The following is a 144,179-nucleotide window of genomic DNA, read 5'->3' on the forward strand; positions in this document are numbered from 1 at the left end:
AATTTTTCGTTGTTATCCATGTATGCACGTAAAGTTGGAACCGTTTTTGCCATTAATTTTATGAGACACATAAAATTACCTTCATTCGAATTAGAACCCCAAAAGGCTATATTACATTTTATAAGGTACATAATGGCATCGATAATATTATGAACTATATTACGATTTTCCATGATTATATCAAGCTTATTTGATAGCAAATGATCTTGAATGCGTTTATTTGCAAGCCAAGTCATGTTTGCATATTCACAATCTTTATGAAGAGAAGATGCTTCGTGTCTCTCTAAGTCACGCTTTATGTTTTTCCAATTATTTACCCCATGTTGAGTCCAAAAAGTATTGGACTTAGGGCCACCAAACATAATACAATATAGACAAAAGACTTTCTCTAAAGTAGTGCTATAAGATAGCCAATTTCTGGGGTTGAGGGAACCATCTATATTAACCTTTCTATATAGGTTATATTCATGCTTCTGTTTAAAAAGTAAAAAAAAATATATTGGTATAGAAATAATGGATGGGTAAAAATTAATGAAAATAAATATTATTTAAAACCTCTTGTTAGTAACAGGATATTGAAATTTATTTGTACATGGCTGACAAGGGCCTACAGCAATTATGAAATTTATCAAAATATTTGTCATCCTAAAAAATATAAAGTGAAAAGGGTCATTTGGTTCCTTTTTTTTGTATAGCTGAATAAGACTTGGACTTTGAATATCCTCATAATTTATTCCCTTCAAAAGTCATTATATAAATTTTATTTAAATATAATGCCTCATGCAAAGTAAGTGCCTCACTAGAACAGGGGATTGGATGAGGAGATAATACAATTTGTGAATCTTCAATATTGGAGATTTGCTATAAATAAAGAGTATAATTTGTTTACTTATGAAAATCTATTTTTAATATAATTTCAGCCAAATGGTCATTTTATTCTTAGCTACATTATAATTAAGTTAATCAATAAATGTTGGAAATATTTAAATGTCCTAATTTATTTTCTTCAAAAGTTATCATATAATTCGTATTTAAATTAAATACCTCATCATGCAAAGTAAGCACCTCACTGGAACTGGGGGGGATGAGGAGATAATACAATTTGTGAATCTTCAATAACTGAGATTTTCTATAAACAAAGAGGAGTTTAATTTCTTTCCTTATGAAAACTATATTTTTAATAAAATTTAGCCAAATGGTAATTTTTTTCTTTTATAATTAAGTTTTAAATAAATGTTGGAAATATTTGAATAACCTAATAATCATAATTTATTTTCTTCAAAAGTTATCATATAATTCATATTTAAATTAAATACCTTATCATGCAAAGTAAGCGTCTCACTGGAACTGGGGATTGGATGAGAAGATAAACAATTTGTGAATCTTCAATATTGGAGATTTGCTATAAAGAGTTACTTATGAAAAACTATATTTTTAATAAAATTTTAGTCAAATGGTCATTTTATTCTTAACTACATTATAATTAAGTTTTTAATAAAGGTTGGAAATATTTAATTAACCTCATAATCATAATTTATTTCTTTCAAAAGTTATCATATAATTCGTATTTAAATTTAATACCTCATCATGCAAAGTAAACACCTCACTGGAACTGGGGATTGGATGAGGAGATTATACAATTTGTGAATCTTCAATAACTGAGATTTTCTATAAATAAAGAGGAGTTTAATTTCTTTCCTTATGATAACTATATTTTTAATAAATTTTTAGGCAAATGATAATTTTTTTTAACTACATTATAATTAAGTTTTTAATAAATGTTTTAATTCTACATGAATACATGATTGAGAAAACAGGTATTAAAAATATTATGAAGTCCAACATAAAGTTATCAGGTTACAATGGAAAGATGAGACAAGTAATAGGTAAAGCACAAGTGAATGTAGAATACAAAGGGAATTCACATATTTTGAACGCAATAATCATAAACATCAATATGACTTTGTTAGATCATGTAAAAACATTTTTAAAATATACTTGAAAGATTTATAGGCATGATAGATGCAGATTAATATAAAACTGCGATCACATGAAGAAATCATAAAACAATATTATAATGACTATAAAAATAAAAACAATATTAAGTATAAATAAAATTGTGAAATTCATGATGAAAGTATATTATCTAAAGAAATTCTAATAGCTAAATAAAACAATGATAATAAACATACCTAATATAACACATAATGTAAATAAAGGGGATGAAATTCACACAGATAACATTTTGAAAATAGTTGAATCCAAATCATATTTTATAAGATTTATAATTAAAAAAAGTAAAAGAATTTGAAGTCTTAATTCAATTAAAGATGAAAAGATTTAAATTTAAAAGTTCCTAGAAATTAACATTACCTTATTTTACTACATTATATTAACTTAATAAGTTTTTTTAATACTTTGGTTTTAAATTATTATTATTAACTTATTAAACATATTGTTAAATTGAACTTTATAAAGTATATATAGATATAAAAATAGTGTGATAAACAGTTAAAAAACATTATATAATAATATATATAATTTATTTTCTCTATACCCTGACTACTTTAATATTAATATTATTCTGGTAAAATTTTAAATCAGTTTCTATTAATTCACAAATTTATAGTTACAATAATAAATAAAAAATATTACTTTTTGGAAGTAAGATGTTATTGTCTTTTTTTGCAACTGGGTTTCAACTCCATTTGTGATATTATATGGAATATCACAATTTAAAGATACCCAATTATTATTATCTCTTTTGATGGCTACCTTTGTAAATTTCATATCAGATGGCTTGACATGAGGATGTTTATGTTTATAATGTTCATGTATCTTGTCACTTCTTATTTTAGAAGTTTTACAATTTATAATATTGCACTTAACTTTAAATATGGTTTTGTTTGTTGGCATCTAGAAAGAAATAATTATTATAATATAATTTTTTACATATTATGTTTTTTATTATTCTTTGCTTGCTGATATATGTTTTTATGCATGACTCAAAAAATTACCTAAAATTTATCCTGCTAAAATCTATAAATTTATTAAAAAACATAATATAAATATATTAATCTCTAAGAAAAGTACCAAATATGAAATGTGTAAATATTAACTTGATAAAATGCTAAATGAAAATCGTTGACAAAGAAAATTTATATTATTTATTAATTGACAAATATCTTTACTTTAATTGACATTTTTCAGAAAATCAAACGATAACCATCATAATCGTATCAATTAATGGATTAAAAAAAGATTATAATTCAAATCAAAAATTACCCACCAAAAATCAATACCTACCAACAAAAAAATAATGCCTACCCCCAAAAAATTAATATCAACCCCTTAAAATCGATACCTATCCCCAAAAATGCTAATATATTTTGGAGGCATTTGTCTCCTACCCCCCCCCCCGGCCATGTAGACGCTGCCATGGCTAAATATGATAAATGTTTTACAGTAACATTTTATATTGAAGGAACTTATTCAATGCTTACCAAGTGTAAAATGTGCCCAAAAAGTATTATATCAGTGTCAAAATCTTCAAGTTCCAATTTAAAAAGACTTGATTGTAATATTAATTATTTTATATTATATAACTAAGTAAAATCATTAAATATGAAGAAAAAATGCATTTGGGATATATGACCCCAACAATAACGAGTTATTTTAAAATTAAAAAAAAATTAGTGGCCTCAAATAAGGTAAACCATTGAAAGACGTCGTATTAAATGGGATTAATAAAAGTTAAACCTATCACTCTCAATTAATTACATATATTTTATTTTTTTTAAAGATTTCGACATATATATTAAGATCAATATGTTCTTTCTGCAATTATACATCAAGTATTCAAGCTTCAATGGCCATAGATAAAACTTCCACAGAACGAACCTATTAAAAATAAACTTATAGCGTTATTGAAAAAAAAACTTTGGAAACCATAGAAATGATAATGCAATGTCCTTTTTTTGTCGAGGAAGTAGAGAATGGATTGGAAAAGGATAACTTATTTCAATCTTTTGAAGCAAATAACAAAACAATAAATGTTTTTAATAAATTCCCCACGTTAAAAGAGTTATTTATTAAGTATAATACCGCAATCTCCCTCATCTACCCTTGAGCGCGTTTTTAGTATGGCTAATGCCGTATTAACTGCCAAGCGTTCCTGTCTATCAGATGAATTTTGAAGTTATTAAAAATTAATCAGAAAATTTTTTTATAAATAAAAATATTATTTTATTTGCTATATTATATTGAATTTATAATTATATTATCAAAATAAAACTATATTATTTTTTAACATGGCTAATATATCGTGTAAAAAAAATATAATACATTTATTTATATTAGATTAAATTTAAAAAAAAAATTTATCATAAAATTTTGAACGGTTCATGAACGTGAACGCGTTCCTTTTTTTTTGAAGTGAACTTAAACGTGAACGCGTTCGATTTTGGTCAATAGTAATAACATTAATCTATATACATAATAAGTAATAAACAATTATATTATGAAATTTGAAATAAATATTTAAAATAATATTTAACATTAATATATCGAAGATTTCTTTTTAGAAATACCAATATTTCCAATTTATCAGAGGTCAGCTTGCGGCGACAGTAACTGTCAATATCACCAATTTCACTAAAAACAAAACAGAATGCGCAAAAAAATAACAATATGGCAGAATGTTTATAATTAATTATCATTAAAAAAATATACATAAAAATGGATTTCGATTTTATTTATAAAAATAAATGATCTTAGATATAACTTTTTATAAAAATTTTATTTTTGTTAAAGAAGCCATTTTATATAGGATCAAATTTTATAATATTGGCCGATAACCGGTATTTTAAAATGGGTGAAATCGGCCCGATCTGATCCGATAAAAAATATCGGCACATACCTAACATATTTTATATATAATTATTTTAGCAAGTTCTTATTAGAGGAAATATTTAAGCTACAATTGATATATAACATTAGATAATTTTAAAAGGCTCTTAATAAAATAATTATAATAAGGCAGAATTTAACTTTATTAGTTACTTTTATTTATTTATAATATAAAAATTACATGTATTTATTTACAAAATTTAATCAATTTGAAATGCATTAAAGGAAATTGTTACGTATTTAATAATTATAATATAATGTTGTACATTATTTTCATATTTTATATAAAATTAATGATTTTGCAAGAAATATGTAAAAAAAAATTGAAGAGATTTAAATGATATTTATATATATATGATAAAACGCAAGAATTAATAAGTCATATTAGAAAATAAACTAATTTTAAAAAATACATAAATATCACAAACAAGTAATGATAAATACTTATTAAAGATAATGAATAAAATAAAACTAGTATACTTTTTTTTAGAGATGCCATATACTCCGAATATAAGCTATATTTAAAACACAGAAAATAACCTGCAAATTCTAATAAATCATTTGATTTTTTTTTTCTTATTTGCATATTTTCAACTCCCATTAAATATACTACTCTCCCTTCTTTTTTTAAGCTATTAATGGGCAAAAACTAATATTAAAATCCCTGGTTATTTATAATTAATTCATTAATAAATATTTTATTAATTATTGGAAATATTCATTCTTATATTCACAAATAAATAATAAAAACTGTATTTTATAAACTATTCTAATTTAATTGGTAATAATAATTTAAAAGTATCTTTTATTAGATACTCTAATTTAGTAAAAGATACAAGTATCTTTTATCTTTTTGATATTTTGAAAAAGATACAAGTATCTGTATCTAAGATTCTTTTTTTTAAGAATCTGTATCTGCATCTAGATTCTTTTTCAGGAGGACCTGCCCAACTCTGGATCTTTATATAAATAAATACAATAATTTTGCTAGCATGGTTTGAGAAAATCACTAACTGCTAATTTATATTACAACAAATATCTAATCGTCAATAAAATGTATGGAGAAAATATAAATATGCAAGAAAGCTCTGAAGGCATTTGTTGAAGAAGTTGGGTGTTTGCTCCATAGAAATTACCAATAATATATAAAATGAAGAATTTTGGACGAAAAATGTTTTAAACTATTCTTCAACTTTAAACTACTTTTTGTTGAAAGTGCAAGGGGATAAATGTATTTTGGCCCACGTAATAATTGCGATGCTTTATTTGGAAAACACGTAATTCAATCATGCCATGATTCTATATTTTCTCCATCTGAAGAAAAAAAAATTAAAGATATACTGGTAAAAAAAACTATCCAAATAAATATATTTGCCCACACTACTAATTATTTATTGGATCCCCAATACAAGGGGAGTATCTTACTAGTGGGAGTGTGATGAAGCATGTAATATGATACAAAAATTAAATTTTAAGTGATATCTTTCATAAGTAAAGCGACGGTTAACCAAAATATCTGGAAAGAAGTAAATGCATAAAAAACAATCAGATTACGGCCTCAAGTTGTTGGAATCGGCTTTGCCTACCTTCAACACTAAATGAAGTGTCAAATATTTTACTACTACTCCTTCGAAAAGAAATTGGTCGGCTTGGGGTAATATTCTTATGAAGAAAAGACTAAGAATAAAGATCTCGATAACAGGATAATTAATAAGAATATCGTAACCTAAGATTATTTAAAAATATTTTTAAAAAAGGATATATTCAATATGAATCAGAACAAAACTCTGCCACGTAGAGTGAAACATTAATTTATAGAATTTAAAAAATATTAATAGATTCATTTTTTACTATCTAATATATATAATCACCATAATCAAAATATGATTATTTTCGTATCTTCCTAATGTATTTAAAATTTAAGGAGACTATATAGTGTAAGGTTGTTTTTTTGCTCTCTACGAGAGTCGAACCACAAACCCCGTTTCAAAGGCGTATGTTTCATGCACCAATTAGAATATAATTAAATTTAAAATATTAATTATATATATTAATTAATAGCTAATATTTTTTTAAAAAATTTTGCCGTTTATTACCATACTAGCTGACGGGGTTGAAGGGTAATTATTTAGTTTGTGTGTATGGTACTAAATATACTTTATTAATAAATTTTATATAAATATTAAATTTAAGAGAAAAAGAGGTAAATTGTTGCAATGTATACCGTGAGCATGTATTAGAAATATCAAAATTTAAATTTGTGATGGAAATCATATTGGATAAAATTTAAAATAGATGCTTTAAGATTTTTGGATTTTAAATATGGGTTATACATTGGCCTGAAATATTTTTTGCAGACATAGCCAGGCATGATCAAAAAACCAAGTCCCATGCAACTTTCATAAAATTTTGCCATTTATTTTTATTGTAATTTAATAAAAATGTCTTAAATTTAATTTTATATTTAGAATAAAATTTAGATTTGTGATAGAAATCATATTGGGTAAAATATAAAATAGAATGCTTGAAAATTTTTTAATTTTAAATATGGGCTAGACATTGATTGGCCTGAAAATTTTTTTTTGCAGAAATCGCCAGGCCTGATTAAAAAACCAAGCCCATGCAACTTTCATATTCTGATTTTATTTTTAAATGAATTATGACTTTTATATATTTTATTTCAGTTCTCAACTCACAAAATTATTATGGTTTTTGGCGGGCTTGAGAAAAAAAAATCCCAACAATATGGTTTTCAGAGACCAGGCTTGGGAAAAAATTACAAAATTATGGGTTGGCCAGGTTTGAGAAAAAATTTCAGGCCAATGTCTCGTCCATATTTAAAATTTTTAAGCATATCTATTTTAAATTTTACCCAATATGATTTCTATCACAAATTTAAATTTTTTTCTAAATATAAAATTAAATTTAAGATATTTGTTATTAAATTACAATAGAAATAAATGGAATATAAAATTAAATTTAAGACATTGTTATTAAATTACAATAGAAATAAATAACAAAATTTTATGAAAGTTGCATGGGACTTGGTATTTTGATCAGGCCTGGCTAACTCAATCTTTTAGTCAGAATAATATTGCCTAAGCCTCGAGATTTTGCTAATTAATGTCTAGACCTTTTTGTCATCTATGAAAAAAATCTCCAGGCTTGCTTAGTATTATTCTGGATAAAATATTGAGTTAGCCGTTTTAAAAATCGGCTCAAATCGAGCCGTTTAACAACACTAGGCCTGGCTATGTCTGCAAAAAAAATTTCAGGCCAATATCTAACCCCATATTTAAAAGTAAAAAATTTCCAAGCATCTCTATTCTAAATTCTCTATTTTAAATTTTATTCAAAATATAAAATTAAATTTAAGACATTATTATTAAATTACGATAGAAATAAATGGCAAAATTTTGGGAAAGTTAAATGGGACGTGGTTTTTTGATCAGGCCTAGCTGTGTCTGCAAAACGAAATTTTGAGACCAATGTCTAGCCCATATTTAAAATTCAAAAATTTTAAAGCATCTCTATTTTTAATTTTACCCAATATGATTCCTATAACAAATTTAAATTTTGATATTTCTAATACCCTTAATGCTCACGGGTTATATTGCAACAATTTTATCTCCTTTTCTCCTAAATTTTAATATAAAGCATATTTAGTACCATATACACAAACTAACTAATTACGTCATTCTTGATGGGTTATTAGCTAGTTATATATAAAATAAAGTAAATACTGTCTTAAAAAACATTTATTTGAATTTGACCATATTTGATCTCTCAAATGTCGGTCAATTGATCAAATTTGATAGGTCAAATGCACATCCCTGATTAAAAATATGATAACTCTAGCTTAGTCTTGTTTATCTTATTTTTTAACTTGGATATTTGAGATTAAATCGGATTTGAACATTTTCATATAGCAGTTACCTTTGGAGTAAAAACACGTTAGATTTTTCTAAGGGTAGTTGGCTCATCAATTTGAACATGATAAATATTAGATCTAGATCGAAAATATATTCTAGAATATTTTTTCCAAATAAAGGGCAGTCATAAAGATTCAAGTCTCTTTTTAGACGTTATTCGAAATGATGAGATTTAATATTTTTATTTTTTTTACAGATTTACAAAACAATAATATAATAGAGGTTTTATGAATTAATTTATAAAAAAATATATTCGCGATTTTATATAAACAAAGTATGTATAATTTTATAAATTTTTAACAACATTTTTCTATTAGCTATTTGGGGTAGAATTATATTACAATTATATTTTCAACGCTTGAAAAATATAGTGCTAAATTTTAAATTAATAAACAAAATTGCACATTCATTCTTTCTTAAAATATGGTTTACTTTGGTTTAGGTCAATAATTTATATAAAAATTGGTAAATGCTTCGAAAGGTGCATATTTTGCGAATTGCCATGACATAATTTTTTAAATAAATGTCATCTTGTTATTTTAAAATTTTACTAATTATAATACATTAAGCTAGACAAGGTGTAAACTCTTTAAACAATGTTGGCAGGAGATTTATTAAAAACACTCTTAGTAGTAGCAGCATGACCATAATTTTCGGAATCTATATCGTTAGGCGAGTTTGTGTTAAACCGATGGAGGCAACACCTGAGAAGGGGATAAAGACATATACAAGGGAAGAAGATTGACATGACCGCCAAATACAACCATCTGCGTATAAATGCACCAGGCGAATAAAACTCGTATTTGTTTGTTTTGACAGCGGAACAGCCGTTTTCCATTTGATTATCCGTTTCCTCATATTCGTCCTCTGTGTCGTTGGATATGAAGCAAGAACATGAGCACGGATCGAGAAGGGTGTCAGAGTATTCGGAATCTGAATTAATTTCGTTATTGTTTATCGTGTATAGCATGCATCTGGCGTAATGGATGCACGTGATCGTCTCTATAAATTGGCGAGCTGATTGTTGGTTTGAAGCCTTTCGGATAGAGGCTTCATCATTTGACTTTTCTCCAACGTCATATTTTTTACGAAAATATTTGCGAGTGTCTCTAGGTGTTAAAGGAGGTGCAGCACGACGAATAAAATATCGCGGTACAAATGATAGGAACATATTGCCAAAACTATTTTCATAATTGTGGTCAGTTTTGGATTTCGAAAACGAAGGATCTTCCGACATTTTGTTTGTAGGGGGGCTGTTGTATTTTTTTTCAAACGGTGGATCATCTGCAGAATATACCGATGTGTTTTCTATCCCCTCTTTATTGTGAATAGACAAAATGAGAGAAGATATGAGAGGTGAAGCATAGGTTTCTATTGGGTGAGGAGAGTAAATGCTTGAAATACAATCTGCTACCTGTGCACTACAACAATAATTATCACGATTTATGGAGGAATGATTGTCAAATATGTGATTTTCTTCCAGTCCAGAAATGAGATTTAAAGTCGAATTGCCATCCGGTGGCTGATTAGATTTGTGATCTAAAACAGTTGGTGAGGAAGGGAAGGGCATTGGTGATGATAAATGCGTTTTTAAGGGTAGTTTGATGCTGGCATTCAGCATGTTCAAATTGTACCCACCGATTATTGATTTATGGTGCGATTGATAATCGCTTTTACCTGAGGACAGATTTTGAATGTTACAAGAATATGGGCTGGAAATTCTATCGTAGGATGATTTTATTGTTCCCAGGTATCGGCGATGCCGAGTGGGGGATATATACGTACTAATATCAGAGAAAAGAGCTTCCGATGCATTCTGATTACTATTTGATAAGGTAGAGGAGTATAAAGGCGTGCATTGGTCTAAAAAGTGAGGATTAAATATTAAAGGTGTTGATAAATAAGGCATAAATAAATTTAACGTATTTTTATTTTAAAAAATAATAAATTACCCGTTCGTTTTAAATTGATAGGCGATAGGATGTCGGAGTTATTTTGATTTTTATCGTTTTTAAGTTTTTCCAGAATAGTTAGAAGACCTTTCTCAAAAATTGCGGCCTGACCTGGACTCTGAAAGGTCAAGCCACATCTAAAATCATTGCCAGTCTTCCAATGATGGAAGATAGGATTTACGCGTATATATTGTATGTGCTCATCAATAGGGCAATTGAGTATTATTGTATTGTCCGTGATACGTTGTCCTAAAATAACTGGCTTTCCTCCTATCACATCTTCGAGTGTCTTGGGGTCGTATAAATTTGAGAGAGACCCTGTTGATGTTGCGGTAGGACAAAAATTTAAAGCTGGTGAGAGACGATCGCTTGCTCTTCCGATTTTATCTTCCAACTGGTAACTCGTGCCATCTAAAAACAGGCCGACCCAACTTAAGCCGCCCCCTTTAACGGGAAGCCAACCGCCGGAAGAATCGTCTCGTCTCATTACCTGAGCCTTACCCATTTTTTTGGATATTGGGATCGGTGGTTTACAACGTGATACCGATTCTATAGCTAACTCGTTGATTCCTTCGGGCAGCGAATCTTCCATTCTTTAATGATTAATAAATATAATTTAATTAGTTTCAACAACATCAATTTAAAAGTATAATGGACATTATATATTTTCAAATTCAGAACAAAATATCTATTCTAATCCAAATATGCTGTATAAAAGTCAACTCAATCTATTAGTTTCGAACAATTATTTATTGACAAAAAGAACATTTCCTTAAGAGGCCAATTTTTAATTTATTTGACTATAAAATGTGCAGAGATCAATATTTTTTAGAAAAACTTATCAATATTATTCAAATCTGATAAAATAAAAAATTTGATATTTTATGATATACTCTTGAAGTTCCGAATAATATATTACAAATTTAAAATGATTACTTTACAGGTTTCAACCGATATGTTAATAAATAATGAGATTCAACAATATAAAATAGATTGATAAAAAATCGCTTAAAAGGTGCAAATAATTAACAGGGCTGCACCGATATTAAAATGGGTGATTATAAATGTGTATATTTAGAAATTGGCACAAGATTAACAGATATTTTATAATGCATAACCATCTTGAAATGATGTTATCAAGCAAAAATAGTTTAAGTAAGAGTTGATAGCGTCAAATAGAATCAGCCTTTCGGTCAGTTTTTTGCCCATCCGGGTTTGAACAAATTTAATTTTAAATCGTTCGATTCTAACGCCTCCTTAAAATAATTTTGTTTTATAACAAGTTGGATGTTTATCCATAAAAAATTAGTTGCCAATTCTATGATTACATATTTATGTCCGTCATTTTAAAATATTGGCAAAAATATCGGTTCAGCCAAATAATTAATATAAAAATTATGTAATTATATGATCCCATACCACATTACATTTTCCTCATCTACCCGGTTCACATATTCACATTAGATAAACAAATGGAATTAAGAAAATTTAAAAAATACATGTTGTGATGATTTAATGAAACATGTTGACGATTAAATAACCCATCCATATAAAAATATTTTGTTTGCAAAAATAATTAAAATAACAAAAGAAGGAATAAAAGAATTTTCAATAATCCTTTGTCTATATTTTAATTATTTTTAGCAAGCAAAATATTTTTATATGGATGGGTTTTAATTTAATCGTCAATGTTTCATTAAATAATCACACGAGGCAATTTGTGATCTGGTTCATTGAAACACCCGAATTTCATAAAATGTTCCCTTAAGAAGAATATTGCTAATGTTAAAAAAATATATTATTTGGCTTAAAAAGTTAAAACAGATTTGAGATTCAGAAATGGGAGTTTCATATAGGAAGCAAGTTAAAAGTAAAAGCCAATGAAAATAATAAATCATGGCGGTACTCCACTTTTTATCGAAAAGATTACTTTGTAAATGATAATAAACAAAAGCGTAGTATTTTAGGCAAAAATATACAATATATTTTGATAAAATACAAATAAAACAGAAGAGGAGAAGCATGAGGATCTAACCACTCCAAATAAATTTCTATATATATAAACAATTTTAGTATCATTCCAAAAAATGGAAGCTGATATTAACCAGGTTTATAAACTGAACTAAAAAGGTTCCAATTATATAGATGATTTCGATTCCTTAAAATATAAAGAGGTGGTTTTTCAATAATAAGCAATGAAAAAATTAAGCATTAAATAAACCCTTAATTTATGAAAATTTTAAAAGAGGTTCAAGTTCCTATATTTGCCTTGGTTCGAAATGATAAATTAATAAATAAAAAGGAATATATAATTAAATTATAAAAACATTATGATTATGGGTGTAAGAAATATTTCAAATGATATTTTTCACCTTAAATATAAGTTTTCTTTGGAATTTCCAAAATAATGTTTGTAAGAGTTCTCTAGTGTGATAGTAACAAGTTAATAAGACGTTAACCGAAAAATAGTACTGCTTTAGATATTTTAGTAGCAACAATTTGGATAGGATATAAGATTTAAGTCAATTTATACATAATAACATGCCAATATTTGCCCTTTCTACCAATGTGTGATAAGAATATTTCTTTAATTGCCATTATTATATACAACTGATTTTATGGTGGAGGTAATATAAACTGATGTGAATCTAAACATTTTTTTGGCCATTCTTAAATAAAATATTTTGTAATCTCTAGTGTCTAGGCCATGATTGGGAATGGCACTAATATTTATAAACTTGATTATATCCTCTGATTGCAGGTTCAATTGAAGAAATTTAATGAATCGAACAATCATTGAATGCAAAGTAATGAAATAAATTCCTGATGTATCATTATTTCAAATGGACAAAGCTTATAGAATGTATATAGGAGATACTACTTTATTTAAAATACTAAATTGAATTATCTATGTAAAATCCACATTTTACTCTTTAAAAATTATTTTGTGCGTATCTGTTTCATCCATTTTTTATATTAATGAGACATGTTTATCTAAAACGGAAGAAATAGGTTTTTTATGAAGAATTCTAGTTCCATAGAAATTTTATGAAGTCATTTTTATATTTTTAAGATATACCTTTTGTAGAGTAACTGGACCAGCCTCAACATCCCCTAAAAATCAGATTAGAGGGAAAGTTCTTCAAAATAACTTCAAAATCAATAATAAGTGTCAATGAATTCAACTAAAAAATAAAGTACCCTTATCCTCCAACAATTGTAAACTCTAATATCTTAGTTTTTTCTATTTTATTAGTAAAGTTTGTAGTGAAGGAGATGCAAACTATAATTTTTAGAAAAGTAAATCGAATGTGAGCTATTATAAATATAAAATAAAAATTAACCTAATTTTTTAGAAACGCTTCGAAATCAATGTTACTGTTTCTCTCTCGTTCCATATATAACTTCAAGGTTTCCTTACAAGTCTTATACCAATATAATTTAACAACTATTAAAGAACACACACAAAATTAATTTTTTTTTAATTAGCATAAATTAAAAAGATATAATAACCAGTGTTGTAAGTAATGTCATTCCTTGGGTTATTTGAATAACGTTTTAATTTATTTAAGGGTCATTCCATGCATGACAAATCAGCCCAGATTTGGGCGATCCTCTTCGATTTTTTAAAAAATGTAGTAAGCAAAGAAAGTTAATGTAACTAAGGAATAAAAAAAGTTTCCTAACATTTATATTATTGGAAAAATGGGTCAAAATAGCAAAGATGACGTATTTCTACCATTATCGGCCTTCATTAAATTATTATTTTAAAAACTAATAATTGTAAATAACAAAATTAATATCAAAATTACGTACATAAATTATATACGAAAATTTTATTTTTCCACTTTCCGGACAATTTTATTCAATACATAAGAATTAAAGACAATTTTTTGGAAATAATAATACCTTACATTTCCATAAAAGATTTAGCAGACATTACTAAACTCTTTTATATTTATAAATAAAAATCGGTCTGAGATGGGGCCAGCATCATTCTCAAAATAGATATAGATAGTTTATAAATACTTTCCTTAGGAGATGTGTTTACGTGCATTGCTATATGCAACGTGAATAGCTATGCAATTACTTTGATGAATAGGCATCGTAAGAAGGCGTCATTATGATCGCCACTTATTTGGTTTAATTTTCTTCCTAATAATGTGATAAATTTAAGGAATTCCTCACCAAAATCCTCAAGAGTATTTGTGATATTGGGATAAAAATTACGCTATAAATGTCTGAACATTTGTTTATTTTCAAGATTCCTGACGTGCTGAGGCATTTCTTAGATCGCGCCAAAAAATCGATGCAAGTGCATGCATTAAGACCAAAGTATTAGGATGATATCATCGGATCTTCTGCTGTTGCTTGAGCATAAATGATGGGGCTCTATGATATTTAGGATGCTGGCCATTTTAAGAGCTTGAGATTAAAATATTTATGTTTGTATGTCGTGAGAGGCGGCCTTTGGAATATCTATAATGTAAAGAATAGTGTGCCATGAAATCAGATTGTAAAGAACAGTTAATGAATTTAGAAGGAAGCGATATATTGAATCTAAGACGAAGCAAAATAGCTATACGAAGTTCTTTATTAAAGACAAGAAGACCTAGATTTTTGCTTGGAATAGCCCTTCATTGCGATTTAGAATTCGAATGGCTTGGCTGAGACATTATTCTAACAGATAATTCGATAAAAGATAATAAACGAAGTGAGAAGCTAGGAGAATATCCCATGCTTTCTGAAGGGCGGATGTAGGCCCTAAAGCCTGTTGACATTTTCTCACCCAAGTGTAAATAACGTTTCTAGGTAATGACAATGACCAGAAGTGATTAAACTTGAAATACCTAATCTTGAGGAAAAAAGCAGCAAAGGTTAAGGGACAGAAACTAATTCCGCCATTCTTATATGAAAGAGAGGCGTGGAGGCGTGATTTGTATGGAAATTTTACATAACCTCCAGCATTGTGCGGATTTGCAACTCAGGCTTGAGCAGGATATTTTAGTTGGATAAATTTTAAAATATTCAAAAAAAAACTTATTAGTTCATCTTCACAAGAATCTATATTAAAATGTTCATCAATTTATTTTTATCCATCAGAATTTAATCTGAATTCATTCTACATTCTTATGTTTTTTTTAGATTTGAACTGCTGGATATCAAGGTTGAAATACTTGAATTAGGGCCCAATCATACACTTACAAAGTGTAGACTTAATGCCCTTATTTTACTTTTTTGGTGTAAAAAATGTTTCATACTGGGTCCACAGGGCAGAGTTAAATCATCTTCATTTGAAGAAATAAGTATTATTGACATAAATTATTATATTAGATAATATAAATTAACATGCTTTGATTGATTCAATATAAAAATCTTGACTAACAAAAATGTAATAAATAAAAATAAAATGAAGAATTTAATTTGAATTAAAAACTCGGCTTAAATTATTATTTATAAAATTTAAAAAAAAATATTATATGATAATAAAACAAAAAATATTCTTTCCATATTTTTTAAGAAAAAATTTAAAGTAACGAATAGTTTTGAGTTATTGTTACTCAAGAAAAGAAACGCATTACTTACTCGTTACCTTTTGAAACAAGTAACGAATTCCTTTTCCTCAAAAAAAGAAACTGTTAGCAACGACGTTTACAATAAGTATTAAAAACTGATTAATATACAATATTTTACAAAGACGCCCTCTTTTGGCGCTGGTCGTGTCCCAGACCCAATTTTTTGTTATTAATATAAAAGCGGAGATCTGTTAATTTTTTTATAAAAATTGAAGATATCAGTATTTCCAAAAAATCATTTTTATTTCTTATATATTAAATTACTTTGGGAGGCTTTTTTGGCATCAATATTACATCCATATTTTAAGAACTTGTAAGTAGGATGATAAAAAAAAACAAAAATTGAAAAATCTAAAAATAATTTTTTTATCTAAAAGTATATCTTTGTATGTATTTTTGATGTTAAATTTTTTTTTATTTATAATTATGTAGTCTTTAAGATATGATTAATCAATGAAGGCCGATAATGAAAAAAATAGGTCATTTTTGCCACTATGGCCCTTTATTATATCTCCAAAAGTATATATATTAGGAGGCCAAAATTTGCCCATTTCTTAGTTATATTGACCTTTCTTTGCTTAAAGTTTAAAAAAATCGAAGGTCATTTTTCTTACTCAAAATTTAATCAAGTTTGGGATTAAACCCATGCCTGCTGCGTCTCAGCTCAGGTCTGTAACTTGCTGAGTCACAACTGTGATTTTTTTCTACAAAAATTCAAAGATGTGTTTCGTTTCCTAAAATTAAATTTTATGTAGAAATAGTGCATAGCGATGCACTATCACAATCTTGATATTTGAAAAATGCATGAATAAATAATAAGTGTGCCGCTCTCAAAATTGCGTGCGTATATAATTATAAATTCCATTACCCAATTATGGTGAATATGATCTCCTCTACTTTAGTCTTTTAATTTAAAAAAATATATTGTATCAACCAACGAATAAAGTAAAATATTAAATAATTAATGCTTAGTGGTACTTTTATTAAGATAATACAGTAAGTAATGATGATGCAAAATGTGAATTTAAAAAATAAATTTAAAAATATTAATATAAAAATCAATAACAAAGGCCAGGCCATCTGATTTTTTGGATGAAATTATTTTATTTTAAATTATCCAAAATTAAAAATATTAACAAATCATATGATAGTCTTAGACAAGTTTAATATATCAGTGCATCTTGTCTAATTCTAACCCAAAGAAAAGTAAAAAAAAATATGGTTTAAACGAGATATTCACTGTTTTAGGTTTGAATTTATAACTGGTTCCAGAATTTATTGTGAAACATTTAAATTTAAAATAATAAAATATTATTTAAGGTATTTCGAGATAAGTACTCCAGTAGGGTTTTTCTAAATAACATCAACTATATTTCATCAAATAATTTTTAGTTTGATATTTATTTATTTTTTACGGCTCCGATCCAATATCGATATTCGTATAAAACCTCATAAAAATATAATTTGTGTTGTAAACGAATACGTTCAAATATGAACCGGTTCCTGAATAAAGTTCGATTTTTTTGAAAAAAATGATGGACGTTCTTTCTATTTTAGACGGATTTTTAAAATATTCATTTTTTGACGAGCGCATTAGTTTTTTATGTTAATTTTATTATTCTTACTCAGTTACTTCCTTCGAATATTTTTTAGCACGTTTCTAACTAGTGTATATTTTGTTCTCTTGTGGTTTATATTTTATTGTTTAAGACATTAAAGATCAAACCCTGGCCCATAAAGAATTTTTGCATAAGTTGTCCTGTTAATTCTTTTTAACGAATTTTTCGGCATTCACATTTTTAATATCTATATCTAATTTTTATTTATACCTCTCCTCTATGGCTATCTATTCCTTTTTATAACAACCGTTTTCTAAATCAATTGTATTTGATATCTGAAATGTGTAATTGCAACTAATCGGATCATATCATAAATTAATTGTTTAATTTTTTGTGAATTTACTATATTATTTATATTTCAATTAGATAGTTCTTAAAATACAAAGAAATAAGCTTAGTAATTTATTTTCATATAATAATAATATAAATATCATGAAATTCAAAAAATAATTTGAATATGTGCTATAGCTAGACCTGTGCGCCGATGTCTCAACCGACGGCGATGGTATTTTTTAATATTTTTATCGACGTTCGGCGGCGCGCTGATTTCGCCGCGTGATATTTATTTTAATTAATTTTTTTAATGAATTTAATTTATAAATCAATGTATTATATCTATCTATAATATATATAAAAGCCGTGTCACCGTCACAGTGTCATAATTTATAATATATATTTTAAAAAACACGATTTTTTAAAAGCGTCTGTCTAATCGGCAAGAGCTTCGCTTACAAATGTGAGGGTCATAAGTTCGAATCCCAGCAAAGATTTTATTTTTTTAATCTGGCAAAATTAATATAGAAGATAAAATATTTAAGTGTGACACATTCACATAAGATTCAAAGTTTGTTGCTACTTTAAAATTCAAACTATTAAATAGATATTCTTATATTTAAAAATTTTTCACAACGTAATAGCCAATATTATTCTTATAGCATCATTACCATATCAAACACTAGTTCATCAAAGCATCCATTAAAATAATATCTAACATTACCATCTTATACATCATAAACATATGTATTAGAACTAGCTGATATATTATAGATTCTTAAACAATCTTATATTAATATTACACTATACAATTTTATATAATTAATACATAATACATATATATTCTATATTAATATATATATAAAAGCCGTGTCACAGTCACAGTGTCATAATTTATAATATATATTTAAAAATTCGTAAATTTTGAAAAGCGTCTGTGGCCTAATAGGTAAGTAATAGCGTCGTTTAGAAATCTCATGGCTTTAGGTTAGAATCCCAGCAAAGATCATTTTTTTTTCTTAATCTAACTTTAAAAAATCATTTAGGAATATTTGTGTTATTGAGCACATTAATATAATTTTTACAGATTTTATGAAATTAATATAATAAAATTCATATGTTCCGATTATATATTTATATTGAGGTAATGAATATATTAGAGACCTGTAGGTACCATTTTCACAAGCCTGCCTGGATTTTGTTAAAAAAAATTTTGGCATGGCCCGGACTTGATTTTTTAAAAATATTTTATATTTATTTTCAATTTTTATAGATAATAATGGCTATTTAAAATATATAGCCCGACCTGAGTATCTTTAAATTTTTTAAGCCAAGTGCGGGTATATTTAAAAAAATTAAACTATGGCCTAACCCTTGTATCGTATCAAAATATATTTTCTTATAATTAGAATCATCTTAAAAAATGGATCCATATCATGAGTAGATGCAAACTTATTCAAAACTCTGTGGATAACAAGGAGTGCTTTTGGCTTCCATTGTTAATAAAAAAAATCCATAAGGAAGGATCCATTCCCACAATCTTATAAATATTTGCATTTTATATGAATACTAGCTGATATCCTACAAGAATGACAAGGAATTAGTATTCTCCTTAATTTGATGATGAATAAATCAGAAATAAGCCTATATGAGGTGTGAATCAGAAATATAACTTATTTTGATGAGAGTTAATTCCAAAATTTTCATTATTGTTATAATATGTTAATGAATGTACTTATTGTATTCAACATGAATAAATATTTGACAATGTACACTTTTTTTAAATTATATTAATTTCGTTATTTTTATTATTTATATACTTAATAAAAAATTCAATCTTGATAGATGTGGGTTTTGTATATTGTTATCATGGAAACAAATTTTGGATTTGGACTTATTAAGAATGAGTTTTTTAAAATTGGCTTCAAGAAATTGAAAACCAATTATTTTAAGAAAAGCATCACAGATTATTCCATCATCAAACCAAATATTTATATCCAAATCAAATTTAGATTTAAGATAATGGATGAGATAATGAAAAACAAGGTAAAATGCACCCCCTGCTGGATCCTTTCATCAGAATCTATGACATGTAGCCTGAATAAAGAAGTTTTAATGTTACAGAATATCTCTAGGAATTTTGAATAAACAGGAAATTTGGGATAAAAACAATTTTTGAAATGTTCAGGAAATTTGCTATTGAAATAGTCTACTTTGATAATAGCCATGTTAGGAGGAGGATTTTGGATATAAAACAAATGGCATGTGAAGCTATTTTGCCTTCTCCCTTAACACCAAATTCTAATTGATAGTATACTTAATAAGTTAAGACCCTAGGTTTTGACCTGTGACAAATATTTTTAATAATAATCTTCTAAATAGCCTATTGCAATGGGATGGATACCACCACAGTGTTTGTGAGATAATCAGGTTTGCCCCTATAATTGATTCGAATCTATGATGGCAGGTCTTTTTTAAAAGAGTATTTATGAAGGTTTTAAAAGAATTTAAATGATTCTTTGAGATGAATGTTAATTTTATACGAAGTGAGAGGGTAAAAACCATTGCGTCTGGATGTGGAAAATTTGTTATAAGAATTGATACATATCATAACTCACAAATCATATTTTTTTATTCCATATTTTCCATAATATATTTGCCTTCTCTAAAAATTTATAGATATCTGGAAGAATAAATACGGATTAACTATTCCTCTCATATGACTATTCTGATTCATCCATCGTCAAATAAAGGTAAAATTTATTATTTATCCATAAGGAGAAAATTCTGATTCTCCGTCATTCATGACGAGCTATCAGCTAGTTTTTTTTATAATTTATTTGGGGGCTCTTTTCTAACACATTGTTAATATAGTTTAATTCATTTCTTAAATTATTTCCTGTCTCACTCCAATTTAAATTTATGTATCTTATCATTCTCAGAAGTCAATTGACGAATTGCATTTTTACTAAGATCAGAGTCATAAAAAACGCATATTAGTAATATTCTATTCATTTTTATTATAACAAATTAAAATATATGGAATGCAAGCGAAATATAATAAATCAGAATTCAGATTTAGCAAAATTATAATTATCATGAATAAATAGTATTTTATCAAGATTCGTGGGACATAAAGAAGTCCTTTTTGCATTGAATGATAATCCAGCAATTGAAAAATATTTTCGCTGGGTGTACTGGTTGCAGATATATAAAGAACCTTCCTAGCTAAATTAGCAAGCCTAGGAAGTTCCAGTCGTTTTTTTATCCAAAAGGTTAATGCATCCTCTTCTGGGATATTATGTTGGCTGAGCAAAATATGACATTCTTGTTCTAGATTACTAATGTTGTTATAATCGTTGCTTGGAAGGGAATGTTTACGAGTATTTTAGCTATATGGATGTTTGCCCATTATCTTCAACTTGAATCTCACTATTTGCATTTCTATAATGTTCTAAAAGTTTTAAATTATGTCATAAAATTAGAATTTAAATATTCTGAAACAATTTTAAGATTTTGAAATCTGAACTTTCAAAATAAAGTTTAATAAATTTAGTTTAACAAACCAATTAAAAATTTAATACTAACATAAGAGCCATTTTTTATCTTTTATATTGTTGCTATATCTTGGTGTTGGCTTTAAAAACATTTTTAGACTTTGAATGGATTTATTATTAATTTTTTCTGATATTTTATTAACATTAACTAAGTGCCGAGAAAGGTTACTTGTATTATATTTTTACTAAAACATTTTATTTCATAACTAAAATATAAGTTATATATAAATATAAGTCTAAAATTAAAATAAATTACCGTGAAAATGGATTATGTTTATCCGAATCTTCATCTTTTTTTCCCCAATTTTAAGCAAGGTTCACAATAATTATAATCAGGCATTATTGTGCTTTTCTTATTTACGTAGGAATGAATGTAAATGATATACACTATTCTAGTAAATTCATATTTTAATTTTATTAATGTTAATATTCAAATTTAAATAATAACTATTTTAATATATATTTTTAAATGACGTACATATGTTTTACTTTTAACGTTCAATTTGACTAATAAAAATTTTAATATAAAAATTTATTTTTTAATATATAAATATAATTAAAGAATTCTAAAAATTATACACGCCGCGCCGCCGCCATAAAAAAATCGGCGTCGCACAGGTCTATAGCATACAAGTTATTAGCTACTCGATTACAAATAACAAAATTATTCTCTCCAAATTTTTTCAAATCGAATACGAAAAATATATTATCTGTCGAGTAACTTATTATCTACTATTGGATCGAAAAATTCGTATAATTAAAAATTATCAGTATTATTCGAAATAATTTATAAATATTTGATGCGAAGCTTTTTAATTTTTTTCACATCTATATATCACTTTTTTAAATTTTAATAAATCATTTTTGTATTTTTGAAAATTGTGTTAAAGAATTTAATCTCCGAATAGAATATTGAATCAAATCGAATAATATTTATATTATTCGTAAAGAATACGAATAAGGAATTATTCGATTAGCATGAATAACACAATTATCCGATTATACAAATCAAATACAATAATGCAAATATTCGATTCGTATTTTTATTGCATATAGAAAGTGGAGGTAACATGCATTTCTGACGCCTTTAATAACGATAATATCTAAATTAAAAATTACTGTTTAATTTGTCAACTAGTCGATGCGAAAATTTAAATTATCAAATCAACTATACTTATATTTTAATCTAACTCCGGTTTTACATTTGGTCACTTTTACCAAACTTTGTAGGCAAAATTTTGTAAATACTTATATTCCAGCCCAAATAATTTTAGTAAGGTAATTTAAAGTTAGTTTCAAGATTCCAATGATGATTAAATAATTTATTTTGAAAGTTATGGCAATTTATAGAAGAGTGTTTTAATTCACAAATAACGCCATTTTTTAATTTTGTGTTTTAGTCATGGTTTAAAATGATCATAACGAATGTCAGAGTGAAGGTATGATATTCTGTTTTTAAATATCTGAAAAAACATAATTAAACTTTAATTTTCAATTATTTTTAAATTATAATTTTAAATGCCACGTGAAATTCAAATTGAATCAATTATCTAGGTCAAAATTTTTGATTTACATAAAGAAAAAATTAATTCAGCCATAGTCGAAAAGCTCCAGCTAAGCAGAGAAACGATCAGACAGTATTAATAAATTAATTGTTTCAAATATACCCGAATTGGCCTCAAATCCAGAGATAAACGAAGTTCATCACAAATTATCAAGGAAAATAGCGGATGAAATCTTGTTCATTTGACTCAAAAATTAAGAGATAAGACAAAAAAGACTTTTATATTTCTCTACCGGCAACAAAATGATTCATTCTTTAGTTATAAATTTTATAACGTGATTAAAATTTTTATATTTTAATTTAATGATAAGCCAAAAAATATCTATTAACAGATACCAAAAGAAGAAACGATACTGTTTCACAAAAAAATTGAACCTTTACCGAATGGTCAAAAGTTGATTTTGGAGACGGGTTTAAGTTTGTATTGAAATTTGAGTTCATAATAATGTATTACGCAAGGCAATTGTTTAATAACTTTTGACAAATTCAACCTTATTAAAAACAAATTCTTGTTCATATGTGTAATATATGTGTATATAATATTATAATTATGAGTTATGACAATAATTAAAATATTTTGTCCTATCTTAATAAAGCGTTTAATATTACATTGTATAAAAAAAAACACGGCGTTATTTGGTTTTTGGTAGTATATATGTCTAGTGATATGGATTCATTGGGATTAATCTAAATTTTAAATCATACTGAGGACCATTTTTAACTGAAAAATCTGATCGATATATATATGAAGATCAGCATTCCCGAATACATCGGCTATTAGGCTTGCACAGAATTAAGTAATTAAGAATATCATATTTAAAAAATTCGTACTAACCCCAAGAAATCTAGAAGCTTCAGAACAGAAAGTATGTAAAATCTTTTATTTTGAGAAAATTAAGTAAAAAAATTCGGATGATTGCCTATCTAAATTTTTTAAATAAATTATAATACAATGTCACTTAACATGTTATTTCTTATGCATGTTCTATTATATATGTTAAATTTATCAAAGTTATTTATTTTATTGAAAATCAAATATTATATTAAAGGAAAAAATAAAAAGTTCGAATATAAAAAGGCACAAAATTAAAAAAGTGTGATTGTGATTAATGAATTCTATAGGTATCTTTTCATTTGATTATTAAAAAATCACAAGGTTATTTCTATCTCCTTACTTTAATAATCGACATACATTTTATGAATGACCTTGATAAAGAATTATGCCACAATTTTTAATAAAATTAATTTTTTTATTTGACGTGTATAAACTAACAAATATTATTACTAGAATTAAAATCTACTGCGAATGTCGGGAAAACCCATCAAATATCATCTTACCATAAGCTTCTTTAGATTAAACAAATGTTCTACAAAACGCTTGATTTAATAAACCGTAATTTTAAATGGGGGAAATCATCATTTATAAAAAAAAATATAATATGAGCCCTGCCCAGATTAATCCAAGTCCTAAACTATTGCCCCAATAAAATTTCACAGATGGCCGAATAAAAAAATTTATCAGACCGGGTAGGAACTGAAATAATATTTAAAAAACAACTTGGAAACTAGTTCTTTAATCGTTATATTTCAAAAAATGCAAAAATTTGCTACTTTTTAAGCATTGCTAAAGTTTTCGCAAAAAAGTAGCTAGTTACTTTAACAAGATTAATGATCAACCATAACAGAAGATATGATTTTTTTTAAACGAGTGGCGCACTTCAAAAATTTTAATATATGAAATTAATTTTATGAACTCTTAGTTTCATAATTGTTGTTCTGAAATATTTTATGTGTTCAACCCTTTAGAAATTTATGTATTTTTTTCTCATTCTCTGAAAATAGATTAATGAAAAAATATTTTTAAAAAATCCTTTTTACTAAGTCACATTAATAATATTTTATCGTATTAGTAGGTTTGCCGATCCACAAATTATTTACCGAACCGAAACCCGATAAATAATTTATATATATACTTTGAGCCAATGTCTTAAAAAATTAATAATACTAGACAAAAAAATAACTAACTGCAAAGCTTTGTCAAATCAAAACAAGAAACAATGAAATTTTCTGATCCTCAGGTCAAGGGTTCCTCGTTAAATATTTTTAAATTTTATTTTTGGTGCTTATATAACAAAAAATATCGCATTTTTTGCTACTCTTTTTTAAATAATTAGATGTGTTAAAATATAAAAAGATAAAATATATTTGAATTAAATTCTTTTCCTATTTAATTTTAATAAAAGAATTGTTTTTCAATTTTCATCCGATGAGCAAGAATGTGTTGTAGTTAAGAAAGTAAATTAGCTAAAACGCGATCTACAGAAACTGAGGTTAGTTTTGCAATTAGAGGTCTGCACGGGGCGGGTTTTTAACCAAAAAGCACGCCCACTAGTTCTTTTAAATTTTTTAAATTCGCTAGCTCACCCATTTATAATTTTTTAAAAAATTTTACCCGCCCTACCGCCCATTTATCAATAAATTTTGTTTAACCCTCCCGCCTAATGCGTAAAGATTATTTTAATGGCTGGTTTGACTTTTTATTTACTTATTCTAATATATTTTTAATTAAACATATATAATATGCAATATTATGAAATAAAACTATTATTTTTAATAAATTGAAGTCTGTTCTGCTCATTTCACCTGAAAAATATTAAAAAATTTACCCGCCCATTACTTTACAATTTAATTTAACCCTCCCAACGTTAAAAATATTTTAAAAAACCCGCCCACGCCCGTCAGAAATATGGGCGAGGGTGGGCGGGCGGGCTAAAAATCCGCCCAATGCAGACCTCTAATTGCAATGTTATATTTAATGAATAAAAAACTTATTTCTGGAAATTTATTAAAAATATTTAATGTTTTTTCAAAAAATTCCTAGACAATTATCGTCAGAATTTTTCAGTCGTAAAAAAAAGGATTTCAGAATAAGCTATATTCTAAGTCTTTCACATTTCTTCAGTTTCTAAAAATTTCTTTAATTATGATATTATATTAGTTTATTCTTAATTTTTCATTCTGTGAAAATCCTAAATTCAAGTTTAAATACCCAATATAATATGAAGGAGATAATATACTAATCTTCATATTATATATACTTAAATCAAGAGTTGTTAATGCTCCTTTTAGTTAGTTCCCGCTCCCACTCCTACCCTCTCAAAAGGAGCTAGCTCCCGCTCCAAGTAATGGAGTGCCACTCCATAGCCACTCCTTTGATTTTCATTTTTTTTAGAAAGTACACGAAACAAAATCATATTTTTTATCAAAAAGGTTTTATTATATTAAATGATATATCAAAATATTTATAATCTTTTAAAAATAATAAATTTTCTAAATTTGAATCTAACAAACATCCACGCTTCACCCCTAAAACCTGTTTAGCAATACTAAACAGGCGCTCAACAGGAGCACTAGAGGGAAGCGGGATATTGTATTTTATAAAAATATTTTTTAATTCAGGAAATTTATCAAAAATAGTAATTTTGATATCATTATTTAAAAAATATTTGTTATATATCTTCCTGATGATCAATTTCATGGAATCCAAAAAAATCATCCAAATCATTGCAGGGTTCCCGTGAACTAGTAGCTATTTTTGCATCAGGAATTTGTTTTCATAAAAATTAATTAATTTGCATTTTAGATTTTAGCCATTCCCAATTTAATTTGAATGCAGGATGGATAATAGCTGCAATGATATTTATCATTATGAACATTTGATAATCTGCAATAAAGTATTTTAAATAGATAATTTATTTTTTATCTCGATTTCTTCTTCTATGATGTCTGGATCCATAATATCATTTTTTATCATATATCTATAAAATGAATATTAATATGACACAAGATTTTCCAAGAAATTTTTAATATAAAAAGATAGAAAAAATGTTTAGTACTAACTGATTAGATGAAAAATCAATATAAAACTTGGCTCATCAAATAAAATTACCTTTTTATTGAATTTTAATAAATAAATAGATTTATTAACATTTAAAAAATAATCTATTAAATTTAAAAGAGCGGTGGAGCAAGGCTCCTCTACTCCAGCCCTAAAAGGAGCCAATTCCCGCTCCCGCGGGCACTCCAGGTGTTTTTGAAAAAATGGAGCGCCGCTCCTTAACAACTCTATTTAAATCTAAAAATATTAAAATATATAATAATAATTGATTTGATAATTCAACTTTTACCAATAAGTTTAATTTTTTTTTAATCTGATAAAGAATAATTGTAGTGCAGTGTCGTATCCAAACCCCCCCCCCCCGAAATAAATTTTTTTAAATTTAATTTACTAAATTGATAATAAATGCTTGAAATTAAAAAACAACTTCCTTTTTTTACAATATTTAATTATTTTCATATTTTTTTTAGCTATAAATTTTAATTTAAAAAATTATAGAAAGCATTTGTCAAAAAGATGTTGCAGCCTGAAACCACAATTTTCATTGTGACAACGAAATTAATGTGTACTGAAAATATTTGTGAAGCTGGGAATGGTTAGAAATTTCCAGTGTCATTAAATGAGAAATTTGACATTCCATTTATAATGGCTAAAAAAATTTCAGTGACTTATCATGACATTGACTCAAATAATCAAAAAAAGAAACTAAAAAGATTTTGTCCGACTAGATTCGTTGAAAGAAAAGAGTAGGTGAAACTTTATTGAACTATATGTTGTTGTATTTGCAGCACTGAAATTTTATATATTAAGTAAATAAAAGATTCAGTAGATACTGAGAATCTTTTGCAGGCTATATTAAGCCACAATTTTTAATATCAATTCAATATGTTTATTTTTTATTTAATTATACATATGATTTCAGTAAAATGCTACAAAAAATTGATTTGAATTTAAGGGAGGTTATGAGTAGAGCAAAGGATATTGTTGAAATATTAACAAATATTAGAGAGAATGTGGATGAAAAATTTCATGAAATGTATGAGAAAGTAAAGGAGATTGCTAATATGTTTGAGATTGAAATTTTAATAGAGTAGATCCAATCGCTCAAACGATTGAGGATTTTATAAAATAAACATTTTTATTCCCTTATTGATACATTTTTATTTTAAATAAAGGAAAGATTTATTAGTCATAATTTTATTTTAAAAAGCTTTTATTTTCTTTTGCCGGTTGAGTCTAAACTGTTGATTACACTTGAAACACGAAAGGATATTAAGAAAATCTCAGAGTTTTACGTGGATGATTTAGTAAGCTCATATGATAAGTAACTTTGTGATGTCATATTTTGCTAAAAAATCTTGACAGAATAGAGTATTCTCTGAAACCTAAAAATGCTCAGCAGGCCCTTTCCATGTGTAATTGCACTTTAGATTCCCTGCCTAATATCAAAACATTATTAATTATTTAAGCTACATTGCCAATTAGTACCTGCACTAATGAAAGGTTTTTTTCTACGTTAACAAGGTTAAAAACCTATTTAAGAAATATCACCGGTAAAAAACGTTTAAATGGATTACCCTATTAAATATTCATAAGGAGATTATTCTAGAAAAAATTTGATTCTAGATGAATAAGCAAAATCTCAGAGAAAAGTAGACCTCTCTTTATAATTCAAATCAAAAAATTGCAATATGATTATATTAGTTTTAATATATAATAATTTTTTCGTAAAATGAATTCTTAGTTATAACATATATAATTTTTGTATTAATTCTTAAAATTTGTGCAATGAATACTATTTTTAATCAAAGTACTGTGTATTATTTATATTTAGATAATGTCGTCATATTTTTTAAATACCATTATTTGCATAATAATTATTTTTTAGTTTTTATACAATAAAATTTTTATTATAAAGATATAAGCAATTGAGTGTTCATAAAAAATGGGAGGTTTGGGAGGGGGGGCTTTTTAACCCCCCCCCCCCTCCCATGCCTACGCCAACTAATTGTAGGTAGTATTGTCAAACAACTCGATTTGATCCGAGTTTAAAAACGTAACTCAATATTTTATCCAAAAAATATAAAGCAAGCCTGAAAATTTTGCTCACAGATGGCACAAAGGTTTTGACATCATTTAGCTAAATCTCAAGGCTTAGGCAATATTTCTGGATAAATATTGAGTTAGTCTTTTTTTAAAAATTGGCCCAAATCGAGCCATTTAACAACACTCATTAGGCACCAAATAGTATAAATGCATGTTATTTTACATTCTAAAATGGTAAATGCGGTGGTTATTTTCTCGATAATTGATTACTTAATAGAATTTATTCTAAATTCTGTTATAAAGAATTAAAACAAAAATACTTATTGTAATTAGGCCATGGCAGAGATATATCCTCTAAGTCCGAGCTATCAAATATATTATAAAATAATTTAGAAAACATAATAAAATATTAACCATATTAGAGTGTAATAGACACTAGGCATAAAGAGGTGATGAAAAATATTTGAAAAAAATCTGAGTAAGAAAATAAAAACTTTTATTTAAAAAAAAATTCAATTATTTTAAATTTAAATAACTTTCTTATAATTATTTTAAATTAACATTTTACTTTTTTATATGAAAAATCTAACTAATTAAATGAACATAAAAAACTATTTGTAAAAAAAATGAATATGTTCACTTTCAAAATTCGTTTAAAATAAAAGCGATGCCGATACAAAAAACGATTTTATTCATGAATGCATTCACTTTGAACGTGTTAATTTACAACACTGCAATTTAATTTACAATAATGTTAAATTAAAATTCATTACTTTGAAAATTAATTATGCCTATCAGTAATCTTGTAAAACGACCTGGCCCGATTTGGGTTCGATTTTTAAAAACGGCCTGATTAAGATTTTAGCCAAAATATTATTATGTAAACATGAAGATTTTATCCATGGTGGCGGAAAGGTTTGCTATTTGACAAATCTCGAGGTTTACTTAATTATTATGGCTAAAATCTTAATTGGGTCATTTTTAAAAACCGAGTTTAACAACGCTACCTATCAGATTCTTCATCTTCGTCATTCTAAGCTAGATTCACAAAAAATGTAATCATGCATTATTTTATTGTGCTTTTCTTATTGTCCTTCTTTAAAATAAATTTAACGAGGTATCTCCACACATACCTGGATATATTATTAGTGCTTTAATCAGTGCTAAATTCATTAAAATTTTCATTTATGAATAAATGATTGTAAATAAAAAGATATAGATAGTAAAGATCTGCAAAGTTAGGCCTTGCCCGTACCCGACCCGAACGGGCTTCGGGCCGGGTTTGGGCCTAATTCTATTTAAAATAATCGGGTTCAGGCCGGGCCCAATATTTTTGAAAAAAATTTGAACCGGGTCGGGTCGGTCTTTGGAAATTTTTCTAAATATATCAATTTTATATTGAATTTTTTATGTAAAATAAAAAATTTTGATTTTATTTATTGAAATTAAACGCCATATAAAATTGGCCTTTTATTTTGAGTAATTATAAAAATTAATTTCTATATTTAAATAAATTCAGGCCGGGCCGGTAAATTTTTTTTAAAAAAAAATCGGGTTCGGGCCGGGCCGGCAAAACTTTTTTAAAAAAAATTTCGGGCCGGGCTTAAAAAATTAGGCCCGATGCAGATCACTAATATATAGCACAGTATAAATTAGAATTCTGCAAAGTGCATGTTTAACCAAACCCGCCCCCCCCCATTGTTTAAAATTTATTTTAACCCGCCTTGCTTTAATTGTTTTTTATCAAGCCCGCTTATTGTTATTAATTAGCCTGCTGAAAAAAAATTATGGAGCCTGCCATGGTTTAAAAAAATCCCCCGCTCGCCTAACTGCCATCAATAAAAATACAACCTAAAAATAAATTTTTGACAAACAGTTAAGCATTTTATTCAATATAAAATAGTTTTAAACAAAATAAGTATCCTCTTTTCTCATGAGGTACTTTAAAAAAGAATTATAAATTAAAATAAATACTAATGCATCATAAAAATATATGAATTTTTCTATATAGCGTATTTTATAAATACCCAAAAGAGCATTTTTTATAAAAATTTATTATACCAATATTTCGCAAAATCATATGGCGAGTCAAATTCTTCAAAGAGGTAAGAAATAGGTTTAAATAAATAATTATTAATGGTAGGTCAATTAACTTTTTACTTATTTAATTTTTTATCAATTTTAATTAAAGTAACCATGGGGTCTTTATGTATATAATTTATTTTATAAATTTTAATATTAGCGAGATAAGTGAATTTTCAGCAACAGATTCAGAATCCGATTATGAAGATAATATTAATTTATCATTTTTTTGGCGAAAAATTTTTTATACAAGATTGATCGATTATATTTTATATCTAGATTCACTGGTATGTCAGAGCACAATAATGTTAAGTACATTCTCGCGCCTAAATTGTCATTAGAATATTTTAAAAAGCCGAATAAGCCATGACTAATATTTGAAATTCTCCAGTATAAAGGTATATATTGGAAAAATTATAGATTCACATGTCTATGCTATAATAGGCTAATCACACCCGCATTGATACGATAGCAAGAGAAATGACTAGAGATTGTTTTTTTGAAAATCTGCTTTATTATCATTTAAAGATGATGATGAAATAATAAATGAAAAAAATTGATGATAAATTTTACGAAATTTTTGATCTAATTTAGATTGAATGCTTAAAAAATATTAGGGCATATTAAGTATTTATTGATAAACAAATAATTGGATTTTCTGAGCATATCATGGATTATAATCGGTTCAAACTTTAATTGGAGGAATATTTTATTCATCATAATCCATTGGATTAAATTTCAAGCTCAGGGAGTGATGGCGAGAATAAACGCAAAAGGAGAGATGTGGTTATGATACCTAACATGCCTTCTAGAAAAGAAAAGATTCATCTTTTATGGATAGTAGTAGATCAAAAGATCAGGTCTAAATGCAGACTCAATACTTGTAATAATTAACATTTATTTAATGTAAATATTGTAATATTTTTTTATGTAATAATAATAATCAAATTGTTTCTTTGATTTTTTAAAATTGCATTGATAAACTCCCCCCATGGTATCATATATGATATCCCCAATAATTTATTCTATATATTATTTGTGAACAAATCAATAAAACCCTATTTTAAAACATACCTTTTTATAATTTTATTCTTATCCTAAAATTATTATTTATAAAATATAAGGTATCACTTTCATCAAGTGCTCCTGTATAACGATTATTTAGTCTAAGGAAAATGATTTTGGGGGAAAAATGAACGAGAGAGCGTACGTCTTTTAGATACTAATTATAAATTGTAAAAAATGAAAAGATTAACGTATTTTATCATTATCGGTCTAAAGTAGTGTTGTTGAACAGCTCGTTTTGAGCCGATTTTTTAAAATGGCTAACTCAATATTTTACCAAGAAAAATATTACAAGATTTTGGTCATTAGAACAAAGGTGTATACATCTATCAGAGAAACCTCGAGACATAGGCAATATTTTTATGGCTGAGTTAGCCGTTTTTAAAAATCGGCTCAAATCGAGCCGTTTAACAAAGTGAATTGTCTGGACGGATAATTAATTGTTTGATTAATATTTTAAAATGGCAATTAAAATAGATCATAGGCGATTCCAACGAAGGATTCTACCTCCATTGGCAGTCTCTCGAAATCTGCAGTCCAATTCCCTAAGCATTCACTCCTCTCTAATGTGATATGCACCTTTTTTAAGTTCTTTTTAATGTTTTTCTATAAAAATTTAAAAATATTTATTTATTTTTTATAACTTGATATTTGTTCAAATTTGTATTTAGTTCTTTAAAATTGAAACAGCTCTTTTAAAAATAAAAAATTTACTTTAAAAATTTTTTTTATAAATAATGATATTATAGTAACCGTAATTGTAACTTCCTTTTGAATTTTTTTTAAATTAATACTACTTTAACATTAAAACTAGTATTTGTTAGAAAAACTTGTAAGTGTCCAGTCCTATCGGTCTTAGACCGGAACCGATTTATGAACCACTCTTCGAGGACCGCATTCCTGACATCTTTAAATTATTTTTTAGTCCGGACCGTGGTCTGGAACAATCTTTTATTTAGTATTTAAGTTTGCCTTACTAATCAATTCATATAATTTTCTTGTAAATTTTTATTTTATTTTTCTTTTCTAGAGGAATTAGTTACTTTGATTTTTGTAATTATTTTCCTTAGTTCATTTCTATTTTACGATATAGTATGAAAAATAAAAGTTTATCAAAAAATCAGTTTACCTTTAAATAAATACTTGTATTAATTATTATTATAAAGTCAAAAAAGGAATTTAACTTCAATGCCGCCACTCAGGCATGAAGTTAAGTCTAAAATATTTGAATCCAAATGATAATAAAAAAATATGCGGTAGTTAAGGATTTAAGGTTTGGCTTGTTATTGTTTTGTTTCATTGAAAATAAAGATCTGTTTAATATCATTAGCTCTATTAAATTTATTTACGTAATTTGAATATTTTTTTATATGCTTATTTAATATAATAGTATAAAGTATGCAAAAATGGGTAAAGCATTTATTTTTAATATTTTTATGATAAAAATTTTGAATAGCCTTTAACTTTGACCATTTTACTTATATTTTTACTTGTAGAAGTAACAAAAAATTAACTCTAAAGAATATTCCATGGAGTAATCATAGAATGCCGTGCCCCCTTCTATTAAAGAAAGCCAAACAACCGCATTCCAAAATATTCATGAAATTCAGAACTTTTATTTAAAAATGCATTATTATTTTGAGAAATCAAAATTTAAAATATCAGAGCAAGTGCCGCCACTCATGTAATCTAGATTCTTAATTGTTTTTCCTCCAAATTTCTTTGTAAGAAAATAATAGTGTGAAATGAGACTTGACAACCCTCATATATAAGCTATATTTTGTTTATAAACAAAAAATGGCGTCTTAACTTTGTAAATTTTTAATAAATTATTAAATAACATTTTGTAGGGATAGGTTCTAAATCGCTAAAACAAAAATCGCTAAAAATTGGGAACATGGCTTATATCTCCTAGAAAATTTTTAAAGTAAATTTGAAATTAATATTAATAGATACTAGGGGACTAAACACTTGTATTTAAATTGAAAATTTAAAAAAAATCGCTAAAATGGAAGAAAAATCATCCAAAATCCCAGTTTTAAATACAAGTATTTAATCCCCTAGTATCTATTAATATTAATTTCAAATTTACTTTAAAAATTTTCTAGGAGATATAAGCCATGTTCCCAATTTTTAGCGATTTTTGTTTTAGCGATTTAAAACGGGAACCCATTTTGTATACTATAACCTAGTAAAGGTGACTAGACTGAAGTAGATATACCAAACTTGACACCTAAAAATACATACCGAACGGAGCCTTTATACATCGTCTAACTTTTTGTGTATTTAAAAAATTAAATAATCAATTTGATTGCAATTTTATCATTTGATTTAATTTAAAGGAATATAATTTAGGGATGTACCGATATTTCGCCCATTTTAAAATATAGGTTATCGGCCAATATTATAAAATATTTCCGATCCGATATAAAATGGCGTCAAAAATAAAATTTTATAAAATTTTTAAATAAAATCATTTATTTTTATAAATAAAATCGAAATCCATTTTTATGTATATTTTTTTTATAATAATTAATTAATAAACATTCTGTCATATTGTTATTTTTTTGCGTATTCTGTTTATAAAAGTGTGCGATAATCTCTTTAGAATCTGTTTTTAGTGAAACTCTTGATATTGTCAGTTATCATCGCCGCAGGCTGACCTCTGATAAATTTGAAATTTTGGTATTTCTAAAAAGAAATCTTCGATATATTAAGGTTATATTATTTTAATATTTATTTCAAATTTCATAATATATTTGTTTATTACTTATTATGTATATAGATTAATGTTATATAAAAGTGATTTAACTATAAAAATATTTTATTTAATTGCAATTAAATTGAATATAAAATATAACTTATCTTTATACAAAATTAGATATGATATCGGATCGGTAATCTGCCGATATCAATTTAATAACGGGAACATCGGATCGGCCTCCAAAAAGTGGTATCAGTAAACCCCATAATAATTATCAATTAAAAGTTGGGTTCCCAAAAAGGAACCATAATTATATTTTAAAATTTCAATTTTTTTTTAATTTATAGAAATTCTTTGGCTTCATTGATAAAATGTCTAATTTGCTCTCTAGATTTTTTTAAACTAACAAGGCAAAAAATTTAAATGCCAGTTAAAATATTTTAAATTTTTTTTAAATGTTTTATGATTATAATTTATATTTAATAATCCTTCCTACCTCTTATAACATATATAATTCAATTTACATTTATTTATCACATTTATAGCATAAATATATATGCTAACAACTTATATCGATTTCAAATTTTGGCGTTATATATATAATTTTAAAATTTCCGACAGAATCATTTTAAAAAAATTTCCTGCAAAGCTAAGGTAAAATTTCAAAAATTAATATTTAAAGAATGGATATAAGGATTTTTTTACCAGTATTGATTACCATAGATATCAAATTCCTTAGGTTTAATTTTATTTATTATGATTATAATTTTTCATTTTACATTACTCAAAATATTTAGTATCTAGGAGATGTTAATCCAAGAGATAAAAATTACAAAAAGCTTATCCAATAAGATGAGGCATATGTTTTCAAGCAGTAACGGCTTTTATAGGGTTTGAAAAGTCTATTATAAATGTTCTTACTAAAATAACCCAATGGCCTGAAAAAGTCATTTCTTCAGAAGCAGACAGATTATTGGGCACAATACTACAATCTATTACTAAAATGTATTAAAAAATTATTTAATTTTGAAAAAAATGATATCGATTTGATTAAAACTATGACAATAGCTGATTGGAACTTAAGGAAATTAGGGTAAATGTAGATGACGAATTTCATAAATTATATGTCATTGTTGAGTCAAAAGAATAGCTCTAAGAATTTAATATTTGTCTACCTCCTCGCAACAAGGCAAGTCCAACGTTTTAATACTAATATAGGGTCATTCAAATAATACTATAAATATAACTTCTTTATTCTCCTCTTGGATACTTTTATTACTCAAATGAATAAATGGTTTTGATTTAAGATAGTACTACAAATCTGGCAAGCTGAATCCTTTCGAATCTATTTCAAGCTAAATGTAAACATGGTATAAAAGATTAACTGCAGCTGATAATGTTCCAAAAAATGTTACAGATGCATTGCATAATTTCAAACACATTTTTGACTAATTTCTTAATATATAGAAATTACTGTACATTTTGGCAAGAACATTTTATTCTTTAAGAAGAATAAAAAGATATCTTAGATGTACTACCTATGAAAATTGCTTGAATTAGTTAGCCCTTCTTAATATATATAAGAAGTTTACACATGCTCTGATGAAATCATTGAAAAATTAGCTAAATCCTAAAAAAGATTGAATTTCACATTATAAATTTCTAATATGCTTCTTAATTATACTTTTACACATTATTTTCATAAATACTTTGTAGGTTAATACACATGCAATAATTCATAAGAATTTTATGCATTTAATATTTCTAACATTTAACTTTTTTAAATATAATATAAATTTATATGTCAAATTTTAAATACTATAACAAGTTACATTTCGAGACACTTATTTTATAGATAGTCATTAGTGTTAGTCTTATAAACTTAAGATATTTTTGCCTAGAATTTTTTTTTAATTATTTTCCCTCCATAAAATTTCTGCGTACACGCCTGGTTATAGGCAAAAAATGGCCCTTTGGGGATGTGACAATAGGAAGGAAAAAAAGTGATGGAATCTACAGTTATGAATATCATAAAGATGTTACAAATTAATAAGTAGCGAATTAATAATTATAGTTTATATATAGAAACTATATATAGATACGTATTTAGAACATTATGTCCGCCGAATCACAAAAACCAGTCCTGTTTTGGCACAAGACTGAGAGGATCAATTTTTACTTTTTTAAAATTAATTTTTTGCTTAAAATATTTTTTTTTCACATAGTATTATTTATTTAAAAAATTATATTGTCGGTGGGAAAGGTCAAACGTTACATAATAAGAGTCTGCACGGGAAGAATATTACCTTCTTTAATATATCAATATATATACAACGAGGGAGGATAAACAACAATGGACGAGGTATTTGCAAATAGGACTGTGCCGATCTACAAATTTTTCACCGATCCGATCAGGCGCGTAACCAAGGGAGGACCATCGCAATATTGCCTATTCTCGTAAATATCATTTTAAGCTAATAAAAATTACACCCCCCCCCCTCAACACTAGCGGAATGTGACTAGTTAGATTCAAAATCTTTTTCTTGTTGCAGATAATTTAACAAAAAATGGTGTAAAATTTTTAACTATTTTTTTAAACACCACAATAAATAAATTATATTTTAGTTCCTTTCATTAATTTATTATTATGAAATCATTTATAAAATAAAAAAAAATGATATTATATATATATATATATATATATAAACATAAATTAACCAAAAACAAGTAGTTACAAGGAATTTGGTGGTGTTTACTACAAAAACATGGATCATAGATGTATGTGAAGTGGTAAAGGATATTATATAAGGATAAAAGACAATAGTTAAGAATGAAGTGTATCTAGCGTTCATGCGGTGATAGCAGATTAAGGTCAGTGTATGCAGTGTCCCTTTTTATTTTAAAAGTTTATAAATGATAATTGAGTTTAAGGATGGAGTCATCGTGGTGAGTGAATGTTACGAAATGACATGATTAACTTGATTTATGGAATGCGCGAAGGAATATAGAATAAAAACTTGTGGAAATATAACCATATGTATCTGAATGCGACTAGGAAGAGCAAGAGGGTTTGAGAGAAAAAGTTTATAAATTGGAGGCGGTAGAGACATGTAATAATTTGGGTTAACTTTATTGTGTTGCAGTGTGACGGAAGGCTTGAAGGTGATTTGAGAGAAGAGAACCTAATGGCCAAGTTGAAATGGAGAGAAGATAGCTTTGTGTTACTAGATAAGAGATTTCCGCTGGAAGTCGAAGATTTATTAAATGGCGATGAGAGCGAATATTGGTCGAATAAGTTTTAAAAAAGTTGGAGGTAATTAAAATACTAAATAATTGTCAGATGATACCAAGCAAGTCAAAAAAGGATAATATTAAGAACGAAAAGAATACAGAGAAGTTATCGCTAGATTATATCTGAAAAAGTGCATAAATATCGGTAGTAGAAGGGAACCTTAAAAAATGGCGGGATTTAGTTAGGGAGGATTTTATTGCTGAAACAGAATTAGGAGATTGTATAAGGAGAATAGAGAAGCCTGTGGGTGTAAGAACGAGTATCTGACTAGAATGAATAACAGCAGGGTTATAATGAAGGTTGCTATAGCCAATATTTGGCTTCAAGGAAATAAAATATAAATATCAAGGTGATTCTTATACAAAATTGATATTAACAACTTAATAATAATAGAAAATAGGGTTGCAATGATATTTTTACCTATCCTAAAATAATCTGATTATGTGTGTATATCTCGGAATCAGCTAGAGATTGTAAGTTCATTTTTAATGTATAACAATTTTGGAATGTTAATAAAACTATTTTATGGAGGGGTCAGTATTGGATAACAAAATCAGACTATTTTGGATCGGGTTTTTACAATTTTTGATACGATTTTGAACAAATTTTGGACTGGCAGATTTTAACATTTCCTTATAATAATATTGTTTTATAACAAATTTAATGTTATATCGATATTCCAAGATATAGAAACATAAAAATTTGGCTGCCAATTTGATGTTAATTTTGAGGTATATATACATTTAAGACCAGGCCATTTTATGATCGACAAAAATATCGGAGCACTAATAAAAAATAATCTTAACCAAGATTGTTTCATTTCAAAGCAGATAAGACAATGAATCTTAACTATTTAAAGAGTGAAAAAAGATTTTAATATAAATTTTTGATTATAAATCGTTTCAATCACAAAAAAGGTAAATAACCAAAATTTTAATAACATTTTATTAGCAGTGATTTTACATTAAAATAATTACATTTCTTTGAAATCCCAAATAGGATATATTTTTGGCCATATCAGTGAAAAAAGTATCAATACTAATTTTTCTGATTTTTTTAAGGTGTAGAGAGGGGGGATCAATTTCTTAAGATTGTATACTCGAGAAGTAATTCTTGCTAACACTGCCCAGATTTTAAAAAACACATTCAAATCAATTAATTGTGTATTTTTGTAACAAAAATGTATATAATGAGATTACTATTTATTATTTCATAAATCTGAAATTTAAATTGGGTTTATGAACCAGAGATGGGTTAAGGATCAGTTTTGTTGCTTAAACCATTGTGAGGCCCTATACTAAATTCCTAAAATCAGATCCGCCTGTATCAGGTCAAAATAATAGCAATTAACTGGTATCAGTTAGGAAGGAAAGAATAAAAGATAACAAAATAATTTAGTACAAAAATATTATGGACTTACATGATAGTGATGCAAAATCGCTAAACCTTTGTGCCATTTATGAGCAAAATCTTAAGGCTTGTGTTATTTTTGTGGATAAAATACTGAGTTAGCCGTTTTAAAAAAACGGCCCAAGTGGAGAGATTTTACATCGCTACATAGAGAATAGCTACTTTTCCTAGCTTTGGATTTTATTTTTCAAGTTGATAAGATAGATATTAAGCAACATCAAAAATTTTAATTTCACTAAGTTTATAAAAGGCGAAAAAAAAATCAATATTTAATTTTAATATTTTTTATGAATGAAATTTGGAATGGAAAATAAAACAAACAGAAACCGATCGATAAAATATTAAATAAATTTATGAATGAAAAGATTTTTTTTTATGAATTGACAAGTTTTGGCGATTCATTCACATTTAAAATGCCATTAAAACAGCATCGTTTCGAATAAAACATTTCACCATGACAAATAATCAGAGATAGATAACTCATAATAAAGAAATTGATTAATAATAATATAAATAAATCATAAAAGTATGGATAAACTTCTTTTCCTCCATTGAATAAGAAAAGTAATCAAGATGAGATCATCGCAGAATCTATATATAAATGCATCTTCTTTTTATAAAAATTCTTCTCCCTATTTTTTGTTTAAAATATATTTCATTTTAATTTAATATACTTGAAAAAAAAAATCAAATAATATTACATAACAAATAAAATAATACATTTTTATCAAATCGGCATTTGTAATTTTAAAATTTTTAAATAATTTTCTATTTTTTTTATATAAAATTACAAAATAAAAATAAATAATTTTATAATATTTTGCTTGTTTATCTTTTCTTTTGTTTTTTTTATCAAATTTTTAATAAATAAATAATGAATCTTTTCTTATTTATATTTACAAATATAAATAGTTTTTATCTTACTTTTTAAAATTTATTTATTTATGTTGTTTAATTTTTTTAAAAAGGCGTATTTGTTGTAATTTTTTTATTAACTTTTAAATATTTTTTATGAATTAAAATTTTTTTATAATATTTATGAATAATAAATAACCGATTATAATAAAATAAAGGAATCATGTGTTATATTCGAGTCGAGGAAAAAATAAATTATAGTACTTTTATTTTGTTTTTTCTTAAATATACAACAAGAATAGCAAATTGAAAAAAAAGTTAGAACATTTTTCTAATGATATACTATTATTCTAATTTTTCATATCAATATTTTAAAAAATAATAATTAATAAATAAAAATAATTTACTGATTGATGAAGGCGATAGATAACCGAAAAAATATATAATTTTTAAAAATTTAAGGGTACATTTTTTTTACTAAATATTTTTAAAAACATAAGAAATGGGGAAAAAGAGGCACTTATTGAAATGCGAAGGGATAAGTGGACGGGTTCCAGGAGATTTGGATAGTTGGCCAATCCTTATTTTTTGGAGATAATAGCTCTATAGTCTTCTTTAGAATATAAACAGGCTAAACCATGTCATAAGGATCGGAATTTTCCCACACTGTTTACATTTATGTGGTAGCCGATGGTAACCCTTAGCTCCTCGTCGGATAGCAAAAGATCGAGATTGGCACTTGGTCAGTTTCAAGCCATTCATGGCCCGAGTTTTGCCCCAAGTATTTGAGGATTGTTTCTTCAATTGAGGGATTAATCCCCATCTTGCTAAATTAGTTGGTAATTAATTTTATTTAATTCAGTATTAAAATTATTCAAATCCGTCAAAAACAATTTTTCCTCTGAATAATAGCGTATTCCTTTAATAAAATTGTGAAAGCGCATTTTCGATAAGCTAAAAATGGGGATTCCCAGAAGACTCGGAAGAGTAGCTGCATACAAATTTAGAATATTTTTTCGTCCATATTTATACACACTGATTTTAGACAATTTTACCCAAAACAGTTAAAATACTATTATAGATTTTTCATATGAATTAAAAACTGCACAAAGGTTCATCGCGAATATTATCTGAAATTTATAATATAGGTATTCCACACTTGCTGGAATACATTTCAGGTCAAATCAAAATTTTCAAATATAAAACGCTCTTAATAAATGATTTAAAAGTGAGAATAAAGAATAATCATGGATCCTAATAGACTATAAGTTGCAATACATTTTCGGTCAAATCAGAGCTTTTAGATTTTAAAATCGTCTTAAGAATGCTTTAAAGTTGAGTGATTCCGAATTTCAATAAAATTCATATTTCAATATGATATGTGCCTTATATAAAATTTTGTTATATAATAATTCATTAAGTAGGTCGATAATGAATAGTTATTATGATATTCCCTTTGCCCCCTGATGTACCATTTTTTTTTGACCTGGTTAAATTGCCATAGATATGGATGGTTAATACATTAATACAAATTATAGCTCAATAGCTATCCATTTACCCCTAATTTATAATAGTCGCATAATTATTTTGATTAATTTAAATAACTATAAATAGATATTGATTTGAATAAATATAAATGGCTTACATTTAAATTCCTTAATTTTGCATGATATTGTCCTTAAATTTTCATACTAAAAATCAAGACTATTATCCTTAAAAAAAACAAAAAAAATAAATATTCCTTAATTTTACATATCGTCTTTAAATTTTATAATAAAAATCAGGACTATTCCTAATACTAAAAGAAATGATTTAATATTACTTATTTTTTTATATTAACTAATTTGGGAAATTTAATAAATTATAATTTGGGTTCTTGGTAATTAGGACAACTTCCTAATTTTACCAAATTAAGTACCAATCAAATTCCTATTAACTACTATTAAAAAGCAGAAAAAGTCTTGATGACAATTGTCTAAGCAAAGATCTTGGTCCCAATGGTGCCCTTAGAAGAATTGAAATTATTTTCCTTCGATAATTCGTAATGAGTATTTATAATCCCTTCATTGGTTAAAATCGCTCTAACTTCGATATCACTCTATGATCCATTGAGAAGGGAACAATATTAAATTTGGGAATTCTCATAGAAATTACAATCTTAATAAATTTAAGCATTGTTGCATTCTTCCTCTAACAAATAATTGTTGGCATATTTAAAATTATTTTAGTAAAATTTATTATATAATTTATTTTAAGAATGAATAAATGTTAGTTAAAACGATAGTTATCATTTATTGAAAAATTAAGGACTTTCTTTTTGGATTTTTTAACCTTTGCCATTTACCATCCGTCCTTTGTCTATTGGGATTTCGCCTAGTTAGGTTATATAAAAATATTACATGTAACAGCCAAAATTGTATTTTTTAAAAAATTAGGTACAATTTTTGTGATTGAAATGAATTTCATTCACGTTAGATGCATCTTTTTGGAATTGATCAAAAATCAATTTATGTTATTGAAGATCTTCGGTAAGTATACTTCCTATAATATAGTCAAAAATGTGTAATAGTGCTGTAAACATTTCTACAAAGAATCATTCAAAAAAGTAAACGTGTTCACGTTTGGTCAAAACTTTATGAATAAATATTTTTTTTAAATTTTATAAATCAAGGGATTTTTCCGGCAATGTTAAGCGAGTTTTTTTTTAAATTTAAAAATCTTATTTTACCCTAAATATATTCCAACATGTTAATTCCTATCTTCTGAATTGTAGACAATTTTTCATATAGATTTGAGTCATTTTATAATTTATATAAAAAATCTGGAACTCCTACTTTTTTCAGTAGCGGTAGCTTTAGCGCGCTAAATTTTAAAAAAGTAATAGCTTACTACTATCAATTTTATATAATAAATACACATAAAAATTATTTAAATATATTTATAATTTTATAATTAATTATAAAACCATGATCCTTATTTTATTTTATTTTATTTAATTTTGAAATTTAAATTTAAATTTATATTTAATATGCATTATATAAATCTAGTTTTCAAAATAATTAAAATTTTAAAATGTCGACAGTAGTGATTGATATTGAAGATAATTTTGGTATAGATAATGTCGACAAAATATTTCCCATGAAGAGAATATAGAATCTTTTCCTAAATTCGCAAATATTTTAATCTCGATAAAAGAAATTAACATAGGATATTAATTTGTTATATGATGTGCCAGAAGGTTTTATCATCAAACAAGACTATTAATTTCAATACTTTTTGGCTTGTTGAGTTTATGTGAAAGTTGATTTTCTTCCCCAGTTCAACCATGGTTGGTTTCAAATGGCCATAATATATTATTTAAGAATTATATTATAAATTAAAAATTACAATAAATAATTAATGTTAACATTTCATCTTATCATTAGACTCATCTATTCAATGATAATATTTTATAAATTATTAACTTTATTATATGGAATGGCATACCAATTTTTTGGTTTTTTTATTTTTTATCGTCGAACCAGTCTATTAATATTTAAGTTTGCTTAACTATTCAATTATTATAATTTTTTATCTAATTTTTTACCTAATTTTTTACCTAATTTTTTTACCTAATTTTTTACCTAATTTTCTTGTATATTTTATTTTATGTTATTTTTTTAATGAAGTTATTTTAGTTTTTGTGAGTTTTTAATTCATTTTTACTTTCCAACATGTACCATAAATTTGTCAAAGAAGCATTTTACTTATAGTCTCAATAAACAAGCATTAAATTCGGTAAAAGCCAAAATATTTTTAAAATAACAAAATAAATAAAAGACCGGCCCTGGACTGGCCATTTTATTTAGAACCATGTTCTGGATTAATCTTTTAAAGACCGTGGTCCGGCCCGAACATCAGACTGGACCTGAGCTTCACTATGAAGGACTAAGACCTTTTATTTCTAATAGTGGTCAATTGCAATATGATTGAAACAGTTGTCCTAATTATCAAGAGAATACGTTACCTGCTATTCAATAAAAGTAACGTGTTACTCGTAACTTACTCCAATGTAATAAAAATAAAATTATACAAAAATAATATATTATAGGATAAGTTCTTTTTGTAATAATTTTTTTTATATTTTTCAACATTAATTTTAAAAATTATCATAAAAACAAGAGTGCATAGTGTTCAAAACCTTTTTAACTGGCACAGAAAATGGGAGGTTGTATTTTATTTAATAAATGAAAAATTGATTTGGGGATAAAAATATTTATATAAGGATCTTTATTTGCAAAACAATTTTTAGATAATCTTTACAAGAATCTTCATACACATCCTCATTATTATTTTTTATCTTTATCTGAACTTAATCTGAAATTCATATAATTACATTCATTTTATTTAAGATTTGAGCTGCTGGACACCGAGGTAAAATATTTAAATTAGGGCACAATCTAAATATAGAAAGTGCAATAACGCACTTTTCGTGTAAATGTTTTCTTACTTGTGCCAGGGGAGAGTTAAATCATCTGAATCTGAAAAATACTAATGACATATATTCTTAGATAAATTATAATATTAGAGAATTAACATACCTCATTTATTCAATGATTTGACTGTATAATATACAAAATGTAATAATAAAATATAAATAAAAACTTTGTTGCTTGAATTTAATTAAAATCTCGACTTATGCAATATTAAATAAAAAAAAAATCTCAAAATTTTAAGTAAAATATTTTTTCCTATATTTTTAAAGAAAGAATTTAAAAAGTAATGAGTAACGTTATCTGTTATCGTTACTCAAAAAAAGAAACTCTTTACCTTTTGAAACAAGTAACGAATGGCGTTCTTTTCAAGGAAGAATTGGTAACGACGTTACTTTCATCGACGTTACTTTCAACGATGTTACTTTACAGCAATAATAAAAATATCATAAAATTTACCAAAGAGATGAGAAAAATGCCATTTTTATTTAAAATTTTTTTTTTGCAAATTTCTAATATGAACGAATGGAAATTTTGTCAAACTCAAAAAAAGATAATTAAAAAATTTATATGATAGTCATATATGCAGTGTTGTTAAACGCTACTTTTAAAAGTAGCGCGCTATCGCTACCGCTATCGTTTTCAAATGAGTAGAGCGCTATTAGCTACTTTTTTCGTTATTTTGATTTTTTTTTTAAATATTTTTTACGTAACTTTATTTCCACAAATAAAATATTGTTATAAAAACATGACTATAATTTGTTACATATATATATATATATATATATATATATAATTTATTTATTATTGCACTTTAATAATAATAACATTTCGGTAATGTCATCCCCAAATCTAGAGCGATGATCAGAAAGTATAAGCTTTGCCATACTAAATAATCGTTCAGCACTAGCACTTGAGCGCAACGCAGTATTAAATTTAATAAACACACTTTTTATATGAAAAAAATCATAAAAATATTTAAATGAGTATTTTTAGATTTTAAAAAAAGCATCTAGAGATTCAATAATATTATTATTATTTATTTCAAAAAATTCATCTATGGAAGGCTGCGGTTTCGATCTTTCTATTATATTAGTATCGTGGTTAGGCATAGCATTTTTTAACGTTACCATAAGTCTATCAAGTTACCCTTTAGATTCAGTTAAATTATTATATGGCCAATTTAACTCGAAACTAGGATGAACGATAGCAGCTATTACATTATCATCATCATACAGATCTGGAAATTTAATTTATATAAAGCGATTGTATTTTAAAAAAAGAAGAATACCTTTTTAAATTTCAAAATTTAAATTTATCTGAGATTTAGATTCATTTATAAAAAAAATATTAAAATAGCATTAAATTATGGTAAATAAAGATTTTAAAAATATAAAAGGTAATTAATAATATATTAATTTTGAATTTTATATTAATACTATATATTAATATTATAGAAAGGATAATCTATATTTTTCTCATTTTCCAAAGAAATTTCGCTATCTTCAACAATCTCACACATTTTTAATAACTAGATTTATAATGCTAACTACATTTATAATGTATATTTTAAAATATAAATTTAAATTTCAAAATTAAATTAAATAAAAGGATTATATTTTAGATTTAATAAAAAATATTTTTTAGATGTATTTATTATGTAAAGCGTTACTTCGCTACTTTCTAAATTAATAGCGAGCTACGGCTATCGCTATTTTCTAAAAAAAGTAACCAGCCAAAGCTATCGCTACTGAAAAAAGTAGCGCGCTATAGTAGCGCGCTATTTTAACAACACTGCATATATGTAATTTATATTTACATGCATTCATTGGAGCGAAAAGATTTTATTTTAATAAAAAGGGATGTCGAATATTTAAAAAGTGGTTTTTATTATTACAAAAAAATAATTATTAAATGCCTTGAAGTTATTGCTTTTGCAAGTAAAATAATATTGTAAAACAAAAAAAACTCTTTTTTTAATTAACATTTCCGTTTTTTTAACAATAATTATCTCATGAAAATTATAATGATTCTACATTCATTCATAAAAAAATATTCTATTTACTATTTTCATTCACAAAATAATAACTTACTTATCATTCATTCTATTCTACTTCTATATAGTTCTTTTTATTATTTAATAATAAAAGTTTAACAATGAAGGTAAATTTATAGATAAAATTTAAGTTTTTTTCCTTCTTTTTTATAGAGCACATTGTAGAATCAAATTTTACAAATATATGTTTCGACATTTATCATGGGCGACCAAATAAAATGCGTTTAAATATGTCTTCCCCTCTAATGTTATGGTAATGCTTTTTAGTTATATAGTAAAAATGCCTCCCCTTTCAAATCAAAATTGCAAAATTTTAAAAAAAAATTTTATTTAGGTAATTATAATATAGTTTTATTTAAATTTGTGAAATTAATACCCAGTATAACTTTTAAAATGGCATCTTCATTGAAGTTATTCTCAATTACGTTTACCGCTCTCAAATAATTTGATTAGTTTTAATTTAGTAAAGCATATTTAGTCATTATCTTTAGTCCTATTGCAACGTTTGGGCACAGATCATCTCTTAAAATTGAAGATTTTATTGGGTGATATTTAAATAAATAAGATCTGATATTATAGATTAAATATTCATCCGCAAGATCATTTGCCACATTATTCTTTTCGCTACTGTTTCTCTTGCATTAAAATTATTTCAAATTGTACTTTTTTTAACAGTGATTGTTTTCACTTTTTATTATTTCAAATATTGTGGAAAATGTAAAAATTTTAAAGAGCCATTTAAAAATATGAAAATTCATATCAATTGAATTTTTTCAGAATTTATGAAATATAATTAAGTTTTCAGTCTGATTTTCCTTTGGAATTAACCAGATAGCGTGCTATCTTTTTTAGTAGTTTTAGCTAATAGCGGGTTAATTTGGATAGGCACTACCAAATATTGTGGCCTAGTCGGCAAGAGCTTCGCTTACTTTATTTATTTTTTTAGCGCGCTCCTTTTTTTGAAAGTAACTAAGTAGCGCGCAACTTAGCTACTTTTTAAAAATATAATGAATATAAAACATGAAAATTTATAATATAATATCATAATTAATTATAATTTTTATGATTTATTATTTAATTTTGAAATTGAAATTGAAATAGTAATTTATATTTTCAATTTGTATTATAAACTTAATTCATGTATATAAATAATTTAAAATAGCATCGTAGATATCCAAATCGTTGAAAAGTCAGACGATGATATTAATGAAATGGAAGATATCCGGGAAGAAAATGTTCTTAATAACAAAAATACAAATTTCCCATTTCCAAAATTTGAAAAATATTTTGATATTAATATAAAAACCAAATGGCTACAAATTTATTTTTTTAAAATGTAAAAAAAAATATATCTTCAAAATCAATACAATAACTATAACCTCAAACACCTAAAGGTAATTGTTATTTTTAAATTCTAATAGCCTTTATTTTATAAAAATATTCATGCCAACAGTTTAAGGAAATAGAAAAACATCTAAATAATTTTCGTATAGACTCTACATCCAAAGACCATTTCAATTCTAACCAAATTGATTAATAATGCACATGCCAATATTTCTTAGAAACTGACTGGTTAAGTTATTGTTGATTTTATAATTGTTACAGTTCAACCAATGTCCTTGGTTGATAATCCATCTTTTACCATGATGATTAAAACTCTACCCCCTGGTACAACATTTTATGTCCCCAGACACTAATGAATAAGATAGCAGATAACTTTAAAGTGATGAAAAATGCTCTAATGCCTAGTCATCAGAGATGCTCATGCCATAATCTAAATTTGATAGCAACAGTGGATACTGAAGGAGCCTTAAAAGGTGAAGATCTTAAAAGGGTATCAAGATTCACTTTTCATAAATGTCAAACTCTATGGAATATGCAGAACAAATCTTCTAAAGGCTCAGACATATTTTTTAAAAAAATAGGCAGATCAGTATCACGCAATCAAATTAATAGCATTTTTTTGGGATGAAAGAAGATTAGAAATAAATTTTGTCTGTTATCATATTGAAATTCAATTATATTAACGATGAAAGAAATAATTCTAATTAATAATTATTCAATTTCATATCATTTTAATTTTTTAGGTTATGCAATATGTGGCTCTTTCCCTTGAAATTTTGGAAGGTGAGAATAATATGGAGATGGCGTATTATGTTCCTACTTAAAACCTCAAAAATGACTTCCACTGATAATTTTTTTAAATAGAAGATGATATAATAGAAAATTTCCTCGACGTGTTTTTTAAATCTAAAAATACTAAATGAGTATTTTTGATAATCTTTCTTATAATAAAAATATGTATATAAAATTAAATACTGCCTTGCCCTCAAGTGCTAGTTTTGATGAGTAGAGATAGTGGTAGCGCGCTACTTTTTTGACAAATAGAGGTAGAGTGCTACTTTTAAAAGTAGTGTTTAACAACTCTGGAATTAACAAATCGAACATTTTTTTTTGATTATTTTTTGGACATTTTAACTTGATCAATTTAATAGAAAAATTAATTGCCACTTATAAATTTCTAAGTGAACTAAAAAAATTATTGAAATCTTAAATATAGAATTAAAGTAATGATTGTTTAATTTTAATAATGCATATACAAAATATATAATTAAATAATTATAAATAATTGTTAGATTTCAATAATAAAACATTCTCAAAATTTTTATCATTATGGCACCCACATTTATCTGTAAAGACATACCGGGGCACTCAGACCCGTATTTACAGTTGTGGAGGGGGGAACTGTTTATATAGGAGGGCCAATATTTTTTGATTTTGCTAATTTTATCAAACTGGTATTAGAAATTAAACGACGATTTTGATTTTTAAATTTTAAGATTAATGAATTAAAAGAAATTTTGGATTATATTGTTTTTATATGTCATTAAAACTAAATTTAAAAAAAAACAAATATTATGGGGGAAATAAGTAATTATAATGTAAGGTGTCTGTTTGAGTACTTCCCGGGGCCTGAGATTAGTTCAATTACACTCCACTACGAAAATTGGTGTTTTAAAAGAATATTTGTCCTGTCCTCTTCATGTAAGTTCGTCCTCTTTTAATTTTTCTAAAATATTATAGTAAAAGTTGTTATGTATTGTTCTAATTAACTTTTAAGTATCAGGAAATAGTTTTTAATATCTATAATTCATTTTAATTGTTTAATTAATCAAATCTTGTTAACATTTACTGGCTTACCATGTTCAAGAAGAGGTAGAGAAGAATTATCGCGGTAACTGAAGAATTCACCAACATTAGAATCTTTTTGCTGAGAAATGAAAAAGACGGATATTGTTTTTTCTTTAATGGTTAATGAGTGAATGGACATTTTATAAAGAAAATTTTTATAAGTATTTTCTTGTTTATCCAATTTAATTTGGCTACATAAAATTTTAATAATAACTTTATAAGGATTTTGTTTTTTATTTAGATTTAATTGTTAATGGCCATTAAAATTCAAAAAATAATATTTTTTTTAAATTCAGGAGGTCATTTGTAGGGGACAAAATTTTATCAAGAAGTCAATTTGGGGGCCAGGGAATTTTTTTTGGAGGGGTGGCTTCTCTTCTTCGGGGCTCCACCTTGCTATGGGCCTGTGGGCACTTGATGGCAGAGTGGTTGTTATATTAAATAAATAACAACTTTATACCCATCACTCATTTTAAAAAAAATATTCAAAATTTGATGAGTTTCAAAACGTTTATATCATCTATGAAGTGTAAAAAAATCTATTACTAAATTATTTCTAGAGATTGTCTAGAAATATTAATCTAAAAATTATGATATATATATTTTTCAATTGTTTATAAATAAAATAAAATAAAAAATTAACCATTGTCGCTTCCATTTAGTGTTGTTAAACGGCTAATTTTGACTTATAATAATAATTAAATATTTAAATTAAAGGTAAACTTTGATACTTTTATTTTTCATATTATATTGCAAAATAGAAATGAGCTAAGGAAAATAGATAAAGATCAGCAAAATTCTATAATTTAGCGTCTACATGAGCGGAGGAAGTGGGGGGGGGGGAAGGGTAGGAATAGTTTGCATCCAATTTTTTTTTGGTGGGGGGGGGGGAATATTAAGATAAATTTTTGGGAGGATATCTATTAAATTTTAAGATGAAATAGGAAAAAATATATTGCTGTAAAAATTAATACCCTTATTATGGACTAATACATTAATATTGCTGATCATCGACCAAATCTATATATTGCAAACAATCATAGACATTATTTTCCAAATAAAACTTTCTGCTATTTTTAAATTGCATTTAAAAGTTTAGACATTTTCAGCAGGCTCATAATGCCATAATGCTTTTATTGTAAATGAAGGGTTTTTAATTGAATTCGTTATCTAAAAAATAATTCTTTTACACAAAATTTTGATAGTTGGTAGTAGAAATTAAATAATTTAAATTCTTTTTAAAATTTATGAAAGGAGTATCAATATAATTAAAAAGGTGTAATTAATAATGGGAAAACATTGCCGCCGAATGGGGGGGGCATAAGTTTTTAAGGGGGTTTGCAACCAGTGAAAATCCTTCAAGTAGACGCTGTTTGAACCTATAAATAATATAGAGTATTTATTGAAACCTTGAACGATGCTGTTAAATTTAAATCATTAACTGAATATATACTTACTAAACTTATTTATATTTAGAATCAACTATATTTATTTGTGTTTTTAGGAATTATATCCAACCTCAACTTTACTACTTTTTATAAAACGCTAAATCCTGATTTCCAAATCTTTGAAGCTGGGTATAAAGTGGCTGTCAATATGATCCCTAAAAAGTTCGAAGCGAGATAATTTAAAATATAAATTGCTAAAGATTTTCTATGATTTGAAATTTTAGGTAAAATTTTATGAAAAATCCTGTTTGAGCATTTACAAAATATCTTATTTTATATGTCATTGGATTTTTATTAATTATAAAATTTCCGAAAAATTAGCAAATACAATTTAATTTTCAAGCCTCTGTATACAATATTATGAATTATAATTAATGTAAATGAACCAAATTATACAATAGATTATATAGAAAATACTCTTTTATACGATAAATAGGAAGCGATTATAATAGTGATAGTTGTAGTAAATTAGAAATTATATTTATAATTGAGTAATTTTATTTATATTTTTAATATTGATATAAGGAAAATATATATATACATGTTTGTGTATAATATAATATAATATAATATAATATAATATAATATAATATAATATAATATAATATAATATAATATAATATAATATAATATAATATAATATAATATAATATAATATAATATAATATAATATAATATAATATAATATAATATAATATAATATAATATAATATAATATAATATAATATAATATAATATAATATAATATAATATAATATAATATAATATAATATAATATAATATAATATAATATAATATAATATAATATAATATAATATAATATAATATAATATAATATAATATATAATATAATATAATATAATATAATATAATATAATATAATATAATATAATATAATATAATATAATATAATATAATATAATATAATATAATATAATATATATATATAATATAATATAATATAATATAATATAATATAATATAATATAATATAATATAATATAATATAATATATAATATAATATAATATAATATAATATAATATAATATATATATAATATAAATATAATATAATATAATATAATATAATATAATATAATATAATATAATATAATATAATATAATATAATATAATATAATATAATATAATATAATATAATATAATATAATATAATATAATATAATATAATATAATATAATATAATATAATATAATATAATATAATATAATATAATATAATATAATATAATATAATATAATATAATATAATATAATATAATATAATATAATATAATATAATATAATATAATATAATATAATATAATATAATATAATATAATATAATATAATATAATATAATATAATATAATATAATATAATATAATATAATATAATATAATATAATATAATATAATATAATATAATATAATATAGAATTATTATATCCGTTAATTACACATATTTTATAATAATTTTATTTATGTGTGTGATATAATATCGAATGAAAGTTAATTACCTGACGCTCATAATTAGCATTATCCATTTTGTAAATTGTTTGTTTACTACGATTTTATGTAAGGACGAATAAAATGAATGAATATATATATAATATGATATAGTATATCTTATTATAAATGATTAAAATTTTGTATTAGTGTAATATGGAAAAAATAACTGTCAATAAATTTAAGTTATATAAACATAAAAAAAATAGGTAAGAGTTGTACCATAATAAAAATGATTATAATTTTATATTGTTATAATATAGAAAGAAAATATTTTCACTAATTGTAAGTTATATAAAGTGATAAAAAAAAGTGGATAAGAGATTTACTGTAATAATATAGGCAGAATTTCTTAAATGATTAGTAGTATTAGAAACTATCATTATATATAGCTCTTTTGTATTATTGATACTATCGCATTAGTTGTGTGATATACATTGTTTTTGAATGGGCATATACCATTTAAACTAAACAAAACTATAACCAAATCGTGCATTATTTTGTATTAAGAAAATATTTGACAAGTTAAATATTTTCCAAACTAAATTTTTACAAATCAAACAACTGTATATATTTTTATACTAAGGATATATTTGATTAGTTAAAAGTAAAAAAAACTGTGGTGTGATATCAATTAGAGTATCACAAGTGCTTATCACCGACAAACTTTGAGTGGAGAAAGTAAAATTGATCAAAAATTATTATTTAGTATAGCAAATTTGTTGATGGCCCTGCCCTATATCATGACTATTATCTATATCATCGATCATTCTTCTATTTGCAGGTATATTATTTGTATTTATTAATTTTTGCTACGAGTATATAAAATGAAAATTTTATAAATTATTCTATACATTTTTGCTTTTTTCTAAGATGACTAGAATGTTAATGTCACCATCATCGATATGTATAAAAAATTTTCTAATATCGATAATTTATAATAAGTAAAAAAAAATTAAAATTTTTTAACTGTAAATTTGAAAATGGTAGATAAAAATTATACTAAAAAAAAATTTGAAATAGAAATTAATTAATAGAATAAATTAATAGATGAATGTGATTAATAAATCCAATAGGAATAACTATGAGTAAATATAGACAATAAAATTTTTGTATTTTTTGCTCCCAGTGCTGACCATAATTCGGTTAGTCTGTTGATATAAATCAATTTATCTCAATGCTAAAAAGGAAAGTATAATTAAAAAGCAGTTTTAAATATATTAAAAATATAAATAAAACAAGAGCAAAATATTGAAAATTGGATTAATGAGGATCGGCCTCCCTTTATTTATAGGCTTCTTTATTTATTCCGTTGGCCGAAATATCCATATTTTTCGTGGCCGTGAGTAAAATGGTCATTTAAATTATTACCCTGTCTGTTATATGCAATAAAATTTTATTTTTGAATTATCTTTCATGGGTATCAAAATAATTTGACTGGTTTAGCATTAGCAATTTTTAAAGGGGGCTAATAGATTCATTTAATCATATGCTCCAATGTTAAAATATTCAAATATTAATTCATTATTAAAACAAGTTTATAAAATATATAAAATAGAAATTAAAGGTGATTATATATTTATAACAGTATATAGTTTTTAAACATATTAGAATTAAATTCTAGGATTAAAGAGCTTACATATCAAAACAACTCACTTAAAACCCAATTAAAGTATTTAATACTTTTATTTCAGATATATTTGAAAATTATTTATTTATTATACTATTTTTTCAAATCTAGATGTTAATGAGAAACTTATAAATATATTTAAAATGTATACTAATAAATCTTATGCCATTCAATTAGTGTGCCAGAAGCCTATAAGATATTTATTTTCAACAAATTTTCACATTAATTTTTTTTTTATTCTAACAATATATATCTATCAAACTTAAATTTATAATGATTAAAAACTAAAAGTTACTACTGGCAATTTATTATCCAAATCTTAATTTATGATTTACAGATCTGAAATAGTGATTACCTTTTTTTTCAATAAGTATAATATAATGATTAAATAAAGTTACTTTACTGATATCTGATTAAAATTATTTTAAACTTCTTTCATTGAGTATAATGTAATGATTGAATAAAGGTATTCATATTTGTTTAAATTTTTTTTGCAAGTTAAACACTAATATTTTAATCTTAGTTGTTTATACTTTTATTCGAAAATGTTTGTAATCATTTTCACATAACAAGGTTTTATAGAGAACTTTATTGAATTATTAACCTATTTGAAATATTGTTTTTACTTTATATACTCAATTTAATAGAAAATAGACAAATTATTAATTAATTAGATAAGAAATAATCTTCATGTTAAATTAGATAAGGAATTATAAAAATATAAATAAAAAGATTTTTTTTTAAGATTAATATAAATATATATGTATAAAAAACAGATTAAAAGGAAAAAAACCGTTATAAATTATAAATAGAACCAATACTAATTTCTTCAAAACAAAACTGAAATGGAACAAAATCTTTATAAAATTTTTAACTAAAAACTGAAATGAACCAAATCACTCATAACAATTCGATATCCTGGTGAATATGAGTATTTCAGATAAGATATTTTAACTACTTCTTATTTGATACATTCTCTTGACAATAAATTTACTGAACCTCCTAAAATATAGACCCACACTTAGTGATTATTATTGTTGCAATCAAACAATTATTTAATTACCTTTTATTTCATAACCATACAAATTTTTATTTTTTAACACCACCACCCACCACAAATATTTTTATTTCAGTTAAGATATTTAAATAGCATTTATTTGATAACCATATAATATCGATTCAGTATTGATAAAAAAAATTTAAACCCCCTTCCCTCCCCCTCCAAGCCGCTAGGACGCTAGACCCACCCATTTATAGCTAGAATTAAATGTTTGATATTGCTAATTTTAATATTTTAGCCAAAATAAAATTATGAAGCTTCAAGATTTCATTAATAGGTATCCAAACCTTTCTGCCATCTATAAACAAATCTTCAGGCTTGCATATTTTTTAAGCAAAACTACTTATACAATCAAGCAATTATTATTTAATAACCAAATTGAATTTTTATTTTTTTAACACCCCCCCCCCTTCCCTACCACCATTTCTCTAACACAAATCAAGTTTAACCTACTAAGACCAAGAATGAATACTTTGTTAAATATATTTAAATTATCTTTTATTTAATACCCATATCGATATTTTATATTGATAAAAATATTCCTAGCACCTAAAGTCCTTAATTCGCCCATTAAGAGGGAGTTGCTCCAATTGGATAGATCTTTTGATTAGCTGTCGATGATATCTATATTTTATGATCGCTTATGTTTTATTGGTATAATGCCAGGCTTAATCTCTGTGCAATTTAAATATTAATATAATTTAAGTATTTTTGAAACATATTATATTAGTTATATAATTTTACCTTAAATACCTCGTCGAATATATAATTTTACTATATCAATTTCACTTCAATTATCACTCTATCATGGAATTTCTCCAAATCCAATCTTTATTCAGTATAATACCACTAATAACCATAATCTAATAAAAATCAAGTTAATCCAATATATATTAAAAAATCCATGAAATTATTAATGATTCAATTAAAATTTCATTCGACGAAAATAAATTTTGAACCAATCCCAATTTTTTGCAAGAAGCAAAAAATCGTAAAACAAAAGAATCTTGTAACATAATTCTCAAAAAACACCAAATCAATGTTTATTTATATAAAAATATTTCGGAAAATCCAAGTGAAAGGAACAACATTTTTTCCTTTCTTAAATTAATTATGATAAATAAAAAAAATCCATTAAAACAAATGCTAAGTTCATTTTCTCTTCATGACAACAATTATTATTATGAGTGAAATTTATCTATTTTAATTAAGCAAACATAACAATATTAACGAATATTCATTATATCAAGAGAAAAAAAACTTATAAAATAAATGGGTATTTGCTCGGAGTTGCTTAAGGTTTATGCTCCAGGTTCATGATCGGGGTAGAGCAGACCTGAGAACCAAATTTGGTCATAAATTTTACCACCAGCCAAATTAACAACATATCTTATACCAATATTCATACAATATTATTTATTTTCTATTATGACTTTATATTAATCTGCTAACTTAGTTGTCATGTGTGAAAAAATTATTAAAAAAAATAGTAAATGAATAATGAGAAAAATTTTGAAAATTTGGAGCTAATATAACTATTTCGAAATATTGGTTTTATATAAAAACAATGTTTTAAAAAAATTTAATATTAAAATTTCTCCTTAATTATCATTTATTGATTTGGTTTTAATATCAGATTCAATATTCTAACTAATTTTCTTGGGCATATTTTAAAAAAAATACGACCCGGCCTGTTTATCCGGGCTTAGGGCCAGGCCTGCAATATTAATATTTCAATAATATTTAGTATACCAATATTTATCCAAAATTATTTATTTCCCATCTTATGACTTTATATTAATCCTCTAGCTTAGTTGTTTTTTCTCCACCAATGCTAATTATTAAAAAAATTATTAGAAATAAGAAATAATAGAAAAATTGAAGCTCATAACTATTTCTAAAAATTAATTTTATTTTCTACTATATATAATATAACCAATATTTAAAAATATGTAATTTTGAAATTTCCCCTTAATTATCAATTATTTATTGACTTGGTTTATTAATATAAGATTCAATATTCCAATTAATTTAGTTTTCAATTAAAAACTAATTATTTAACATCAATAAAAAGTTTAAAAACCCGATTTTTTGTTTCTTATTCCTAATATCTTAGGAAATATAATTACTAATGAGCTAGAATTTCGTTTATATTACTAGAACATATAAAACATGCCTACAAATTTTTATCGAAATTTAAAGGGGTCGGCCGAAAAGTGTTTGGTTTGACATGGAGTGACCCTAAACCACTTAGTGAAAATTAATATAATTCAATATCCAACTTTAGGTTTTTATAACCATAAAATAAATAGAGAATTCTTGAAAGGAAACTTTTTTATGTGATGATGGCTTCCTTTGATATTAAAAATAGACATTTTAGTAAAAAAAACACTAAAAATTTATTAATAGCCTCACCATATCATATCGACTGTAACTTTATAGGCTACACTTAGTTTAGGTAAAATTAAGCAACAAATTATATTTTGTTATTAAATAAATATTAATATATACCCAGATCTGATGGACTAATCTTAGCCAAGATCCTAAATCAAAGGCATACTTATGGCTCAAAGTCAGCCCTAGGTTATTAATTTGATTTTACATATGGGAAGGGGAACTCAACGCTTAACTTCAAACTCTTTTCTTTTTGGAAATAAATGTTTTTCTTCCTTATACCCAATTGGTTTATTAGTTTATACCATAAATATTAAAAAGATTAAATGGGGATGATAATAATGAGAACAATGAGTTCTTAAATCAAACAAATTTAAAAAAGGAAATGGCGAAAAGTAATTTCCAGTCATATGATGTGGAAAACAAAGTTAAGGATCAATCTTTTTATCTTACAAAAGATAAAAATTGTGATGACAAATCACCAAAAAAGCCAATCTCCGCCAATATTTGTTACAATTTAGTAGACGACCTAAATGGATCTCAGGATTTATCACCACAATCTATATCATTAGATGTTGATATCGTGACTTCTTCTACTAAACTGCCCCCGGAACAAATGAGTCAAAAATCACAATTCATTTTTACCGGTAACCATAATGGAATGATACAAAATGATTTAGATTGTTTGCCTAAAAATGACCAAGATCCACTTTTGCTTGACACGGTCGATGACTTGTTACAAAATGATAAACATATCTTAAATAAAAGCGAAATTATTACTCTTTGGAACCAGCGTGAATCTAGTCCTATTTTGACTACATTTAATGATAAATATTCGAATAAAAGTAAAATAATCACCAGAAAAAATCATAATGAATTGGACATTATTCTTAAGAAATGGCAAACTGTGCCCATTCATTTAGAAACAAAGGTGATAAATCCTCCTTTACATAATTATTACGAATGCCAATTTCAAAAAAATAATTTTTCGCCTCAGCACACTAGATTATATCACGATGCTGAAGACGGGGAACCAGAAATTTCTGAAGATATAAAAAAATATGATGATAATATTCAGGGAGAGGATTATATGTTGGGGGTGTTTGCTAAGCCGAATAAAAATGATGATGAAGGCTTTATATCGAAACAAAATCAAATAAAGAGGCAAAATGGCAGCCATGATTACAAAGCGACAAAGAAAAAAGATACCAAATGCGATTCATCTTCATCACGATTAGATTTAAAAAGATCAAAAAAGCTCTCTCTATCTCAATGTTATCGACAAACTAAGGTTCCCCAATATTATGGCAATCATCGTAATAGGCACAGTTTTATCGATGAAGAATTGAGCATTAAGGAAGACAGTAATATTAATAAAGAGAATGTTATCTTTTTGAAAATGGATCATGGTTACAATAATATTCGAAAGGCACTCCAATTCAATTATTCGGACAAAATGTTAGACATTTTAAATTTCGAGAAAAATAAAATCAACTCAGATAAAGAAGGGGCAAATATTGCTAGTGTTAATACATATGATGATAAAGTAAAGGAAGAAGCTATTAACCAATCATCATACTCTGTGAGAAAAGATAATCAATGTACAAATTGCCCCAATAAATTTGAGTTCGACAATCGAGAAGACGAAAAAGGTAATTTTGATTATTATCATTACATTGCTGTCAGGGTATTAACTCAAAATAAATAATAAATATTTTAACATTTTTTTAGAAAAATGCCTGAATAAAACATTAAATAATTTAAAATAATATTATTTATTTGGGAATTTAACACCCAATGCACACATTATTGTAAAACATTATTTATATATTAAATTAGTCAAAAGATCAGCTTACCAAGAAACAAGAATAGCTCTTGCTGTAATGGATCCTAATGATAGTTTTGACGTGTTAGTTTTAAAAGAAAATTATTTCAATTCAAGAATATACATCTTATTTAAAAAAAAATTTAAATGATGAATTTTAAATTATGTTTTATCTCAGTGATAATTATATACTCTTAATTTTTTTCATTTCTAGCCCCCCTATGAAAACCTTACCAAAATACAAATTCATTGACGAGGACAGAATTCGCAAAAATTCACAAAAAGCTAAATTTAACTCATATGCATGCAATGAATGCAAGGAAGTATATATATATATTTAACTAATTTTTGTATCTAGGAACTTATTTCAAAACAATTAATGTGTCTATTTATTTATAGTGTTTTATACACACTATGTATTTAGAGACCTAGAAAAAAAAAATTTGGCCCGAGCCCGCCTCACTGATGGCAATTTTTTTAAAGATCTAACCCCGACCCAGACCTGTTGTTTGCCACGGCCCGATTTTTAAAAACTTATTAAGAAGAAATCTCATTCAAAATATTTATTTTATTTTCTATTTTAATTATATTTAAATATTCAGCAATACTTGATTTTAATTTTATTCTATTTATTACAAAATGTCACAGTTGTTAAAAGATATTTTTCAAAAGGATCTAGATTAGATACATCTTCCAAAAATTGATCTAGATACAGATATATTGTCTAAAACATATCAGATATAGATACAATTTTTTTTTATTATACTTATATAAGCTATGCATAATAATACATAATTTAGGCCTCTATCTTTAAAATTCAAATTTTGAAGTGAGTTAAAAAATTTCTTGAGCTGATATTGTATCTATAAACAAATATATAATTATAATAATGATTGTTAGACATCAATAATTCATATTCAAAATATATAATTAAATGATTATAAATAATTGTTAAATTTTAATAATAAAATATTCTCAAAATTTCTATCATTAAAGCACCCCGTTTATTTGTTAAGCCAAACTAAACTCATTATACCGGGGCACTTGACTGCAGAGTAGTTGTTATATTTAATGAATACAACTTTATATTCGTATAATCATTAAATATATTAAAATCCCGATAGTTATTTTAAAATAAATTATTTAAAATTTGATTGGGTGCCCAAAAAAATCTAATACTTAAAAAATATTGATCTAAAAATTATGATATATCTTTCATTGTAATATATTTATCATGGTGTCGTCATCCATTGCGTAAAATAAAATTTATCTGTTTTTGTTATGAATTAAACTCGGACATAATGAATTTAATTCAAAATTTGTTTTAATATAAAAATACGTAAAATAAAATAATATCAAAATTTATCTAAAAATAGATACAGATACCTATATAATAGTAGCGAAATACAGATTTTATAAAAAAAATGTGTATAGTATAGATACAGATACCAAAATTTTGTATTTAGATAATAGATATTTTAATAACTGCAAAATATGATATAAAAATAAATAGTAAATACTTCCTGCTTCGGGTTGGGACTATGGTTTATTAATCATGATAACCGGGACCCCACCTTGCAGGACTCGAAAGCTATTATTATATAAGTCTCTTTTTACAATTTTCTTAATGAGTTTAGATTTTGAATAAAATGTATAAATGTTGTTATTATTTTAATATTTTGCAGTATTACCAATTCAAAGTAAACAATAACAACGATGTCATCGTTCATGATGAATTCCATGACCAAATTGCATATCAATACGAAAATTTTGAAAACTTTTTAAAAAAGAATGGATGCAAGCATAGGAGTAGATACTTAGCTCCATCAACTCCTGAACATTTTTGGTCAATTGGAATGCCTAGTACACAAGAATGTAAGAAAAGAGGTTAGTTTTCATAACATTTGACCTATTATCTTATTTTAATAATAGTTGCATTAAATAATCTTGGATTACCATTTAAATATAAGGAGGCCACTCGCTTAAAATGATCTGGGATTATTTAATAATAAACTGAGTCTCTATAAGGAAGCCACTCGCATAAAATGATCACTTGTTCCACCAGAAATTCTATTAAACCTTTATGGAAAACCTATTTATTTTTAAAAGAAATATGTACACTAATTAGGTCTGCTCGATCCACAATATTTTCTGAACCCTATCCGATATTTATTTCAAACATCACCTGTACCAATATTTACATTGATTTTTTTTACCATTATTTTATATAATGTATAAATGTTTTAAAAAGGTGTTTTAATCTGATTAATAACTTATCCCGGCCGTTAAAAATATAAAAAAAAGTCTCAAAGCTTTAAATTTTAAAAATATATCTTATCTTTAAATTTAATAGATTCAGCTTTGTAATTATAAGATATATAGTAAATAATGCCTTATTTTATTAAGTGATAGTCCTTAAAGAATAATCATATTATTTTTTGTGATCAGAATTAAGTATAAATTTATATGCTAGCACACTATTTATTATTAAATTTTATGTATAACAAACTAAAGTATAAACAAATTAAATATCAATTAATAAAATAATATAATAATGAAATATAAAATAACTAATAATAAAAATTATAATATTCGATATTTTTTTTATAAAGATTAGAGAATAAATTTAAATTCCAGATTTCTGACATAATAGAAAAAATTAAAAGATTTAAAAAATAAAATAATATATTACAATAAAGTTATACCAACGCTAATAATATAAATTTACATGATTTTAATTTCTTCCTAACAATGGAATAAACAACAATTTTGGGTAATTTTTTATATATCAGTTTATTAATATACTCTACATCAGATCTTCAAATCCCGGCGAGAAAAAGTAATTTCTCTTCTATATAGGTCGGGCTTAATATTTAAAAAAAAAATTTGAGTCGGACTGGGTCGGGCTTTTCTATGATACTCAATTTTGGGAAATAAATTGATATATTTTAAAATTCTTGCAAGAAACAAAGCGCTAATAATTTTTTGTAGACAATTTATTATACAATTTAAAATTTTTTTTTTCTATATTTAAATATATCGGGCCGGGTCTGTCGGGCAAATAATTTTTTATTTTATTTCGGGACAAACAAATAAAAAATTTGTTCGGAATCGGGATGGGCAGGACAAATTTTTTAATAATTTCGGGCCGGGTCGGTCTTGAGACTACTTCTATCGTTAAAAATGTAAAAAACATTTTAATTTTATAAGTGGCGCCTTCCTTGACTATTTTTTATGTTATGAAGATATTTTACGAGAAAAGGAAATTAGTTCAATAATAAATAAAAAATGTAAACGAAAATTAAATAAAAATGTGCATAAAAAAAATATGTATGAAATCGGTGCCGGTAACATGTTTAAAAAATAGCGGCTGATGCGATTTTTTTAAAGTCTAATATCGCCAACACCGATATTTAATATCGATATAGCTCTAATACCAATATATCTATGTGACTAGCTCGTTCGTCGTCTGTTGAAATTCAAGAAATATGGCTGAAAAATAAATTTAAAACATGTCTTTTCCTTAGGAAGTTTTGGCTAACTAAAATCGACGCTATTGTAATCGAAATGTATACTTTTTTTTGCATTTTAAAAGCAAGATATCAATATAAAGCAATATGTGTTTTATGCCTATAGTTTATCAATAATTGAGCTTCTGAGATGGAGGGGGGGGGGTGGGTGAAGCTTCATACGAGATACTAAATGGATCTTCTAAATAGCTAAAATAAAAATTAGTAAATATTGTTAATACTTCTTATTCAGTTTTAAATATTTTACATGACTTGTTAAAAGATTATCTTAAAAATATAGGAAATATGATTTTTTAGGGAATATGTAGAAAATCTCCCCCATTTTTAGCGATTTATAAAAAACTGAATTTAAATATAGGTAATCTTCCCAGTCATGTTGTTAGCTATGGGTAGTGTTACTGGGTTTCCTAAAATGGGAAAAGGTTCAACCTAAAAAGGAAAAGTGTCAATAAAATAAGGAAAAGTATCATGTCGGATCAAAGAGGGAATAGTCTCTCAAAAAAGGATAATTCCCATTCAAAAGAATTATTTGTTGTTTGTACTGATATATCATTTTTCTTTAATTTTTGATTTTCTTTTTTTTCTATATTTTTGCATTTTTTAAATTTATGTCATTTTAAATCTATTTTTGTCATATTTTTTTTTCTTCTCATTTTTTAAATAATTTCTTATTATTTTTTGTCATATTCATTTCCCCCTTTTCATCTTTACCTCATTATAATTGTGGAATTAAATTACATTCCATCATTATAGTGCAGTAAAATCTAGTGAGAGACGAGGACATTACAATAAAATATCTACCGCTATATATCCATCCAACATTTGAATTCAATGGAGAATATGTTTTTTAATGTATTTATATAGAATAAATTTTATTTAGCAAAAGTTATTTTAAATAAATAATTATAGTGTTTATAAAAATTAAGTAAAGAAATAATTTTTTAAGATAAGTTTTTTCAGCGTCTTCACCGATCGCCGATAGTTTTAATGCAAAACGCCGCCAATTTTTTATTCTCTCTTCTATTTCACATATATTTTTAATATTTTTGATCAGATGGGCGATTAAATTTTTGAAAGAATCATAATTTAAAATATATGAAAAAGTAGTATTTAGGATAAAAACTTGTTTTTGAATAAACTTGTTTTTGAATATAAATATATACAAAATTAAAGTTTTTTGTTTAGAAATTTGTAAGTATCTATATTTTTATGTTAAATATATTTTTATTTCTAGGCTATTTAAATGACACTTTAAAGCACTCTGATTTGCAGGCTCTAGAAAAAAAAGAGGGACAATCAAATTTTTATCATTATAATATATGAGATTTACAGAAATTTAATTTGTCATATTATTTATAAATAAAATTGTTCATTTTTTTGTATAGTATAGTATAGTATTTATTGGTATTAAAATGTATATTATGTACAATACAAATCATATTTGATGAGCTACTGATTATAATCTGTTTGGCCAAATAATGATTAAGTATCATATTTACGCGTCAAACGAATCTAATAATAAGATTGTGATATTTGAATTAGTACAAATCAAATAAAGGAAAATTCGAATTCATACAAATCAAATATTGAGATATTCAAATTTGTACATATAAAATAATGAGATATTCATATTCATACAAATCGAATATTGAGATATTCAAATTTGTACATATAAAATAATGAGATATTCATATTCATACATATTGAATAATGAGATATTCGAATGCATGCAAACCGACTAATGATAATTCGATTGGTACATATCGAATAATGAGATAAATTCACACAAATCTATTAAGTAATTGTCAGGGCCGTAGCCAGGAATTTTCACTTAGGGGGGGCAAGTGCTTACTTGGAGGGGGGCACTATTTTTTTAAAATCAAACAAATAATTACGCATTCATAGAATTTTTTTCCTATTTTTATTAAAAATTTAATAACAAAATAATACTATAATATGAATATACAAAACAAAATAATACTATAATATGCATATACAAAACAAAATATTACTATAATAGAATACGGCGATTTTTATTTTTAAATTTTAATATAAATGAACTAAAAGATAAATTCTGCGTTATTCTTTTTTCATACGCCATTAATACAATTTTGTTTACGTTTATCCTTCATAGACTCTACTGCTCGATAAAACTCTCCTTAATGTAGAGAACGAGGCCTCACAAGAAGCCATTGATATCCCAATGATTATCGCTGCTGAGTAGCATTTATATAATTCTTTAAATGCATGATTATATATTTTTTTATACATAATATGTAAGATATTTTCAAAATTATGATTTTCTTTAGCTTCCGAGGCTAGCAATCCTTTTGCTATCTTCATTTCATGATGCAGTGTTTCCATATTTAAGTTTAACAGGGATTTTAATGGGGACATTTTATCTGATAAAGAATAATCAGGGTCAAGGGGGGACAATGTATTAAAAGATGAAAAAAGATTAAAATCATCTTTTGTAAATCGATCCACAAAATTATCTATAATTTCATAATATATCCTTTTTAAAGAACTCCAATTGGAGTCTTTTTCACAATCGAATTCTAGTTTGCTATCAACTAAAAAATCTTGGAAATCCGTGATGATTTTTGGGGAGTAAGATTAAATTTTGATAATAGTTTTTCAGGCTTAATCATAATCAAAGCAAAAGAATTATCACTTCTTTTATTTTTTAATATATTGATAGTAGAATCAATACAATTTTTAGCACCCACTAGATTAGTACCTACTGATTGTAGATACTTATTTAGTGGATCTTAATATCTCATAAATTATGATGGCTAATATAATGCAATTTATATTAATACATTGAGATAAAAGACCAGAGGCTTCGACTGAATCATGAATTGAAACCTCTGAATTAAGAGTTCTATTAGAAAAGTAAAATAATACTTCACCAATAGCCTCAAAATTCTTATAAATAATGCAAGATGTTTCCAAATGACCAATCCACCTATGGTCTAAAAGTCTCTTATGGGTGTGGCCTGTAGGGGAGACCGGGGTAAAACGATAGGCATTTTGCATATTTACCATAAAAATTTTAAACAAGAGTCAAACACAACAAATTATAGATTAATGTGTAGCCCCATCTCTCTTCTACAAGATAAAAAAAAGTGTAGCCCTCTACCTATAATATTTTAGGAGCTATGATTAGTTATGTAAAACTACTCATTTTCATAAGCACTAGGGTAAAGTGGTTAAAATAATATTTGACACATATATATTGTTTTATTTAACAAATATTACAAATTTAAGATTTATTTATGATTTTTATTTAAAAACTAATCGATACAATAAGGACATGTAAAATAATTATCATAATTAGCACATTTAGAATGTGCCCATTCAAGGCACATTGTACATTTTAGCCATTCATCGCCCTCGCGACTATTTTTATATTTATTACAAATAACACATACACAATTATTTTTTGATATCTTTTTTTTCTCTGAATTAATAATTTTTTTTTATAAGGTGTAGATGTTAATATTTCTGAATTCTTTTTTTTAGATATTTTATCCGATGAAATATTGAATAATTTTGGAATAGGTATTATAGATGAAGGATTGAATACTTTATTATAATTTTTTGAGCATGATGGTAACATATCATGATAAGGTTCATCAATATCATCTGGAACAGTTCAATAATATAGATAAATCACTATCATTATTTTGAGTCACTGTAATATTTTCATCATTATTTTCAAATTCAATATTTGAGTTAGCATTTGAATTATTACAGCAGATATAATCTTGTTCTGTAAATATATTTGGGTTTAAAGGAAATATGCCACATGCTAAGAATCCATTTAATATATTATTTGATGTCACTGCCCTTGGTATTTCATTTTTTAACACTCCTGGAATATCATAAATCTGAAATTGTTGCCCCACATGATTTTTAGATTGAGCATTATTAAAATTATGAAATACAATATAATTTCAATTGAGCATTTTTATTAAAGTTACCAAATTAATAATATTTAGATTGAGTATTATTAAAATTATGAAATACAATATAATTTCAATTGAGCATTTTTATTAAAGTTACCAAATTAATATTGATATTTAGATTGAGCATTATTAAAATTATGAAATACAATATAATTTCAATTGAGCATTTTTATTAAAGTTACCAAATTAATATTGATATTTAAATTGAGTTATTAAAATTATGAAATACAATATAATACAAACAATATAATTTAATTACTTGTTTAGGCGTTAATCCCATAAATGACCTACTTGCTTCTAATATGTAGTCACACAATCTAGATTCTTCTTCATTTGTAAATATTTGTTTATGATGATCTGAACTTTTAATACCAATTTTACATCTCCTTCTCAACGTTGTATAAGGTATGTTAAATTTTTTAGCAGACAAATTTAATGAAGTATTATTTGTTATTTTATATTTTATGGCTTCATTTATTATATTTACATCTCTGTATATGGTTTTTCTTTTATAATTTCTCATTATTTGGTTGATGCAATAAAAATTATAATGAAAAATTAATGTGAATAATTTTATATTTTAACCGTTTTACCCATAACAGCTTTACCCCTAGGTGACATATATTATAAATATCGTTATTGCGTGACTTCTAATATAGCTAAAGATGTCAGATAAATTTTATTTTATAGCTAATACATTAAGGAACATGTGTGTCAAATTTTGAATCCTGAGGATATGTAAATTTTACTAAAAGCAAAATATACTAGAGAATGATTTTTATATTTTTTGGGTAAAAAACAGTTTTTTGACAAAATATATAAAACCAGGTAAGTTTTTTAAAAGATGAACATAGGTAAGAAATTAGATATAAAAATACATCTTCACACCAAATTTAAGGTCTTTATACTCAATGGTTAAAAAGTTATTCGCGTTAACATTGTTACCCCGTCAATCGCTTTACCCCGGTCTCCCCTACATCACCACAGATTCAAAACGAAGTAATATCCATTATGGCAGATATGGTGCTTGAACATATTTCAGACAAATATAATAAAAGCAAGATGCCTTTTTTTGTCTTAAGGCTGATGAGACAAAAGATGCTTCAGGTTGTGAAAACCTGAGCATAATAATTCGCTATATTTTTTCTGGAGAAATCCAAGAAAATTTAATAGGAATCATTAATTTAGAGTGTCTTTCTGCTGAAAGCATTACAGATTGCATTTTAAAGTAACTTAATGATCTAAATATTAATTCAGCTAATATAATAAGCCAGGCATATGATGGTGCAAACGTTATGTCTGGCCGAAATGGAGGAGTGCAAACACTTCTTCAAAAAAAATTAATAAAAATGTTCCTTTTATCATTGCTACAACCATAAGTTGCATCTTGTGGTTCAAAATTGTTATAATAATATTGTTATTATTTCTAATTTTTTTAATTTATCAATTGCATTGTATAATTTTTTTCAGGCGTTTTAACGTATCCTGTAAATATAGGGGAGATCGGGGTAAAGCGATTGACGGGGTAACAAAGTTAACGCGAATAACTTTTTAACCATTGAGTATAAAGACCTTAAATTTGGTGTGAAGATGTATTTTTATATCTAATTTCTTACCTATGTTCATCTTTTAAAAAACTTACCTGGTTTTATATATTTTGTCAAAAAACTGTTTTTTACCCAAAAAATATAAAAATTATTCTCTAGTATATTTTGCTTTTAGTAAAATTTACATATCCTCAGGATTCAAAATTTGGCACACATGTTCCTTAATGTATTAGCTATAAAATAAAATTTATCTGGCATCTTTAGCTATATTAGAAGTCACGCAATAACGATATTTATAATATATGTCACCTAGGGGTAAAGCTGTTATGGGTAAAACGGTTAAAATATAAAATTATTCACATTAATTTTTCATTAATTTATTTATTATAATTTTTATTGTATCAACCAAATAATGAGAAATTATAAAAGAAAAACCATATACAGAGATGTAAATATAATAAATGAAGCCATAAAATATAAAATAACAAATAATACTTCATTAAATTTGTCTGCTAAAAAATTTAACATACCTTATACAACGTTGAAAAGGAGATGTAAAATTGGTATTAAAAGTTCAGATCATCATAAACAAATATTTACAAATGAAGAAGAATCTAGATTGTGTGACTACATATTAGAAGCAAGTAGGTCATTTATGGGATTAACGCCTAAACAAGTAATTAAATTATATTGTTTGTATTATATTGTATTTCATAATTTTAATAACTCAATTTAAATATCAATATTAATTTGGTAACTTTAATAAAAATGCTCAATTGAAATTATATTGTATTTCATAATTTTAATAATGCTCAATCTAAATATCAATATTAATTTGGTAACTTTAATAAAAATGCTCAATTGAAATTATATTGTATTTCATAATTTTAATAATGCTCAATCTAAATATTATTAATTTGGTAACTTTAATAAAAATTCTCAATTGAAATTATATTGTATTTCATAATTTTAATAATGCTCAATCTAAAAATCATGTGGGGCAACAATTTCAGATTTATGATATTCCAGGAGTGTTAAAAAATGAAATACCAAGGGCAATCAAATAATATATTAAATGGATTCTTAGCATGTGGCATATTTCCTTTAAACCCAAATATATTTACAGAACAAGAATATATCTGCTGTAATAATTCAAATGCTAACTCAAATATTGAATTTGAAAATAATGATGAAAATATTACAGTGACTCAAAATCTTACAGTGACTCAAAATAATGATAGTGATTTATCTATATTATTGAACGAAAATGTTCCAGATGATATTGATGAACCTTATCATGATATGTTACCATCATGCTCAAAAAATTATAATAAAGTATTCAATCCTTCATCTATAATACCTATTCCAAAATTATTCAATATTTCATCGGATAAAATATCTAAAAAAAAGAATTCAGAAATATTAACATCTACACCTTATAAAAAAAAATTATTAATTCAGAGAAAAAAAAAGATATCAAAAAATAATTGTGTATGTGTTATTTGTAATAAAAACTATAAAAATAGTCGCGAGGGCGATGAATGGCTAAAATGTACAATGTGCCTTGAATGGGCACATTCTAAATGTGCTAATTATGATAATTATTTTACATGTCCTTATTGTATCGATTAGTTTTTAAATAAAAATCATAAATAAATCTTAAATTTGTAATATTTGTTAAATAAAACAATAAATATGTGTCAAATATTATTTTAACCACTTTACCCTAGTGCTTATCCATTTTACCCTGTACCCAGGGTAAAATGGCGAAAATGAGTAGTTTTACATAACTAATCATAGCTTCTAAAATATTATAGGTAGAGGGCTACACTTTTTTTTATCTTGTAGAAGAGAGATGGGGCTACACATTGATCTATAATTTGTTGTGTTTGACTCTTGTTTAAAATTTTTATGGTAAATATGCAAAATGCCTATCGTTTTACCCCGGTCTCCCCTATACTGGGCATTTTGGGGTATAAATTTCATTATTTTATTTAATTCAGGGTCTTTTTGGATGGTGTAGGAAAACATTGCTATAAATAGCCCAGAAGAATAAATTATGTTTTCATCTTTTGCAGCATCTGTAATATTTGTTGAACCAGTCCCATGGAAAGGTAGCTCTTGTATGCTAAGAAATAGCATCAAATCAAATATTGATTTAATATAATATTGATTACGATTAATTTGATCACCTCCCAACATTTTAGTTATTTCTGTACCTTTGTTTATATTTTGATTTTTATCATGCCATATTGTAATTGAATTTAAATGAGCTTTTGAGCTCTCGTGTTTTAGCAGTTACTTCTTGGCAGCTAACGCATTTTTCCAATTTCTGAATCCCGTTTGTCCAAATTCATCACTTGGATTACACAAGTATTTCCTACATGGAAAACAAAAGGCAGCGTCAGCTTCTACACTATACTCCAACCAGTCTCGGCCTGTATACCATGATTTTTGAAATGATCTTTGCCTTACATGGATATCTTTTTTCGCGTAATTGTTTAATTTGATTTGGTTTATTCTGGCCAATGTCACCTGGGATTGGAATTGAACTATTAGAGGACTTTTTTGACACTAAAACTATTATAATTAATAAATTGTAATGAGGGAAAGGGTCATAAATAAGGGCGAAGGAAGGGCATGCTGAAAATGAACAAACACAAAATTTATCTTGTATTTAAGATACAAGTATTTGCTATACTGTAGTGCCCAACCCTGATGAAGATTATCAGTAAAGTTGATCAGTAAAATTATAGATATTCAGTATTAAAAACTAGAAAAAGGTCATAAACATTATATCTTTAAAGATTAACAAAAAAATATAATATTAGTTGCCTCTTGACAATGAGAGACTGAGCTGCTAGATGAAGATGATTGAGTCTCTTCTTCGTCTTTATTTGTTTTAAAATCAAAATGTAATAATGAAACACCATAATCTCCTACTCCTATTGATATTGTCAAAAATATATAAATAGAAAAATTTGGGTTAAATTTTAAACTATTTACCATCTTCCTCCTCCTGAGTGTAGTGAGGATCATTTTCTAGATTATAAGTTTCATTCATATCTTGAAATATGAGTGAATATATTTATTTTAATAATTAAAATTATTATACAAAAATGATAATATTAATAATAAATGTCTGTCTCTTATCTTATATAAAATAAATATATATGAAATAATAATATATAGGTATTGCCCTATATCAATATCATATAAGTCATGAAATAATAATATAAATTTATACTAACTATGAGAAGAATCAGTTTCTGAAATTTCTGATGTAGTATTACTACTAGTTTGTAGAGGTGATGTTGCTTGACATTTGTTTAACTTTAACTTAAAATAAGAGTTAATAACTGATTGTTTTTTCATAATTTTAAAATAAACGCTGTAAAATAAAATAACTGGTTATATATTATAATATAAATGTGATACCTAGAGAGAATGTTATACACAACAAAAAAAATGAATGAATGATAATTTAATATTGGGTAAAAATAAAACAGGATAGAAAAAAATTTACAAACTAGACATGTTTGTAGAATAAATATTCAAATTTATTTTAAAAATATTATTAATAATCAATTCTAAATAGACATAAAATATTCGAAATTTATATTAAAAATATAAAAATAATCAATTCTAAAAAAAAGTTTCAAATTTGGGGGGGGGGGCAGAAAAATTTTTGGGGGCCAAAGATTTTTTCTGGGGGCCAGGTTTGGGAACCAAAAATTTTTTTGAAGGGGGCGCCCCCCCCGTGGCTACGGCCCTGGTAATTGTTTAAATTTTTTTTTACTGTTTAACATGAATTTATTAAATAGTGATAGAGTTATATTAAAATATTTAATAATTATAAACAATTTTTATATAATTAATTGCATTAGCCCGCTATTTGTGCCAATCTTATTTAAATTCACATACCACAAAATACTTAATAAATTTATCGGTAAAATATTTTACGTTTTGGTTCTATTTCATTTATTACTAAACATTGCTCAGCTAACCGCATAAATTATTTATTACTAAATATATTCGGCTGTAAGTAATCGGGTATTTATATATATTATATTTAATCATATTTCAGTGGGTTTTCATTTTCTTTATACTAAATGGAAATAATTTTTTTAAAATTATTTGTAAGTTATTTCCAAATTCAAATTTTTTTCTAAGCGAGAAAAAACAATCTTGATTTTTTTTCAACCTCTATTTGTAAATATACACCTTTTTGATCAATAATGGTATATTTAATTTCACCCTAAATTTTCTCGAGAAGAACACCCAGAGTTGGAATAATATGGCGATCGTATAAAATTAAAGGATTAAGTGTAACCTTTAATTACGGACATATCCTAATTTCCCATTTAGATTTGCATACATTTAAGGGTAGTCCATTAAACTCTAGTTTTAGTCGGATCCATATCCGGTCTTCCGGTAGACACTAATCGATTTAATTCAAGTTCAATCGGTTGAAAAAGAGTAACGGTATTCTCCTTGTGGCTAAAGCCATCCTACAAAAGAATTATCACTGCTAAATCTCGAATATATCCGGGTTAATCATCAAATACCTGTTTATCAATTAACTCCTTTATATTTAACTATAATTCTCTATTCATAGATATTATTGGCGGTGTCTTAATGTTATCGATGTTATTTTTCATTTTAATCTAAACTTGGCAAGGCATTTCCATATTGAAAGCTAATATCTAAGGCAATCCAAATAAAAGAGTCTCATTTTGATTATAATTACTGGTAATATTTTTGACCTTGCTCCAATTTGTGAATGAAATTTAGTCTTTTCTTTTTTATCAGAGGATAATTTCCATTCGGTTTGATAACTGTTTGCCCTATTTTTCTAAATATCTTTTGAAATTAACGATACCTGAAGCACCAGTAGCAAAATCAACATTTAAACCATTGATTTTCACTACTAGTTTCGCACTATTGTTTATTCTAACAGTTCCTATGTTATTAATCGAGTCGTCAGGTCCAGATGCCTCCTTAACATAATTTAAAGATCTGACTTTACAACATCTGTCATAATGACTTATCTTGTTACGCTTAAAAGTCCCCTTAAAAGCAGGACATCTACCACTTCCATCATGTTCTCCTTTTTTATTATATATAATTCTTTTTTTCAAAACTATTATTATTACAATATATTGGTATATAATTATCAATATTATATTTATTACCGGAATTATTATTACTGCTTTTATTGTACCCTTTATCGCAACTAGAATATTGTTTTGATACTTTAACCACTTCTGTGTAACTTCCTTATCAAGCGCGAGTATAAATTCAAAAATGTCTTCCTTCTTTGTCTATCCGGGTATTGTGCTTGGAGCTCCATTTCAAGATTAGGTAAATTCATCCTCAATTTGGTATCAATGACATCAACATCATTACCATAGTCCCCAGTGAGGTCAGTTTACTAATGAATTCTATCCCAGGCTCCCCTTCCGCCATTAAGTCGATACCTGTGGCAAAAAGACTTTCTGAGACTTAATACGTTTTCTCTCATATTCTTTTAACATCAATAAATGTGAGATCGTCTTTTCGATATTTTCTATATTATAATAACCAAAATAATAAAAACAAATCTCTTAATTTGTCGGAATAATTTTTTTAACGGGAATAAACTTTCCCAATATTTAAAATGAGGAATGCTCAAAATTAATTTCATAATTTTCTAAATTGATATGACTAAAATCATTCTCAACTCTTGCACTAGAATCTTCGATATCACCAAGAATATTGTTCATAAGAATCATCGTCAATATTGTGTAATTAAGTACTTTTATTTTTTATAAGAAATAGACTGCATATTCTAAAATAATAATAACATACTATATTATAGTAGGCATTAGGGGGGGGGGGGGGTAGGCTAGAGGCAATAATAAATGTATTAGAGGTTATTATTCATGAATTTATTAAAATAAAAGAATTGGACCCTATCTTTATCGGTGGCAAATTTTTCAAAATTTCGTCATTCTTACCGCAGTTTGAAATTATCATTGAAACTCAGGGAAATTTTTAATATTCTTTTTTTATTTATTTTTAAATATTTTTTTAATTTCAAAATAATAAATATGCGATCGTGTGGATATGGGTGGAAATTTTTTGATGTAATAATAATTCAAAGTTTCATTTAAGAATTTCATTTTTTTTTTGTGAAAATTTTCACAATTCTTTAATTTTACATTAAAAATGGAAAAGACATGTGCTATATTAAATGATACTAAGTTAAGGATTTAGTTTTTTTGTGAAAATTTTCACAATTCTTTAATTTTACATTTAAAATAGAGTATATTATTTAAAAAATTTTAAAAAGGTGTGTGCTATATTATCTACTAAGTTAGGTTAAATCAAATACTAGATAATTAAGCAATTTATTTGAATAAACATTGTTATATTTTATATATTTTAAAAGGTTATAAATATTCAACGTTATTTGAATAATATATTTGTCATACAATAATATAACGCATTTTTATTTAATAGGTCAATTTAATTGAAAAATTATAGAAGTTATATTTAATAATTATAGAATAGTATATAGATATATATTATATATACAAGAATTTAAATAAAAGATAGCATTAAAATTGATCATATATTTTATGAAGTTTCTTAAAGATATAAAAAAAAATTTTTGAAGATCTTCTATAATTTTTATTAGTCAAATTGAACTTTAAAAGTAAAACATATATACGTAATTTAATATATTAAAAATATCATCTAAACTATTTGCAAAATAAAATTATATAAAAACTGTATAATAAAAAAATTAGTATAATAAATTGTATGTTGGGTGGGAGGAGATCAAAAAAGGGCGCCGTGGATGGCAATGCAGTTAGATCTGCATATATCAATAGATATGCGCTGTCTGAGATAGAAGCCTTTCTGTGGGTCACCAGTGATGGCGCGAATTTTTTTACCAAGGGATTTGAAGATGGTTGGGGCATGATTACCAAAAAAACCGGTTATGTCGGATACGATTTGTATGAGATTGCAATTGGTTAGGGAAGTGTATTTATTAATTTTAGAGTTTCCGCTCGTACGAATGAGTTGTTACTAAACGAGGGAGCAAATCGGTCGATGCAAGTATAATCCCATGCTAATGGAGTTCCATTACTCCAAGGTATTAAGGTCAGCCTATCTGGCCGTATATTATTCTCGGTTGAGAGGCCACAGGGTTCAAGGGTTGCGGAAATTTGAGCTGAGCGTAGAGCACGGAGAATGGTGCCGTTAACTGCTGTGTCGAGAATGTCTACCTTTAGAGAATCGACAATGAAGAGGATGATGTCCGAAACAATGGGTGGGAACATAATGTACACGCGGAGTTAGCCAGTATTTTACAATTAAGACGGAGACCTATTGTTATGCGTAATTCTTCGTTTGTTAAGGGGAGTCCTAAGTTTGAGCTGGGCAAAGCTTCTAACCATTCAGAGCCCGATAGAAAAGGCAAAAGTTGTGGAACTTGCAGTTGGAGAGAGATGATCAACTGTTAAGGATACATCAACTGTAATGTGAGATAATAAATGTGAAAGAATTGATGGAGATCCCTTAGAAGCAGCACTCGATATTAGATATTCAACGGAGTGGCGTATTAAAAAGATCCCAGTCATGTTGCTTTCGTGATGTGGGGATTGGAGCGGAGAGGGAATTCTCTTTCCAGATTGTTAGGGCGTGGGCAGGGAGTCTCTGGGGTTATTGTTAAGCAGCGTCTACATGAGCGGGAGGGGTAGGAACAGTTTGCATCCTATTTTTTTGAGGGGGTAGGCTGCTTTAATGGGGGCCTGACCTTAGAATATACATTTTGCGAAAAATCGGGGAGTTATCTAATAAATTTTGAGATCAAATAGGACAAAATTTATTGCAATAAAAATTAATACTTTTATTATGGAATTATTATAATACAATTCATCGACCAAATCTATATATTGCAATCAATCATACACATTGTTTTCCAAATAAAACTTTCTGCTATACTTTGTAATGTAATTTAAAAGGTTTAGATATTTCAGCAAGCTCATAATGCCATAATAATTAATTTATTGTAAATAATGGAGGTTTTAAGTGAATTTATTATCTAAAAAATAAATTCTTTATTATCTAAAAAATAAATTCTTTATTATCTAAAAAATAAATTCTTTATATTCACAAAATATCGATAGTTGGTAGTAGAAATAGATTAATTTAAGTTATCCTTTATTAATTCTTTGAAAAGAGTATCAATAAATTAAAAAGGTGAAAATAATAGAAAGACACCGCCGCGGAAGGCGGCGAGGGGGAGTAGGCAAAGGTTATTGAAGGGGGTTAGCATCCAGTAAAAATCCTGTCATGAAGACGCTGTTATTAAGTGGAATAATTAAGCGGCAGCTTGATTCTGAGGCTAAAAAGGCAGTAAAGCTGAGTGACGCGGGTGATCTTAGGCCAAGACCCCCAAATTTCGAGGGTAAGGAGGCCTGCATCCAAGAATGAATTTTACATTGAGGATGCCTTCTAAAGAATCTTTGATTGTTGATTCTATTTGAGTGAGAATTTCAGGGAATAAGAAAAGTGTGGCAGAGCGGAAGGCGCGTTGGATTTTTGGGATTAAGAAAAAGTTTTTGAGAAGGAAGAAAGCTTGATGGGAAGGAAGGACTTGAAGTATTTTATGTAAAAGGTGGAAATTACGGAGAAATTTTGTTTTGAAATATTCGATTGCTTTATTGCCGCCTATTGGAGATCCATGATATGTGAACCCGGATAGGTTAATGGGTGTGAAGTTATGAGGAGCGGTAAAGATTTCATCTGGTGAATAAAATTCGCATTTGTTGTTATTAAGAGACAACCCTGTAATATTGGTTAGATTATTTATTATAGGGGCTATTTTTAAGAGTTCATCATTTGGACCAGCAAGAATTCCATCATCCAAACATTGAGGGTCAAATTTGTTTCACGATTATCAATTCAATGAATGACTGGATACCTAAGCAAAAAAGGGCGGGTCCAAGGGGATCAGCCTGTTGAATGCCTTGCCTTGATTCAATTATTGTATTGTTGAATTTAAGGTAGGATGAATTGTTATAAGAGGCAAAAAGATATGGAGAATATTCTGGAAAAGCGCCGCAGAAAATGGGGGGAAAATGTTCTCGTTTTAGAGAGTTAAAGGCTTTTTTAAAATCCACTTTTAATATGTAGTTTTTAGTGGAGTGAAGTTGGATACGTGTGGCATGGGAGGCCGCTTTACAACCGGAAGGTATGTTAAAGCCTAGCTGATGAGGAACTAATCGCTCGGTGAGCTTGTTTTTAATGCGGGTACAAATAATTTTGGATATAATTCGACGGAAAATAGAGCCGATGGCGAATGGCATATGCCGCCATCTTTTTTGTTTAAGGCTATTCAGCGTGCACCGTGAATAAGAGGTTGTAATGAAGAAGGGATTAAGTAGAGTTGTTATGTTGTGTATAGGTTCAATCTTGGTGGTTGTTGATTTAGAGAGGTCCTGAAGGTATATAGCTCTAAAACCGTCAAGTCCTCCTGAGGAGTCTTTTCTGAAAGAAGATATTGCCTTAATAACTTGTATGACGGTTAAAGGAGGAGTAGGAATGGTTAGAGGTGATGGTGGTAATTCATTAAAATCTTGGGGATGTATAGATTGTAATAAGAGTATAGTGTCCAAATTGTCAGGGGATATGGTGTCTTCGGACACTACTAAATTTATAGCTGCTTTAATATTACAGGCATTAATATTACGGTTGATAAGTTTGGCCTTTAAATTTGGGATGTTATGATAATAGGAAGGTCTTGAAGAGCAAGAGTCATTGCTGTTGGGGAATAGGTTGTTTAATTGACACTTAATTTGTTTTGTTAAGTTCTACTTAATTGGCGACGAAATAAAAAAAAACGCGGTCTTTTGTCAAGTTAAATATTAAATAGAATTATACATTTTTTTTTTAAAAAAAAATAAATAATATATATATTTGAAAATTATGGGTGATATTTCAATAATTAAACTAATTTTGTAAAGAGGAAACTTCTTTAGATGATTATTTGGATTATATTAAACATATTTTGGATGTTAAGAATATTCCTCAAATAGACGCAGCTTTGAAAAAATTATTCATAGCATATGGAGGAATAAATATAATAACAGATATAAAAATTAAATATTTCTAAGGAAAATTGATGATATGGTATGGGCAGATTTATATAAAATTGCAAAACAATTTTTAAAGACGAAAGGACTGTCTTGGCATAGAATTGATTTTATTAGATAAAGTCGAGGACCAACAGAATCAGTTATGAGTTATTTAGATAATATAAAGGAACTAGCCCTAGATGTAAATTTAAAGATATTATAGAACTGTGAATTCGTGATCAATTAATCCCTGGATTAAAGATGTCACAACTAGATAAAGAACTACGTTTAAGATACCCAAATATTAGAGACGAAGAGCAACCGTTAAGCTTAAACAAGGTTTTGGAAATGGCTTAAATAAATAATACTAAAATGGTTTATAAATCAATTTTCCTATTAACGAGATCTTCAATCGATTTCATTTTAGTAAGAATATTAAGCCAATTCCATCAATCTGAAGTGGTGATTGTTTCTTATGAAATATACTGCTTTAAACATAATTTGCTATTAAACATGCCGCTTTTACTTCTGAAATTTATGCTATCACTTGAAATATTATGATCAATACCTTGTAAAATGCATAATACTTAATTATATCACATATTTTGTTAAATTCACTACTAATAAGATGCTCCCCTTAATATTGGGGACCAAATAAATAAGTAGTCGCATTGTGATTACAAATATTTATTTATTTATATTTTCAAACATATTTTTTATTTTTTTCCTTCGGATTTTCTGGAGTATTTGATCAGGTCAAATACTCCTCCGGTCAATTGATTAAATTTGACCAGTCAGTTGACCGACTTGCTAACCCTAGTATTACTAAATTTTAGGAATTAGTTTAGGAACATTCGGATAATCTATAAGATAATTATTTTATTATATTTTTTTAGCAAGAGTAATTCATTATAATTATAAGAATTTATTTATAATAGAGCATTAATAACTCCTCAATATTTTTGAATTATGAATAAACAATTATTAATTAATTCCTATTTAAACATTGTTAAGCATAGGCCCTAAGTATTTAATACCCACCATTATTTTGAGATATCATGAACCTCGAAAGAGATATATTTTTTAGATGGAAATTATAAAAAGTTGTCCAAATATTTTGATAGATTTTTTCGAAAATGAATTGGTTGAAACATATTTAACATGGTTCTGCATGTAAGAAATCTACTACATGCAGTTAATATGTAATTGCACTCAGAAGAATCTTTATTAATAAAGATTACAAAATTATGCAAAGTTGTGTTCATCTTAGCAGAGAAATATTGTAAATAGATATTACTTCTCTATTGTTAAAAATGTCATTCTAAATTGTTAAATTGTTGACATAATTAAAAAGATATTAAATGAAGCAGATATTTCTGCTATAACAATTTTAGAGTATTTACAATCAAAATTTAATTTTAAAAATTCTATTTAAAGGTATAAATGTTATGACCTTCGAATAAAAACAATCAATTTATAGATTTTGTAATTTGATAAATATATTGATAATACCGATTAAAGATTTATATTTTGTTTGAAGAGATTGTTAAGCTCTTTTATCTATATTATAATTTTCCGATGTCCTCACAACGTCATCGTGACGTCATGTCATCGCTAAGTCATGTCATCGCTACGTCATGTCATCGCGTATTTATTTTATTTTTATTTTATTTATTTATTTTATTCAACAGATGATTAGAATTGATGATCACATGCCTAACATGAATGAAAAACAATGTTCCCTCAAATTTGTAAATATGAATAAAATTTTTATTTCACTTAATATTTTCTTTATTTTTTAGATTACCTTATAAATTTTCATTTCATATTATCAATTACACATTAATTAAATCTTTTTATACTCATATTTTTCTTTCATAACCAATAATTAAGAAGATAACCAAGTATATTCAAATATTTAAATATTCTTATCCTAACCTTTTTATACTTAATAACATTACATTCATCATATTATTTTTTAACTTTTAGAATATCATAATAGGCTTGATAAGTCCCCCCAAAATTTTTTCCTGATGATAGCCAAACTTATCAATTCTTTTAATTAAATTTTTATTATATAATATTTTATACCTTCTTTTTCCCCCCTTTTTTAATCTTATTTTTTAATTACCTTACAATTAATTAATCTTAATAACATTACATTCATAATGTTATTTTTTAACTTTTAGAATATCATAATAGGCTTGATAAAAAATTTTTATGATGATAGCTTTCTAACTTCTAGAAATATGCATCTAATATTGATCCATCTACTTGTTTTACATTATTTTAATGTTTGTTTAATTTCAACAATAGTTTATTTATATTTTTGCCTGATTTCTTTATTTGTCTAGGCTACCCCTAATCCCTCACATTGCTACAAAACATGATGAATCTATTATTAAAGATAAGCAAAGAAAATAATGACGATTAAACAAACGCCTTACCCGTTCTAGAGTTACTGGTAGACATATTATTTTTTAACTTTTAGAATATCATAATAGGCTTGATAAGTCCCCCAAAAAATTTTTCCAGATGATAGCCAAACCTTATCAATTCCTTTAATTTAATTTTTATTATTTTTATAATATAATAATTTATACCTTCTTTTTTCCCCCCTTTTTTAATCTTATTTTTTAATTACCTTACACTTAATTAACCTTAATCTTAATAACATTACATTCATCATGTTATTTTTTAACTTTTAGAATATGGCTTGATAAGTCCCCCATATTTTTTTGATGATAGCCCTCCAACTACTAGAAATATGCATCTAATATTGACCCATCTACCGGTTTTACATTATTTTAATGTTTGTTTAATTTCAACAATAGTTTATTTATATTTTTGCCTGATTTCTTTATTTGTCTAGGCTAACCTTAATCCCTCACATTGCTACAAAACATGATGAATCTATTATTAAAGATAAGCAAAGAAAATAATGACGATTAAACAAACGCCTTACCCATTCTAGAGTTACTGGTAGACATATTATTTTTTAACTTTTAGAATATCATAATAGGCTTGATAAGTCCCCCAAAATTTTTTCCTGATGATAGCCAAACCAAACTTATCAATTCCTTTAATTTAATTTTTATTTTTATTATAATATAATATAATAATTTATACCTTCTTTTTTCCCCCCTTTATTAATCTTATTTTTTAATTACCTTACAATTAGTTAACCTTTATCTTAATAACATTACATTCATCATGTTATTTTTTAACTTTTAGAATATAATAATAGGCTTGATAAGTCCCCCAAAAATTTTTTTTAATGATAGCTCTATATGCATCTAATATTGACCCATCTACCGGTTTTACATTATTTTAATGTTTGTTTATTTTCAACAATAGTTATTTATATTTTTGCCTGATTTTTTTATTTGTCTACTCTACCCCTAATCCCTCACATTGATACAAAACATGATGAATCTATTATTAAATATAAGCAAAGAAAATAATGACGATTAAACAAACGCCTTACCCGTTCTAGAGTTACTGGTAGACAAAATAATAAAGAACTACGCTTGAAATGAACTCATCTGGAAGTTTATTTTGTTTTTTTTATCTTATGTTTTATATCTATGTTTATTTTATTTTCACCCAGTTCTACAAATGATATTTCTATCACCACTGCCACAATCCCTATGCCACCTCCGCCTATTTTTTAACAAATATAAACATTTAATTCTGTACTATCCTTCACTAGGAGTTAATATAAATATTACTTTATCCGATTCTCTGAGAAACTTTCATGAATATTTAGAGGAATTTTCAAACTTGAATGTACAGTACGGCCAATTTAATCAACTTTATTAATAGAAAAATATGCAGTATTTCTGTCGTGGCCTTTATAACAATACTTACGACCGTTTTATGGTTTAGTTAACATTGTCGTTCATGATTCTATTTTAGAGGGGGGTACCAATGCTGACATTGGCAGAAATATCGTTTTGCGTTCATAGGCATATCATCTTTATCAGGAAGTATTGTGTTTTGTACACTGCTTTGGTAATCCGTTATTACTTTCATCTACAACCCTAAATGATATAAAATTATACATTAATTATTTCCTCTCCAGACGACCGCCCAGATTTATTTTGTCACTTTTCCCATCAAAAATTAAAATGTCAAATTTGCTCTTAATTTTATCGAATACATAATAAATATTCCACATTATTTTTTAAAAAAATAATCCTAAATTTATATGTCAATAAAAAAAAATATCTTAAAAAATATATAAATAATTTGCATATATCATTAGTATTTAATGGCATTTTTGTAATTTAAATATACAGCATTTTTTTTACTTTACATAAAAAAATATATATCCCTTATCAAATTCTTTGACAAATAATTTCAGAATTACAAGACATATATTAAATTTATATGAAAAACAACAATAACCTTATATAATAAACAACATATTTTTTAGATATAATTTTAATTGATCAAATTACAAAAAAGTATAAGAGTCGGTTATTTTTATTTTATTTGTCATGATTCTCTAATAAGTGGTTGCCCAGGCCTTCCCAGTTTCCCTTAATACCGAATTTACATGTTTTTTTTTCCATATTCGACTAATTGGTAAATCAAGATATTTCCCGTTCATGTGATGATATTAAAAATTTAACTATCTCCGAGGAGGGAAAAAATTTTCAAAATTATGGGTAGGACTGGGCTTGGAACCTCAAAATTAATATTAGCTTGCACCTGACTTGGGAATATCTTTTACAAATTATTAAGGGTTGAGCTGGGCTTGATAAACTTTTTTATAATTATAAGATTTTGGATGCTTCCTAATATTGTGAGCTTGGACCTGGCATGACATCTATCGTAAAAAAATAAAAAAAATCTCACTCCCTGTCATTTTTGACGGGCTTTCTACTAGTTAATAATTATATTACATTTCACTTTTGTCTTAAGACTTATCTTTGGCTTATATTCCATTTCTTAAAATACATTTTTGGTTCACTTTTTTTATATATATAAATGCTTTTTTCCAAAAATGTATAAATTTTGATGAATAGTTTTAGTTTATCAACTTTTTCATTCTTTCTTTCAAATTATTGTTTAAGATATATGCATACATTTTGGGGGGTTAGGGAATGGGGGGAGGACTAAGGGGGATATTTTTTATTAGCTTAAAAATGTAAAATAAATATATATACTTTAAAAATATTTATTTTAAATTAATAATTAAGATAAATAGGGGTAGTGAAAGGGAAAGAATTTATAATTTCATCATTATTTAATTGTTTAAGTAAATTTTTTAAATAAAATGGTTAATATTTAGAAATAAATCTTTCATGGTGCTACGAAGTCTTGTTTTAATTAATTTAATTTTACACATGAGTCTTTCGGCAGTACATGAGGTAGTAGAAATGGTTAATAAATATTAATATAAAATTGTTAAATTAGGGAAAGCAGAAAAATTTTAAAGTAGACGATAAGGTAAAATAAACGAACTGAATCATAAGTCTCAGAATTATCATCATCAGAAGAAGAAGCTAAATAATGTATTAGTATAAATATTATAATTAAATTACAATTCTCAGAATCTGACAAATCTTAAGAATCTCTAACCTCTAGATCACGAGTAATTATTACATCCCCTGTTTTAGCCACTTCTAAACTTGAACATTTCTTCAAAAATTTGACTTGAATTTAAATGATAAAATTCACATATATTCTCGATATCTTCTTTAACAATTGACTTTTCCGCCAATCCCTTTGATGCAAAAAATGATGTTTGATTTAAAAATTTCATTGATTTGTCATTAAATCTTTCATTAAACTGCATAATAATCAAACCAAGTGACACACTGGTTATAAAGCTAAAATATATAATGATGAAAGTATATACCTCACATTTTTGGATTGTAATGTTTGAAGTCTAGAACTTTAAAAATCAAATGGTAGATTTCTCTACTTTATAAAATCTTGTGCTTTTGAAAAAACATCCAAAAGTGTTATTATCTATTAGGATTGAAAAATAATAAAAGATAATAATTTAAATTATCTCAAATTAATCAGGCAATCTTTTGCCAATTGAATTTGATTTATTGCAACCCCTATATCCTTCGAAATGGTTTGCAATTTTGTACAAGCCAAGCCTGTTATCATCATAATTTTATCCAACACACAAAATGATAAAATAAAATAAATTTTTCTATTCTAAAGACTATAGCACTAGCCATAGTGGGTGACAGGATCTTCAGAATCTTTTAAATTTGTCAAAGCTGCTCTCAAGGCATCATAAAGTAGAAAAAAAATTACAATTGCTTTGTATGATGATAGCCAGCTTCTATAAATATAAAATAAACATTTTAAATCTAAACAAATAAGATAATATTATCGAGTGGTATTTTTAATGTGTAGAAATATTTGCGATTATGTCAGTACATTATTCTGACTGAGCACCTCATATCTTTTAACACCATTAAAATGTACACAAATCTCGTTTATTATTCCTAAAACATTTCGCAATTCTTTTATTGCTTGACGATCAATAATTAAATTTAATTGATTACAATAGTACCAAATAAAAGCTGCCTTTGGCCCCTCCGCTCTAATCAAAGCCTGCACTCCATTAATTCTTCCACTCATGTTTGAAGCGCCATCATAGCTTTGCCTAACTAGGAATTCGAGGGGTAGATACATGGAGCAAGTTTATATTCTTTCTAATATCGAGACCAGTTGTATTTCCTGTACAATATATTTCTATCAATCTTTCTTTCGACGGATTTAGGCGTCTGACTATTTTCAGCATATCTTCCTAACAAAGCTACTCCTTCTGATTTCGAAACATCATATGTGATCAACTATGATTGAAAAGCAAATGTTAAATTCAATCTCCTTTTGAATTTTTTTTATAATCATATTTTTCATGGTTTCAATGAGAATATTCATTTTATTATATGATAAAAGATTTAAATATAGTTTCGATTTTAAACCCTTTATTTTTTCCCCTTCTTCTTTCTTTTGTTGTAAATACAATTTGAGAACAGGTTCAGAATCTGCAATGAGTTTAATAAGGCTCATCATATTGCCCTTGTTGCCCGTTCCCCCAGAAGGCTTGGTTACAAGATATTAAATAAGCTAGACATTATTAATATTATTATGATAGAACGGTTATTGTCCACGCTATCTTTCTGGGGTATTATAAATTGTAATATGGATTTTTTATTGTGAAAAAGCTTTCCATAATCGGCCATCATATGTGCCTGTGGAGATTCATACAAAATAATATCATGATTAATGTTTTGCCATTTATTTAGACCTTCACTTCACATGTCCATTTTGAATTTGCGTGTGGACCTCCAAATAAGAGACATGTTATCAAAAAACTTTATTCATTTTAATAAATATATGTAATTAAATTTCTAGCAATTTTGCTATTGTCAATAGTAGTTTTCTCTTAAAAACTTTCGTTAAAGGATCTGTTTCCATTATTAATATCTTTGGTTAATAATGTATAAGTTGAAGAGCTCCTAATTCTAGATATTTATCGTCTCTAATATTACGCGATGAGCAATTTGTATTTTTTTTGGTCAATACTTTTGGGCATATTTTGAAATTGGAAAAATAATTTTGTAACAAGAAATCTCGGATAACAACCTAATTTACTAAACATCGACCAAAATTTCCTTCAATATATAATAAATTAAATATTACATTCATAAACTAGATGTAGCAAAACAATAAAAGAATTAAATATAATAAAAAATTTAATTTTTATTATTTAAAAAAAAGAAGTACCCCCACACAAATATTTAGAAGCAGTTGCTTCGGAACTCCCCCCTCTCAGTTGTATAGGCCACTGGCAAGGTGAGGAGGAACTGAGTTTTATTTTAACTATTTATGCTGAATAAGTATATTCTATTGATGTTAATAGAATGAATAAATAAAAATATTGTCAGTTGAAGGTATCTTAATAATTTATATAATTATAACTTTTGTCCATAGTACCTCATATTCTTTATTTCCTACTATAAGATTAAGAACTATAAGTATTGCTAAATTATTAATAGCTGTAAAGGATGGAAGTTGTAATAAAAGATTTGCATTACTATAATTATAAATTACGTGGCTTTATTATTTAAAATTGAACTCTTTGATGGCCTGGTTTGGGTCTAATCTAGCTTCTTTAAAATCTCAAATCACAAGTTTTACTAAAGAAGTTTTAATTGAAGGGTCACAAGATATTCAAGGCATAAATTTTATAAAATGAATATATTAATGTTATAATTTAGATAAGTTTATTAAGTTTTTATCTATTTAATAAAATTTAGATCCTAATGAAGAATTAAAGGTGGCAAATTTAATAGTAAAAGAATCTGAAGTGATATGTAATACACTAAAGTTAGAGGTAATTATATAATAATAATTTATCACATATGCTGGTTTTTTAAATTAAATTAATTATTTTAATTAAATTAATAACCTTTAAGAAATGCATTAATTTTAAATTAAACCCCACATATAATATGAATACAATAATAGTTTTACATTTATTTTTAAATAATTAAATATTGCACATTTTCAATTAAATATACATTTTGAAATTTATAATCTTTATATTGAGGGATATTTATATTCATAAGTTTTGATTTTTTAAAGAGAATATGCTTAATAATTTTTTATTTATTAACTATTATAACACATGTATTATAAATATCAAATTTACATTCACTTATTTTTAAAAAGTCCTTCAATTTTTAATTTTTTTAAGGCAATTTTGTTTGCATCTACATTATGAATAAAGGCTTAGCCATAATCAGGTCTTTTATTTATTAAAACTATTTTAATATAGAAATTTTTTGTAAATTGTTTTTTTTTAAAGTGTTTTAGCCAATTTGTTTTAAAAGAAAGTTATGTAAATAACTGGCTCTGCATATTTATCTTATATTGAAATAATATAATTTTATAATATTAATTTTCTAAAATCTTTACCTTGAAAAAAATATATTGAATAAATTATTTTCAAAATTAAGAATAAAATATAAGGAAAAATTTAATATAATTATTTCATTTTAATGTTTATTTTATTTTTATATATGATATCAACAGTCCCATACATTATACTTGAGCATATATAGATTGTTAATACTAATTTTTTTTATAATCTCTTCATTAGTCAAATATTTAAACAGTTGATTTTATACAATATATATTAGAAAGATTAATAAATAATTACTAATTTAAACTTATTTTTATAAAAGTAGTCAATTTGATTAGTGTCCTGGTTATATCTTTTTTTTTGGACTGCATTTTATTAAAATTTTGAAAGTATAAGATCAGCTTTGATACCCTTTATTACATGTAATATTAAATATCACATGATATGATTTTTAAATTATTAATAAAAATAAAAAATTAGAATTCAAATTTGAAAGTTAAAAATTGATCTGATATCAGGTTGGTAATATTTTTTGGTGCTTTAGTGGATGTTTCAGATATAACATTGATCTTATATCAGGTTGGTAATATTTTTGGTGCTTTGGTGGATGTTTCAGAAATAACAAAAGACCCAATGTGTAGCACAGAGAATGTATCTTTGTCTTATGAATTTATCCTTTTTGGATACTCTGGTTATTTGGTATGATGTTTTGGCACATGTAAATCTTATAAGCAAGATGATCAACAGTATCTACTTAGTTATAGAAAAGATACATCGATTATAGAATAATAATCTTAAGGATTGCTTAAAGGCTGCAAAAGAGCTTGCTGATGAGTTGAGCAAAAAATGCTTCCCAACAATAATTTCATTATGATGGCAAGAAACTAGAGTAGTTGCCCCATGAAGGGGAGGATGAATTTATAATGATCCAGAGGGAAAATATCATAATTAATATATTATTCACACATGCCATAAATACTCCTAATAACATTTTAAACATTATCATTAGTAATAGGCTTCTGGAAATCTTTCCTAATATTTCGATCCTAATAATTTTATTAATAATCTCAATCATAGTTGCTTAGGATGAGCTCCTTTCCCTATCCCTAATTTCTTAGAAAACTATTTTGCTACTTCTTATGTAAAGATATTATATAGCATTTTTTGCAAACAAGAACAAAAGTAGAATAGTTGTAAATAATAAATGTATTTTGCAATTACGAAGATCTTAAAATAACCATTTATATGATAACTCAAATACTTTTTTATACTTTTAAAATTTAGATAAAATATTGGGCGAAAATTTATAGATAGGTAGGGCAGCACCAATCTACAATTTTTTTACTGATACTATCCGATTTTTGCCGATATTTATTTTGGCAGCTATACCAGTCCAATGCTGATAATTATATTGCCTTTTTTCTCATTATTTTATATAATATAAGATAATGGAATAATAAAAATCTTGATATAATTTTTTTAAAAAAGCGATTAAATCAGAATATTCATTTATCCTGGCTCTTAAAAATTAAAAAAAACTCTCAAGGTTTTAAGAATCTAAAAATATATCTTATCTTTAAAGATAAATGTTTGTATTTATAAGATATTTAGTAAATAATGTTTTTATTTTATTAAGTTATAGTCCTTAATTAATAAATATACATATTGTTCCATATTTTTATGATTAGTATTTTCATTTTTAACCTAATATAAATAAGCGTTATGCTATCATACTATATATATAATATATTCTTATTAAATATTCTATATAACAAACTATGTATCTTTATTTGAATAAAAAGATAAATATCAATTAATAACACACTACAATCTAACCATCTCAGATTTTGTTAAAATTTGTTATATAAGTTATTAAAAGGTTTTTTTGACGAATCCAAAATATTAGCCTCTTAATTCTATTAGAACCCGAGATATAGGATCTCAAAGTGACTTTGCTTAACGATTTTTTAAAATTGGAATTACTTTAAAATTAGATCCGCTATATATAACTCAGAGACCTGCAGAGGTACCATTTGCACGGCCCGGCCCGGATTTAAAAATTTAAGGCCCGGCCCGGATATTTTTTAAAAAAATTTTTTACGGCCCGGCCCGCCGGATTTAAAAATTTCAGACCCGGCTCGGAATTTTTAAAAATGACCTGGTATATACAAAAATTCACCTATGAGGTATTTTACCATATTTTTCAGCGAGTATTATCGCTTATTATTTAAAAAATGCATGTAAAAAGCTAATATTTTGAGAATATTATATTGAATTTATAAAAATTATAAAACAGTTATTTATAAAAATGGATATTTTGAGCATACTATATTTTATATTGCATTTATAAAAATAAAACTAATATTCATAAAAATGGTAATAATATTTGTCATATACTATATTTTATATTACATTTAAAAAAAATAAAACTAATATTTAATTTATAAAAATGGAAAATATTTTGAGAATATAATATAATGTATTTAATTTACTATTTAATTTATAAAATAAAAATAAATCGCTATTTAAAAAAATGCATGTATAATAAATAGTATTTTGAAAATATAATCTAATTGCACAATATTAATATAATTTATTTTATAATATAAATTTTTAACAAAAGAAGATAATTGTATTATATAATATTGTAAAAAAAAATAATGAAAAATGTTGGATTAAAAACTTTCATGACTCAAGGTAAATATAATAAATGCAATAAATATTTGACAGTTTGCAAAGTAAAAAACCAGCATGATTGACGAAACCCTATACTCAAGAAAGATATTAAAAATTCACAAATTATCATGAAGAAAGAGAAGCATATCTACATTTTCAGATTGAAGATTACTTCTTCTTTCTTCAAGAATTCTCCCAGTAGTGGAAAAATTCCGCTCACAGCTTGCACTTAAAGCAGGAATTGCCAATTTTGCTAAAATTGGAAATTCGCTTTGATGAGCCGCCCACCACTAACAAATTATCCACCTTAAATGTTTTATCTATTATTTATGTAATGATAATATTCATCATCGGGTATTGACATATTACCAGAATTACCATCGCCCCATTTGTCATAAAACGATTCAGTTTGATTAACAACAGTCGTAATTTGACTGGTCGATGGTATTTCATTTACTTCCTGAGCCTCTTGTAATTTAATATAATATTTTATATAGTTTTCCGTCATTTTGCGATCTGTCCCTGACTACATACGTAATTGCTTGAATTTGGGACAGAGAAAAAGAGAAATAAAATGATACTTGTGTAAAACAAATTTTTCAATTAAAAAATGCTTTATATTAAGTAAAATCAATTACAAACTTTAAGAAGTGATAATCCTTTATTTGATTGTTTTGGTAAAATATATTCTAAAAATTTAGATATGAATTATAAAAAAATATATTAATAATACTTGAATATTGGGGCTTATTTAAGATATTCCTTTATTTGATTGTTGTAAAATATGTTGTAAAAATTTAGATATGAATTATAAAAAAATATATTAATACTTTGAATAAATTTGCAGGAAATTAATAATTAGATCGATCTGTGGGTTGTTAGGTAGTGTTAACCATCACCCAATATTAGATCGATCTGTGGGTTGTTAGGTAGTGTTAACCATCACCCAATATTATATTAATCATCATAACTATAATATAATATAATCTTATAACCGTTAACTCATAATGTAAAAATTTTTATAAAAAATATTAAGGCCCGGCCCGGGTTTAACAATCTTAAGCCCGGCTCGGCCCGGATATATTTAAAAAAAAATTTTTTAGGCCCGGCCCGGATATGTTTAAAAAAAATATTTTTAGGCCCGGCCCGGGTATATTTAAAAAATGCAGGTCTCTGATATAACTATTATAGCTCATTTTATAGCTCTAAATAAATCTTGCACGGGTAATTCCATACCAAATCGATAACTTTTCGGCTCAACCTTTTTAATTTCGATAAAATTTTGTATACTGAGAGAATATCATTAGAAAGCATCGAATCCAAAATTTTAGCCTCCTAGTACTCATAGTTCCTGAGATATGAATGGTCAAAAGTGCCAAAAATGACGTTTTTTCGAAAAATGCGATTTTTTAAAATTGAGATAAGTTAAAAAATAATGATTTTAAAAATATAAGTTATATGTCAATTTATAACTCTATTAAGGGCCTTTTATTGAATATTAAAAATTTTTTCAAAATAATATTGTTGCGGTTTTTATTTAAGTTATAAATTTTAAACATGAAAACTCCAAGTGTTTCGCTTTCCAAATTTTTTTGAATTTAATATTTTCTTATTCTCTAACCTTATATCTATTCATAAAAAAAATTTAAACTTGGGACAGCCATGGGTTTTTTAGTTATTGCGATTTAAAAAATCAAAAAATAAATATTATTTTCAAAAATAGATGGCGCTCCTTTATAAAATAACGCGTTTTGTTAAAACTATTATTTTTTTTAAACTTTTTTCCATTTTAAACATAAATAATAAGGTTTTCCAGCATTAATAATTTTAAATTTCGTAAAATTATTTTATTAATTTGTAAATATAATAGATAAATAAAAATTCATGAAAGATATTACTTAATTAATAAATTCGTCTGAAGATTGAGAAATAGTCTCCAGAGTTGTTCTATCTACCGAAACCCATTGTTTAAACGTAATAAGAGCTATATCATTTTTTATAAATAATTTTTCAATGCGTTCTTTTAAGAGTGTCGAGCCAGGACACTCGCTACAGTCACCAAAATAACAGGTTGGTAATGGGGGGTTGCAAATCATTCTGCCTATAACATCTCTATAAGTTGTTAATATATCCTCACCATTTTTAGTCAATGTTGTTAATTCACAGCCTAAAATCATTAGTTAATATTCTGGTGTATGCTACAAACGCATACACTATGTGTTCCGCTAGCCCCTGCCAATATGCAATTTTTTGGTCTTAAGCTTGCGAATTTCGAAAATCCAATTGTTATGCTTGAATTACTCTCCTTAAAATGACTATATAATTCTTTTAAATTATTAAGAACTAGCCTTTTTTGAGCGTTCACTCGTTCCCCCTTTTCAATGATAGATAAGCAATCTTTTTTTCCTGGTAATACCCTACTAACTTTATCACTGCAAAAAAAACTTTTAACAATATCAACTGTTTTGATTGAGATATTTTGCAGGCTTTCGATTTGGAGTTGAAAGAATCCCCTTTTCTTTTAAAATGATTTTGGAATTATATGCCATATGATATGTAGCGTTGAATTCCGTTTTTATATTATTTGCACTCCAATTAGGAGGCAGAATGGTCAGCAATTGATATTTTTTATTTTTAGATAAATTAGGATAATGTAATTTCATATTGTTGAGTATATCATTATTGTCTTTTGTGTCCGATTCTGGATTGTTAATTATTATATCTGAAAGAGCTTTTGATATTTTTGCTATCTTTTTTTTTGGATAATTTTTTTCAGCTAGTTTTTTTTTCTTAATAGGAGATATTCCAATTTCGTTTAAGGTTTAATTGATTGTATCTATTGATGCGGATGCTGTGGGGATATTATTTACATATTCGCTATCAGAATTTATATTTTCAATATTTTTTTGTGATAAACGCTTACGACATTTATCACAAATATAGTGTTCCGCCTCAATGTTTGGAAATTGTGTCATCCACGTCGTAACTTTACGCAGGTTCTTTTTACAATAAAAGTGTTTAGATTCTTTAAAAGGATTTGCACATTTATATTTATACATAAATAATTTTAAGAAAAAATTAATATTGAAATATTTGTAAAATAAAAATTAATTAATATTAAGGCAGGTGCATGAAAACTTGTTATTATCTTTCAGAAATTAATTATATTTTCTTATATAGGAATTGTAACTATCTTTTTAGGAAATTAATCATTTATTATAAAAACTAATAATTTTTACAAGTTATCAATAAAGTAATAATAATAATAAGTAAGTCTATCAATTGATCTAAATAATATATTTTCATAATATTAATGCTGGAAAATCTTATTATTTATGTTTAAAATGGAAAAAAGTTTAAAAAAAATAATAATTTTAACAAAACGCGTTATTTTATAAATGAGCGCCATCTATTTTTGAAAATATTATTTTTTTTTGATTTTTTAAATCGCAATAACTAAAAAACCCATGGCTGTCCCAAGTTTAAATTTTTTTATGAATAGATATAAGGTTAGAGAATAAGAAAATATTAAATTCAAAAAAATTTGGAAAGCGAAACACTTGGAGTTTTCATGTTTAAAATTTATAACTTAAATAAAAACCGCAACAATATTATTTTGAAAAATATTTTAATATTCAATAAAAGACCCTTAATAGAGTTATAAATTGACATATAACTTATATTTTTAAAATCATTATTTTTTAACTTATCTCAATTTTAAAAAATCGCATTTTTCGAAAAAACGTCATTTTTGGCACTTTTGACCATTGATATCTCAGGAACTATGAGTACTAGGAGGCTAAAATTTTGGATTCGATGCTTTCTAATGATATTCTCTTAGTATACAAAATTTTATCGAAATTAAAAAGGTCGAGCCGAAAAGTTATCGATTTGGTATGGAATTACCCGCACGTATTTTAAATAAAATTACATTTTATATAAATATTTTTCATTTCATATATAAATTTTAACAATATGAGATCTAAAAAATTTTTTATTTCAATATAAATACAGGGTTCCCCAAGGATAAGTCCCAATCAAAAAAGGAAAAATGTCAATCATAAAAGGAAAAGGTCCCAGCAAAAAAGGAAAAGCCCCAATCAAAAAAAGAAAAGTGTCAATCATAAAAGGAAAAGGTCCGATCAAAAAATGAAAAGGATCAATCATAAAAGCAAAAGGTTTAATCAAAAAAAAAGTCCCAAAGGCTAAGGAAAAAGTCCTATCAAAAAAGGAAAAGGTTTATCAAAATAAGAAAAGTGTTAGAAAAAAGGATAAGTGTCATTCAAAAAAAGGAAAAGTCCTGAAAGAAAAGGAATGGATAAGATTTAGTCTGGGGAGGGTGGATGGAGGGTGGGGGTGGGCGAAAAATAAAAATTATTTCTGACCCCCCTCCTCGACTCGCCCAATTAGAGTGATATTTATTATTACAATCAAAAGATATTTTAATTACCTTTTATTTGTACATATATCAATATTTTTTATTTTTTTGATCTCCTCTATCCACTCCCAGACAAAGTCCTAATCATAAATTATACTTTCAGTCAAAAGATATTTAAATTAGCTATTATTTGATACCTATATCGATTTTTTGTTTTGATAAAAATATTCTTGTTCCACAAGACAAACTCGCCCATTTAGGGGAGGGGGGAGATTGATCTCCAGTTGGATAGAACTTTTGATTAGCTATTGATTGATCCTTTAAAAAATTGAATTCTTAAAGGGATCCCTTTAAATCACGTTATGGACCCGGATAGGTTTGATGCCTTTAAAAATTACGACATATTATATACATCGTAATTGTAATAAAATAATTTAATATGCTAAAAATATTAATCAAAAAATTTGATTACAAAAGAGAAATAAAAATTAAAGGAAATTGAAAATATAAAAATATAAGGAAAACAAATAATAAAAAGTCAAAAAATTATTAAAAAATGTCATAAAATGGGGTAGAGTAGTGAAGAAAAATAACAGGGAAAATTAATAAATTATTTTTAAAAGGCAAAAAGAATTATCAAAAATGAGAAGAAGAATAAATTGAGAAAAGATAAGAAAAATAAATATTAAAAATGACTTAAAGAAATCACAAAAGTTAGAAATAAAATAAGGAAAAATAAAACTAAAAATTTAAGAAAAATTGACAAGAAAAAAAAATTTATATATTAATTTTTAAATATTTAAAAAATAACGATTTTCTTTTTTTTGAATGGGAATTTTCCTTTTTTGGTTGACACTTTTATCTTTTTTTGATTGGCATTTTCCCTTTTAGTTTGACTTAGAAACCCTGTATTTAAATTATTTTAATTAATTTAAAGATTGCCCTTTCGTATTCATCATAATTTAAAGTGTAAGCTCTTCCCGAGACTGCTAAGGGGTTGACAATAGTATGAATATTATTTTTCGGGATAGTAGAATATCCGGTACTAAGAACGTCCTTTTGGATATAAAAAAATCACCTTTATTTCCATTACTAATAATACCTTGAATATATGCCACCCATCATTCATATCAGAACATGTTAATACCCATTGGTTGATATTTCATCTCTTTTATTTTGGATATTTTCTAGTTTGACTTGAATGCACTGGAATATTTTTTTGTATTTATTTGTGATAAATTAACAGGATAGACTGCATGAATTTTTTGTGACCCAAGAATGGAAAGAGCTCTTCGAAATCGTTCCTTTAAAAATTCTAGCTCATCTTGATATACTTTATAGGATGGGTAGGAAAAATAAATATTTTTTATCCTCAGCGAATTTAACGAATTCATAGGGAGATTTTATTTTATTATCACTAGGTCGTTGTAAACTGGCCCGTGCTGCCAAGTTTAACGGTTACCCCTATTCCGTCACAAGCACTTTTTTCATGGGCAGTAGCAAAAAATGCCACTTGCTGGGATGGCAAAGTCTACTTGATGATAACACAAATTTTACCTATTTTATATTCTTTTTATATATAAAATTACGACACTTAGGCCAAATATATTCTCCTTTGTTTATTTTATGATAAATTGTCATCCATTTTATCACTTTACCCAATCCTTGAAGAATGATTTGAAAGATTTAATGGATTTGTACAAAACATATTGATTAAATATTTAAATTTTAGGGAAAAGTAACAGATGGAAAAATCACTAAATTATTGGTAAAATATTATTCGAAAAATCGATAATAATTAATGCTTAATAAATTTTATTATTAATTAATAGCAGTCATCCATTAGATTTTACGAAATTCGGATTTTTCTTAATTATTTTTTTGGTGCCACTGAAAATTTTTATATGAACAGTTCTTGGTAGATATTTGCAAATTTATTCTAACATTTTAAAAAAGTAATTGAAATTGTTAAAAAAGTATGGAATTATTTAGATAGTTACTCGATTTATATTCATTTTTCATACATTATGATTCACATACAATTAGAAAAATATATTATTATATATATATATTTTTTTATAATTACAACAGTTAGCACAACTGGGTCATTCCATATCAAATCAATCACTTTACAACCCGACCACCTCAGATTTTGCTAAAATTTGGTATATAAGTTAATGATGTGTGTAATTGACGAAAATATTAGCCCCTTAACTCTACTAGAACCGGAGATATAGGGTCTCAAAGTGGCCTTGATTGGTCATTTTTCGAAAAATGTTTTTTAAAATAGGGATAAATTTAATATTAGATGCACTATATATATCTATCATGACTCATTTTATAGTCCTAAGTAAACTCTTCACCTATTTTAAATAAAATTAATTTATAATTTTTTTTAAAATTGCGGTGAATAATTTGTAATTAATTTTTAAAATGTTAGTATAAATTTTTTTTTTATAATTTCAGATATTTTGTAAAGAGTATCAAGAACTGTTCATATAAAAATTTTCAGAGTAAAAAAAAGTTAAGTAAATAAAAAATTTCTTAATAAAACTCCGCTAGATGGCGTTAATAATTTTAAATAGCTTAAAACTTGATTTTTGAAAATAAAAGTCAATCTACCTTTTATTTATATACCATAATATAATATTTGCTGAATAAAATCGCATTTTGGCACAAAAATAAAATTTCCGCTAGATAGCGCAAGTAATTTTAAAAAATAGCTAATTATGATTTAAATTAATTATCGATTTTCCGATTCATTTTCCCAATAAATTTATTATTTAAATATCATAATATGTAAAAATCTTTCATATAAAAAAATATTTATCAAAGAAGAGATTACAGTATGTTGCTGGATGACAGAATTTGTCAAAATCAATATTGGCGATTATATCTGTGTTGCATGCCGCGTAAATTTATATAAATATATGAAGGAGGGTATTCCAATTTACCAGGAAAACAATACCGCTACATCCAATGAATTCTTAAAATCCACCATAGAAGTAGAAAATGATACTCCAATTAATAACGATAACGCACAACTCCCTATATCTTTCTTCGAATCCTTAAATTCAACGTTATATGATTTTGGACAATCTCCAATTTAAAAAAGGAGATTAAAAGAAAAGTAATATACTAAGGAAAGCTTGCAATAATTTCAAAGGGTATAGAAAATTTCTCAACCAGCGATGGAGATAAATAATAGCGACGATTTGATAATTCAAAATGTTAATAATAGATACTTCTATGTTTTAATTAAGAATTGATAATCCTCCGAATTGGAGCATACATAACTGTCATAATTTGAATTATCAAATCGTTGCTATTATCTCCATTGCAGGCATTGATATTATTTATCTTCATCGCTGGTTGAAGAATTTTGCCTATACCCTTTGAAATTCTTGCAAGCTTTTGCTTAGGATATTTTATTTTTAAATTTCATTTTTTAATTGGAGATTGTCCAATATCTAATAACGTTAAATTTAAGGATTCGAAGCATATGGAGTTGTGCGTTAACGATATTAATTGGAGTATCATTTTCTACTTCTATGATGGATTTTAAGAATTCATTGGAAGTTGTCGCGGTATTGTTTTTCTGGTAAATTGGAATACCCTCCATCTTATATTTATATAAAGTTAAGTGGCATACAACACAGATATAATCGCCAATATTGATTTTGACAAATTCTGTCATCCAGCAACTTACTGTAATCTCTTCTTTGATAAATGTTTTAATGAAAGATTTTTGCATATCATGATATTCAAATTTAAATCATAATTAGTTATTTTTTTTAAATAAATTGCGCTATCTAGCGGACCATTTATTATTGTGCCAAAATGCGATTTTATTCAACAAATATTATATTATGGTGTATAAATAAAATGTATATTGACTTTTATTTTTAAAAATTAAGTTTTAAGCTATTTAATATTAACGTCATCTAGCGTAATTTTTATTTAAAGCATTTTTTATACTCAACCTTTTTTTACTCTGAAAATTTTTATATGAGCAGTTCATGATACTCTTTACAAAATATCTGAAATTTGGAAGAAAAAATTTCTACTAACATTTTAAAAATTAATTACAAATTATTGACCGCAATTTAAAAATAATTTAAAAATAATTTATAAATTAAAAATTAATTTTATTTAAAATACACGAAGAGTTTACTTAGGACTATAAAATGAGCCATGATATATATATAGTGCATCTAATATTAAAGTTATCCCTATTTTAAAAATCATTTTTTTCGAAAAATAACCAATCAAGGCCACTTTTAGACCCTATATTTCCGGTTCTAGTAGAGTAAAGGGGCTAAAATTTTCGTCAATTACAACACTTCATTAACTTACATACCAAATTTTAGCAAAATCTGAGATGGTCGGGTTGTAAAGTGATTGATTTGATATGGAATGAAACTGCTTCTGTGAAAAATTAAGAATTTCTTGCCTGTAAAATTTTATTGCTTATATTCCAAAATCTTTCTAAGGCATGAATTTAAATGAAGGAGAATATGTTCAGGCTTTTACTGAAATTTATGCCTTTGTGATTCAAGATGAAGAGAATTTTACTACATAAAGCGTGAGTTAACTCATCCTTTCTGTGATTTATTAAAGAAACTTATTAATTTCAAAAATTTAAGTTGCATAATTATATCAAAATCTCTCATTCTTGATAGAATTGCCTTTCATTTATTCCAAAATTATTTAGTCCGCTACTTAAAAGAAATTTTAGAGACGCTCAAAAAAATTCTACTTTTCAGATGGAGCAGCATCCCAATATAAGAATAGCAAAGATTTAATCAATCTTTACCACCAGAAAATGATTTCGGAATAAAAGTTGAGTGGCATTTATGGGCCACATCTCACGGCCAATCGACTTGTGACGGAGTCTGAGGTACAGGCAAACGTTTATTGGCCAAGACCTGTTTCAGAACAAATAACTTGTCTTAATAAGTTTTTGCTTAAGGAAAATATTAAATGTAATAAGATTTTTATTAATATATATAAATTTTTTTATTAAGGTATACATTTTTTTTATGTAATGGAAGACTAATATGAATTAGAGTAAATAATTCAAGAAGAGAGATTCAATAAAGGGAGCACAATACCAAGAACGCAAAAATTTCATACTTTTTATCCAATTTCTCGATAAAATTAAGGCTAAGTTTTATTCAAATTCAACAGAATCGCAAATATTAAATATAACATATTCATTTTTTAAATTTTAAATATATAATTATTTTTTATATTTTGTTTCAAATATATTCTATATGGAATGAATTTGATTATCTATCCATATTTTAGAAAGATATTTATTATTGGTTGATACATTAAGATGTCTAAGGGGCATTTTTCCCCACTGTCCCTTAATTTAATTGGTACATTTAATAGAAATTAAATATTTCAATATAAAAAGTGAAAATATTCTGTTGTTTGGTATAGCGCCATCTATTTTATTTAAAAATTTTTATTTTTGATAAAAAGGCATATTCAGCCGATAGCATCGGCAAGGTTTACACATCGTATATATAATTTATAAACGCTGTCTAAGTAAAAGGCAAAAAATTTTTCGAAAACCAACTACCCTTATTGCTTAAAAACTAGGTAAAGCAATATAGGTAAACCGGAAGTTAAAAACACAAATTGGTGCCATAATTTTTTTTTCTTTCGATAGACCTGGGAGATTTTTTTACCCTCAATATGATATTTTATATTTATTTTTCTCTAAATCATTGTTGATATATAAGCATTTTTAAAATTTTACAGATTCGAATCGCTATTTTGCGCACCTTTGAGGCCCTGTATCTCGGGAACCAGGTGTGCTAGCGAGCTAAAATAAAGGCTTTATAAGCATTTTTAAAATTATACAGATTCGAAAGTCGCTATTTTGAGCACCTTTGAGGCCCTGTATCTCAGTAACCAGGTGTGCTAGCGAGCTAAAATAAACGGCTTTCTCATTTTTTTACCTATCTAGATAATTCCAGAAATTTTTAACAATTTTAAAAGGAGTCTGTCGAATCATATCCATTTGACATGTAATGGCCTGATGCTTATTAAATTAGAGCATAACAGGACGAAGACAGAGACGGAGCTAACATGAAGCTAGTTAACATAATTGGTTTGCTCGCATACATAGCAAACATAATTAATACCATACCATACCTATCAAAAAAGCTTATGGATTCCAAAATATTTTTTCAATTTTAAAAAATAAAATTAACGAAATAAATCAAATCTCCATTTCATTATCTTATTATAAATAAAAATGCAAGAGAACAAAAAATCTAATATTATAATGATAAAAATTTATACTAAGGAAAAGGAAATTAATTCTTGCAATTAGAGATAATTATATCAATATCAACTTAAAGAAAGCACAGAAATATTATCTATTAATTTCCATTTCTAAAGAATCTAAAATAAAAATAATCTATGGATGAGAGCAGAGTTGTACAAAAGAAAATTTCAGCAAGATCTTTGAAGATCATAAAATTTGAAGATGCAAAAATATTAGGGCAAAACCTATTTAATTTTGAACAATTTAAATCGTCCTATTCTAAAAGCTTCTTTAAACAAGTTGTGGTGTTATATCGATATTCCAAGATGTTTATGCATAAAATATAGCTGCCAATCTCGCGTCAATTTTGAGATATACACCTTTATAATTAGATCAGCCTTAATTTTATGCTAAACATTATTTTGTTATATATTTTTTATACATGTCCATTTTTTTTAGAATTTGATACTGGAGATGGATTAGTTAATACATAACCTATTGTGTTAACCCTTCAATACTCCGGTGGGGTATATGAGACCCCAGACTTGTTAGAATTGATATTATATAAAAACGGTTTTTTATTATGATCTGAAATCTTCAGTAGCTTCATCAAATATAATTTTAAAATATATATTCCAAATTTCATATATTTTGGCTGAATAGTTTTTAAGATATAAACATTTTGTGATTAATTGGGGTTTGTTGTGAGACCCCATCAGAGTAAATATGTAATTTTTTTTAAAATTTTTTATAATTATCTCATTTTTCAAATTATTTTTATTATTTATTATGATTTTCACTATTCTGAAAGTAAATATAATAAAATTATTAAAAATGTAATATCATTTTTCATATATTTGAGTTGGATATGGAAAAATAACATTATTATCATATCCAAAGAAAGAAAAGGATGTCATAATTCTATCAACTTTCCACCATAATAAAAATGTTGATACAAATGATATAAGTAAGCCTAAAATTATAACATTTTATAATATGACTAAAGGTAGGTTAGATATGGTGTATTGAATGTCAAAAAATGATACAATTTTAAGCAGGTCTTACACACTTCTAAACATAATATCAATTAATTCACATCATATAGCAAACACAAAAATATCCATACAAGAAGTAATTTCATTTATAAAATATCAATTAAACTTATTAAGCCATATTTAGAAGTACAACAAAAATTATCAGATTGTCCTGACTTTTGAAGGAATCTATATGCAATATACTAGGTATAGTTCAAAATTTAAATCTTATCCACTCAAGAGGAAGGTGCAGTATGTTCCTAGCAGTAAAGATGAGAAAACAAAATATTTTTAGTCAAATATGGGAAAAATAATTATGTTTGGAGCATATTAATACTTTATGTAATAAGTCAAAATTAACATATTTCAATGTCCTATATTTTTTTTATGTTTGCAAGTATTAATGTAAATTTTGTTTTATATTGAAGAATAAATATCAAAATAATGAATTATAATGATGATATGATAGATAAATTATTTTTTCAATTTAATATATAAAATTTAATAAAGTAAACTTTTTTTTAAAAATTTTGGCACAATCATAAATTATAATTATATTTTTAATTTAAGTATAATAAATTAAAATAAATAAATATTTTATCAAGTTTAAGGTTTGTTCTATCTTATATCCAAATATTAAACCAAAATATTAAATACAAAATGGTGATATATACATTTGAAATTGGGGTCTATTAAACCCCACCAGAGTATTAACGTCATTTTTTTCACCGGAGTATTGAAGGGTTAATAACACTTAAAAATATATTATCGAACAACAATATTTGAAGGAGGGGTTGGTAACGGCATATTAGGGCAAAACCGATCCAATTTTGAATAATTTAAATGGTTCACTTCTATACGCTTCCTTAAAATATTTTTTTTATATAACAAGTTGTGATGATATATCGATATTAAGATGTGTATTCATAAAAAATTAGCTGCCAATCTCGTGATTCTGAAATATACATTTCAAATTCGACAAAAATATTGATACATCCCTAATTTTAATTTAACATTATTTTGTTATTTATATTTTTTTATATATCTATTTTCTATATATCCATTTTTATAAAAATTACTGGAGATAGAAATAATAAGTCGAGATAAAAAATATCCTTATTTTATATTTATCTCGTTTACCATACAAAAGATATAATAAAAAAAACAGATTAGATTTTTGCATTATATTTTTCTTAGGATTCCATCTCATTTTGTCACGAGGATTAATATATCAATTCATACTTCGAAGCATTCATAATGCTATTTATGACGCCACATTTTTTCTAGTTATAATTTCCCTTAATATTGCCAACAGACTTTTTAAGTTATACTACCTATTTATAACCCTGATTCGAGTTTAAGCAGAGACGGGAATTCTGAACACTAAAATTTTTAGAATAACGGTCCGAAACTTTCTGGTGATTAGTTTTTTTTTAAATTAATAAAATAAGCTAACAACGATACCAAACAATAAATATTTAATCTTAAAAAAATACTAAAAATTTATATGAATGTTATTCATATTTAACAGAGGTTGGCGATGGCCAAAGCCTATTGACCGGATAAAAAGATTTTAGTTTCATGCCGGAGAAAACAGACAAAATATTTTTACAAGCTGGGCTGGGTCTGAAGTTAGCAAGTTTTTTATAGCTTACAATTAAGCAAAGTTGTTAAAAAGTACTTTTTAAATGAATATTGATACAGTTACATCGTTTAAAATTCGATCTATATACAAATATATCATCTATAATGTAACTGTATCTAGATATAGTCTTACAATTTATCAAGGTTTAGATATAATTTTCCGCAAGATATATTTTTATTATAATTTTGTAAGGTGTGAATACTATTTTAAGATTCTATTGTTAATATTCAAATTCTTACGTGACCTAAAAAAAATTTTAATTGATGTCTCTCATCCACATACAAAATAATTAATTGATAAATTATAATTTTTAATTTTAATAATTTATATACCAAATATATAATCTATTAAAATATTCTCAAGATATCATTAAGGAACCTTTCATAGATCATCAAAAAACAATGTTGTCATATTCCATTTCATAAAATAAGTTGTCTGGTTTTTTTAAAATGAAATATCCGACATATTAATAAAAAAACGTTTATTTTTAAAAATAGATACAGAAACATAAAATAGTATCTAGCAACATTTTTATATAACAATATTGCAATTTAGCAAAAATTACTCTTTTTCCTTCATAAAAACAACTATTACCAACCAGGAAGAACAATATACAAAATTTTTTCAAATTTTTCTGCATGCTGGCTCGGTTGCCGATTGACATTAATACAATTCTTATTTAATTTTTTTATTTTAATTTAAAAAATAATGTTCTAATGATATATACAAGTGTATATAATAAATCTATAAATATAATTAAGGAGCTTTTTGTTTTTTTAAATACTCTACTACGCTTCACTGCCATTTTGATAATTAGCCGCGCTAGTTAACTTAATCCGATGTTTTCCGGCATGGCAAAAATTGACAAGTTGACAGCGGCAGCGATAGTGTAAAGGTCTACCTATACTAGTGCCCGATAAAATTATATTAAAATTATTTTTCAGATTGTTATTTATAAATATATTTTATTGCCTTCTCATTTATCCGCATTTATAACAATAGAAAATATTTATTTTCATTATCTACCTGGATGGTACTTTTCTGACTTCCGAGCCTTTACTCATTTATGAAAAAAGTAAAATACTTTGTACAGTCAATAATAATTGAGACTGGTCGAAGAATAGGATAGAAACCAAATGCGGATTAAATATGTTATAGTCACGATTAATTATATGTTATTGTAAAAATTATTATTATTACTTATAAGTTTATTTTGGCATCAATGCTCGCCTTGGCATAATCTTTTAAACTTAATAAAGGGAAAACCCGAGCATTGATAATTTATGCAGAAAAAATCTCCTTGCCGATAATCTTAAAATAATTTTTATTAAAAAGTATTTACCTATTTTAAATTCCATATGTTAATAGAATTAAAATAAAAAAATATTTTTGAGTAAATTTATATTTTTCTTAGCTATTTCATTTATTAAACAAAAAAATCCTATCTGCAATAATACAAATTGTGTTGGCTATTTTTTTGTTTTCCAAGTTGTTTCAAGAGAAAGAAAGCCAGCTAATCTATCCGATAATATTATGAAAGAAATCGCGGAAATCATTTAGATTAGTGCTGAAAAGTAACGTCGGTTATCTTTTTTGAAAAATAGGAATGCCAGTCGTTACCTTCTTCTAGAGGTAACGAATAACACTTTTCTTTTTTTGAGTAATGGTAACGTAAAACGTTACTCGTTCTCGTTACTTTAAATTTTTTCTTAAAAAATATGGAAAAGCATATTTAATTGTATTATAAAATTTTTTATATATTTTTTAAATTTTATAATAAGCCGATTTTTAAGTCAGATGAACCACAAATTCCTTCATTTTAATTTTCGTTGATAAATTTTCATTCATGATTGTTAATCTAATTATTATTGAATCAATCAATGTATGTTATTTTATCATTCTCTAATATATGGTTTGTGTTAATTAAAAAATAATCTATCTATACCATAGGCGTTGCCATGAGGGGGGGGGGCAAGGGGAAATTTCCACCCCCCTTCAGAAATTTATCACTTTTTGTGAATATTATTTTAAGCTAATAAAAAATATTCAACTTAGTCCTCCCCCCCCCACTCCCTTAACTCCAAAAATGTTTGCTTATATTTTAAACAGTAAGAAAGAATGTAAAAGTTGATATTTTTTATAAAACTATTCATCATAATTTATACATTTTTGGGAAAAAGCATTTATATATAAAAAAAGTAAATCAAAAATGTTTTTTAAGAAAATGTATTATAATTATTAATAATTAGACCTATAAAATTACTAAATAATATAATACATCAAATATAATTTTTTATAAAGTGAGTAATTTTAATTTATTTATCTTAATAAAAGTAAAATATAATTATAAAACTATTGATAAAATTAAATTATAAATTAAATAAAAAAATTAAAGCACAATACAAACAGTGGAAAATTATATGTCGTAGATTTACAATATATCTAATTTTTTTCAATTATCATATGACAATCAAGTAATTTTTACCAATATAGCTAATTATATATTTTATAGAAAACTATAAAATATTGATAAGGACATTAGAAAATATATTTTAAAGACATTGTGGGATGAATAATATGAAGATTAATTTTTAGTATCAATTTTATTTAAAATAAATAGATGGCGTTAAATATTGAAAGCAAATTGTTGCTATATTTATTAACAAGAGCATTGATTAGTAAAATTTGTTAAAATATTAACTGTAATATATTCTCTAACTCTCAAGTATGTCTATAAAAGTGGAATTTTATTAGTGTTTTGTAACTAATTCTATATAATAGAGGAATATCAACTATATGTAGTATTGTTAATTAGTTGATTTCCTCCGACTAAGACTAATAGTCGTAGTCGAGGAAATCGACTAAAAACTTTAGCGACTAAATTAGTCGATTAGTCAACTAATTTGGTCGACTAATTTAGTCGACTAAAACGACTAATTAGTCGACTAAAAAAGACTAATTTAGTCGACTAAAAAAGACTAATTAGTCGACTAAAAACGACTAATTTAGTCGACTAAAAACGACTAATTTAGTCGACTAAAAACGACTAATTTAGTCGACTAATCAGAGAAGATAAACAAAAAGAAGTAAAGTGAGAATTTGTCATTAAAATAACTATATGAGTTATATATAAGTTATTTTTAATATTTTTTGAATTTATTTTTCTTTGAAGGAACAGGTTAAAATTATAAATTGTTATTTTTGAACTTTTTTAAAATTATTTTAAAGCAAGGTATAAATATATATTGTAAACATGTTGAATCAAAATTTCAGTGAAGATGTACCATAGAAAAGTGACAATTGTCATAATCGTCATTTTTAAGTTTTTTTTGAAATTTTTTGAAGCATATGGGTAAAAATATATATTGTAAACATGTTATATTTAAATTTCAGTGAATAACCATAGAAAAGTGACAATTGTCATAATCGTCATTTTTAAGTTTTTTTGAAGCAAATAGGTAAAAATATATATTGTAAACATGTTAAAATAAAATTTAAGCGAAGATGTACCATAGAAAAGTGACAATTGTCATAAACGTCATTTATAGGTTTTTTTTGAAATTTTTTGAAGCAAATGGGTAAAAATAATATGTAAAAATGTTATATTTAAATTTCAGTGAAGATGTACCATAGAAAAGTGACAATTGTCATATTCGTCATTTTTAAGTTTTTTTGAAATTTTTTGAAGCAAATGGGTAAAAATATATATTGTAAACATGTTTTATTTAAATTTCAGTGAAGATGTACCATAGAAAAGTGACAATTGTCATAATCGTCATTATAGGTTTTTTTGAAATTTTTTGAAGCAAAGGGGTAAAAATATATGGTGAATTCCATATCAAATCGACAAAAAAGTCAATTTTCAATCCTACCCTCTTCATTTTTTTAAAAATTTTGCACATTGGTAGTATATACTATTTAAATTTTAAATTAACATGTTTACAATTTATTTTACTCTGTTACTTCAAAAAAGTTAAAAAAATAATGATTATGAGAATTGTCACTTATCTATGGTATATCTTCACTGAAATTTTAATATAACATGTTTACAATATATATTTTTACCCATTTGCTTCAAAAAATTTCAAAAAAACATATAAATGACGATTATGACAATTGTCACTTTTCTATGGTACATCTTCACTGAAATTTTAATATAACATGTTTACAATATATATTTTTACCCATATGCTTCAAAAAATTCCAAAAAAACTTAAAAATGACGATTATGACAATTATCACTTTTCTATGGTACATCTTGACTGAAATTTAAATATAACATGTTTACAATATATTTTTATCCATTTGCTTCAAAAAATTTCAACAAAACTTAAAAATGACGATTATGACAATTGTCACTTTTCTATGGTACATCTTCGCTTAAATTTTATTTTAACATGTTTACAGTATATATTTTTACCTATTTGCTTAAAAAAATTTCAAAAAAACTTATAAATGACATTTATGACAATTGTCACTTTTCTATGGTACATCTTCACTGAAATTTTAATTAACATGTTTACAATATATATTTATACCTTGCTTTAAAATAATTTTAAAAAAGTTCAAAAATAACAATTTAAAATTTTAACATGTTCCTTCAAAGAAAAAGAAATTCAAAAAAAAATATATTAAAAATAACTTATATATAACTCATATAGTTATTTTAATGACAAATTCTCACTTTACTTCTTTTTGTTTATCTTCTCTGATTAGTCGACTAAATTAGTCGTTTTAGTCGACTAAATTAGTCGTTTTAGTCGACTTATTAGTCGTTTTTAGTCGACTAATTAGTCGTTTTAGTCGACTAATTAGTCGTTTTAGTCGACCAAATTAGTCGACTAATCGAAATTTAGTCGCTAAAGTTTTTAGTCGAATTGTTCGACTAAAACTATTAGTTAGTCGACTAAATTAGTCGTTTTAGTCGACTTATTAGTCGTTTTTAGTCGACTAATTAGTCGTTTTAGTCGACCAAATTAGTCGACTAATCGAAATTTAGTCGCTAAAGTTTTTAGTCGAATTGTTCGACTAAAACTATTAGTTAGTCATCTGTTAGTCGACTAAATTTAGTCGATTAACAACACTAACTATATGCCTTCTTACTTTTTATAAATAAATTTCAGAGACCTGCAGAGGTACCATTTGCACGGCCCGGCCCGGTTTTAAATTTTTTAGGCCCGGCCCGGATATTTAAAAAAAAATTTTTACGGCCCTGCCCGGCCAGGATTTAAAAATTTAAGGCCCGGCCCGGATATTTTTTAAAAAAATTTTTTACGGCCCGCTCGGAATTTTTTAAAATTATATTCGACCTGGTATATACAAAAATTTACCTATAAGGTATTTTACCATATTTTTCAGCAAGTATTATCGCTTATTATTTAAAAAATGCATGTAAAAAGCTAATATTTTGAGAATATTATATTGAATTTATAAAAGTATAAAACTGTTATTTATAAAAATGGATATTTTGAGCATATACTATATTTTATATTGCATTTATAAAAATTAAACTAATATTCATAAAAATGGTAATTATATTTGTCATATAATATATTTTATATTGCATTTATAAAAATAAAACTAATATTCATAAAAATGGTAATTATATTTGTCATATAATATATTTTATATTACATTTAAAAAAAATAAAACTAAAATTTAATTTATAAAAATGGAAAATATTTTGAGAATATAATATATTGTATTTAATTACTATTTAATTTATAAAATAAAAATAAATCGCTATTTAAAAAAATGCATGTATAATAAATAGTATTTTGAAAATATAATCTAATTGCACAATATTAATATAATTTATTTTATAATATAAATTTTTAACAAAAGAAGATAATTGTATTATATAATATTGTAAAAAAAAATAATGAAAAATGTTGGATTAAAAACTTTCATGACTCAAGGTAAATATAATAAATGCAATAAATATTTGACAGTTTGCAAAGTAAAAAACCAGCATGATTGACGAAACCCTATACTCAAGAAAGATATTAAAAGTTCACAAATTATCATGAAGAAAGAGAAGCATATCAACCTTTTCAGGTTGAAGATTACTTCTTCTTTCTTTAAGTATTCTCCCAGTAGTGGAAAAATTCCGCTCACAGCTTGCACTTAAAGCAGGAATTGCCTATCCACCTTAAATTTTTTATCTATTATTTATGTAATTATAATATTCATCATCGGGTATTGACATATTACCAGAATTACTATCGCCCCATTTGTCATAAAACGATTCAGTTTGTTTAACAACAGTCGTAATTTGACTGGTCGATGGTATTTCATTTTCTTCCTGAACCTCTTGTAATTTAATATAATCGTTTATATAGTTTTCCTTCATTTTGCGATCTGTCCCTGACTACATACGTAATTGCTTGAATTTGGGACAGAGAAAAAGAGAAATAAAATGATACTTGTGTAAAACAAATTTTTCAATTAAAAAATGCTTTATATTAAGTAAAATCAATTACAAACTTTAAGAAGTGATAATCCTTTATTTGATTGTTTTGGTAAAATATATTCTAAAAATTTAGATATGAATTATAAAAAAATATATTAATAATACTTTATTGGGGCTTATTTAAGATATTCCTTTATTTGATTGTTTTGGTAAAATATGTTGTAAAAATTTAGATATGAATTATAAAAAAATATATTAATACTTTGAATAAATTTGCAGGAAATTAATAATTAGATCGATCTGTGGTTTTTAGGTAGTGTTAACCATCACCCAATATTATATTAATCATAACTATAATATAATATAATCTTATAACCATTAACTCATAATGTAAAAATTTTTATAAAAAATATTAAGGCCCGGCCCGGCCGGGGTTTAACAATCTTAAGCCCGGCCCGGATATATTAAAAAAAATTTTAGGCCCGGCCCGGATATGTTTAAAAAAAATTTTTTAGGCCCGGCCCGGGTATATTTAAAAAATTTAAAATACTCTCTGATAAATATCTTATACTTGTTTGGAATAAATTATTACCATGCTTTTATATTAATGCATATACAAGTAATTTATTATATTTTATATAAACTAATAAAAATATATTTCATATTTGTTCCAGGTTTATTTTTTTATTAAAATTAACCTCCTATCTTGTAAAAATATTTTATGACTATATATAGACTAAGGTAACCCGGCCGAAGGCCGGACAAAAGCGGGCTGAAGGCCCGCCCAAAATGGGGTCCGGTTACGAAGCTCTTAGTAATTTTTTAATTCCCCCCCCTTTTAGGAAAATCCTGGCTACGCCTATGATCTATAGGGGAAATGTGCCATGAATGGCCATGTTTTTGATTTTTTGAAAAAAAGGTATTAAAAATTTATGTTTGACCAAACAAATTTTATATCAATGTGTAGTTTAAATATTAATCTTTAAAATAAAATTTGAATAAAAGCTCTATGCATAATACTTTATGAGCTAAATGAGATTATGTGAAAGTTGTTTTTCTGTATGTATTGACTGGCCATATACTATGTGATAACTGGTCATAATATATTATTTAAGAATTTTATTATAAATATGAAATAATACAATATGAAATACTTTTAAAAGACCTATGTTAATGTTAATACATTTTTTAGTTATATAAAAAATTAATTATACACTAATTTAATTAGTATTAAAATCTCAATTTATTAACACATCTATTTAATGATAATATTATAAATTAACATCTTAATTATCATTTTATAAACATTCTTAAGCTTGTTTATCATTATACTTCACCAAATGATGTTTTGCAAGAGCTTTTCATTTTAATATTAATATGTGAATGTGCGAATTGTGGCCAATCAATACATGGCCAGTCAATACTCACCTCTCTATTATTATTAAACACCTTTATATGTCTATTAAATAAAGCTTTTAAAGTCTAATTTTTTGTGTGAACAATGCTAAATGCCTAAGGATAATATTTATATAAAATATCAGTAATCTAAATTAGTAATTTTTCACCAAACAATAAAATGTGTAACGTGATTTTACCAGAAAGGGGTACTAATAACAGTTTATTTGAAATATTTTTTTATTGAATTGCTCTATTCAATAAACGAACTTAGGTAAGATACATATCATAAATATACACATTTTGACCAATTTTGAGAGAAATTGGTCCAATAGATAAAAAGTTAAAGGGTAGTGCAGTCTTCACACATGGCCATTTGCACATTTTCCCTACATATGATTTTATATGTAATGGAACCTGTTATTACTACTCATTTTAGAACATTTGGGATATCTCACTCTTTCAATAACTATTATAATATTAAAACTTAAAACAATTGCTTTAAATAATTTCAGGCTTTGTAAGCCACTTGTTAATCCATTCCTGCAAGACATAGAAAAAAAGGTATACAGTGAAATATTGTTTACAATTTATATTTTGATTATATTTACTTTCAATAGATTCGAACACATCTTTAAAGATGAATATACTACTATCAGAAATAATTCATCCGCTATTTAAATTGAACTGACTCTGGATAAAATTATAGGTCTACGAAGTTAGAAAGCTTGAACTTATTTCCAGTTTGAGAAAATATCTTTACAAAGAAAAGGTAGATTTTGATTCCTTTTTAAAACAACAAACATACCAGATTATTTTCTGATTAAGATTATAAGGATTATTCTTTAATTATTATAAATTCCCCCAATTACAATTTTTATTTATTAAATATAACACAACCCTCCCATCCTCTGCACTAGTTGAACGTGTGTTTAGCACGGCGAAAGATGTGTTAAGCACTCTTGTTTTTGTTTATCTGATCAAAATTCTGAAAATCATTGGTAAAAACTAAAAAAAATATAATAGTATTTTATCTTATAATATATTATTTTTATATAATTTTATTTACATTATATAGGGAATTTTTTATATAATATTTAATTTTTCAAGTAACGAATAACGTGTTACTTTCTGAATATCCAGTAGCATTCTTTTTTTTTTCGTAAGGTAACGAGCAATGGTAACGCGTTCCTTTTTTTTGACGTAACGAGTAACGCGTTTCTTTTTAAGTAGCGTTTACAGCACTAATTTAGATATATTGGATTTTATAAAAAAAATTAAACAATCATGATACTTTCTTCAAATTTGTAAGTTTTATTTTAACCCCAAGTCCAAAATGATATTGATCTTGAGGTGCTACTTATTTAAAAGTTGATGGAGGTCATATTGAAATGTTAGAAAGTTTTCAACGATTAAAAATGGGTTTTTAAAGTATAACACATTGTTCGTTATCACCTGTAGAAGTACTATTTAGGATTGCTAAATATATATAATAGAACACATTTTTATAAGGATAATTTGTTGATCATAGGGTAAAATATCTTCAAGTGTCAATGTCCATTGCCCTGATCCCGGCCTAAGGACACTGACCGGGCTTAATTTTTTACCCGGGCCGAATATTTAAAATCGTTATTATTATCTATAAAAATTAAAAGGAAATTTAATATAATATATTCAAAAAAATATAAAACGCTAGGTTCGAATTTTTTTAAAAAATCCGGGACGTGCAAATGGTACATCTGCAGGCCTCTGATATTATTCAATCATAAAAAATTTATTTTTATTTTTAATGATTTATAATCAAATCCTACTTAAATTTTTTATTATACTAAAGAAGAATTGTAATTATGTAATTATAAATACCTTAGAAAATCATGATAACATGTAATTAGTAATTAATTACCGCTTTTAGAAAAGGATTTAATAATTATAATTATTTATAAAAATTTTATAAGTAATAGTAATTGGGAATTAATTAAAATTTTTGAGTAATTATACCCATCCCTGGTCTGGGTTAGCATTAATGTTATTGATTCAACATCTTTATCGTAATTAACATTTTGAGAATATTTGACCGATCAAAGTGACCGATTGCCTACCCTGATAAAAACAGATGATAACGATTTTATTAATAAAATTTTTAAGTTATCTGAATTTTCGTAATTAAGTTTACACAATATTTCATGTTTTGCTGATAATTATTAGATGATGCTATTAAATTTAATAGTATTTCTAATTTTAATATAGAATATATTTGATCTAGATTTTAAAAAAATATCTTTTATGATACACATAGAAGAGATATAATCATAGGATCTAGGTTATATATTCCCGAAAAGGCATTGTTTAAAAAAATCTGTTTTCTTAATTAACATTTTGATTCACGCAAATAATATAAAATTACTCCTTTACTATCAATTTTTTAAATATTATTATTAAAAAATTTGAAAAAAAAGTAGAATTTCACAATTTATAAATAAAATAAGCTTTGATCGAGTATTATTATTTTTTTTACAGCGTTCGAAATTTATTCCATGGTCATCCAAGGCCCTTTTATAATATTATACAATTATATATTGGTTTCATGAACTGATAAGTTGTTGAATAAATATGGAATTGGTTTTAGAAGACATAAGTTTTAAACCAATGATGAGGACTGCAAATCTAAGGGTGCCTTTTCTATCAAAACCTGATGCCCAAATCAGAGGGTGGAAATAAAAGCAATTTGATTTTAATCGCGAATAAAATTAGTTGTTTTCAAAAAAAATTATTTGGATTTAATTATATTTTAATATTTTGTAGATTTTTTTTTACTCAATATTTTAAGCAAAATTTTTTTGGAGATCAAAAAATTGAAGATTTTTATAAAGGAGATCAAGATCTTTTTTAAAATATTTGTGATTTCATCAAAAATTTTTAAGCATAAAAATCACAAGATTTACTCATATAAGATTTTTTACGAAAAATATTTGAAATTTTAGGCAAAATTTGATCTTAAATCCTATTTAAGCATTCTCAAAAAAAAACTTCAGAGTTCAAAAATCTTTATAGATTTTTTATTTTAAAGAAAATTTCAAACTGTTTTAAATATAGAACAAATCCATCAAAATTTCAAAACCTACTCCAGAAATTTTTATGTTTATTAGAAAGTAAAATATCTATTTAATTGAATCCTTGAAACCTCGGAAAGCCCCCCCCCCCTTCATAAATAAATTCCTCTTTTCTAGCAAATATTGATGACTAGCAGTGATGAAATCCGTTTCTAACATGAAGAAATGATGTGCAGACTTTTTAGCAAAATCTCTTCAAATTTATGCATAGGAACTGGTAAAATTATATTAAACGTTCAGGTCACACATGTTATCGGAAAAATCGATAAAAAGAACTCAAAGGAATCATATATCTTTGTGTAATATGAAAAAATATTCTAAATAATTATCACTATGCCAGGATAGAATTATTCCCTCATCCATTATATATTTATATTGATTTCGTAAAATCTGTTATGAACGCGATTTAAACTAGTGATCTGCATCGGGCCTAATTTTTCAAGCCCGGCCCGGCCCGAAATTTTTTCCAAAAAGTTTTGCCTGGCCCGGCCCGAACCCGAAATTTTTTTTAAAAAGTTTTGCCGGCCGGCCTGAACCCAATTTTTTTTTGAAAAAATATACCGGCCCAGCCCGAATTTATTTAAATATAGAAATTAATTTTTATAATTACTCAAAATAAACGATATATGTTATATGGCGTCTAGTTTCTATAAATAAAATTAAATATTTTTATTAAACATAAAAAATTCAACATAAAATTGATAAAATTAGATATATTTAAAAAAATTTAAAGAACCGGCCCGAAGTCCGTTCGGGCCGGGCCTACTTTTGCAGATCTCTAATTTAAACTATCATTGGTATAATTATTAATATTATTATTTTTTTAATTAAGGGATCATAGGGTAATCAAAGGGTATTTTTACCATTTGTCAAAGAGTGCTTTTAGCATTTGTCATATATACACATAGAAAATTCAGAAGCTAGGCCTGGGAAGCCAATACAAAACCGATGAAACACTAAGCTTGTTTTGTGGCATGATTGATGGCTTAGCTTTTGTTCCTTTATGTGATATGATATGGCCTAAAGGCTGAATTGGGTGGGTTTTAGCCCGTCCACACACTGAGCTGGTTTAAATTTAAAGAACGGGTGGGTGAGTTAAGAATAATATTGAAACTATGGGCGGACGGGCGGTTTATAAAATATACAACTTTTATTTGTTATTTAAAATCATTTAAGTAAACATTTAAAAAAATATATATGCTCCCTGAAATTTCAACATTTTTAATACCAAAGTACCAATAATAACTGAAGATGTTGCAGCCCTAAGAAATTAATTATAAAAAATATATCGAAAATATGTTCGATTTGATTTGCATGGAAGAATATAACATCAAGATGAAAATCTGATTTTACCCGTTTTCCCAAAAGCAAAGAGAATTCAAATTAAAGATGATTAAATTTTTTATAAAAAACGATTACAATTTACAATAAAAATATAAACTCTATAAAAATAAAATATATATTATTATTTATTTTTTTTAAAAAGAGTTAATAAAATAATGTAATATGTTAAAAATTGAACATGAGGAGTTACATCTAGGTTATGGCACCGTGGATTGATTATACTATCAGACCTACTAAGTTCCAATGAAATTCGTTGACGTTGGTAAAAACCTTACTAAGGATAACCCAAAATTAAGCGCATTTTTTGGCCGAGTGCCTTGAAAAAATCTTTTGCTCTGGGTCCAAAAGCACCGATTATATCAGAAACAATGGGGGTTAGAGTAATATTAGGACTGCTATTGTATTTATTAATTTTTCTAATTTCCGCTCTCTAAGGAATTAGAATAGGTTCCAAAGTTGATGAAATATTAGCTGAACGGAGAGTTCTAGCAATAATTAATTTATTGTTTGGTGGCGTGGATGGCGGACTTTAGAGAAACGGCAGTGAAGGGTGTGATGACCTAGACTGTCAGGGAGCTGCCATAGTTTGCAAGATGAGGGTGTGACGATATCACAGCCTAAACAAAGACCTATTCCTATCCGAAGTTCTACGTTGGAAAGAAGCAAACCAAGGTTGTTAGGGATAGTCTCAAGCCATTCATAGCCTATGTTGAATTGTTGATGGAGAATTACTACTTTGATTTATGGGAGGTGATATCTGGGTTAAAGATCGAGGAAATGCCATCCAAGGTATCGTTAGAGTAAAGGAATTCAGCGGAATGCTGGATTAAAGGTAAGTCCCAAACTTGTTGTTTGGAGGATAAAGGCAATGGAGCATTTGGGGGTTTGACTTCCATAGGTTTAGTATCAACTCCAGATGGGGATCTAGTGGTAAAAATGTTAGTAATTGTTTGAATTTTGGTGCATGATGAGAGAAAAGCTGCAATACTCAGTGAGGCGGGGATCGAAAAATGCAATGTTTGAAATAGATAGCATCCATGTCAAAATTAAACAACAACAGATGGGAAGTCAAATTTTAAGATACTTAGTTTAGTTTAAGTCTACAATTTATAAACAATTACTTTTTTAAAATTTATTATTAATGGTTTCACTTTTTATTTAAATATCTCACTTGATTAGAGGATATATTTCAAACGGATATCCTACTTTGATGGAGACGATAAGAAAAAGATTTATCTTAGTAATCAAGATTAGCTAGAAAAATATTTACAATTCCAACAACCAGTGCTTCTTCTGAACGAGGAATTAGCATTGCTGGAAGGTTTTTAGTATCAATAAATATTGATTTTATATTATTACTTAAATATTCTTATCCGTAATTTAAAATACATATTTTTTATGCATAATATAGCAATTTCCTAAATTATAAAACTTTTTTATAGGGATGTAGCCCTGAAACTAAATAATTTTTTTTATTATACTTAAAAAAATTGAAAGAATAAGCTTTTAAATTTTATATGGGCAAAATATTTTTGTAAATAAAGGGCGGATGGGTAAAAAATTTTAGACCAAAGGGCGGGCGAATATATTTTTTTTAAATTATGGGCGGGTTGAGCTGACGGGTTATTTTTTAAAAATATTATACGGGCTTGTGCCCATTGCAGATCTCTAATATGGTTAATGCAATGACGTTCTTAAGAACGGTTACTATTAACAATAGAAAAGATATTCTCGATTATTTCGATAAAAAATTATATCAAGGGAATCGCAAGGGGCAATTCTCAATCCCAGACAGACACTTGCCTCGATTCCCACAAGAAACCTAGTACTATATCTGACAAAAAACGCATCAATAATCAATGTGATGGATGGAACAATCGTTTTTCTAAAGTTGAAAATAAACACCCATCATTTTGGGTATTGATTAAAAAATGAGACGGGACCAAACTCGAAAGATGATCCATTGGTAAATGGGCACCGAGTAAAAAATTGCAGTTCGGTGTGCGCAGTATGTTAGATTTCATTAGAACGATTGTTTTTAATATTAGATGTCCTTTATAATAATTATTATTTGATATTTATTGTGTATAGCCTTACCTATTACAATAAAACTGTCTTATTACAATATAATATTTAGTCAAGTTTAGTTTACTTAATATCGTAATTGTGGATGAATAATATTTTATTGAAAAAATAATTATAGGAAAAATTTTTACGAAAATTAAAAATCCAACTTTTTTTTACAGGGCCAAGGGTTTTTTTTCTTATTACCATTTCATCCTTTGCTTCTTAATTAGCTTCTATTATAAAAGCAGGGATTTGTTTTTATGAATTTTATCCTTAGAGTAGAATTTGGATTCAATTACTGTCTTATGGACTTTAGATTTCATTGATCTCTTACCAATTTTATTTTCAGCTAAATGCTCCTTTATACATAATTTAAATTTTTTATCTTCAAAATTTTATTGTGGGAATTCCTTCTCTTTATTTATATTTATGTTAGATTAGGTAAATTAACTTTATTATCATTAACCTCTTTGATTATTAAACTAGAAAGTGATTTTATTATTTTAAAAATTTACATTATTATTAATTTGAATTAATGCTGTAGAAATTAATCCATAATTTTTAGTTGTTATCATAACATTTCAAAATATCTAATACAATATATGTTAATATTATTTTGTTCTTTACCATATAAACTATTTATTATAAGGTTGCGTTTATATATGAGCCATATATGGGAATAATTATCAGGTACAAGTTAGCTTTATTTTTGTTTTTGCTTTACTAATATATTTTTTATAGATAAAGGTATTGGATGTGTATATTTTTAATATTTATAATCAAAAATCTATTTTATAGTATCTTTTTTAATATTGAGCTTGAAAATAAAGATTTATTGATGAAAATCATGTTCAATTATAAAACAAAAATTATTGGTCCTAATCGTTGGTTCAACTTCATAGAACTGATGAGATATAATCAGGCGCGTAGTCAGGAAATTTCTATAGGAGTGGTGAGGGGGTGCGTAATAATTTTTGATAAAACTAATCATCATATGAAATTTATTATTACCAATTCTATTAAAAAATAAGAATTTCGGACACATTAAAAAATATTGGGAAAAACAATATTTAAGAAAAAATATAATATTGTTAAAAAAATTTATAGTAAATTTAAATATAGGTATGTAAATAACAATAAATATGATTATTTACAATGTTATGTTAAATAACAATAAATATGATTATTTACAATGTTATGTTAAATAACAATAAATATGATTATTTATGTTAAATAAAATATGGTTGATAAGTGAAAATTTAATCGTCTTTGTGATTGCGCCAATTTTTAAATAATTTGTTCTGTGCTTGGGATTAAATCTCGATGAATAATAAGTAAAGCTAAACTATTTAGCTTATTTTCTGTTGTGATACTCCTAATCTAGGTTTTTATTCTCCTAAATAACGAAAAGGTTTTTCCATTTGTGCATGTGCTTATTGCTAATGTTACCAAAATATATAGTAAATTTTAATATATTTAGGAAACTCCAAAATATATTTTAAAATATCATTGCTTTTCTCAGAAAATTATCCAGTAGAATTAAACTTTTGTACCAAAATTAAAATTCAGAAATTAATTAGCCCCCAGATACATTAATATCCTCTGAATAAGATAGCCAAATAGTTAATTTTTATTAATATTTATTCCTCTGAAGAATTTATAGGCAATAAAATTTGTAAATTTGAGTCAATTTGTAGGTTCCAGGAGACTAGAAAATTAGAATATAATATCTAAACAATAAAAGTTAGTGTGATTATTATATTTCTAAATCCATGTGCCTTTTGCCTCTTATGGCGAATTAGCATTTAAACTCAAAACTATCTATGTTTAGTTTTTTTTGATAGCCATCGCAGTTTGTTGATTATGCAAATATGATGAAATATTTTTTAAAAATGCGCGATAAATTACATACACAAGGAGACGGAGATATGATTAATATAAATTCCTAGAAAGATAGTTCCAGATCAAAGGGCAAAACTTTAGAATGACTAAAAATCGTAAGTCATGAATAAATAATCTTTCATAAGACGAACTTGCCTGGGCTAATAAAATTTTACTAGAAAATTTTTAAAATAAGGAAATAAATTTTCCTTTCAAAAACTTCAAAATATTTTCATTGTTATTTGTTTATGAACGATGAATCTTTTTAGTTCATCCTCACAACTTTCATCGGTAGATGTTGTCGCCTAATCTAGAGAAATTCTCTAAATACTTCATTTAGAATATGCTGTTTTTATTGTTGGAAGTAATGACGAAAGAAAAATTTGAATATTTATTTGTAGGATTGGAAAAAAATGAATAGTTTATAATCTAATGTATATTAATTATTATTTTTTTATGTAAGAAATTGTTTTTTGTTTTTCTTTCGTCACAACTTCCAACATTTATGTGTGCATGATGAATTAGAAAATTAAAAATGATAGTGGCATTGTTATATGCATATCGTCGAATTTTAAATCATTTAACATTTTTAAAGTTAAACTTAAGACTTTAGAGATTTGAATTTAGAATTAAGCCTATCTTATGTAATGACCACATAATAAATCTTTCCTTTAAAAGATGTTGTTTTGTTTCTTAGTGTTTTGATTATTACTTTATCACCTTCTGAATGTTGAAAAATTTTATTAATTTTTGTTTCCATAAATAAATTGAAACTGGCAAATGCCTTCTTAAAGTTATTATCACATTCATATATATTTAAAATCTTTTATTTAAAGGATTTTCTACTGCATTAGCTAATGATTTTCAAAAATGCAGATCAATTTAAATAATGGACGTGGTTTAGGAAATTTAAAATTTTTGTTCAAAAATAAACTAAAGAAAAATAATTATATGATCAAGAACAATTTTTATTGTACCAATCGTTTTGGGAAGAACACTTTACTAGTTGTTCGACATCTTTATCTAATTGTTCCCACCATGTATAATGTCTCGAATGGATTTCATTGATGTAATACCCGGATGTCCCCTATGCAATATATGTAAAACTCTTTTTTTAAAGTGAGTACGGGATGATTAATATGCCATTCCAAAATAAAATACCGACATCATTTTCTATTTTATCTATTCTTATTCTAGAAGCTTGTAATTCTGATGCTTGATTTTGTATATTTGTACCATTTATTAATATTTTTACTCTTCTTAAAATTGAATCTTTCGCGGTTTCCGCTCTTCTTTTCTTTGTAAACCACATTATTGGAGCTAATTTCGCCTTGTATTTTGTCAATCTCATAATTTTGGTAGTTCGCTTTTAAATTTTTATAAACTAGCAAGACTATCAAACATGCTATTTCATATCGTACAGCATGGTATAATAAATTGTTTTCTTAAAACTACTTTGATAATCTATGCAGTTAGGCCTATTACTGGCATTCCATAGCTTAGTAGAGCCACTTATAAATTTGTGACATTCTTTTGCATTCTGCAGTAATTTTAATATTTGTATTAATATGCTCATGTTGGGTGACTTGAAAAAAATTTCCCATTTAAAATATTTAATTTGAATTTATAATTTTTTTTCCTTGTGTAGTAACATCATTGTTTTGTTTTTATTTTCCGATGATTCTATAATTATATCTTCAATAACTTGGTTAATAATTATAAGTAGGGATGTGAACCCGGACCCTGAACCCTCCTGGACTCTCGTATTTTGCCTGAACCCGGACTCGGACCCTTTTTAAAAGTGGAGGATCCAAGGGTTCTAGGTATCATAAAAATTTTTAATAATGAAAATATTTTTTAAAAAATAATATAAATTTTTTAAAATTTTATTAACTTTTTTGTGGAATCATTTATTTTATCTTCGCGTTTTTCTTTCAATTTTCTTCCTGGACTTCCATTTTATTTAGAGATTGATATCATAATTTTCCAGTGTAATAATATTTTATTATGTAAATTTATTAATATGCTATGTTATAGAAATACGTTGATTATTTTGAAAGTGAATTATTTTGTAGTACAATTTTAATTTAAATGATAATGCACAACACGTTGGTCCTCAATTTGTATGATGCTAGAACGATTATTAAGTTTGAAAGATTTCTGTAATGATTTTATTATAGGAGCATGTGAAATCATTTTGTCGGAAGATGATTGGTCAAATAAAGGACCTTACTAGTGTATTAGTTCCTTTAAAAATAACAATATTAAGATTACAATCAGAATTATGTTTATTTGATTTTAAGACATGATTAGATGCCGATTAGATTTAGAAAAATTTACAGTCCTTTTTATACGAAATATTAGAAAACATGAAAATTCGAGAGCAACAATATTTGCAAAATAGTGTTATACGCTTCTATATATTTAGACCCTCGATATCAAGTTTTATTGAGTATTTAGCAAAAACAAATGGCTAAAGACCACCTTAAGGATTTATGGCATAAGCAAAACTCCTTTATTTACATTATATTGAAGGCTACGACAATACTATTGGTTGTAGTGATAATAATAATAATGATAGCGACATTGATGATCTTGAAATTTTAATTTTAGATAGAGAAAAAAAAATCAAATTATCATCAGATAGAAAGGAGGATCAGAAATTGCCTATTGCATCTTTAATAGTAAAGTTCTCAGAAGTTAAGAGAATAAATAAGGATATAAATATTTTAAAATTCTTCAATATATCCAGAATTATATATCTTATCTAGAATCTTCATGGCTGTATCGGCGACACATAATTTTATAAAGATAACTATTTATTTTAGGTAAGGGTAGAACGTGAATTTCATCTTTAAAATATATATTGTCTACTTTACGTAATCTCAAAGATGATATTTTACAAGATATTATGATTGTAATAAAACATTTCAATTATTTCATTTTAAAATTTTTTTGATTATGAATATGTATAGAAATATAATAATAAATGAATAAAAAAAAATCTTATTTTGAATCATTATTTTTATGTTCCCTGAACCGGAACCCTGGACCCGGGTCCTTTCAAATTTTATTCCTGAACCCGGACCTGGACCCTTTTTTTTGTCGAAGGGTTCACATCCCTGATTTCAAGTAATTTTTATTGTAATAATGGATGCAAAGCGATACAATATGGTAGTTGTTTATCAAATTGGTATATGACGACCAACCGCATGCATCAAAAATATCAGAGTTGTTATAAGATACTTTTTAAATGGATCTAGATACAGATACATCGTCTAAAATAATATTTAGATACAGATATTTTAACCAAAAATCTATCTAGATAGAGATACAGATATCACATTTTTATATCTAGATAAAGGATCTAGATACTTGTATCTAGATCCTTTAACAACTCTGAAAAATATGTACTTGGATTAAATCTTAAAATAATATCATTTTAAATTTTAATACTATTTAAATTAACTAATATAATTTTTTTTAGAGTATCTGAATCATTTTGAATACAAAGTTGATTAAGATACAGATATTAAATAAATTATATCTTAAATACAAGATTTTTTAATTTAAAAAAAATACAAAAGTATTATATACAAATATCCGCGATACTGCTCAACCTTGCTGGTGTATGATATTTATATCAATGATCGCTAATCTATTTAATTCTTGTTTGTTAAGCAGTTAAATTTAAGAAACTTTGTATCCTGATATAAGTTCCATCTCGTTATTATGCTTAATGGAATAGCCTAACGTGCAGTTTGCTGCAGAGTGCTTAAAATACTGCACTATCTTTTTTTTACATCATTTATATTTAAAGTTATTTAATGTAAGAAATTATCAAAAATATAATGCATTAGGTATCCTCTCATCATCTTTGAATACATTTATATTCATTTTTAGACAGCACGTATAAGGTAATTGCATTAATTATCGTTTAGATTTGTAGGTAAAATGGGAAAATAAACAATAAGCTAATATATTTAATTTTCCTTTTAATTTTGACTGATTATAATTTGAGTGCAAATGATTTGTATTTACTAAGTATAAATAAAAATGAAACATATTTAAATTAAATTTATTACCAAATTTCCATTGCTGAACGAGAGGAGAGACTAAATTATTTTTCATTCAATTGAAAAGACGGGGAAAGAATGTTGTATAAATGCTAACTTTTTTTGTTTTCAAAGATTATTTCTTTTTCATAAAGGAATTAGAAAATGTATATTATAATAAAATTGAAAATTTATATTCATAAAAAAACAATATAAAAAATTAAAATTTCCGAGATTCATGGGATAATCACGACCGGCAAAAATTTTGGGAAGGTCATTCACATCTAATAATTTAAATTTTATTCACACTCACGCCGTGACCCATGGGGGCGCGCGAATTTCACAGCCCGCGCCCACCTCTAGTAACAACATTGTTTTTTCTGAATGTCAAAATATATAAATTAAATGAAGTAAAGATCATCATGCTTTCTCCTTATTTCGATGAATTCTAAATTTATTTTGAAGAAACAAGATGAAATAAACATTATGCTTTAGAAATTTATATTTTTCTTCAAGCCTAGCCTTGCCTGGTTTTTAATTTTTATTGGAATTCATAAGTAAAAATGTTGAGTAAGGCTTTCATCAGGTTAACTCTTCGACGGCTACTATAATAACCCAAAGGATACCATTAAATCAAAGAATAACAAATCCTATTCAAAAAATAGATTCAAAGTTATAAAAAAAATGATTGATGTATCACCCCAAGACATCTATTCTTCTCATATCTACGAAATGTAAGCTTGGAATGATGTCACATGAAGATTTTTTAAAAAATGGTTCAAGCTTTTATGATAAAAGAATAAATAGATTTTTTTTTATCCAGTATGAATAAAATTTTTCCTGGATTATTATACTGCAAAATTATTAATTGTGACAAAAATATTAAGGCCGCTTGGATGTAAACGTATTACATCTATTGTATAGCGTTGTTAACGCATGTGGTCTTGATAAAGACTACTATATAAATCACTAACAGATGATAAACGTCAATTTTATTATAGGATGAATAAAATGTTATTGATCTCTTCTAGAGCTAATTATTTTTTTCGAAAATAAGTTATTAATACTATTACATTAAGAGGTCGACATTAAATCTTAATAAGTTAAGCTAATTATGTAAATTTTATTATATTTTTAACATAATCTAAAAAAATTAAACCATTAAATAATATTAAATACTTGAGGGATGGTTGAATTTAACACCGGTTGTTTTTATTTATTGCATGCCAGTTGTGAAATGTCATAAAAAAATTTAACTTTAAAAAAAAAATAAGGTTATTTATTCATTCAAATTATGAATTTTTTAAAAAATAACTACCTTTATTCATAATTATTTAAATATTTTTTGAAAATATTTTAATATAGTCTTAGTCTACTCATAATCTCATAAAAAATTATATAATAAAATAGTGCAACTTGTTTGAAGCTTTGCTGGGGCGGGCCAGAGTATGTCTAATATAATACATAGCAGAGATCTGCAGTAAAGGTGTGCACCCAAGCCCTTCCTTCAGGCCGACATAAGTTGGCCTAAAAATTTTTAAACATTAAGCGGGTGGAAGCTGGTTAAAAAATATTTATAAAATAATGGGTGAGTGAATTTTAAATATTTTTAGGGCGAAATGAGCAAGACTTCTGTTAAAAATCATTTTTCTTTATTTTATATTATTACACATTTTATAAAATTAAAGATACATTAAAATAGATATATAAAGAGCCAAACTAGCCATTAAAATAATTTGTCATTAAAGCCTGCGGGTTAAAAATTATTTTAAAGCAACGAATGGACATCTTGGCAAAACTCGCCCTTTATAGGCCTTTAACGGGCCTTAAATATTTGGGTCGGGCATGCCTATTTAAAAAAATCATATCAATTAATCAAGTAAAATCATATAATAGAGCGTTTAATAAACCTTTACTACTCATATTTTCAATTTGCATACAACCAAAAACAAAAATCCGGACGGTAAATAGTCAAAAATAAAAACCCGGTTCGAAATAAATTTCCGAATAAGGGCCGGTCTAATACTGGCTTCTGATATATATCTAGCTTGAATCCTCTGTCCCCAGGGGTTACGGTGAAATTACGTCTTTGAAATTTCAGGAGATTAGTGTTGTTTAAAAGTTAGTTACTAGTTACATTATTAAAGTGACTATTTATTACTTACAGAATTTTAAAAGTAACTAACTACATGATAGTTACTTGTAAATAATTTTTATAATCCATCATTTTTATATAATTTTTTTTATTATACAAAATTTTTACAAATTTATATCAAAGAAATTTAAATGAAAATATTATGTAAAAAAAACTGCTATGAATAACTATAACATATAATTTTATTTATATTGAAAATAACTAGTGAAGGTCACGATCCGATCTTGGTCTGGACCTTAGCGATACACACGGATCCACCCATGGTCCTCAGATAAAAGACCGATTCAGATAAGTATCCTAAATAAAAAGACCACACCGGTCTTTTAATTTTTTTGTTATTTTAAAAATATTTTAGTTTTTGTTTTATCATTATATTAAAAGTATTTTTTGTTAACAATATCAAATCAAATATGAATAATATAATAAAGTATAAATATTTAATTTAAAGGAAAATGCCTTTTTGACCACCTTTTTTTCATAGTATGTTACAAAATAAAATAGAACTAAAAAATAAAAAGTATCACAAAAACTAAAGTAATTCCTCTAGAAAAGTCATAAAATATACACAAAATTTACTAAAAATTATATAAATTGAATAAGGCAAACTTAAATATTAATAAAAGACCGGTCCGGACCACGGTCCGAGCTGAAAAATAATTAAATGACCGGTTTGGTCTGCTTTCCTCAAAAAGATTGGTCCGTTCCTAGTCTGCGTTGACCTCGTATATAATGTTTATTTTATATAAAAATTTGAGCTTAAAATTTTTTACTTGAAAACATTGAGCTAGTTTTGCTGGTTTTTCTCTAAATTAGACTTATTCAAAAACAAATGCGAATTGGATAGCGCTTTATTCATATTCGATTCGTATATATTAACATTTGTGTTCGATTCGAATTATTCTTTTTTTAAAATATTTTAAAATAATTCATACGAAAATATATTGACAGAATAATTTTATTGCACCATTTTTAAAGAAAAAATGACAATAATAATCTATTCATAAAGAACATGTGATCAAGTTATTAACGAGACTAAAATGCATAAATAATTGATATCGGGAATAATCATTTGGAAAAGAAACCGTCGAATTTATTGTTTTATCTCTACTAGTAGATAGCCCGTCAAAAATGACGGGGAATGAGAATTTTCTCCTTACTTTTATGATAGTTGTTACCAGTTATTTGAAAATAATATTCAATTTTTATTCTTTATAACCTCCTACCCTCTTCAGTCCATGTCCAATCTATTAAAACCAAGTGTAGGAGCTATTTTAGTCAAAATATATTCAAAGCTTTTACGTGATACCCATATCAATATTATTTGTTAAAATATTACTGATCACCTATATCATATATTTAATATTAAAATTCCAAACAAGGTCCAAGGCCATAATAATTTTGAAAAAATTTCCCCAAGCCCAACCAAAGATCATGATAATTTTAGTAGTTGATAACTGGAATAAAATATTTAAAAAATCAATGAATTTAAAAATACAATCTAAATCAGATTTTCATGGGCCTTGATTTTTTGATTAGGCCCAGGCCTGCAAAAAAATTTGTTTTAGGTCAATATATGACTCATAGTTAATAATAAAAAAATTCCCAAGCGTCCAAGCTGATGATAATTTTGAAAAATTTTCCTCAAGCTCAGCCCAATATAATTTATAAAAATATTTTCCAATACCAGCCCCACCCATAAATATTTTAAAAAAATTTTCTCAAGCCTGGCTAACCCATAATAATTTTGAAATTTTTTTCCCAAGCCCAGAGATAGTTAAATCTCTAAAACCATATCTATTTTTTATTCTTTTTAATCCCGCTCAATCTTACTTCAGACCAAGACCAACCCATTAAGACTAAGAGTGAATACTATTTTTTGAGTAAAAATATATTTTAATTAGCTTTTACCTGAGACCCATATAAATATTGTGTTAATACACCTATGCCTAATATCTAATATTAAAGAAAAATACCAAGCCAGGTTCATGCACATCATAATGTTGGGAAAATTTTCTCAAGCCAACCAAAGATCATAATAATTTTGGTAGTTGAGTACTAAAATAAAATATATAAAAGTAATAATTCATTTAAAAATACAATCAGAATATGAAAGTTGCGTGGGCCTTGGTTTTTTGATCAGGCCTGGCTATGTCTGCAAAAAAAATTTTCAGGCCAATATCTAGCACATATTTAAAATTAAAAAATTTCCAAGCATCTCTATTTTAAATTTTACCCAATATGATTTCTATCACAAATTTAAATTTCTCTATATATAAAATTAAATTGAAGACATTGTTATTAAATTACAATAGAAATAAATGGCAAAATTTTACGAAAGTTGCATGGGATTTGGTTTTTTGATCAGACCTGGCAATATCTGCAAAAAAAAATTTCAGGCCAATGTCTACACTATATTTGAAATTCAAAAATTTTAAAGCTTCTCTATTTTAAATTTTACCGAATATGATTTCTATCATAAATTTAAATTTTGATATTTACATTGCAACAATTTTACTCTTAAATTTTAATATTATTATAAAATATATTAATGTATATTTAGTACCATATACACAAACTAACTAATTACCTCTCAGCCCCGTCATTCTTTACAGGTTATTAGCTAGTTTGGTAATAAACGGCAAAATTTTAAAAATATCAGCCATTAATATATATATAATTAATATTTTAAATGTAATTATAATATAAGTTGGTGCATAGCGTGTACTTTTGAAACGGGAGGTTTGTCGTTCGATACTGGTAGATTGCAAAAAATTAACATTACACTATATAGTCTCCTTAAATTTAAATAACGTTATGATGATACGAAAACGATCATATTTTGATTATGAAGATTATATATATAGGATATTGAAAATGCCATTGTGTCGATATGCAATTATTTATGTGGCAATAGTTTTTTTAAAAACCTTAAAAATTAAATATAATGAAAATACCTTTTTAAAATATTATACGCATTAATTCACATGAATTTTTTTTTAAATGGACATTACATAATTTTTAAGAAAAGCAAATAAATTTTGTCAATTATTTCGCATTTATTATTCTGCCTCTTTATTTTAAAAATTCTCAATTGCAACCTGCACAAAGTGACCACTCAAAAACCTTTACATTTTGTTTAAGATATTTCGAGGTAATATAGAATAATTTTGATAAAATAATAAATAATGCACATTGGCTAAGATTTTTAATTCGAACGATAATCATAATTATTATACTCGTTTTGGTATGCTTATTATGATGTAAATTTATGTACTAATATTTTTGTACTTCAAAATTACGAAAAATCTTCTATAATGACCACTTTATTTTCTTGGCCCCTTTAATTCGGTACTTCCCAGCTGAGATTCTAATAAAAATTGTCAAAACATTCTATATATTGGCCTCATCTCTATACTTACTAAAACGTAATCTCATGCCCTTGAGTTGTTACTATATAAGAGGTTTACTGTGAATCTTTTTTTGTTTTTATATATTTATTTTTTTAAAAACATATTTTTGAAGAAATTTATAATTATTTTGTTTTTTTTTCAAAATATTTGCCTGAAATTGAAATTAATTTTTTGGCTACATTTCTTTGGTAAAAATTTATTTTTTATTTTTAATGCAGTTGTATGCAAAATTATTTTTATAAATAAGTTTTTATTAAAAATTATAAAATAATTATTTAAAAAATTCATTCAACTCTCCTGTTTTAAATTTAATATTTTTTGCACAAATTCAATCCGATTCCAAATTTATTCTATTTCTAAACGGTATCGTGATAAATTTTATATAAATACCTATTTTTAAAGGAAATAAATAAATATACATAACATTTTCAGTTTTCGAACATTATTCATTCTTTTAAAAAATATTGTTATTTTTTAGCTTAAGTATCATGTAAAATAGGTAGAAATGAGAATATATAATAATTCAGATGTGTAGAAGTTATAAGAAAAACTATTTTTATTTTTTTATGAAAGTTAATTTGACTGTCTATACTTTTTTTCTATTGGCCAATATTGAAAAAAAATATAGATTTAATTTGATTATTATAGAAAAACAATAGTGGCCAAAATCTTACCTTTATTATGTTTATTTTTCTATATTTTATTTATTATGTATATTATTAACATGCTTATAAATCTTTATATATATATATAAATTAAATCTTTTAAAAATACTCTCCACGTTTTTTTACCTGTTTTTTTAAAGTATTATTTAATTTTTTTAATTAATTATTATAAAGTTCATTTACTATAAAAATCAATATTTTTTTATTAATATAATATCAAAGAATGACCGATTGAAAGAAGAATTGAATGAGTGCATCGAAAAATCCGAGGTTAGTGAGTACCAAACCAAAAAGATCACTTCTCAATATAGAGCATTACTCGAAGCCAAAGAGGTAAATAGCATTTTTAACAAATAATAAGAAAAAATTGAAAATTTGAATTGTTTATTTTTAATTAAATAATTATTTTTGCATAATTAAATTAAAAATGAGATAAGAAAACCACAAATGTTATAATACGAATTTATTTATATTTTCGTAGAAATTTTTTTTATTTAGAGATAGTAAATGAACTTTTATACGCATGGGGGTGGGAGTAAGAATGCCTCTTTACATTTTCATCCCTCTGTAGCAAACTAAATTACATTACAATAATAAGTTGTTGTACCAGCTTTGATTATTGTATTTGTTGTAATACATGTAATGTAATATATTAATGCAATGTAGATATATGAATTGATGAGGATCATTTATCATTTTTTTACAAAAAATATTATTAAATTCTTTTTATTTTTTCTCATTTCTCCATACTTGGTTTCTGGTATATTTAATTGTTTCGCGTTTTGATTCGAAAATATTTGTAATTGTTTTTACAAAACACAAAATGTAGAGCGTAGGAAAATTGGGGATTTTTTAAAGTTTTTCTCAGAACTTTTGACAGTTTTTTGGAATTTATTTTTTGAAAATAAGTTTTAAAAAAATGTTTTTACATAAATTTAGGTCGTTGTCGTTTGATAATTTATATTTTTAAATATTTTGTTGACACAATATAATTTACCTATTCATAAATTTTGAAATATTTTTTGATTTTCAAATTAAAATTAGGATGAGATTCGAAATTTGAAAACTGAATTTACCTTGCCTATTAGTGGTAGAATAATAAATTGTGTGGAGGCTGATGATCACGAAACCTCACCTTCGATATCCGATGAAGGAGGATGGTCTGATTGGGGCAGATCCGCTAGCAAGACGAATTATAATCCGCCCAAAAATATCTTGAACTCGGAATTGGAAGGAAAAAATTGCGGGGTCGATGTCCTTAAAGAATTGCCAAATGATACTTTACAAAATAAAATTGATCATTTAAGCGAAAAATTGTACAACGGTATTTATTCATTTGTTAGCGTAATATAATTTTATATTTTTTGCTAGCCGTCAAATCAGAGGGCCTTCACATATCTGAGATTCAAACCTTGAAACTACAGATTGAAGAAAATGATAAGCGTTTAACAGAGCTTTCATCTGAAAATGAAAGTTATAAGATTTTGCTGGAAGAAAAAAACAGGGATATCATGGGATTCTTGCGTGGATCCTCTCGGGAACACGAACATACAGATCTTCAAATTATGGAATCTGGACTTTTGTCATACAAGGATAAGTAAATTTTCTTTGTATACAAATACATGCATACTTATTAGGTGTCAGAAATTGACCGATGAATTGATTTTAATCAAATTAGAATTAGTATCTAAAAAAGCTCGTTTCAAAAGTAAATTTTGCCAATATATTTTTTTCTATGCACGTTATATTAGCATCAGCGTCTCAAACCGCGAATGATACGGAGCCAGAAATAGTGGAAGATAATTTAATGACGGAGGAAAAGCGAGAAATGTGCCTATTGCTGGAAGAGAGAGAAGAATTGATGCAAGAACATTACTTGATTAAGAATAAACTTCTGGAGGCTGAAAATGAAATTTCGTTGCTTGAGGAGGAGAACAATGAATTGAGAGATCGCTTGGAAGATGCCACGTAAATTAAAATATGCTATTTAGTACTTATTTTATCTAATTTAGTATGTATCCTCATCCCTCGGTAAAAGAGGATGAATTTAGTACCGTAAAGCTGGACAAGGAAATCCAGGCCGACGAACTTCAGACAAATCATGAAGAAATCTTTAAACTTAGCCAAGAAAATGACGTTTACAAATTTAAGATTAAAAATTTGGAAACATTGAATAAAGAAAATGGACCCTTGATCTATAAATTAAATTCCTTGGAAGATGAACGCAAAAAATTGCTTCATGAGATAGAAGAGTTAAAAAATAAAAAAAATGACGAAATGAATGAGTCACAAGAAGTTATAAATAGTTTATTAAAACACCGAGAAGAATCTGAAGCCGAATTGAAATTGCATATGGAAGAAATAATAGGTTATGCTGCCAAAATTGCAGAGAAGGATAATGACTATAAATTACTTTTGAGATCAAATGAAACTCTCAAAACTGAAATGAATCAATTAAAAAATACCCATACTTTACAGTTACATCAAAAAGAGGAGGAAATTGAGAAATCATTTAAAGATAAATTTAGATTGGAAAATGAATGCCTATCGATGAAGACTTTGTTTGATGCTCAAAAAGCTGATTTGCTAGTTGAGGTGGAATGTCTAAAAAATCAATTAAAGAGTAAAGATGAGATATCTAGAAATGAAACTGAGATAGCCTCGGAGATTCAAAGAATTGGAGATGATTATATGTCACAATATAACCTCGTGCAAAATGAATATCAGTCCAATACGGTAATTATTTTGTTATAAACCCATTTATTTTTTAATAAAAAATAGGAATTATCAAATGTAAATATGTGTTATGCTGATGCAGTTGGGGAACGGAACGATTCCTTTTTGCAAATTCAATCGTTGAAATCAGAATTAGACACTAAAAATACTACCATAGCTCAATATGAAAAATCGGCTGAAAAATTTAACACGGAAATGGATTTTTTAAATAAATCGTACCATGAACTTCAGAATGAAAATGAAAAATGTGAAGGAATAATCAGAATATTGGATGCAGAAAAATTGGGTTTAGAAAACGAAATTTCCGATTTAAATTCGAAATTATCTTTCAAAAAAGATATTTTACATTCCAGCATGCAGGTTTATTTATACATTTAAATTGCTTAATATAATAATTACAGACAGAGATTGAAGACGGCGAGTTACAGCTAAACTTGATAAAAGAACAACACAATGTAAAATTTAAAAAGGAGATACAGAGGCTAAAATTGCATTTGATGGAAATGGAAGAAACGTGTGCCGCTGAAGCAGTCGTTGCAGAAAACAGGGAAGTGGAATTGAGACAAAAAATGTCTGGTTTAGAGGATATGTCGCAATTGTTGCAAACTCAATTAAACGAAAATAAGTAGGGCTATAATATATTCCTTACAATTTACAATTTTATATTTATAGTTTAAATTATGATTCTCAGATTTCAGGTCTTAATCAAATATTGACTCAAACCACCACTCAGCGAGATAATTATTTATTGCAGTTGCATACCATACAAGATGAAATTTGTGCTTTAAAAGCTAAAAATACCAATTTACAATCAGCTTTAGAACGAGTTCAAAAAGGTTTTTTTCCTATTCATTTAGTAAATTATATTTTTTTAGAAAAAGATGATGCCCTCTCTTTCGAACTAAATGCGACAACGAATCGGTTAAAGGATAAGGAAATAATTATATCGGACTTAAAAGCAACCCTAGACGATAATGAAGTTTGCCTATAATTATTTAAATATAATTTTTTTGCCTATAATTATTTAAATATAATTTTTACAAAATTTGTAGTTGGAAGTTAAAAAATTGCAAGCCCTGTCAAAATCTTATACTTATTTAAATCAAAAATTAGACGAGCGCGATAAAGCGTTGAATGACATTAATAAATCAAGTATGCTTTATGAAATAAATGAAAATTTTTTCTTGGCAGTATGAGTATTACATCAGGTACTGAGTGTAGTTATAATTGTCTCGGTGCTTGGTGAATTGCTCCTATTGATGAGAATCACGCAGAGATAAATTTTTCAAAATTTAAAATTAACGAAATTTTGGTTATTTAGTTATGGAAAAGGACAAATCAATTGATATTCTAAAGAATAGAATGAGCTATTTGGAGAAAAAACAAGGAACGGCGGTAGAACGGTATGATAATTTTTTCCGCATAAAATACATGTACAATATAGGGAAGTTATAAAAAACTTATTTTTGAGCTATTTAAATGCGCCAACCGAGAGACAGAGAATTGAAATCGGTTTCCTGTTAGGTAAGATGCTGGAGTTTAACAGCGTTGAAATTGAAAAATTGGTTTCAATATTTATAATATCACCTAACCAAATCTTGTGTTTTAGGGAAATGAAATTGAACACTACCGAGGCGCAAAAAGTTGGAATTTATCCAATTTATGGAGGCCTTCAGGAAACAATACTAATTCAAACTTGGATGATAAAGTATTATTTAACTAATAACCTTACTAATTTAATCTACTTAGGGCTTAGGAGAATTATTTATTCAATTTTTAGAGAAGGAAAGCACTCCGAAAATTTTGCCCAAGTTCAACCTCACTACTTCACCCATAGACCAGAGTAACTTGCAAATAAATACCGAAAATGGAGAAATTACTACTGAACATTATGATCTTGTCGGGAAAAGAGATTAATGTTTCTGTGTAAATTTATTTTATATAATGTGATAACAAATTAAATTATAATTTTATTTATTTATATAATAAAATCAAATAGTGTATAAATAAATTCCCTTTTATTTATTTTCTATTGCATTTCAATAATAAAATTTAAAAAAAACCATCAAAAATATTCATTAGACCTAAAAAAAAAAATTTGGATTAAATAGTTAAGTGGCATTAGTATTTAACGTTAGTCTGGCTACTTTTGATATGTCTTGTTGATAAAACATTTTGGCGCATTAATTTTTTTATCGAGTAAAATATTTTGAGGAAACCTTTTAAAATTTTATAAAACTAAATTTATAATTCATATTTTTAAATTCCACATCGTATATTCTCTGTAGGATAAGTTTTGTTAACCTAAAATTTTATTATCGCAAATATTTGTTTTAATTCATGGATATTGCGAATCTGTAGATTTTGACTTTCATTTAAACGGGAACGCATTTTCTTTTGAAAAAACCTAACATTTTAGATTAGAAAATTATTTGTTATTATATTTTAAGCGTTTTTTTAAATAGCAATAAAAAAAAATTTAAGCTACAAAGCGTAGACATGCGGTAAAAAAAAAATTCGTTCGGGCAACATATGCAAAATATTTTTTTGGGTCAGCAATTTTTTTAAACTCTTGAATATAAATATTATTTTTCCTACAAACTACCCGGGCAACCTATGTAAAATATTTTTCGAGCAAAATCGAAATATCTTTTGAAAGTTTAAAAATTGATTGAGAATTTTTGGGGTAATTACTTTATTTCAATTTTTATAAAATTTAATAGTGCCGTAAAGTAACGTCCACGAGAGAAACGGCGTTACCATTTCTAGGAAGGAACGCTATTCGTTACTTGTTTTTAAAGGTAACGAATTTTGAGTAACGGTGACTCAAATATGGCAAATATATATTTTATTATATACTATATTTTTATAAATAATTGATAGCCATTTATAAACAAAACGTTTTTTATTATGCAGCTGATTTTTATATTACAGAATATTTTAATAAATAATTTGCAAAATGGTACTATATTTCCAGAAGATAGACCACTATTACCTTAAGGCTTGTTAAAATATAAGAAGCATATAAAGTACTTACAAGACCAAATTATTAAGATAAGACTAAATTAATTTACATTAATAAATGTAATGACATGAATAATGTAGGCAATGAATATCTTAAAATTATAATACATGTTTTACAATATTGAATTAAGAGATACATTAAATAAAGGATAGTTAGAAAATCTAAATTATATTAAATGACATTCCACATAACTGAATTATTTGCAAGGTTTTTATTAAATATGTAAAAAATATTTCAATAACAACATATCTCTCATATTTGCTAAAGTTTGTAATTGTTCTAAGATATTCTGGGACTGGGATAAGTAATATCTGAATTGCTAAATATGCATTTTTATTATAATAATCAGTTATTTATTAATTCCATTATCATAATTTCTTTAAACTCATTAAATTCGGGGGAGGGGGCTAGCCAGTAAGTAAAGTGAGAAAAAGTTTCATGGGCCTAATAATTATATAAAAACTAGGGCCTTTGGAAATTTTTTATTATTTGATTATTAAAATTGATTGCAAATAAAGAATATAATTGGAGAATCTTATTTGACCGATCAGCAAAGATGTGAATAAAATGAATCATAAAAGGATGGAGATTCGGACGAAAAATTATGAACAGGTTAAAGATTTAAAAAACTTGGGCACGTGAAAAAGCACTTTTGGTTTAATGATAAAAATGCGCGACTAATACAAGTGTCTTATAAATATATATTTATATATAGCAAACTAAAATTGAATCGGAAACTTTATATACATTATGTAAATTTAAAACATTAACCTCAAATTTTTTTGAAATATTTGAGCACTAATACAAGCAAAAAATATAGTGATCCTAACGGTGTGGAAAAAGTTGAAGATGGTAAATCTTCTGTAAATTTTATAAACTAATGCATTATGAGTGTTACCAGTATGGCAAATATTATCAATAAAAACTTGACTTATAGGATGATACCTGAAAATATTTCTAGAAATGGAAATAATTTTCTGTAGTTATTCTCAAAAAAAAGTTTTGATTACAATATCCTTCGACTGACTACATTAATATTGGAGCGATGGATTTGCTTTGCTACCAATAGATATCAAAAATATTAAATTCTTTAAGCTCTGCTTTTGACTCAATGACATATACTCAACATTCGCCCTAATTTCCTTAAGTTTCAGGATAATGTTTTCAGCTATTTTCATTGTCTCAATTAAATCGATGTCATTTTTTAAAAATATTTTACTTTAGTTTAATAGGGAAACGGTTTAAAAATATTTGGTGGGAAATTTTAAATGGTAGAGAAATATTAAAGGAATTTGATCGATATTAATTCATAGAATAAATTAGTAACGTGTTTCTTTCTGTTGTGAATTAAATGTAAATTGGAATATATATGTCGTAATTTTTAAAGGGATCAGAGCTATCCGATGAACATGGGTTTTAAAGGGATCCCTTTAAGAATTCAATTTTTTAAAGGATAAAGATACGGTATTATCACGCTTGTGTAAGAAGAATCTTAATTTAAAACGCGTTTTACTTTATTTTTTTTAAAAATTTTTGTTATTTATTTTTAAAGATTTATTGGGGGCTTATGAAAGTAGATATGTCGAATATAGGTATCAATCGATAGCTATCAAATGATCTATTTAACTAGATGTCAACATTTCCTCATTAATGGGCAAATCTAGGTCTGGGGGGGTCAGGAATATTTTTATCAAAACAAAATATCGATATGGGTATCAAATAATAGCTAATTTAAATATCTTTTGACTGAAAGTATTCATTATTGGTCTTGATGGGGGGGGGGGGGGGGGGGGGTAAAAATAAAAGATATTAATATGGGCATCAAATAAAAAGTAATTTAAATATCTTTTTATTGTAATAATAATTATGGCGGGTCTAGGTCAAGGGGGGTCAGGAATATTTTTATAAATACAAAATAACGATATGGGTATCAAATAAAATTTATATATCTTTTGACTGAAGGCATTCATTTTCGGTCTTAATGGGTAGCCTAGTCTGGAGGGGGGAGGGTTAAAAAATAATTTTTTTTGATATGGATATCAAATAAAAGGTAATAAAAATATTGTTGTAATAATCATTATCAATCAAAGTGGGCGGGTCTAGACCCTGGAGGGATCAGCAATATTTTTATCAACATAAAATATCGATATGGGTATCAAATAAAAGCTAATTTAAATATCTTTTGACTGAAAGCATTCATTCTTGGTCTTGATTGGAAGGACTTGATCTAAGGGGGGAGGGGGTAAAAAATAAAAAAAATTGATATGGGTATCAAAATAAAGGTAATTAAATTAACTTTTGATTGTAATAATTATCATTCTAAGAATGCGTATCTAGTGTTGGGGGCGGGGGGGGGGGGAGGTCAGGAATATTTTTATCAACACAAAATAACGCTATGATTATCAAATAATAGGTAATTAAAATAAAAAGTAATCAAAAAATCTTTTGATTATATTAATTTTATTAAGCGGACGTTGCTCACAAAATAAAAAGGCGGAATTCCTACGAATCATTTTACAATGTTAAATATATTCTTTCGTAGAGGACGAAATATAAAATATGGCAAGATATAAATACCACAAACTCAATAGGTAAAAGCATAGAAAATATTTTAGCTATATTGCCTTCATTTATTACCTATAAATAGATATGAATAAGTAAGACCATGTTTACAAAAATAAAATTAGAAAAATAAAATTATTCATTGGGGATCACGTACTGATCCCAATAAATAAAAATGATAAATCAAATGTATGTCCCAAAAATATTGAAGGCAAAATTATCCAAATAGAGAGCGCGAAACTATGGGTTGGAACAAATTTGGGAAAAATTGATTCCCCACTTTTAAAAACTAATGTTCACAAATCAATAATTTAATTATTCCTAATAAGACCATCTATAATAACCGCATCAAGAACTGCATCTTCTTATGGTAATTAATCAATTTGCAATTGCAAAAAAAGTTGCAACAAAAAGAGATGCCAATGTTTTAAAAATGGCATTAATTGTTCCACAAAATATCACTTAAATATTATTTGTGTAAAAAATTGCAATAAGATTATAATATCTTCTTAGTCATAAAATTTTTTATTCAATACTTAATTATAATAAATTCTTTCTCATAATATTTATATATTTTTATATTATACCATTTTTAATAAAAGTATTGCATTTGCAATAAGAGTTATTTATATTTTGATCAGGGTTTCGAACCGAACCGCCAAACCGCAATGAACCGTTATGATTTTCTGAACCGTAACTTTAACCGAACCGTTATAAAGAAAATATAAAAAGAGCGAGCCAAACCGTTATAAATATTTTAAACCGGTTCAAAACGGTTTTAAAATATAATTAATTTTAAATTATTAACCTAAATTTGAAATTTTAATTTTCCTTGGGGGCATTTTTCAAATGATTTTTTTTTCAAATTAAATTTTCCTGACAAATGGATGACATCAATAATACTAAACTTCCCTAAAAACAAGACCCCAAACAGCCTTAAGGATTACAGAGGTATTGCACTGATTCCAGTTACCCTAAAAATGTTCACATACATCATAACTGTCAGGATTAAACCAATCATCAACAGGTTCCTCTCTAACAATATCACATCATACAGGAAGGGTAGAAATACTACGGAGTTGACTATGGCACTTAAAGTTATTCTGGAAAAAGCTAGAATGCATTAATCCCCCATCTTTGCCCTAATGATTGATTTAAGTCAAGCCTTCGATTCCATTATAGAGCACAAGATATGGCCCTTGCTGGAAAACATAGGAATAGATAAGCATCTGATCGCTAATTAAGATAATTTATGACAATCATAGCGTAGTACCTCAACATCTAAATGTAAAATCACAACCTTTTAAACCAAATAGGGGTTAAACAAGAATGCATTCTCTCGCCTATTATTTTAAATGTAATAATGAATGATATCCTAAATAAATCCTTTAAACAAGAATATGCACTCAACCCACATTACAGGGATCAACAGCACCACAATGACATGCATAACTCTCTGAATTTTCTATGTTATGCCGACGACGTGTGTATATTAGCTAACTCGGAATACAAGATAAGAAATATTTTATCATTATTTGTCAACAACTGTTATGAATATAGATTAAGAGTTAATGCAAAGAATAAAGGATTGTGACGATATAGCGCGAGGTTCGAGTCAGTAAAAATATATTTTATTAACTAATTTCTTTTTCTTTTCTTAAGGTATAAATACATTTTCTAAAATATAAATTAGAATATAAACGAAATATAAAAAAGTAAAATAATATTAAAAAAGTAAGGTTACGCCGTTTATAAAATAAAATTAGATTATAACAAATAACAAAAAATTAGATTATAAAAAATTCAAAAACAAAAAGAATTCAAAAACAAAAAGTATATAACGCAACATTCTCCCTCTTCTGATAATTTCATCGGAGAAGTCATAGAGAGTTTGTTGTCCAAGTGGTTTATCATTTTGGTAATCAAGTTGTATCACAAATCATCATAACGTTGGCTTGATCAATTCGATTTTGCACGTTGGTTTGTTTGATCACAAGCTTGATATCCATATCGTAAATTTTATCATTTTTTATAATTAATCCAGTCGAATATTGGAATTTGGAATAAATCGGAATATATAATTTGGAATAGTTGATCAAATCAAATGTATGAATAATATGCACGAATAAAATTTTGAATTTCGGAACAATAAAATATGTAATAAGGAATGATAATTTATGGAATAAGGAATAAAATTTTAATCCAGAATAAGGAATGATAAATTATTATATTATTTTTTAGGTGTTAAGTTAATCATAGCGTTTTATACTTTTAGCGTTTTATGCGTTTTATATTTTTAGCGTTTTATATTTTTTGCGTTTTACATTTTTTGCGTTTTACATTTTTTAGCGTTTCAATATTTAATTAGTAGCGTTTTAATATTTAATTTATTTTTATTTATTTTCAATCTCCGAGGTTAAAATATGCAAATATTATGCACATTTCCCTCTCTTAAAAAAATTTAAATTTCACACAATATTTTTCTAAAATAATGATGTTTAATTTTTACATAACCTTTTGTCTTCAAAAGCTTTATTTCAAAAACATTTTTATCATATTAAGTATTACTTTAAGGGTTATTTAAATCAATCCCTTTTAATTCATATGTTTTAATTACATTTTAACATATTTAAAATTAAGTTTTATCTTCTTGTTTAGGATTTTTAATGGTTTATTTTTAATGGTTTATTTTTAATTATCTCTAAGAATTCATCTTTAGGTTTAGTTAATTTACAACAATTGCTCATCATTCAAGAAATCAATAAATGTCAATATTTCATTAAGAATTTAAGTAAATAATTTTTTAAAGGCTTTTTGTGTGTTCAAATATATCCATTATGATTTTACATTTTAGTGATTTTAAAAATTTTATAACGCCTTATCCTGGCATAAAATCTTAATTTATAATAACTTTTCTTCTTACGTGAATTAGAATAATAAGTAATCATCATTGGTCTCACAATATGGAATTCATAACCTAACGTCCAACTTTCATATTGGTTCTTTCTAGGTTGCCACCTTAGGTTAGGTGCTGGCTATCATATTCCAGTCCAACATCCAGAGCCGGGACACCATAAAGAAAGAAGCTTTTTGCATGAAAGAACGTGCTAAGGTTTGATTCTTGGTCATCTCCATAGATTAGACATTGGTCATATCAATAGATTAGGCAGTCACAATAAATAAGGTAATAATAGGTAGTCATCTCCATAGGTTAAGCAGTCTCCATAGGTTAGATAGTCATCTCAGTAGATTAGGTAGTCACAATAGATAAGGTAGTCATAATAGGTAGTCATCTCCATAGGTTAAGCAGAAGGTAGAGTCATAATAGGTAGTCATCTCCATAGGTTAAGCAGTCTCCATAGGTTAGATAGTCATCTCAGAAGATTAGGTAGTCATCTTTTTCTAGTCCACCACCCAGACCCGGGGTACCGTGCAAAGAATAAAGGATTGTGACGATATAGCGCGAGGTTCGAGTCAGTAAAAATATATTTTATTAACTAATTTCTTTTTCTTTTCTTAAGGTATAAATACATTTTCTAAAATATAAATTAGAATATAAACGAAATACAAAAAAGTAAAATAATATTAAAAAAGTAAGGTTACGCCGTTTATAAAATAAAATTAGATTATAACAAATAACAAAAAATTAGATTATAAAAAATTCAAAAACAAAAAGAATTCAAAAACAAAAAGTATATAACGCAACAGTTAACTACACAAAAACCAAGCTTATCACTCAAATACATATGCGAGTAACTTAAACCCCTTTAACTTTAAGGGTAATACTATAGAATTAGTTTCAGATTTCAAATACCTAGGAACCAAGATAACATTATTAGGCTTCACAATATTAGATACGAAATCGAGAACTAATAATGCTAGACTCCGGTATCATCAACTGTCGAAATTATGGTCATCCAACCAAATATCAATTAATTTAAAAATAAGACTCTTTAAGTCCCTAATTGTACCCATTCTTACCTACGGACTGGAGACTTGGCAGGACATTAAAAGCAACATCAACGCAACTCAAACATTTATAAACAAATCCTAAGAAGAATCACCAAAACATATTACCCATACAACACCTCAAATTCAACGCTCTGGAATAGATGCGACATCCTACCAATCAATCGACTCATTCCCATGAGGAGATTAGAATTACTAGGCCATAGCTTAAGACACTCACAGGAAAATATGATATTCTCGTCCATGAAATGGTCCCCTGACGGTGGGAAGAAAAGTACCCCTAAATACTATTGGTTGGCGAAATGCTTGAAGGATATGGACCTGATCAATCTCTCGTTTGCAGATTTCATGGCACTCAGCAAGAACAAGAAACACCTAAAAGAACATCTAAAATACATGCTAAATTCGGCCTAAATTAAAATAGGAATCGTTTCTCTTCTTGTTCTTTTCTTGCAATAGCTAGAACAAAGCATGTTTGATGAGATAATAATCTGGACAACGCAACTTTCCTCATATGAACCCACGACTTTTTCTTCTGGACACACGATATCGGCGACAATAACAACAACAGCTACAACAACAAATAGAATAATGGATAATGATAACGAACACTGGTTATGATAATAACACAATAACACCGACGAACCCAAATATCATTTGCACAGCGCGTACAAGGTCTACAGGACACGCGATATCGTCACACCGAACAACAAACAAAGAAGGGACTCATCATGCAAACTTAACTTAAACTCTCAATACTCACCAAGATATAAGAGTTATTATAGTTTTTTTGTTGCCTCACTAAATAACCATATCAGGATTCAGGTACATTATTACATGACATTATATTTCTTAACACTATTCTGCCGTAACGGAACTAATACATCACCACTTTCGTACTTCTCCCTTTTTCACTTTGTTAGCTGGCTACATAGTGGTACCGTCCACTATAATAAAACGGATATACACCATGTATGAA

The 144,179-nt window shown here is 26.0% G+C and overlaps 3 protein-coding genes across 6 annotated transcripts; 2 read left to right on the forward strand and 1 right to left on the reverse strand.

The window, feature by feature from the left end:
- Positions 1-9,161: 9,161 nt before the first annotated feature.
- On the reverse strand, positions 9,162-40,589 carry LOC135927878 (sprouty-related, EVH1 domain-containing protein 2-like). Of its 2 annotated transcripts, none has more exons than XM_065464112.1 (3): positions 40,417-40,589; positions 10,793-11,385; positions 9,162-10,703 (listed from the first exon to the last, which is right to left on the reverse strand). In XM_065464112.1, exons 1-3 carry the CDS (start codon positions 40,428-40,430, stop codon positions 9,430-9,432), a joined length of 1,881 nt encoding a protein of 626 aa, XP_065320184.1. In that variant the 5' UTR covers positions 40,431-40,589; the 3' UTR covers positions 9,162-9,429. The 2 variants fall into 2 exon arrangements, with proteins under 2 accessions (XP_065320184.1, XP_065320185.1); XM_065464113.1 differs by lacking the exon at positions 40,417-40,589 and adding an exon at positions 39,889-39,975.
- Positions 40,590-55,019: 14,430 nt separating this feature from the next.
- Positions 55,020-65,175, forward strand: LOC135928270 (uncharacterized). 3 transcript variants are annotated; one of them, XM_065464682.1, is made up of 6 exons: positions 55,020-55,078; positions 58,612-60,142; positions 60,330-60,399; positions 60,530-60,638; positions 62,001-62,202; positions 65,080-65,175. In XM_065464682.1, the coding sequence occupies exons 2-6, from the start codon at positions 58,876-58,878 to the stop codon at positions 65,166-65,168; spliced, it is 1,737 nt and encodes a 578-aa protein (XP_065320754.1). In that variant the 5' UTR covers positions 55,020-55,078; positions 58,612-58,875; the 3' UTR covers positions 65,169-65,175. The 3 variants fall into 3 exon arrangements, with proteins under 3 accessions (XP_065320754.1, XP_065320756.1, XP_065320755.1); XM_065464683.1 differs by having other exon boundaries at positions 55,062-55,078; positions 58,949-60,142; XM_065464684.1 differs by lacking the exon at positions 62,001-62,202 and having other exon boundaries at positions 65,080-65,130.
- Positions 65,176-87,598: 22,423 nt separating this feature from the next.
- On the forward strand, positions 87,599-135,644 carry LOC135928685 (thyroid receptor-interacting protein 11-like). The gene is made up of 17 exons (XM_065465141.1): positions 87,599-87,709; positions 87,791-87,867; positions 131,131-131,241; positions 131,953-132,232; positions 132,280-132,505; positions 132,546-132,616; positions 132,660-132,876; positions 132,921-133,644; positions 133,690-134,004; positions 134,046-134,269; positions 134,317-134,480; positions 134,520-134,623; positions 134,697-134,796; positions 134,966-135,047; positions 135,089-135,209; positions 135,254-135,352; positions 135,394-135,644. Exons 1-17 carry the CDS (start codon positions 87,616-87,618, stop codon positions 135,559-135,561), a joined length of 3,177 nt encoding a protein of 1,058 aa, XP_065321213.1. The 5' UTR covers positions 87,599-87,615; the 3' UTR covers positions 135,562-135,644.
- The last annotated feature ends 8,535 nt before the right edge of the window (positions 135,645-144,179 follow it).

Source organism: Gordionus sp. m RMFG-2023, chromosome 4, assembly GCF_954871325.1.
Source record: "Gordionus sp. m RMFG-2023 chromosome 4, tfGorSpeb1-WG-v2, whole genome shotgun sequence".
NCBI classification, from domain to species: Eukaryota; Metazoa; Nematomorpha; class Gordioida; order Chordodea; family Parachordodidae; genus Gordionus; species Gordionus sp. m RMFG-2023.

What these genes read in the sequence shown, in the direction of transcription:
- LOC135927878 (XM_065464112.1), bottom strand. An exon ending in TATCAATTTAAAACGAACGG is followed by an intron (nt 10,704 to 10,792) that starts GTAATTTATTAT and finishes CTCACTTTTTAG; the next exon opens with ACCAATGCACGCCTTTATAC.
- LOC135928685 (XM_065465141.1), top strand. Translation starts at nt 87,616, where the DNA reads ATGGCCTGGTTTGGGTCTAATCTAGCTTCTTTAAAATCTCAAATCACA. An exon ending in CTTTTGTCATACAAGGATAA is followed by an intron (nt 132,506 to 132,545) that starts GTAAATTTTCTT and finishes CATACTTATTAG; the next exon opens with GTGTCAGAAATTGACCGATG. An exon ending in TTTAGAACGAGTTCAAAAAG is followed by an intron (nt 134,481 to 134,519) that starts GTTTTTTTCCTA and finishes ATATTTTTTTAG; the next exon opens with AAAAAGATGATGCCCTCTCT.
- LOC135928270 (XM_065464682.1), top strand. Translation starts at nt 58,876, where the DNA reads ATGGCGAAAAGTAATTTCCAGTCATATGATGTGGAAAACAAAGTTAAG. An exon ending in CATGCAATGAATGCAAGGAA is followed by an intron (nt 60,639 to 62,000) that starts GTATATATATAT and finishes AATATTTTGCAG; the next exon opens with TATTACCAATTCAAAGTAAA. An exon ending in ACAAGAATGTAAGAAAAGAG is followed by an intron (nt 62,203 to 65,079) that starts GTTAGTTTTCAT and finishes TTTTATTTCTAG; the next exon opens with GCTATTTAAATGACACTTTA.